The 132,892-nt window shown below is 45.5% G+C and overlaps 4 protein-coding genes across 12 annotated transcripts; 2 read left to right on the top strand and 2 right to left on the bottom strand.

Moving 5' to 3' along the window:
• Positions 1-11,703: 11,703 nt before the first annotated feature.
• On the top strand, positions 11,704-42,937 carry SLC26A2 (solute carrier family 26 member 2). 6 transcript variants are annotated; one of them, XM_015542583.2, is made up of 5 exons: positions 11,704-11,951; positions 15,313-15,407; positions 21,808-21,985; positions 23,304-24,033; positions 25,512-31,776. In XM_015542583.2, the coding sequence occupies exons 4-5, from the start codon at positions 23,329-23,331 to the stop codon at positions 27,030-27,032; spliced, it is 2,226 nt and encodes a 741-aa protein (XP_015398069.1). In that variant the 5' UTR covers positions 11,704-11,951; positions 15,313-15,407; positions 21,808-21,985; positions 23,304-23,328; the 3' UTR covers positions 27,033-31,776. The 6 variants fall into 6 exon arrangements, 3 of the variants coding, with proteins under 3 accessions (XP_015398069.1, XP_007093439.1, XP_042850350.1); XM_007093377.3 differs by lacking the exon at positions 15,313-15,407; XR_006220711.1 differs by lacking the exons at positions 15,313-15,407; positions 23,304-24,033; positions 25,512-31,776 and adding an exon at positions 23,148-23,290.
• TIGD6 (tigger transposable element derived 6) lies at positions 38,529-43,946 on the bottom strand. Its single transcript, XM_007093381.3, has 2 exons — positions 43,744-43,946; positions 38,529-40,879 (listed from the first exon to the last, which is right to left on the bottom strand). Exon 2 carries the CDS (start codon positions 40,794-40,796, stop codon positions 39,222-39,224), a length of 1,575 nt encoding a protein of 524 aa, XP_007093443.1. The 5' UTR covers positions 40,797-40,879; positions 43,744-43,946; the 3' UTR covers positions 38,529-39,221.
• A 6-nt stretch (positions 43,947-43,952) lies between these two features.
• Positions 43,953-91,332, top strand: HMGXB3 (HMG-box containing 3). Of its 4 annotated transcripts, none has more exons than XM_042994385.1 (21): positions 43,953-44,467; positions 46,523-46,650; positions 47,105-47,243; positions 48,119-48,293; positions 51,835-52,332; positions 53,378-53,476; positions 59,434-59,565; positions 63,948-64,366; positions 65,997-66,172; positions 66,313-66,410; positions 68,612-68,710; positions 71,124-71,273; positions 75,069-75,370; positions 75,865-75,992; positions 80,369-80,500; positions 81,408-81,592; positions 84,873-85,092; positions 85,935-86,068; positions 86,892-87,008; positions 88,618-88,827; positions 89,841-91,332. In XM_042994385.1, exons 3-21 carry the CDS (start codon positions 47,107-47,109, stop codon positions 90,306-90,308), a joined length of 3,879 nt encoding a protein of 1,292 aa, XP_042850319.1. In that variant the 5' UTR covers positions 43,953-44,467; positions 46,523-46,650; positions 47,105-47,106; the 3' UTR covers positions 90,309-91,332. The 4 variants fall into 4 exon arrangements, with proteins under 4 accessions (XP_042850319.1, XP_007093447.1, XP_007093446.1 ...); XM_007093384.2 differs by lacking the exon at positions 46,523-46,650 and having other exon boundaries at positions 43,954-44,467; positions 63,948-64,094; positions 64,191-64,366; XM_042994391.1 differs by lacking the exon at positions 43,953-44,467 and adding an exon at positions 44,490-44,788.
• Positions 91,333-91,415: 83 nt separating this feature from the next.
• Positions 91,416-120,745, bottom strand: CSF1R (colony stimulating factor 1 receptor). Its single transcript, XM_007093382.3, has 21 exons — positions 120,556-120,745; positions 116,439-116,696; positions 115,715-115,999; positions 113,930-114,066; positions 113,121-113,280; positions 109,154-109,340; positions 106,716-106,831; positions 106,442-106,562; positions 106,161-106,348; positions 104,312-104,427; positions 99,271-99,397; positions 99,047-99,151; positions 98,448-98,558; positions 97,690-97,852; positions 95,519-95,610; positions 95,323-95,420; positions 94,280-94,402; positions 94,088-94,199; positions 93,465-93,564; positions 92,503-92,611; positions 91,416-92,404 (listed from the first exon to the last, which is right to left on the bottom strand). Exons 1-21 carry the CDS (start codon positions 120,701-120,703, stop codon positions 92,210-92,212), a joined length of 3,051 nt encoding a protein of 1,016 aa, XP_007093444.2. The 5' UTR covers positions 120,704-120,745; the 3' UTR covers positions 91,416-92,209.
• Positions 120,746-132,892: the final 12,147 nt, after the last annotated feature.

Here is a 132,892-nt window from a genome sequence, read left to right as displayed (position 1 = left end):
GTGTACATCATGAGTCTGGCACTTACGGGTCTCCCGATTTAAGAAGCTGCACCTTTCCCAGGCTTAGACTTCAACGATTCTTTAATTTTATTTATTTTTATTTATTTTTAATTTTTCTACTGCTTACTTAGTTTTGAGAGAGAGAAAGAGAGACAGAGAGAGAGAGTGGGGGAGGGACAGAGAGAGAGGGAGACACAGAATCCGAAGCAGGCTCCAGGCTGAGCTGTCAGCGCAGAGCCCGATGAGGGGCTCAAACCCACGAACTGTGAGATCATGACCTGAGCTGAGGGCCAACGCTCAGCCAATTGAGCCACCCAGGTGCCCCTCTCTTGGCACTTTAATGTGGTTTTTCTGGCTACAATCCGTACCTTTTTGGACTGTCAGTCAGAAATGTACACAACAGTCTAGATGCTATCAGCTCTTTTTGAATCTTGAAACACCTGACTCTTCACTGAAGTATCCTCCATCCAGGACACCTGGGGAGAAAGAGAACATTCTCCTTCTGAGATGAAAATGTGCTTTCATTTCCATGAACGTGGGTGCGAGAACCTGGTGTCTCTGTGTTGTAAACACTGTGGAATGCAGGCTAATAGACTGTTGCTGGCACTTTGAACTTTGCAAATGAACTTTAATGGAAAGCAGATTACTTCCTTTATTGTAGCGTGTGATAAATTCTCGGGGTATTGCGTCCATTCCGCACTGTATACACAGGTGGCCCCTTGGTCTGGCGGGCCATGCAGCGACCGGAATTTCTCCAAACGTCCTCACCATAAATAACGTGAGTCCTCTATCTGGAATGCTCTTTCCCAGCTCTCTGCACACCACCTCCTTCTCGACCTCAAGGTGTCAGCTCACGCTAATCATGCCTCGTTGTCTTATCCCAAGTATGTGCCCTCCCCAGGTCCTGCCCGTCACATCATCCTATTTATTTCTTCGATTGCATTTATTACTGTTAGAAATTATCTTGTTTGTTTTTTGTTTCTTTGTCTTTTGTTTGTCTTCACATCTCTACTGTGACTTCCGTGAGGGCGGGACCTGCCAGGGCTGATTCCCTAGGCCTTGTGATGCTGCCCCACATTCTTGATGCTCAGTAAAAAAGTGTTTTAATTGTAAGTCTGTGATGGTTAATTTCATATGCCAACTTGATGGAGCTAAAGGATACCCAGAGAGCTGGTAAAACATTACTTCTGGATGTGTCTATGAGGGTGTTTTTAGAAGAGATTGACATTTGAATTGGTAGACCAGTGCAGCTGGCATCATCGAATCCGCAGAGGGCCTGAAGAGAACAAAAAGGTGGATGAAGGATGAATTTGCCCTCTGTCTGAACTAAGACATCCACCTCCTCCTGCCCTTCGATATGGGCATCCTTGGTCCTCAGATTCAGACCAGGACTTACACTGTTGGTCCCCTGGTTCTCAGCCTTTGGACTCAGATTGAATTATACCAATGGCTTTCCTGGTTCTCCAGTTTGCAAACAGCAGACTGTGGGACCATAACCATATGAGTCAATTCTCTAGAGAACCCTAATACAAAATCAAAACTCTTATATATTCTTGAGTACAACTTAGAAAATACAAGAAGACACAAAGGAAAAAGTTGAAATCAAACGTAATCCCAGATACTATCATTGCCAATATTTTTTGGATATTTTTAAATATGTGGAATACACACACACACACACACACACACACATACACTCTAGGAAAATATTAAGATATATATTATTTATAAGATTTCACATATATTTTAAAGATTTATATATAAATCTATAAGTCTATGTATATATAAATACATACATATTGTCAACCTTGGCACTATCAACATATGGGCCAGTAATTCTTTGTTGTGGAGGCTGTCTTATATATTGTAGGATGTTTATTTAGCGGCACCCCTGGGCTCCACCTACTAGGCACCAGTAGAATTCTCCTTCAAGTTGTAACAACCAAAACTGAATCCAGACATTTCTAAATGTCCCCTGGGATCAAAATCATCTCTGTTGAGAGCCATGGCTCTACAGTTAGATATTTAGGTTGTTTGTATAATTTTCTAGTATTGTAAATAATGCTGTAGTGAACATCTTTATATTTTTAAGTAAAAATACCTAGCAGTGAGATCCCAGGCCCAAAGAGCTTATAGCTCTGTAAGGGTTTGGATAAATAATGCTAATTTTGCTCTCCAAGGCTCTACCAGGGTATATCAGACCGTTCTTACACCACCTCCTCCCCTCAGTAAGTCAGCAACTTTTCTTAATCCCGGCATTAACAGATCTCCAGAAGGTGGCCCCAATACTGTTTCTGCTTTGCTTTTCACAATTTCTCTACAAGGACTCTAAGCTCAACCCTAGTGTTTGTCTTTTTTTTCTGGGTTTTGCACCTCTGTTCTTTATGTGCCCTCTGCCTGTCCCTTCTACCCAGTCCCAATGCCATTCCCTCCATGGATACTTTGATGTCCCAGCTAGACTCTTTTCCTATTTGGAATCCCCAAACTATTGGTTTCCTTCCATCCTGATGGGAGTTTCTTTATTCTAGGCTGTATTACTTCTGCACATCTGCACTCTCCTCAAACTCAAGCTCTTTGAGAATAGGAGTAAAACTTCATCTATTTTCAAAATCACAAAAGCTCAGCCCATGTGCTTTCCCATAATATACCCACCAGGCTTAGTTCTGGTGGGAATATAAGCCACTGTTCCACAAGAAATCTACTTTTACCTCATTTTTCAATATGCCCGAATGAAGAAACCAAGCCTTTTGAAAGACTTCAGTTCTAATTATTGGGTAGGAACAGATAAGCAGATATTTGCAGCAGGTGACCTCCTAGCATGCTTGCTAAATGGGCCTGATTTCAGAATATCAGCAGAAGGAAATCTGAAGCTTCTTTTACTAGGAGGAGGGGCTACCTGTAGGGTCAGGAAAGATTTTTCTGTGTAATCTAGTCTAAAAAAGAACATGTACTACTAGAAAGAAGAAAACAGGACTGTAGACCCAGCAATGCCACTGATTCATTCTGTGATCTTGAGAAAGTCTGTCCTCAACAAGGCTTTGTTGATTTCCTTATCCACAAAGCAATATTTCCCTATCCACAAAACATCTAATACTGTATCTACAACACGCCTGGACCCATGATTCCAGATGGGCTCAGAGTGGAGGAGGGCTGACCAGGAACGGCTGACCTGTCTGTTCCTGATCATAAGCCTTCCTAAAGGATTCTCCAGAAAGACTAGTTGGAACTGTTTATTTAGAATAATCTTTATTCCGAGGTCCACATTTCACAGGTGAAGAAACTGAAAAGTTTTGAAAAGTCAGGTGACGCTAGTCATAAGTGACTTGAATTATTTTGAATTGAGATATATAATTCATATAACATAAAGTTCACCCTTGTAAAGGGTATAAAGTGTAGAGTTCAGTGGTTTTTAGTATGTTTGTTATGGTACACTCCCACTAATCTACTTTCTCATCCCCTGGTGACCACTAATCTATTTGCTCTCTCTAATGATTGACCTCTTCTGGACATTTTATATAGATGGAACTATACAATATGTGGCCCAGACTATTTTCACTTAGCATGATGTTTTCAAGGTTCACCCACGTTGTAGCGTGTATCAAAACTCAATTCCTCTTTATGGGCATATGTTTTCAACTGTAGTGGGTATATACCCAGCAGTGTAATTGCTGGGGCCATAGGTGATTTTAAGGCTCCGAGTTTGGAGGTAAAAAGAGGGAATAAAGGAAAGAAATAGGACAAAGCAAGGCACCAACTGGGTCAAGGAGAGGCATTTGTGGAAAGGTGTTTGGTGAGGCGGTTTTTTGGAAGGAATAGGAATGGTCAGCATATTAGTGCCATAAATTCCAACGTTGGGTGAAAGTTCTCCATAGGCTCCCCATCGTGCATCCTTCCTGTTAATAGCAATAGTAAAGGAACCAGGGACATTCGATTGGGAGGAAGCTCTGAAAGACTGTTGGGGGTGGAGATCATGCCAGTTTGTTCAAGGGGGACCCAGAGAGTAGCACAGAGGTAGAGGTTATTATAAGAAGGCAGTACCCAGAGCACTTAAGAGGTAGAGTTCAGGACTCAGACCTGGGCCTGTCATTTACTATCTGTGTAAATTATTTAATTTCCCCTGGCCCTCATTTTGCTTTTTTTTTTAATGAAATTTATGGTGAAATTAATTTCCATACAACACCCAGTGCTCATCCCAACAGGTGCCCTCCTCAATACCCGTCACCCACCCTACCCTCCCTCCCACTCCCCATCAACCCTCAGTTTGTTCTCAGTATTTATGAGTCTCTTATGGTTTGCCAGGACTGTTGGGGAGATTAAGTGAGATAGTATATAGTAGAGTGCAAAGCTATGAACTCAGGGTATATTAAGTTGAACCCTATGAAATTACCCCTATTTGACTATTTTTGTCCTACACAAATGGCAATCTCATACAGCTCAATTTAATAGTAGTTATCAAATCATCATTAGCTAACTAAGTGGGCATAACTTTCAAAGATTAACTGGATTACCTTAAAGATAGTGTGCTCCCTGTCACTGAAGGTATGCAAGCTGAGGATGTGGCAAAGAGGTTTCAAACACCAGCATTAGGAAGATGAATCTGGGGCTAGTAAGTCAGTAAGGAGGTGGTTGCAATCTTCCCAGAGCAAAGGAACGGGTCTAGGATGGGGGTAGAGAGAGTGGAGAGAAGGGAGTGGGCATAGAAGCAAGGAGAGTGTGGAAGACTTTCCTTTCTGGCTGACTGGGAAAGAGAGACATGAGAAAGAGTGGTGTAGGCCTGGGTAATTCACGTGTTATCGGGCCCCCCTAGGAAACTTGGCACTGAGTATTCCCCTTCTGCACATTTCACTGGTGTCAAATGTTGACTGGGCCTCCATTTCCTGGTTGAAGGCCTTTTCTCTCCTGGCTTGTCAAACTCCATGTCTTAGGTGAAGCCACAGAAGGGAAGGCAGTTCCCGGGCTCCATCCTTATAACTGCTGGAACAGCCTGGTTGGTCTCCACCCTCATTTATACTTACCTTGGCTCATTCCCATGTTTCACTTGTTCTTACCCTTGACCTACAGTTGTTATCAGTTCCAAATTGTTCGGCCATGTGTTGGCTTAGTAACTTGATTCAACTACTTGGCTTACCTGTTGGTCTGTCCCTGAAGCTTGGCTAGTCTGTGATGTTCTCCTTGTTTGAACTCTGAGGGTCTAAGATGGGTTAATGGATGAGCCTGGTAAAAGTTTGTCCTATGTGCATTTTAACTGTCTGTGCATTTTCCTAAAGCTCAGATTCTGAAAGGTATCTGTAACTCAAAAATGGTTAGGAACTCTGGGGACTCCTGAAAAGACCGATAACGTTAGGTCGTGAATACCTGCCTTGTGACCACAGCAGTAGACAGGGCAACACGCAGGAGAGTGCACCTGGGCTTTGGATCCAACGTGGGTTGAGTTTGAATCCTCTTTCTATCATTCACAAACTTTGACATTTGGCAAAATACTTAACATTTGGTCCCAGTTTTCTCGTTTGGAAATTGTGGATAACAATAATACTTATTTTATAGAGCTGTTGTGAGGATTGGAGGTAGTGTATCTATTGAACTTCATTGACGGCCAGTTCTCAGTAAACGTAACGTTTAATAATGATAATATAAGCTAAGTATGAGGCAGTGGTATTTGTAGAAAGCAGAAGTAATGCAAATATGTCTATTTTCCTATTTTTTTTAAACAAAAACTTTTATTATTTTTCTCTTTATAATGTTATACATCTTGGTGTTGTAGAAAATTGAGAAAATACAGGCAAATAAAAAGAACATAAGAATTACCACCCAGAGAAAACATTTCGATGTACATCTTTCTTTTATACTTATATAAATATAATTTTTATGACAAAGCTGACTATGTAATATGTATTTTTTTTGTGTAATAAAATTTGTAAATAGCTTTCTGTGCCATTGAATACTCTTCTTTAATGGCTCATAGACTTCCATTGTGCGGCTGTACCATAATTTGTTTAACATATTTCCAACCGTTGGTTATTTAGGCTATTTCTAATTTTTTGGTACTCCCAGTGAATATTTGCATAGTGAAATCTTTGCATACTTTCTTGGTTATTTTCTTACCTTGTTAAGAAAAAACTTTCCCAGAAAGACAAAACAACCTCACTGTTAATCCTTGAAGATATTGTCTTGGCTATCCAAAAATTCAAGAGTTTAAGTAAAGATATAATGGAAAAGTCAATATTTTAATGCAAAGATCATGTTGTATTTTGAATGATCCTCTCCCATAGCACCTAGCACATATCCCCAGAAGAACAAATCTGGGATTCTGGGGCTTGTGATCACTGTAAAAAGTCAAATAACAGATCATTTTCTGTACCTAAATATTTGTACTAAGAGTGACTTGTGCTCCTTCATCTTGGTTAAGAATCACATTTCTTTTCTTTCTCCAAATCAAATGTTATATGTTCCAAGTCCCCATCCCACAGTGCTGGCAAGATATTAAATCCTGGTAACTATTGTGACTGCCGTCCCACCCCGGGTTCATGTGAAGGTATGTTGTTCTAACTCAATACAGACAGAAAACAACCCTCTGGCCTTTTGTTCACACTGCTACCATAAATGTACCCTTTGTTCAAGTTGGTATGGCCCCTGAAAGGTCAACCATTCTGCTCTTCACAAGGGTTCAGGAGTCCTTGCTATGACTTTAGCCTCCCAGGGCAACCCATATGGGAGGCTTTCCTACCTGCCCAGGGCAGAGAGAGGCCCAGATTCTTGCCACTCAAGCATCCTGCAAAGCCTAGCCCATGTCTCAGCTGTGGGGAGGCTTTCAAATCTCCCTTCCCCCGACCACTTGGTTCTCCATTCTTTCCTCATCTGGGACAGTTTAGCATAATTTTCCTCAGAGGCCCAAAGTGGGAAGGGATCTCTTCCTGAGCCTGAGAATGGTTACTTCGTGTTGTACCACACAGTGGCCCTGAGGGGCAAGTGATCAAAAGACCAAGCCCCTTCTAGGGAGTGGGGATAGAGGGCACAGGGAAAGCATTATAATAGGTCAAAGCACCATTTGTACAATTAGAAGAATGGAAACAACAACAATGTCCCTCAATGCTTAAATTAACGACAGTGAATGAAACATTGAAATACTGTTCAACTGCTGTGACCAAACACAGCCACGATGATATTTCCCATCCCGCATGTCCTTCTTACAATGTGACTTTGACACTTCTCCCATGGAGACTTGGGGTCTATTGCCCACCCCCCCGCCTTGAAATTGGCCAGGCTTTTATGACTTTCAACCAACCAAGTGCAATAGAAGTGAAGCTATGTGGCTTTCGAGGCTAGATTGTAAAAGGCTGTACAGCATTCTCTTTATTCGCTGTAACACTGGCTCTTGAAGCCTTTAGCTGTCATTTAAGCACAGACTGCCCTGAGACCGCTGTGGTGTGAAGAAACCCAGGCTAGCCCACACAGAGAGCCCACAAGGAGAGGTCCTGAGACTCCATGAAGACGTCCAGACGTCCTTCATTTGCTTCATCCCCATGCACTTTCTCCAATCTGGCCACCATCTGACTATAGGTCCATAAGAGACCATCCAGTTCAGCTCTTATCAAATTCCTGATCCACAGCAACTGTATGATTTAACAAAACGATTATTATTTTAAGGCACAATAAGTGGCTTATTATTTTAAGCCACTAAGTTTTGACCGATTTGTTACTCAGCAATAGACAGCCAGAAAGCATCTCTTGACATAAGGGAAAGGAAGCAAAAATAATATAAAAACAGGGAGGGGAACAAAACATAAGAGACTCTTAAATATGGAGAACAAACAGAGGGTTACTATTGGAGGGACTTTGGGGGGGTGGGCTAAATGGGTAAGGGGCATTAAGGAATCTACTCCTGAAATCATTGTTGCACTATATGCTAACTAACTTGGATGTAAATTAAAAAAATAGAAAAGAAAAAAAAAAAGAAAGGATCTCTTGATGCACTGATACGGAATAGTCTTCAATGTATCGTATTAATTTCTAAAAAGTGCAAAATGTGTATATTATAGGCCCCTTTTGTTTAAAGAGATTTGGTCTTGAAAACGCATAGATCACTGGTTTGCCAACCCTCTGTGTGCATTAGAATCTCCTGGGATCCAAACATTGTTATCTTTTATTATTTTTTTATTTTTATTTTTTTTAATATAATTTATTGTCCAATTGGCTAACATACAGTGTATAAAGTGTGCTCTTGGTTTTTGGGATAGATTCCCATGGTTCATCCCTTACATAGAACACCCAGTGCTCATCCCAACAAGTGCCCTCCTCAATGCCCATCACCCATTTTCCCTTCTCCCCACCTCCATCCACCCTCAGTTTGTTCTCTGTATTTAAGAGTCTCTTATGGTTTGCCTCCCTCCCTCTCTGTAATTATTTTTCCCCTTTGCTTCCCCCATGGTCGTCTGTTAAGTTTCTTAAGATCCACAAATGAGTGAAAATATATGATATCTGTCTTTCTCTGATTGACTTATTTCACTTAGCATAATACCTTCCAGTTCCATCCACATTGCTGCAAATGGCATGATTTCATTCTTTCTCACTGCCAAGTAGTATGGAATACTACTTGTTATCTTTTAAAGGTTCTCCAGGAGATTCTGATGTGCAGCCAGATTTGGAAACTGCTGCTATAGAATAACCAGAAGGTAACACAGGAAACTGGTGCCGTGTCTGCCCCCAGAAGGAACAGCGGGGTAAAGAATGGCTAGTGTGGGAGAATTACTTTTCATTGAAAACTCTTTGATTTTTTGAATTTATTTATGTGTACATGTTACCTGTTTCCAAGGACAATCAAATTAAAAAAAAAAAAAAGGTACAACACCCATCGCAGTGAAAATAAATCAGAATAGCAAATCGGGAATAGCCTCTCCAATGATGGGAGTCAGTTTGGGGCCCACTAGAGCAAGGCCTCAGAGCAAGTGACCTGTCCCACCTGGGAAGTGTGGCTGGTCAGAAAGCACTGAGGAGGCAAATCCTGAAGTGGCTGCTCACCAGAAATGACTTATTTGCTGGCCCACAACAACCCCCACTTTAGTTACTCTTTGGAAAGCAATTTGGGATAGAATAATGGCTATTATACGTGACCTTCCAGCTGCTAGCACCTCTGTGAACCCTGAGACCAACAGGAGGGGAAATGCCCAGACTCGCATGGGAGGGGTAAAGAGACCTGGGTTCTGGCTGCCTGGGCGGCTGAACTGCTGTTACTGAGGAAAAGCAGATTAGTAGGGATTTGGTGATCTGTTTCACTTCTGAGACTCCTGCTGCAGAGTAGTAGAGCACTGATGAACTATGGTAGGAGTAGCAGACCAAAGTCCAGTTCCATGGAGCCCCTGGGGATGTGTATGTGGGGAGGCAGAGAGGGCCACAACATTAAATAGCAGTCTGAGATGCTGAACTGGAAGGGAGAGAGGCACCAATGACTGTCCTAAAGCTTCCTCTCTAGCATCTTCTCCTTGCACTGGGTCATAGCCATATGTTCTTGGGTTTTGGCATCAGGCAGCTCTCAGTTCGGAAATCCCCCACCGTTCCACCTCAAAATCCACTACTTGTCAGTTGCGTGACCTTGCTGAGTAACCTAATACTGTGATCCTCAGTTTCCTCACCTGTAATGTAAATTAAAATGGATGGAATGTGGGGTGCCTGGGTGGTTTAGTTGGTTGAGTGTCGACTCTTGATTTCAGCTCAGGTCACGATTTCACGTAACATGAGATTAAGCCCTGCACTGGGCTCTGTGCCAGCTCGGATCTTGCTTGGATTCTCTCTCTCTCTCCTTCTGTGCCCCTCCTCCCCCCCCAAAACAAATAAACTTAAAAAAGAAACGTATACTGTTTTAGGGGCACCTGGGTGGCTCAGTCGGTTGAGCATCTGACTTCAGCTCAGATCAGGATCTCACGGTTCATGAGTTTGAGCCCTGCATCCGGCTCTCAGCTGTCAGCCCAGAGTCCGATTCAGATCCTCTGTCCCCTCTCTCTCTGCCCCTCCCCGGCTTGCATGCTCTGTCTCTCTCAAAAATAAATAAACATTTAAAAAAAAAAAAGAAAAAATGCATACTATTTAAAAACTAAAATGTATGGAATAAGAGAAAGAAAATGATAGCTGTTGTTATATTAAACCAGGTTTTACTGGTGTCTGTTACATGCAAGGATGCAAGGTGTACTCTTACGTTTGACAATACGGTGGATGTAGGGGTTAAGAGTGGGCTTTGCAGTCAGGTGTAACTGGGACAAAATCATATTACTGTCACTTATTAACTGGGACCTTGGGCTAGTCACCTAACATCTCTGAGTCTAGTTTCCTTACCTATAAAGGGAGAATCATAATATAGCATCTCCTTGAAAGCTGCTCTAAGGATTAAATAATGAATGTGAAGAGTTTTGTGCATCCAGAAATATACATCCAGAAATCAGCATCTGTTGCCATCGTATGTTCTGCAGCCTATAGGGAGTGACAAAGTTCCTTACACCCACTGTCTTACTTGACCCTGGCCACGACTGGGAAGGAAGGACACATCAGGTGCGTCTGGCAGGAAGGGGGCAGGCATTGACTACCTTTGATGTCCATTGACTTATCTCCAGTCACAAGGGACAGCATCAGGAGTAAACCCAGGTGTTCTGATTCCCCATATGACTTGTGACTTCTGGAAGCTCTGAATCTGATGGTTGACAGAAACTTGAGGATCATCTCTAGGCAAGAAAGGGAGTTCCTTAAAATTAGTGTGAAGAGGTTCATTGGAAAGGGAAGGAAAGGAAGTTAACCGTTTTTGCTTCTTTCACAGGTGCTCTTGACCTTCCACTCCTGTCCAGCGAACCCCCGCAGGCTATAAACAAGAGAGAATGAATAAACATATATTTGACGTCAGATAGCGCCCAGTTACGGGGCAGATAATTAAATCAGGATGACACGTTCAGATGTGACTGGAAGGGTAGGGGAGAGAGAGTGGGAATTTAAACTGAGACCTGAGACAAGAAAGAAACCAGGCAGCAGGAACCAGTGGTCGGTCCCGAAAGAGAACAAGCTTGGCTGGCAAAGGAGGCCAGGAAGGGTGGAGAGCAGAGAGAGAGGGACGGATGCCAGGTAAGAAAGGCGCCGGTCCAGAACATTCAGGTCCTCGAAAGCATAGGGAGGAATTTAATTTTATCTATAACGTCAAGAAAAGCCACTGAGGATTTTAAGCGAAGTTGGAATTACGTCTCATATTTATTTTTACATTTTTATTCACATCTTAAAAGGCGTCTCTGGCTAATTGGGACCTTCAGTGGAGAGTAGGTTACACTAATGGTAAAGCCCCTAACTTTCCAGCTGACCTTTCCCCATTTAGGATCTTCATTCCACATCTACAAAGGGAGAGTGGGAGGGGACAGGGTCCCAAGGGATCAGTGATAAAGACCTTCCAGCTCGAAAAGGCAGAACACTTAACCGCTCTAGACCGAAAGCTTCCGGGTCTCTCCGGACACCTTTTCCTTGCTACGCTTTCAGGGTTCAGGTGCAAAACCGCTGATAATTCCTCACAGCCCCCAGCGGAGAAGGAACCTCCCGAAGAACCAGGGACTCGCGGCCCTGCCGGGCAGCCAATCGTGAGGAGGAAAACAGCCAGGGGGCGGCACCCCCGCGGTCCGGGCCGCGTCATTGGCTGGCGGCCGCGTCGCTCGCCCGCGGGGCCACGTGACTGCTACCGTCCGGGCCGTCGTACTGGCCGGGTCTTCCGCACCTCTCCGCCGGTGCTTCCAGGCCGCTCTCCGCGGTCCCGCCCGGTGGGGCCCCGCCTTCCTCGGGGGCCGGGCGATGGGCGGGGAAGGGGACGGGCCGGTTAAAGGGAGGCCGGCCCGGGACCGGGCTACCTCTGCCGGCGCTGCTGTGTCCCCTCAGCCTCGCCACGGCGCAGGACGTGCCGCGGGGCCTCGTCGCACGGGGAGGCCAGGGACCTAGAGGTGAGAAGAGGGGAGGGGACGCAAGAAGGGGGAACCGGGCGGTGCCGGCCTCCACGCGGTCAGCGGGCCCCTCTTAGGGTCGTTCTGGCCTGTGCCGGAGACGTGGTGGCAGGAAGCCCGGACCAACGGTCGACGTGGGCGTCGTGGCCAGGCCGTTGTAGGTGGGTGTGCGTCAGGGTTGTACCCTCGGTCCGCAGACCCGGAGCAGGGTGAAAGCCCCCGTCTCTCGCTGCGGCGATTCCGACCCCACTCCTCGGCCTCAGGGCTACCCACCTTCCACTCCACATCACGCGGATGCCCCGCACCTCGTAGATAGCCGTGCTGCTTTTGTGTTGGAGCCCTCGTCTAGGCGTCTCAAACTCGGAAAACTGGGAGAAAGACCTAGGAGATAGGAGCCGCCGCCACCACCCAGCGTCCCACCCTCGGACAGATGGGGAACCAGGCTTGGACACGGGAGAGGACCTCATTATCTTGGTTTAAAAAAATTTTTTTTTTAACATTTATTTATTTTTGAGACAGAGAGAGACAGAGCACGAACGGGGGGGGGTCAGAGAGAGAGGGAGACACAGAATCTGAAACGGGCTCCAGGCTCTGAGCAGTCAGCACAGAGCCCGACGCGGGGCTCGAACTCACGGACCGCGAGATCGTGACCTGAGCCACCCAGGCGCCCCTATCTTGGTTTTTAAAACCACACATCTGGTTAAGTACAAATCAGGGACTGTACTTCGAGACTCATAGACTAAGTTGTAATCTTTCACTGGATAGTTGGGAACACTGAAAGGACACAGAGAGGGAGGGCCAGGTCCTCTCCTGAATTTATACAGCATGTCATTCGCAGAGCTGGGACTTGTACCCACCTCTCCAAACTCATAGAATATAAGGCTGAGTCCTTTTTTTTTTTTTTTTTTTTTTTTTTTTTGCACGGATTGGGGACCACCTGAGTTGGGAGCATTCAGGACTTAAACTTTCTGGCACCCATTCTAGTACCTTTTTTTCCGCCCCCCTCCTTTTCTCTAGGGCTCTTTATGTCAAATCTGGAACCAGTGTGATATCCAGTATTGGGTTAAGCAGAAGTTCTTTGTTTTTGAAAATCAAGAGAGAAAAGGAAAGCCAAACCTACTGGAAGACAGGAGCCCATTTTTTTCCCCCGTCAAGAATCTCGAAGGACAGACTAGTAACTGTCGTTTATTGAACAAATGCTATGTGCCAGGCACTGTGCTGGGTACTTGTGCTACCTTTACAACAGCCCTGCAAGTTAGATAATGTTATCCCCATTTTACAGGTGAGAAAATGATGCTGAGTAAAAGGAAGTTTTTCACCCGTGCCATACAGTTGTTGAATAGTGTGGCTGGGATCTGAATAGAGATCTGTTCAACTCCAGGACATATCCAGTGATTCTCCTAGTAGGGCCCTTACCTCACTGGCTCCGAGTCTCCAGGGATTCAGTCTTGGATCTCATCCCTGGATTTGCCTGAGAAACCGCACTTGAATATCACTGAACTATAATATGCTGCCTCCCAGGGGTAGATCTAGAGATAACACATTCAGGGCTGGGGAGAGGTCCAGATTGGATTCACGAGGGGTGAGGATTTTGATCATTGACTTCGCTTTTAGTGAGCATAGACCCCCCCCCAAGCAGATGCTTGCCACACTGAAATTTCATGACATAAACTTCGTTATGGCGCATGGAGGCGGAGAGAGAGAGAGAGGCCACTCCTTTTTCTTTACTACATAGCTGTTCAACTGTCATTTCTCCATTCACTCAACAAATATTTGTTAAGCACTTATTAGGTGCTAGCATGGTTCAAGACCCTGGAGATAACAGCTGTGAACCAAAGAGCAAATTACTGCACTGATGAGAAAGACAATTAACCAAAAGTTAAATAAATAAATAAATAAATAAATAAATAAATAAAAGTATGAGATGGTAAGAAGGGCCATGGAGAAAAATAAAGCAAAGTAAGGGGGGCAGGAGTACAGGGCAGGGATGAGGGAGGGAGGCGTGGTGGCGGCAGTGATGCTGTATTATGTGTTGTGTCTGGGAAGGAACTGCCTAGGGTAGTATTTGAGCGGAAACCTAAAAGAAGCAAGAGGGAAAGCTATGAACACAGCCCCGAGCACCATTCTAGTTAGAGGGCCAGCAAAAGGAGACGGAGGTAGGAACAACCTGCTTGGCCTGTTTGACTCTCCGCTGGGATCTGAATTATTATTCTGGCCAAAGTACAGTTACAGAGATAAATTTTACATTGTTGCTCCTGACAGAAAAAAAGAAAATGAAAACGTTACCAGTGCACGTGTGTAATGTGAAAGATAAAATTGATTTCATTCTTAATCCTCTGCCAAACCTGCTTCAATAATGTTGTGCCAACAGCTTCAAGAGTTTTGCCACCTTCACTGATTAAAATTAATAAGACTCAGAACTATGAGTTGAGCACTTGGCCGCAAAATGGCAATTTGAACTAGCCCCGAAGACTTCTTAGCAAGGAAACAAATCTGGGGGGTCAGGTGGTATTTTGGAAAGAGAGGGAACCTTGGAAATTGGAAAACGAGGGTTGAGACTTTGGTCCTACTAGTTGAGGCAGTGACTACAACTTTGGTTTTTCTCATATTGGAGGAGAGGACTCATAATCTGTTCTCGGATCTGTTGAGGAGGCAAGTGGGAGGTGTATATGAAATCTTTTTGAAAGCTGTGACTTACTCTTCAAGGAACTATTATTTGATCGTGGTTTTACATGACGTTATTTTCCTCTTTGGTATTTTAGTTTTTTGTCTTACATTGATTGGGCTTTATACCAGAAACAATACGTCATAGTGGCGTTTGAGGTGGGCCTTAAAGGATTAGGAAAAGGACCAAGATAGATGGAGATAGAAAGGAAAGGCATTCCAGACTGAGTGAACAACATGAGGAAAGGCCCAGAGGAACCAGGGATGCTTAATATTTTCCTAGATTGGTGACTAGAACACCAGAGCATGGAAGGAAGCAAAAGAAAGGCAGGTTCAGCTCGTTCAGAGAGAGAAGCCTGTGCTAAACTTTGTAGACCGTATGCAGGAGGAGGTGGGGTGCCATTGCAGATTTTCGAAGAGTGATCCAAATGGTTCGATCTCTTGTTAATGAATGCTTCTTTTGAAAAAGAGGCAACACAGCATGGTGGTTAAAAAAAAAAACGACGGGTTCAGTTAGGTGTTTAAGGCTGAAGTACGTCTGGGGACAAAACTCCAAAGCAACCAACCGGTGTGGATGGAGAGGTGCAAAAGTGCAGACGTAGCAAAACGTTGACAATTGGTGAATTGTGAAATTGTTTAATAGGTGAACTGTGAATATACCAGTGCTGCACGTATCATTCTTTCAACTTTTCTGAAGGTTTGAGAAGTTTCAAAAGAAGCAGTCGAGAGACAGAGTGCGTGTGAATCACACAGGCTTTGCTTCCCGTCACAGTTCCACTACTTGCCAGCAGTGTGAGTACAGGAAAATGATTCCCAACCGCACAGTCCACACCTGTTACAGCCTAGTTGTAACTGAGATTTTTCCGTGTAAGTGAAGAGAGAGAGTCTTTTGGTAGGTGACTTGTTCACATTAATATGAGGTGAACGTTAAGACTTCAAGTTTCCCACAAACTTTAGATCTCGGTTATTTTATGGAGTCGCGATTTATTTTCCCTTCTCTGTTTTCTTTTGGATTGTTTCGTATTATTTTCTGTGATTCCATTTTATCTCCTCTGTTGGTTTATTAGCCATAGCTCTGTGATTAATGGAGTTGTATTAGGGTTTATAGTATGCATCCTTAATTTATCACACTCTACCTTCGCCATTATTATACCATTTTGTGTATAAGAGCCTTTTAATACTCTGCTTCCTCTCCTCCTGGTTTTATGTTCAAATATATATTAAACATGTAAAATAGATCACTTTAACCGTTTTCAGTTTGCAGTTCAGTGCATTAGGTACGATTCACTGTGTTGTGCAACTGTCACGACTTTTATTTTTAAAACTTAAGGGGCGCCTGGGTGGCTCAGTCAGTTGAGTGTCCAACTCTTGATTTCGGCTCAAGTCATTTATCTCCCGATTTGTGAGTTCGAGCCCCTTGCCAGGCTCTGCGCTGATGGTGCGGAGCCTGCTCAGGATTCTCTCTCTCTCCCTCTCTCTCTCTCTCTCTGCCTGTGCACTTTTTCTCTCTCTTAAAATAAACTTTAAAAAAAAAAACAAAAAAACTCGGGACACCTGGGCGGCTCAGTAGGTGTTCTTCAGCTCAGGTCGTGATCTCAAGGTTCCTGAGTTTGAGCCCCGCATTCGACTGCACACCGACAGTGCGGAGCCTGCTTGGGATTCTCTCTCCCTCTCTCTCTGCCCCTCCCCCGTGTGTGCTCTCTTTTTTAAAATAAATGAATAAACTTAAAAAAAAAAAAAACAACAAAACTTGAAACAGAAACTGTAACCATTAAGCGATAACTCCTTCCCTGCAGTCCCTGGTAATTTCTAATCTATTTTCTGTCTCTCTAAATTTGCCTGTTATAGATACTTTATGTAAGTGGGATTATATAGTATTTGTCCTTTTGTGACTGGCTTCATAGTGGTTTCAGAGTTCATCCATGATGTATGTGACGAGTATCAGAACTTCATTTATTTTAAAGGCTAGATAATATTCCATCTTATGGCTGATATCACACTTTGTTTATCCATTCGTCTGTTGATGCACACTTAGGTTGTTTCCACTTTTTGGCTGTTGTGAGTCAATGCTGTTATGAACAGTAGCATACAAGTATTTGAGTCCCTGGTTTTAATTTTTGGGGTGTATATATCTAGGAATGGAATTGCTGGGTCACATAAGGATTCTCTAACAGAGGAAACTACCAAACTGTTTTCCTCAAAAGATACACCATTTTACATTTCCACCAGCAGGGTACCAATTACCTTTCAGAGAAACAAAAATTAGGTTTTAAAAGTAAATTTAGTTCTTTTTGAAATCTTTTTGTTAAAATAACTTTTTAAAATAAAAACCAACTGGGGAGCCTGGGTGGCTTGGTCAGTTAAGCATCCCACTTCAGCTCAGGTCATGATCTCACGGTTTGTAGGTTTGAGCCCCACATCGGGCTCTGTACTGACAGCTCAGAGCCTGGAGCCTGCTTCAGATTCTGTGTCTCCCTCTCTCTCTGCCCCTCCCCCCCCCCTTGTGCACATGCTCTTGCTCGCTCTCTCAAAAATAAATAAACATTAAAATAATAATAATAAAAACCAATCCACCCATTAACAAACAACTTATTAGGTGCCTTCTGTGTGCCAGATTTTATGCTAGGTATTGTGAGAATACACAAAAAGTAGAAAACATCTCTTTGAACAATTCTTAATCTAGTTGGGAAGATAAAGCATCTCCCCAACAAATGTTCATTGAACATCTAAACAATGGGAGTTCAGAGAAAAAATGAGGTACCATTTATGTGCTAGTATGTTCCTTTATGTGCAATATGTTCCTCCTCTCCCCATTTATTTTTCCAGTTTTGGCTTCTCTCTTGGGCCTGATACCCCCATTTCCAGTTGCTCACTGGACATCCTCATGTGGACATCTAATAGAAATTTCAAACCTGTGAAACCTAAAGTCAAACTTTTTGTTGTCTCCTATCTTTTCGTTTCCTCCTCTGTGTTCCTATACATCATTCTTCCTTGTGCGTGTCACACCTCACGATCTGTCTTGGATTTGTCCATCTCCTTTAGTGTCTCCGGTCTTGTTCTACCACTGAAATGTCAAGCCTCTCCCATCCCTGCCCTGCCTTGGAGTTTATGCCTTTGTCAGCCATAGCTTACAGGATGAAATCTAGGCTTCTTGGGATCAAATACGAAACCAGTCTTTCACTCTAGTCTTGACCTCCTGCAGCTTCACCCTAGGAATTGGCATTCTAGGTGACTTTTTCCTGGGTCTTGGATTAAACTGTGACCTTTTACTTGCCTGAGTTTCCTTTCCTTTCTTGCTTACAACTTGTTCACATTGGCCCACAGCTCATCCTCCACTCTCAGAATACGCCAAACCTCTGTTAATGGCATGTAGAGTGTTATAGCTTATCTGTTTATAATTGTCTTAGTCCTTTGATTGTTGGTAGAAACTGGGTTTCTTATTCATTTTAGCAAGAACTTACTGATCTATTATGTGCTAAGTATTGTTCTTGTACTGTGGATATGAGAAAGACTATAAATAATAGTATTTTTAATGTATAAATACATTATATAATTTCAAAAGTCCCTGTGAAAGTGCTATGAAGAAATAAAGCCAGGTAAGGATTTAGAGAATCATGGAGTGGAGTATTATTTTATTTGGAATGGCCAAGGAATGTCTCTCTAAGGGGATGATACACTGACTGAGCCCTGAAGGATGAGAAAAAGCCTGCAAAGATCTGGGAGTGATTATTACAGGCAAAGAGAACTTGAGCAAGTGCAAAGACCTTAGAAAGGGAATCAACTTGGCATGTTCCAGAACAGCAAGAAGGCCCGTAGGAAATGAGGGTAGAGAGGTAGGCAGGGTTCAGGTATTGTAGGCCATTAGAGTAGCCCAGATAAGATGTGATGGTGGAGGGGAGTGAAAAGTGATTAGGTTCAGGTACTTGGGACAGTAGGGAGCAGGTGGATATCATATTTGAGGTAGCACAGACAGGACTTACTGACGGATGATATATACGATTAGTAGGTTAGAGGAAAGAAAGATTGACCCCTTGGTTTTGGGTCTAGATTCTGAGGCAGTGTGTCTAGCACAGTGGTTAGCTTATGATGCTTAGAAGGGGCACCTGGGTGGCTCAGTCGGTGAAGTGTCCGACTTCGGCTCAGGTCATGATTTCACGGTTTGTGGGTTCGAGCCCTGTGTCGGGCTCTGTGCTGACAGCTTGGAGCCTGGAGCCTGCTTCGGATTCTGTGTCTCCTTCTCTCTCTGCTTCTCTCTCTCTCTCTCTCTCTCTCTCTCTCTCTCTCTCTCTCTCAAAAATAAGCATTAAAAACAGTAAAAATTAAAAAGAAAAAGATTGTCCTCTGAAAAGGCACTTCAGTTTCACAAATTACAGAACTGTTATACATGCATTGTTAGTTAAAAGTATGTGCTGTAATTACCAACAGCAGACATTGGTTTGCTTCTATCCAAATCTTCAAAAAGAAGTTGGCTGACTGCTATCAGGCTCATACAGAAAGGATGTAACCTCTCTTCTAGTCCAGTGCTCTAGCCTCTCAGTAATTCACACGGGAATTGTGTCAATGCTGCCTGTCTGCCACCTGGATCACACCGCTTTCTAGGTGTCACAGCTGCATGTGTGCAGCTAAAGAATAAAGTGAAGAAATGTCGTTCCTTTTTGTGTTACTCAAACTACCATTGTACTTTAATGTATGCATAGGTAAATGCACTGTTCAGCGTTTTGTTTTTTTCTTCCCCTGTGATTCCTGCAAGGTAATGTGGAAGGTTCAAGTATTTTCCTCTTGAACCTTTCCTTTTCTCACTCTAGATTATCAATGTTAAAGGGAGAAACTGGCCCAGATGATACGGTACACTTGTGTTTTATTGAACTTCATGGAAAGTATAGTTTGTATTCCAGCCTCCTTAAAATGGAAGTCTGGCTGTAGGCTCTATTCCAAGGATAAACACTGTCATGTCTTAATTTCCATGAAGCAATTGATGAATACTATAATTGAAAGCAGTAACTGGCTTAAGGAAGTGAGAGGATTTTTGTGCGAAAAGGGGTATTTGAAAAATATGTACCAAAGGAGATATTTCCACTTGAAAACAAATATTGCTTTGCATTCTACTTTTCCTGTACTTGAGTTATTTGCTTAGCAAATATTTTAGCTCCTATTTTGGAAAGCATATACCTGGACATGTTGGGGGATACAAAGATGAATTAGACTGGAGCTTGCTCTCAAGGAGCTTACTGTGTGTGAAGGTCACACCTACCATTTAGTGTAAGATAATTTTTAATGTAGTTTTATGTTGCTTTGTGTTTTAAAATCTGTGTGAAAAAGGAAAAAAAAATAGTGTTGAGAGTTTTAGGAGGTGAGTAGAATAGATAAAGGAGACTATGCGTGGCTTTTGGATTCAGACTGATGGCTGTGTCAGTTCTACTTCTAGGACTGTTTGTGAATGAATACCTAAGTTTTTGAGAGTTCGAGGTGGAAAAGGGCCACGGCCAAGAGTATAGTAAAAGGAGAGTTGGGTACACATTTGTAGGTATCAGTCCAGGTCATTTGGGGTAGCAGGTAGGTGAAACTGGGATGTGTCGAGCAGCTGAATTCTAAAGTGTTTGGAACTATCTGAGGTTAGAGAAAGCTAATTAGATAGGTGATAGGAATAGTGCCTTGCTCAAAAAGAGCTATACTTAGAGTCCTAAAATCTGGATTTTATTAGCTGACTCAGTCACTTACAAGCTAAATAAATTACTGCATTGGACAAGTCCTTTCACTTTTATAATCTATCTATATTTAAAGTGGGTTTCTTATAGATAGCATATAGTTGGGTCTTAATTTTTAATCTAATCTGACACTGGCTACCTTTTCATTGGCACGTTTAGAACATTCACATTTGACGTGATTATTTTTATGTTTGTTTTAAACTCTACATCCTGCCAGCTATTTTCAGTGTGTTCCATCTACTTTTGGTCTCCTTTCCCCCCCCTCTTTTTTTGTTTTCTTTTGGGTTGAGAATTTTTTACGATCTCATTTTATCTCCACAGTTAACTCACCGTTTATGCCTTTCAAAAAATTTAGTGGTTCCTCTTGGGTTTACAAATACATCGTTAATCAGAGCCTACCCTCAAATAATAATGAATCACTTCACATCTAGTTTAAGACTTTACAATTCCCAATTACCCATTTTTTTGTGCTATTTTTATAAATATTATTTTGCGTATGCTATAAACAAAATACATTCCTACCGTTGCTTAGATGTTTACCTTTTAGAGCAGTTTAAGATATTTTAAATTAAAACATGGATTTGACTTGATTTTCATTTGTTCCATTCCTTGACTTTATTTCTTTGTTGTGTTTTGTGTAGCCCTAGTTTCTGTCTGGTATATATGTATACATGGTAGTGCTGGTCTGCTGGATATTCTTAGTGTTTGAGAAAGTCTTTGTTTCTCCTTCATCTTCTAAAAGATATTTTCTCTAGGTATAGAATTCTGGGTTGACAGCTATTTTTCTGTGATAAAGGTATTACGCAGTCACCTTCTGATGTTTCTAATAAGTCCACTGTAATTTTTGTCTTTATTCCTCTGTATGTAATGTGTGTTTTTAATTTGGCCATTTTTAGGCTGTTATCTTTGTTTTCAGCAGCTTGAATATGATATGTGTAGGTGTGGGATTTTGTTTGGTTTTTCTTTCTATATTTGTCGTTTTTGGTATTCTCTGAGATTCTTGGATCTATACTTTGGTGTCTGTCTTTAATTTGGGAAAATTCTTGGCCATTATGTCTTCAAATATTTCTTCTGTCCATTCTTTGTCCTCTCCTTTTGGGATTCCAAGTACACATGAGTTAGATTGTTTACTATCTTCCATAGCTCTTGGATGTTCTCTTACATTGTTGTTACTGATTAAAAAAAAAAAAAAATCTGTTTTTCTCTTTTTTTTTAAATTTGGGTAATTTCTATTGACCTATCCTCAATTTCATGGATTCTTTCTTTGGCTCTGTCGAGTCTGTTGATGATCCTGTCAGAGGCATTCTTCATCTCTATTACTGTGTTTTTTCACTTTTAGTATTTCAATTCAATTATTTCTTATAGTTTCCATCACTCTTGTACTTTCTAGTATTAATTTTTATCTTTTTCCTTCCCGGATAGCAGCCGTGTAGGGCAAGATTTGGATTTTCTTAGTTTTTTTCTTATGCCTCTTTTGCATATCTTAGGTTTGGAAAAGCCCTTTGACCCAGGAATCACCAAGAGCTGTTCCAAAATAAAAGGACCTAAGAAATGTACTCAAACTAGGTTGACCTGAGTAGGAAGTAAGAAGAGAGTTACAGACCAGTTGCATTGAGGAATGAAGGCCTGCTGTGTGTATCCACCAATCTGATTGACTTGCTCAGGGTAAGTTGTGATCTAAATATGTTCTTTTCTTCTTTTTCTACTTAATGAGAGCATCAAGTAACTATTATTTTACTCTTGTTCATTGGGAGGATCAGCTATAGCCCCTTCATCCAAACAAAATTAATGTGGATTACTTTGCAAGGGTGTATTTTTCTGTCAATTCCAAAACAGGAAACTTTCTGACTTCTGTCTAGTATATTTTGTCTCTGTTTGGCCACAGTCATAAAGTGTGTATTCATTTGTTCTTTGATCCATTCAAACATTTTGTAAGCCTACTATCTCGGAATTACTATACACCTATTGGTGATTACAATGATGAACAAGATATCCTTTCCTCCAAGAGCTGGAGAGACTCTTAGTTAACTAACACAAGAGTATTACTAGTACTATAATGAAAGTGAAAAATACTATGGGATATAGAAGTATAGTGATTCACTTGGGCTAGGGGATTGGTCGGTGCTTTGTAGAAAGGGTAGTGTTGGGGCGCCTGGGTGGCGCAGTCGGTTAAGCGTCCGACTTCAGCCAGGTCACGATCTCGCGGTCCGTGAGTTCGAGCCCCGCGTCAGGCTCTGGGCTGATGGCTCGGAGCCTGGAGCCTGTTTCCGATTCTGTGTCTCCCTCTCTCTCTGCCCCTCCCCCGTTCATGCTCTGTCTCTCTCTGTCCCAAAAATAAATAAAAAAACGTTGAAAAAAAAATTTAAAAAAAAAAAGAAAGGGTAGTGTTGTTTAACTGGGTATAAAAATGATTAGAATCTTGATGGGCAGAGAGGTTGATGGCCATTCTAAGCTAAGCAAACAGCTAACACAAAGACACTGACTTGTGAAGTATCTAGTAAACAGTTTATGGTGTATTCAAAAAGAAAAAAAAAAGACCATCTTCTTTGCTTCAGGGACTTGCAGGTAGCAGCAAAGTTTTGAGACTAGATCCTGTTTTGCAGTATACCTGGGAGTGAAAAACCTGGAAAGAAGATAGTGATAGTAGGAGACAGGCCACCCTGATACCTTTTCTGGAGGAAAAAACTGCAGGGGGAGCCAGGCAGAGATGGGGAAGAATCCTTGATGGTTTTTACTTTGCGGAAGCCCTATACCCAATCAATTATTTGCTCTGACTTGGCTATTTTTGGTCTGTATTTTGTGTTTGTTTTTGTTTTCCCTGATCAAGACATATGAGGCTCAACTAACTAAAGAAAGTGAATATAAGATACCTACCCCCGAACTGAACTCGTCTTCACTCTCATGGATGACAAGTAGGACTGTTAAAATGTGTGAGCACTGAGAATTACTTAACCAGTTAATCCCGGTTTTTTCTTTGGGGTAGGAGGCTGAAGCATCTATCTCCAGAAATGTCTTTGGAAAGTAAAGAGCAACATGATCTGTCACTCACTGACTTATCTGAAGGAAATGACCAACACGGCCCTCTGTGTAACATCCCTCCGGAGCCTGCCAATGAATCAAGTACCGACTTCAAGCAGTTTGAAGCCAATGATCAATGCACACCTTATCGTAGGATCCATATGGAGCCTCAAGAGAAATCAAATACTAACTTCAAGAAATTTGTCATTAAAAAATTGCGGAGGACTTGCCAGTGCAGTCCAACCAAAGCCAAAAATGTGATTTTTGGTTTCCTTCCTGTTTTGCGATGGCTCCCAAAGTATGATCTGAAGAAAAACATTTTAGGGGATGTGATGTCTGGCTTGATTGTGGGCATCTTATTAGTACCCCAATCCATCGCTTATTCCCTCTTGGCTGGCCAAGAACCTATCTATGGTCTGTACACCTCTTTTTTTGCCAGCATCATTTATTTCCTATTGGGTACCTCCCGTCACATCTCTGTGGGCATTTTTGGAATATTGTGCCTTATGATTGGTGAGGTAGTTGACCGAGAACTACACAAAGCCGGCTATGACACTGCCCATACTGCTCCTTCTTTAGGGATGGTTTCAAATGGGAGCACATTATTAAACCAGACATCAGACTGGATATGTGACAGAAGTTGCTATGCAATTGCAGTTGGCAGCACTGTGACCTTTATGGCTGGAGTTTATCAGGTAAGAAACAATGGAACGGGTGGTTGCTTCTGCCAAAAGAATTCACCATACATGAAATCTCAGATCTGTAAGGGATCTCAGAGATCATAGTAGTTAAAGCTGTCATTTACTGAATGCTTAGGATATGTGAGGGATAGAGCCAAAATTCAGACCATAGTTTGACTCCACATGGAAGATAAGGCTGCTTCTCTTTCCTCAACCTTAGGCTGCCTCTGAACCAGTGAATTTCAGTCAGCCAGATTGTAATTATTTGGTTGCAAAATGTAGACCAGAAAGGGACCTCAGATCACCTAGTACAACTCCTTAATTTTACATGTTGAGAAACACTGGGTTTTCTTGAGATTGTGTGTGGTTCCTTATTGGCAGAGTCAGCACTAACAAGCAGGAGGAGGGTAACAGGATGAGGGTTGGCAGAGGGAGGAGTGCAGGAGATTTCAAACTATAGATGCCCCCCCCCCCGCCACCAACCCCACTTTAGAATCGTTGCTCTAGTAAGTGACTCTCACTAAAGACAGCACTTTCCGTGGACTGCTAGGGAACAAGTTGAGAACCACTATTTCATATGATTAGCCAGAAGAAAGGATTACAAATTAAATTCTCCTTGGGTCTCCCATAGAATCCGCAAACCTACCATTGTCATCACACCCCTGTCTTTTAGCATCTGGGAGTCGATGCCAGCATTAAACCTCTTCTCCATAGGTATCTGGTTCCAATATGGGAAAGGGAAGAGTAGCTCACTTAGTTTGGTGCCTGGGAAAGAGGAAGAGAAGGGGCTGCTGTGCAGAGTGGTGCTCTTCAGGGTCCAGTTTTGCTTTTTTGTTATTATGTCTCACCAAGAATGAGGAAGGGCTCAGGGAAATTCTGAGGAATTATTGGGAAGAGGAAAAAAATAAAGAAGTAAAAATGTATCTTTGACGATGCAGAATTAATATGGGAAGCAGTTTGGCATAAGCACACACACACTGAATGAGAATAGTTTCTCAGCGTGAGGTTAAAGACTGTTCTATAATTTAAATGTGATTCTATTTTGATGTGAATCAAAATTTTTTTATTAATTAAAACTTTACTTTTATGGTAACGATTTATAATTTAATGGAAATACATGCCCTTGTCATTAGAAGAATTTTTCCAATTTGAGTTTTTGTAATTTGTAATTTTTTGTGGAAATTGTTTTCTTGAGGTCTGAACTTTATTCACATTTCAGAAACATTGTACAAGAAGGTAGGAATCCTAAGTTCTTGTCTTATCCAGGCTGAGGAACAGTGGGACTTTGGACCAGTTGCTTAACCCTCTGAGTGTCAGTAAAATGAACCCTCTCTTTGTAAAATGAGAGGGTTGATGTATGATTGTGTTTTTTTCTACCTCTGACATTTTGTGATGCTCTGATGTATGTCTCCATGCAAGGCAGTGCCAGGATATTAGAGGATTTAGAAGCTCTTTTCCATTTATATTTAACACTTGTATATCCTTCCTTCCAGGTAGCGATGGGCTTCTTTCAAGTGGGCTTTGTTTCTGTCTACCTCTCAGATGCCTTGCTGAGTGGATTTGTCACTGGTGCCTCCTTCACTATTCTTACATCTCAGGCCAAGTACCTCCTTGGGCTCAGCCTTCCTCGGAGTAATGGTGTGGGCTCGCTCATCACTACTTGGATACATATCTTCAGAAACATCCATAGGACCAATATCTGTGATCTCATCACCAGCCTTTTGTGCCTTTTGGTTCTTTTGCCAACCAAAGAACTCAATGAGCACTTCAAGTCCAAGCTTAAGGCACCAATTCCTACCGAACTCATTGTCGTCGTGGCAGCCACATTAGCTTCTCATTTTGGGAAACTCCACGAGAAATACAATAGCAGTATTGCTGGACATATTCCCACGGGGTTTATGCCACCCAAAGCACCGGACTGGAACTTAATTCCCAGTTTGGCTGTAGACGCAATAGCTATTTCTATCATTGGTTTTGCTATCACTGTATCACTTTCTGAGATGTTTGCCAAGAAACATGGCTACACAGTCAGAGCTAATCAGGAAATGTATGCCATTGGCTTTTGCAATATCATCCCTTCCTTCTTCCACTGCTTTACTACTAGCGCGGCTCTTGCGAAGACTTTGGTTAAAGAATCAACAGGCTGCCAAACTCAGCTTTCTGCTGTGGTGACAGCTTTGGTTCTTTTGTTGGTCCTCCTGGTAATTGCTCCTTTATTCTATTCTCTTCAGAAAAGTGTCCTTGGTGTGATCACTATTGTAAATCTCCGGGGAGCCCTACGTAAATTTAAGGATCTACCCAAAATGTGGAAGGTTAGCAGAATGGATACAGTTATCTGGTTTGTCACTATGCTGTCCTCTGCACTGATAAGTACTGAAATAGGCCTGCTTATTGGGGTTTGTTTTTCTATGTTTTGTGTCATTCTCCGCACACAGAAGCCAAAGATTTCATTGCTTGGCTGGGTGGAAGAGTCCGAAATCTTTGAATCCATGTCTGCTTATAAGAATCTTCAGACAAAGCCAGGCGTCAAGATATTCCGTTTTGTAGCCCCTCTCTACTACATAAACAAAGAATGTTTTAAATCTGCTTTATACAAAAAAACTCTCAACCCAGTCTTAGTAAAGGCAGCTCAGAAGAAGGCTGCCAAGACAAAGATCACAAAGGAGACAGTGATTTTCAGTGGAATCCAGGATGAAGTTTCACTGCAACTTTCTCATGATCCTTTGGATCTCCATACCATAGTAATTGACTGCAGTGCAATACAGTTTTTAGATACAGCAGGGATCCACACCCTGAAAGAAGTTCGTAGAGATTATGAAGCCATTGGCATCCAGGTTCTGCTGGCTCAGTGCAATCCCTCTGTGAGGGATTCCCTGGCCTGCGGAGAGTATTGCAAAAAGGAAGAAGAAAACCTTCTCTTTTATAGTGTCTATGAAGCGATGGCTTTTGCAGAAGAATATCAGAATCAGAAAGGAGTATGTATTCCCAATGGTCTAAGTCCTTCCAGTGATTGAGAAAGTAGATGGAAAGAATACTTATGTCTAGCCAGTAGGTTGGTTTGAAGTGTGTAACACTTTCCAGTTCCACAGCAGAAAATGTTGCACACTTGAAATTTTAACCTGATGATTAGGTATTATTCCTTTGAAGCTGATGGCCTTTGTAGATATCTACACATATGCAGCAGAGTAGAGCTTATAGTCAACCAGAATCAAAAAGAAGAAAATACCATGGTTTCAAGCTTTCTTGCAGATATGAGGTATTCTTGGAATTAAATGTCTATTGAATTGAACTGTAAAGTGACCCCCAAACTTAATTACCATCGTGTGTTTTAGAAGATTCGCATTTGGATTCTTCCTTCTCCAGGAAGTAAAGCTGTCATTGACATTCTGAGAAGTGCTGGAGCCTGCTTGATATGGCTCTTTGGAGAGGGAGTAGAAAGGAGGCAGGGAAACAGTGTTGTGCCTGCTCTTATACCAGCAGGTCGGGAGACTTCTGGAGCACCAGGTTCGTTCTTACTTGTGTTTCTCCGTTCCCAGTCTTTACTCCCTAGACAGCAGTAAGATCTCTGGCTTTTAATACGAGAGCGCCATTCCTTGCCTTAAGGCAAGGAACCACGGGCACTATCTTATTAGGAGCTGGATGGCTGGGCAGGCTTGTGAAATCCTACCAGCCAGCCTCATATTACTTACAGCATTCTCTGTAATACACTTGATGTTTTTATTCATGCCTTTTTGTTTAGGGTAAGTGGATAAGCAAAGGGCTCTTGCTCATAATCAGCCAAAATAATAGGAATCTGCCCTGTCTCTTCTGTGACCTCAATCAATCCCTGTTTCTGAGTATTTCTCTACCATTAAGCTCTGGTGTAGCTTTCATTCATCCATTGTTTCCCATGGAATCTGTCTTACACTGTTGTGGATTACCAGCAACTAGCTTGCCAGGTAGAAGGCAGAATGCCGACTCCACAAGTCTAGAAGGCGTTTTTAATGAGCTTGAGGCAAACTGTTGGATGGATTGCAAAAAGGAATGATTGACAGTTTCCCTTAGGAATTTGTATACTTAGCAGTGAATTTTTTTCCCCTTCCCTTGGCATTTTAGTGAGGGTCCACTGCGGATTGACAGTCTTTCTCAAGTAGGAGGTACTGTTCATCTTTACTCTGCAAGAATATTTTATTGTAACCAATGGAAAAGAATGCATGGAAGTGATAGCGTGCTTCCAGAAGAACATCAATAATTAATTGGTGGATGTTTTAGTGAAAACAAAGCTAATGCTCACTGTCAGGCACCCTATTGATGTCCAGTAAATATGGATGACAGTGACAGCTTTTAACTCTTTGGGCCACCTAAAGCTGTTATGCAAGAGGATTTAGAAACATCCCAGATTCTGTGGGTGTATTATTTATGACAGCTGGCCACAGGTTGTGGCTCTAGGAAGAGTTCCTTTTGAAAAGCAAGAATGTCTGGCATTGAAAGCTTATTGTCCTATATGTGGACCTTGATAGACAAGAAAAAATACGGGTTTTCCAAAGTTAGGATGAGGAGACTAATTTAGAGGACGTTAAAACATTTAGCTACAGTATTTAAAGCAAGAAAAATAATTGCAAAAACGCAAATCATTTTTTAACCTGCACTACATTCTAAACAATTTAAATGTGAGACCCAAACCCTATGGGTAGGGCATCTATTAGAGTGGGACACTTTAAAACATATTTAGCTTTCTTTTGGGCTCCATAAATTTCAAGTATTGCTTTTCTATTGGTGGAGCTCTGTCCATCTATTTGCATGGAAAATGCCTTTCAGTTGTTAAAACAAAGCAGTTTCTCAGTAAAAAGTTGGATTTCTGTCTTTGAGGTGATTGATTTCATGATTAAATATAATAGTACTAAATTTTGACATCCTTTTAGAACTTTAGTCTAGAATTTCAGAAATGTTAACTACCGTTTGTATTCGTGGGGTTTTTTGGTTTGCTTTCAGCCAATATTTGCCCTTTCTACCCAGTTTTAGGGATAGAAATAGTAAAATTCCAGTGTCTTGGTTGGTTATTTGTTTTTAATCCCTGTTCTCCCTCCCTCAAGGCAGGTTTGAATCCCGACCATTATAGATGTCTAATGTCATGTGAGAGAGTAAATAAGTACATGTTCAAGACGACCCTGTCTGTAATTTAGCAAACACTAGCACAGCAAAGAAAAGTGTCCACGGAATTTGGAGAATCCCTTAGGAGTAACAGGGTCTGATTTTTACCTGGCATTTCTGTCCACATGTGGATATAAACAATTAATGGAGCTGTATGCAATTAGCAAATTCTCGAATTGTATTCTGGTTTGTTCCTCTCCTACCCAAACAAACAAACAAAGAGATTCTGCTTTTGGTAGCTACTTACAAAAACACTTAAGATTTCACTAGAATTTATAGCTCCATCCTCTGCTTTGGTTGAGGTCCACCTATACTTACACATTATTGATTGCTAGTGTTTAAAAAAAATCAAATCCGAAACCAAAATCTAGTTCACCAACAAAACTATTGTTTTCATTTTCTTTCTTGCTCAAGGGCTTAGACCTTGAGTTCAATAACTGATACTTTACATACTTTATTGATACAAAAATATCTTGCATACCTTAAACTTTAGAGTCTAAATGAAGTGTTTTCTCATTGCTTATTGACAAATGTATGAAATTCTAAATATCTTAAAATGGTCATGTAATTGAAACGGAATGTGTACATTCTTGATAGTAAAAACTGGAAGGGGGGAGTATGCTAAAAACAGAAAGAGTAAGGATAACTGTCAAGAGGAGTGAAGGGAATACACCATCGAAAAAAGACGATCTCTGACCAAATGGGGGAGAAAGGAGAGGGACTCAGTTGAATGGAGTCCAATCCCTGGTTGGTCCTGACCTTGGGAGATCAGGATTAGGAGCCACACCTTAGTTTTGACAGCAAGGTCGGAACTGGGTTCTGTTACAAGAAAGGGAGGGTAGATTCACCAAAGCAGAAAGAGCTGAGGAGCATGTGGTACCCTAGGGCTGGGGCAAAGGCCCAGTGGACCTGCTCTGGAGCACTAGACTGAGTGACTATAGCCTCTGATGGTGGTAGAAGTGACAGATGTCTAGTTGACAAGTTTTGTTTAATAGGACCAAAGGAAAACAAATTTTGATAGTCTGACTTAGCTGTTAAACAGTAGTAGTCATTGAAGCCAAAATTTGTTGGTAAATTTACAGTATGGTACATGGTAATCTTTAAACATGTATCAAGAAGTTAGATGAGTTCATTAGACTAGTCTAATGCTAATGAAAATGTTTTAACCAGAACAATAATTCTCTGTAAGGGGATTTTTCTTAGCAGTTGGTCACTGAAGAATGCATTGTGTGGCTTTTAGCCCTGATCTTAATATGAAACTGAGAAAAACACCATGAATTTCTTGGGAACTTAAATTAGTCTAGAAGTTACAATGATAAATTTGAGCTTTGTGATGCTTGTTATTGTTCTTAAGGATTGTTTTCCTTTGTATATTGCTACAGATGAGCTATAGGGTTTTGTTTTGTTTTTTCAGCAATGTAGATAATATCTCAGTACTTACTGAGGATCCGTGCTGGAGTCTAGGGTCCTGCACCAAGTACTAGAACTATGGTACTAAATCTCGCAGATGGGCTATAATGGTCACCCTCCTAGGATAACACCCAGGACACTTGGAGGGGTTTATGGAGGGGCTAAGCTGAGCCTGGACTGAGGTCTGAGCAGAAGACCGGCAACTGAGGCAAACAAGGAGGCATGAACACTCCTGGTCTATTCAGGGAATGATTCCAGTGACATGGTAAAAATCCCATGAATAGGATTTAGACTTCGTTTAGTTTTTCTGTTCTTTGATGTTTTTCATTTTTTGCATCTGTTTTCTTTCTCTATTTTAGTGATGCCTTAATTTGAAGCTGGGTTTAAAAAACTGCAAAGAAGAGGAAACCAGATCTAGAAAGCTTTTAGCCTTTGAACTAATTTGGCTTTTTTTCCTTTTGTACTAAGATTTTATTAGATAATCATGATTGGAATCATCAGGTGCTAATAACAAGAATGAAAATTATAATGGAACAGGCCCAAATAATAAGCCTACTGGTTTGTTATCACAGCCTATGATTAAAGTAAAACACTGTTGAAATATTGTAAGTTAAAGGTACATTTTAGTTTTTAAAAAACAAACATTAGTAACTTTAGGGATGGAGAATTTAGATGTGGGAGTAGGAGAAGATTTATTTTTATAAGGTAATTTTTATCCTGACAAGGACTATTTTTGAAAAGTGTTTTGCACCTAAAATTTTTAAGTGAACATATTCAATACAGTTGGGAAAGTTAAATAAGCAATATACTAAATAGTGAATTTTTTTGATATGAATTTTATTTTTCTCTTAATGACACAAGATAAGGAGATCCTGAATTATGAAAACTAGAATAATGAAGGACACCAAATGCGTTCATTGGAGTACAATGTTTGCAAGTCTGCACTGGAGCATTGTACCTTTTTTGGACTTGAATTATAGCTCTTAAAAAGGCCAAATACTTACAATGTAATTAATATAATCTAATCCAATATAAACAAAATACCAATGGCAAAATTTCTAACTGAAGGTTTTTTAGTTGGCAAATAGACAAGCAGACTTAGCCAGAAAGGATTTTTAACTGCAGCTTTAATGGACTTATTTTACGGGGCATGTGGGTAGCTCAGTCAGTTAAGCTCTGACTTTTGATTTCGGCTCAGGTCATGATCTCATGGTTTGTGGGATCGAGCCCTGCATTGGGCTCTGCACTGACAGCACAGAGCCTGCTTGGGATTCTCTCTCTCTCTTCCTCTCTCTCTGCCCCTGCCCCCACTCACAATCTTTCTGTCTCTCAAATAAACTTAGAAAAAATTTTTTTACATTAACTTATTTTAGGGAAGTTCACACCCCCTTTTCACCATCTCCCATCCCCCCGTCCCTCACCCCTAAAATAATAAGATGCTAGGAATCGAAAAGCTCTTGCCTTTTCCATTCAAATCAGTTGGGGAATTAGTATTTGAATTCTGATGCTACCATGATTTCTCAAAAATTAGTGGGAACAAATCAATCTATATACAACGCTACCTTTTTTTGTCTCCTTTGCAATGTTATATACAAATCAAGACAATATCAGGGTGACAGGTGAATGAACGTAAATTCTCAGTTTTGTCTATTCCCTAAAAAAGTATACTGCCCTTTTTTTCCCCAATTGTTCAAGGCTAATGACTTTTGGGAACATGTTTTATACCACATATATCTGTTTTTAATTAAAGCAAGTGCCTTGATGCCATTCTATATAAATCATGCTTAACCCTCTATGGGATGAGAATGAGTTGATGGATTGCAGTCTATTGCAGGAGAGGGGGGCGGGTAGTTGGTTAATAGCAGATGTTTTTCTTCTGGAAGGATATGTTCATGTTGTTTATTATGTAAGATCCTGTACGTGTTGAGATCTAGAGGTGTCATTTCATTCTGCTAATAAATTGTTAATGCTAATAAAATATTACTCTGTGTCTAAATTATTTAACTGCTTCACTAAGAAATACATTTAGGTCACCAGTGATCTTTAAAATACCATCTCTTTACATTTGGAGAGGGATCCATCCGGTCATTAATTTTTCCCAACTATGACAAGAGGATCTGTCCTTACAGAAAGCCATAATGCATAAAGAAACCCAGTTCTTTTGTCTTTGCTTTGTGATCCTGAGTGAGTACATTAACCCTTTGGGGACTCAATTTTTTCATCAGTGAAGAGGGGAGGAGCACTAGATTGCTTGAGGAACCTTCTTCCAGTTCTCATGTTGCCTGACGACTACTACTCTGTACCATGTTGGAATCCAAAAATCCCAAACTGGCTAATGTCTCGCTAGTCCTAACTCTGAATTTCAGTAAGTGAATTTTGCGCCACATTTTCCCCGTCAGTAAGTGGAAGCTAACACCTTATACACAGAATGAAGGAGTTGGACTGAATGGTCGTCTAAGGGCCCTTCCAGTCTTGCTGTCCTGTGTACTCACCCTGTCTGCACGCAGCACCTGGCATGCAGAGCCTTGTGAAGTGCCTCACACACTCTGTAGCATCTCTGCAGGTGCCTTGGAGGGCTCTGCTTCCCCATCTGTCCTTTCAGTGCTCATGTTCTTGGTCTCTTCTCTCCTCATTTAGCATCATTGCTCGTTTTTAATTTTCAGATCTGATTGAGACCGATGAAAGTATGACTCTTGGAGAAATACCACATGTGCATGTAAAAATATCCACATTATTAAAAAGGTTGGTTCACAGACCCCACGTCATGACCATTTTGCATTATAAACTCCAGATGACTACATCCACGTCTATGGCTTCCGTTGCTTTATTATCTGCATGCTGGTGGCAGCCAAACACGATTTCCAGCCTTTCTAGATAGAACACCAGTCAGCCTGTCTATATATAAATCTCCAGAGCTGTTATTGGACAACTGTGCCTGGGTGCCCAGAGGCACGTCACATGCAACACATCCTCAAACTCCTCTTTTCCCGTTGACCTAGCTTGATCATGGCATGACCCAGCAACTCAAGCCAGAAACCTGGGAAATCCTAGACTATTCCTCTTCAATTCAATCACCAAATCCATCTCTTTCAACATCTCTTTCTTGCCCTGAATGTTCATTTATCTTCAGGACTATGCCACAGCCTGACTAGCTAATCTGTTTCTCCACCACTCAGCCTCCACACTAGTTATCAATTATTTTCTTAAAAAAAAAAAAAAAAAAAGGAAGAAAGGACCTTTGCTATTTCTAAGTGGTTCTCTAGTGTGTTCAGAATAAGTTCAGAACTAATGCTGTAGCCAACAAGGCCTTAAAAACTTTGCCCTTGGGGCACCTGGGTGGTTTAGTCCATTAAGCATCTATCGCTCAGGTCATGATCTCATGGCTCATGGGTTCAAGCTCCACATCGTGCTCCGTGCTGACAGCTCAGAGCCTAGGGCCTGCTTCAGATTCTGTGTCTCCCTCTCTCTCTGGCCCTTCCCCACTCATGCTCTGTCTCTCTCTCTCAAAAATAAACATTAAAAAAAAAAAAAACAAAAAAACTTTGCCCTTGCTTACATCTTCAACCTCTTGTCCTGCCATACATCCCTTTGCTTGACATAACCTCTGACCTTAGGTGATCCCAAATGGGCCGTTTAAAAATACTGTTATATACGCTCTTGTTATGCTGTTCCTTCCACAAGGAGTTGCCTCCCAGCCCCATATGCCTAGCTTTTTACTAGTCTTTCCAAATACTTCTTACTAAATGTCCCTTGCTCTTGGCAAAATTTCCCATTGAATTCCTCTTCTCTCATGCAGGGTCTCCCTTTGGGCTTCATCTCTGTATATTCTCTAAAATGGCATTTACCATTCTGTTGTTTTTTCCTCTCTCCTCTCCTAACTGGCTCCTTGAAGATAGGGCCATGTATTTCATCCTTAGAGACTTCATGGCCAGCAGTGGGTATAAGGTCCAATGTATGACTATTACAAGCATGGATATGTTTGATGGATAGTCAATTCTCTAACATTGCCTCATTTGCAGAGCATGTCTATCTGTCCAGGGTCAATTACATGGCCTGTGGTTATCAATGGTTGGAAAAAGTCCCTGGTGAAGGGGTAGATGTGCAATGGATTGGATCACAAGGTGGTCCAAGTCACAGTTATTTCTTAGTTGCCCGAACAAGTCTCACATCCTGTGTCTTTTCTCTCCTTGTCGTCCTTTTCAATCTCTGCCATGTCAGGGAAATTACACATGGCCGCTTCTAAGGATGCTTCGATTGGCCAAATGTTTCCATTATGTAGTCTTCCTCTGCCCTCTGGTGGCCAGAATATGCCACAACATTCCACTTCAAAGAACTATGGCCTCTGGTAGTAGGAACAATTGTTTAAGAGGTATGCAACTTTGGAATACATTATCTGAGCCTATTTGTCCTTTTGAATTGCAATTTTCTGGAAAGATGAAATGATAAGGAGTAAAACGGTTCTTGGCATATAATAGGCAATAATTCTTAGCTTCTTTCCTTTTTAATGAAAGAACCCATCTTAAGAACAGGACAAAGAAAACTTGAATTTTATCTAATGATTAGGCTGGGTGGTTCCAGAACACTAAACCCCAAGATCTGTTAGTGAAAAAAAGGTCTGGCAAGGGAGGTCCCTGCCTCTAGAAAGTACCTGTAAAGTTCCGAATAGGGATGGAAACTAATGACCATAGATAGCATTTATAAAATACATAGTCTGGGCCAGGTATACTTTATCCTCTTAACAGCTCGGCTGAGGTAGGTGCCTAGTTACAGAATATTGGCCTACAGAGTGGATTGGTCAACTGGGGTAAAATAAATCCTCAAGTTGGGGACGAGGGACAGGAGGGTCAGGGAGAAATCATGGCCTGATGAAGACAGCAGACTCAAAAGGGATAATATTAGATTCTTTTAGTTCAAAAAGCAAAGCATCAAACAAAAACCCTAATGTCCAACAGGATCAAAGGTTTATCCAGTGTAAACCAGACCGCAAAAGTTCTGCTTTAGATATGATTTCTATCTAATAGCATCTAATTCATGTGATACATTAGAGTCAAGAATGTGAGATTTAAAAAAAAAAATGTTTATTTTTGAGAGAGAGTGGGGGAGAGGCAGAGAGAGAGGGAGACAGAGGATCCAAAGCAGGCTCTACACTGACAGCAGAAAGCCCGATGTGGTGTTTGAACCCACAAACCATGAGATCATGACTGATCTGAAGTCAGACACTTAACCAGTTGAGCCACCCAGGTGCCCCCTCTCTCTCTTCTTATTTTTTAAAACAAGTTTAAGCACATATTTACTCAATACTACTATATGCAAGGCACTTAAATAAAGCCTTTCAGGGGCGCCTGGGTGGCTCAGTCGGTTAAGCGTCCGACTTCGCTCAGGTCATGATCTCACGGTCCGTGGGTTCGAGCCCCGCGTCGGGCTCTGTGCTGACAGCTCAGAGCCTGGAGCCTGCTTCAGATTCTGTGTCTCCCTCTCTGTCTGACCCTCCCCCGTTCATGCTCTGTCTCTCTCTGTCTCAAAAATAAATAAACATTAAAAAAAAATTAAAAAAAAAAAAGCCTTTCATACCAAAGTCTTGTGTGTGTAAATTCTGCAATACCTTTATATGGAAGGAAACAGTTGAAATTCTTCATTATCAAAGAACAGATGATAACCTGGAATAATATATTTGAGGCAAAGATACTCATGGAAAACCTTTGCAAATTCTTTTAAATACAGGACAGCCCTGCCCTATCTTCAAGTCATTTTCTGGTAGAATCAATGCTTCAAACAGCTTTTTTAAAAGGTGGCATTGACACATTACACGTGTATATCAATTTATACACAAATGTTTATTGAAGTGCCTATGAATGCCCAGCGCAGTGCTAGGCACCATTAAGGTTACAAGGGTCCCTGCTCCCATGGAGCTTACAGTCTAGTCAAAGAGCCACAGAACATTGATAAACATTTAAGTGTTTGAGTGCTAGAGACAAAAAGTGCCAAGGACTTGAGAGACAGAAGGGTGCTTAATTCCTCAAGAAAGGCTGGGAGAAAGAGGACTCCAGTTAGTTCTTGAAGGGCCTTATGTTCAGGGCCTACCTAGGTAGGGAGCAAGGCAAGGCATTCAGGTAAAGGCACACAAGCAGACATAGGGTTGGAGTGGAAGAAAACGGCCTATCCAGGAGCAGCACATACACTGAATTGTAGGGAACAAGCAAGCTAGAAACGTAGGTTGTAGCTAACTCTAGAGGGTGCTAAAACTCAACTGAATGATCTATTTTTTTTTTTTTTTTTTTTTTAAGGCATTTAGGAGACACCAAAGACACGTGGGCAGGGGCCATCGCATGATGTCAATAGATCTGACATGTGCAAAGTGGACTTCAGGAGAAGAAAGGTGAGGGAAGAAACTCAAAATCATGTCAGTAACCCTGACACAAAATGGTGACCACAGGTAAGGTGCTGACAGTGAGATGGAACCCCAGGACTCAGCCAGAGGGCACTGTTTTCCTCTCCTAAGTATTAAGGATTTAAAAATATGTATAGTGCTTTTGGGGCGCCTGGATGGTTCAGTTGGTTAAGCGTCCAACTCCTGGTCTTGGCTCAGGTCATGATCTCATGGTTCATGTGACTGAGCCCCATGTCAGGCTCTGTTCTGACAGCATGGACCTGCATGGGATTCTCTCTCCCTCTGTCTCTAAAAATAAATAAATTTAAAAAAATTTTAAATAACGGGGCACCTGGGTGGTTCAGTTGGTTAAGCGTCCAACTTCGGCTCAGGTCATGATCTCGCAGTTTGTGAGTTCAAGCCCCGCAACAGGCTCTGTGCTGACAGCTCAGAGCCTAGAGCCTGCTCCAGATTCTGTCTCCCTTTCTTTCTGCCGCTTCCCCATTCACACTCTGTCTCCGTCTTTCTCAAAAATAAATAAACATTAAAAAAAATTTTAAATATGTATAGTACTTTTAATTATACTAGTTTGTTGAAAAGAAAAATATCCAAAACAAGGTTTTAAAAATCCATTTAAGCATTTTTTTTTTGTGATTGTTGTTGTTTTGTTCAACATGGAAGCAATACTTTCTATAATTAATCTGCTTTATATGTGTTTCAATTAAAATGACTACAGAAATAAAAATTACTGAATTGCCATGGGTTTTTGAAATAACCACAAAATTAAGCTGTGTGTGTAGTCCGGGGGAGGGGGTGGGCACAGGGGGAATCTACCCGACAACACTGACAGGTATTGTACATACCTTCTAAAAATGAAACAGATGTCTCACATATTAGGAATAGATACCAGGGTTATACAGGTTATCAAGGATATTAATAATATCCTTCTTTATGGGAAAGCAACTTTAATATTATAAATGTGGTCATAAGTTTATACAGTCCTAAATAACTTAAAATCAACTCAGCTCTAGCAGATATCTCCGAAGAACAAACATAAAGGAATGAAAGTGAAGTAATTTCAGTAAAGGTAAACATAGTGTGCCTTCATCTTAATCATAAAGTCCAGGCTGGATTATCCACAGGTGTGGAGAACAGTGCAAATAATCCAAATAGAGGATGAGCCAAACCCTGTCACACATGTCCTCGCTCCCACAAACTTCCTTCTCACTTTGTCTGGAAAGTGAGAGGTACACTGGGCCGTATGTTCTCTCCTGTGATCCTGATTAGCAGGATTTTCTGATATTATACCATGCCTCCTGCTTTGTATTGTATCTCCTCTTTAATGCACCTCGTATTCCCCTGTGCCCCAGCTCCCTATAAGCAATAAGCCTCAAGTATTACAAGGTGTGTCAATATGCTAGGTGACTCCTGTTAATTCTTTGGGCAGAGACAGATGTACCTCTACTGAATACCTGGCTAACTGGTGGGGCATATAGGAGAAAAGCTAGGAAGGTTGTAGATTACCAAATCAGCAGAAAGGAGTCAACAGATCTGGAATAAGAACAGCTAAGGCTTTTCTTTTTTCTTTTCTTTTTTGCTAGTTAGTGAGTGGGAGTTTTCAGATGGCCAAACGAAGAGAGAAGTACTAGAATCCAGCTAAACCAGTGGTTCTCAAAGTATGGATCCTAGACCACAGCAATATCAGCATAACCTAGGAACTTGTTAGGATTGCAAATTTGGGGGTCCCACCTAAGACCCACTGAATCAGAAAATAAGGAGGTGGAACCCAGCAATCTGGGTTTTAGCAAGCCTTCCAAGTGATTCTAAAGGGAGCTAACATTTGGAAAACACTGAGCTAGACTTACTGGGAAAAAGTTGGCTCTAGCCCCACAGCGTGTTTGATTTTCCTGTGGCCAATCCAATAATCTTTTCTGCACATCGGAATTACCTGGGGAGCTCCACAAACTAATGCCTGTGACCCATCACCAGTGATGGTGATTTAATTGGTTAGGGATAAGGCCTGGGCTTTGCAAATTTTTTTGAAGATCTTCAAGAGACCCTAAGGTGCAGACAACTTGGGGAACCATCTGATGAATCAAAAGATAACACACATAGTAGTCAAATTTCATTTCCAAATACCGTTCAAGGAAGTTTCCTGATTATTTCAGAGGACTGGAACGTTGTCATCAAAATCTTAAAATTTAAGTTCCGTATCCTATCTTTAAAAAAAAACCAAAACTCACTTTATTCTTGTAAACTACATGTTCTAACTTAAAAGGGACAGTTAATTCCTACATTATTTTGTTTGGAGAAAATCTGTAATTTTAGAGTCAACAAGAGTTTGTGTCACTTTTCTCATTAAATATTCATCTATGCCATTTAGTTGTCCAAAAACGGCATCAGGAACACCTGCACAAGTGGAAAGGAACTGTCTGAGTTTCTGTACACTTGAGATGGCCTCTGTGATGGTGATTTTTGGCTGCTGTGGTGAAGATGCCTCTCCCTCATCCTCACTTCCAGCTTCATCTGTATTTTCACCAGCCTCCGTGCCCTGGATGACCTCTGTGTCCATCAGATCTTGAGAGATGATAAGGTCATCGTCTGCAGTGACAAAGTCCTGGAAATTTATTTCATTTGGGACACAGGTGGCAATAGCCACGGAGTGCCACAACTCTTCAGTGGCTATCTCTGGTTCACTGGCTGCTGCTTCTGGGCCGGAATCTGTCAGTTCCATAGGGATGATGCCCGCCTTCTGCCAGCATCTCACCACCGTGGATTGCTTGACTGACCACCATGCTGCAGCGATCATGTCAATGGCCTGCCTCATGTCCACTTTTTCTTGATCCTCACTGCTGTGGCGCTTGAGGAGGATCTGTTTCAGGAGGTGGCTTCTATATAGCACTTTCATGGTGTGAATTATGCCAAGATTCAGGGGCTGCAGAACGGCAGTACAGTTGGAGGGCAGGTACCCCACCTGAATCCTTTCCAAGCGTGGCAGCATGTTGTGAGCCGAGCAGTTGTCAATCAGCAGGAGGATGCGGCGTTCTGCCCGCTTCATCCTGGCATCCACTTGCATCAGCCACTCGTTAAACAGGTCCTGCGTCATCCATGCCCACCGGTTGGCTCGGTAATCACAAGGGAGGGAATGGACATTCTTGAGACAGCGTGGGTTGGCTGACCTACCAACAATCAATGGTCTCATTTTTTCAGTCCCCGAAGCATTGCAACAAAAGAGTGCTGTCAACCGCTGCTTTGCTTTCTTGCCCCCTCTACAATGGTCCCCTTTAGCAGCAAGCGTGTGCTGGGGAAGCAACTGGAAAAACACTCCTGTCTCGTCAGCATTAAAGATATCATCTGGGCTGTAGTCAGCAATCAGTTTTATAATTTCCCCTGCATGCCACTCGTTAACCTTATCTATTCCTAGACCATTCATTAATCTGTCACTATCCTCTCTACAGACTGCTTTCAAAGCAATTCCGTGGCGATCCCTAAATCTGTTCAGCCAGCCCACACTTGCTTGAAAGTTGTCATAGCCAAGCATGTTGGCCAAGTTTAGTGCTTTTTTCCGAATGACAGAACCAGTCACAAGAATGTTTTTGGCATGGATTTCTCGAAACCAAGCAAAAACAGCCTTATCGATGTCGTCATAGAGAGCGTTTCTCATCCTTTTCCGCTGGGGTCCTACGGATGCCTCCCGGACCTTCTCTTCAAACTTGGCGCGGTCCTTTAAGAATGTAGACAAGGTGGAAGGAGTGATACCGAATTCTTTTGCCACATCGCCTTTCCTCTTTCCCGAGTCTACAGCTTCCACGACTTTCATTTTCTCCTCCAGGGAGAACTGCCGACGTTTCTTGTTCCCCTTGTTTGCCATGTCCGCAGAATGAGGGCCGGGCCACGATTACCAGGGCTGTGTGTGTCCCTCCTCCTGGCTTGTTTTGTCACAAGTGTAGAGAGCTGAGGAGACAAAATGGAGGACCTGTCGGGAACCAAAGATCACAGAATCCCCCTAAACGATGGGTCAGATTTTTCAAAATCCTACTAGGAAATGATAACATAAGGCCCAAATCAAGAGAAAACGGGATTCATACTACTGCTTTTGGTAGGGATTACTTATTTAGACTCGTAGCGTGTTTGAAATAGAAGAGATCTTACAGAGGATCTAGTTCATTTACACTTTACGAGCCTCTGTAGAAATAATAATAATGTCTGCTCTGATATGAGAGTGGATTGAAACAATAGACGGTGAAGAGGTTTGTAAATAGCAGTGTGCTGTATAAATTCAAGGGATTATTTTCTGACTCATTTTAAAAACAGAAACTAAGGCCAAGAGAAGGGCCTACCCAAGTTCATACAGCTCAGATTTCTTGATTCCGAATTCGTGGCATTTCTTCTACTCCACAGTCCTGCTTGAAATGCCAACAAAATGAGATCTTCAAAGCTCTACCCCTATTTGGCTTGGAAGGATTTTCACTGTGAGGATGTTTGTGGTAGCCACACATTCATTTAGTGAATATTTATCGGTGCCAAGTGGCAAGGATATCGTGATGAACAACACAGTCAAGGTCCCCGCCCTTATGGAATATACAGTATGGTGGAGGAAGATCAACAGTAACTGAACAGATAAGTAAGAGAATGATAGAGTGTGATATGGCTATGAAAAAAATAAACATGATCAGGCAGTAGCAGTTTTGCTAATTGCCTGTGCAGACAGTTTATCATGAGAGTCCTCACAAGACAGGGGGCTGTGACCTTCTACTGTGACTGCAACTTTCCAAGCGCTGACTTCTATCACCACCTCCACACTTATCTATTCATTCTTGGCATCCTCTACGTGCTAAGCACTGTGCTCGATGCCAGCCATACAGAGATGGATGGAACACAGTGCTCACCATTGAGGAGCACACCAGGGACTCAGAGAAGACAAGTACTACAGTGTATGGAAAACTATAAAAGAGGTTACAGAGTACTATGAGCTAGAACACAGAAGTGGAGATGATCAACTGGGTGGGGCATGGGCAGTGCACTTCAAAGAGGAAACCACTGATGTTGGGTCTTAAAGTATAAACAACTAGGAATTCATGAAATAGAAGGAAATGGGTGTAAAGGCAATAAAGTACTATATAAAACAAGAAGGCATGGTCAGGAAAAAAAGTCTCTGGAGAAGAAAGCAAGAGCCAAATCATAGAAATTCTAGCTTGATCCTGGACAATAAGAGGCCAGAGAGGTCTGTTTATTTGAATGACATGATCATATTTGCATTTTTTAAATGTTTATTTATTTTGAGAGAGAGAGCCAGTGTGAGCGGGGGATGGCAGAGAGAGAGAGAGAGAGAGAGAGAGAGAGAGAGAAAGAGAATCCCAAGCAGGCTCCATGCTGTCAGCACAGAGCCCTACGCAGGGCTTGATCCCACAAACTGAGATCATGACCTGAGCCAAAATCAAGAGTCAGACGCTTAACCGGCTGAGCCACCCAGGTGCCCCAGATTTGCGCTTTAGAGAGTCCTTTGGTTGCAAAGTGGAGAACCTGATGGTTAAAATCATTTCCCCAAGAGGTGGCCCTAACTCTGAAGATGAAAGCAAGCTAGCCTAATAGGCCACAGACGGTTGGGATATGTTAATTTGAATGTAAAGGGAAGCTACTGAAGGATTTTAAGTGAGGAGAAAGATGACTGTTAGGTAAAGAATGGAACTGAAGGGGGTCAGAGAAAAAGCAGGGGAGACTAGTTAGGAGGCTGCTGTGTGAGTCCCAAAGTGAGAGAATGGTGACTGGGATTACAAGAATAGTGGATATGGTGAGAAATAGTCAGTTTGGGTCTATGTTTTTGTAGATCTTGCTGATGGACTGCATGTGAGGCGCAGGGGGAGTCAAAAGGTAACTCCCAGATTTCTGGCTGGAGCACTGAGCAATCCCATGGATGGTGGTACCATTTACTGAGATGAGAACTGATTACCGAGGAGATGGAAACCAATTACTGACGATCTACTTCATAAACGTAACTTGTTACTTTGCATGCTTTACACAGCTTACACACGACAGGACTGGGATTCAACTCCTGGGAGACTCAGCGCGAAGTCAGTGTTCTGAACACTTGTAGAGTGCTACATACCCTGTTCTGGGAACTACCAGTATTGAGAGGAGACACGCAAAGAGAATGAAGCAAGAGCCAAGCCAAAGTCTCGTAGGTCAAGCTAAGTTTGAATTTTATTCTAAGTGAATGAAAAGACACTAAGTGATCTTAAGCAGAAAGTGACCGAATCAGACTTAACAGTGCAAAAAGATCATTCCGCCTGTTGTGTGGAGAGCAGATGGCAGAGCTACAGGAGAGGAGGTGGGAAGAGACTGCATCAGTCCAGGAGGAAACAATGGTGACCAGGATGTTGGTGACAGTGGTACATGGAGAAAAGTATGCAGATTGGAAATACATCTGCAAGACAGTGAGGGTCGTGCAGGGACTTGTACAAATGTGGAACATTCTGTGACACTGGCGGGAAAATAGTATACCATTCTTGTCTGATTCCAGACCGTCTCCACTTGGGTCATTCAGCTAGGTTTCACTTCAGGAATTCACTATCATAACTGTGTGTGGGGCGGAAGGACGGATTGGGGGAGATCACCCGGGTGAGAAGGCCAGCTTGATGCGGCACTAACAGGTAAGAATCCTATCCTGAAAAAGCAGGGACAGACTGGGCAAGGCTGGGGTCAGGCCTTGAACACCGTGCTGAAAGGGAGGTGCTGGGGCTCCGGAGGGCCCGACGTGGCTTTGAGAGGTGAGGCGTGGCCTCGACCTCTCACGCTCGGCACAGCCCCGCCCCAGTTACCTGAGCGCCCTACGGCAACGCCCGAGGGCTAAGCGGCCCCGGCGTCCCACCGCGGGCGGCCGCAGCTTCCTCCTCCTCCCGGAACTTCTAGCCGGAAGCAGTCCGTCCGCCTTACCAAGCCCCCTCTAAGCCTCTAAGGAGTTCCTATGGGCCCGCCTCTCGACTAGGGCTGGACTGTTGCGCTTGCGCAAAGGGCCGCACGCAGTCACGCGCAGGTGGCCGCTTCCGGCGCGCCGCGAGGGCCGCCGGGAAGGGTCTCCCTGGCGATCCGAAGTGTGCTGCTGCCGCTGCTGCCGCCGCCGCCGCCGCCGCCGCCGCGGAACCGGTGCTGCGGCGACGCCCGCGTCCCTGCTGTCTTCCTCGGGTTCCCCGGGGCTTGACCCCCGGGGCCCTCGGCAGGCGTCGGTGAAGAGCCTGCGGAGCGAACCTGTGCTCCCGTACCCGCCTTCCACGAACTCATATCGCGACTCCGAGGAGGGGGAGCGAGAGGACCTGTCGCGACTCCGCGCCGTGTGTCGCCGGGCGGGGCCGCGGGGCCGGGGCTCCTCCAGCCCCCGGGATGCGCGCGCGAGCCCTCGCCTCCACTTCCTTGTTGCCGCTGTCACGACTGGAGCCGCTTCTCGCCGACAGCGGGGAGCGCGAGTGCGCCGGCCAGCCCCCTCGTCGAGCCCTCGGGCCGGACGCCTCCGGGAATGTGAGCCGCGCGGCGTGCACGCTCCTCCGGGTAAGTCCCGCCCTCGAGCACCTCGCTGCACTGTGCCACCGACCCGCTGGGCCACCTCGAGTCGGGTCCTGCGGCTCTCTGAGCCCTGTTGCCACTTCACAGAATAGGAGCAGTAAGCCTTAGTGTTCTTCCGCATTCGGAAGGGACGTCTGAGACCCCGAGAGGGGAAAGAACTAGCTCAAAGGCAAGCCATGGCCCCTAGTCGAACCGTCAAAGGCCATCTCGTGAGGTTATGAGGAGCATCTGAAAGAACAAAGTGTCTCAGATTTCACGTATTGCCCTTAATCCTGTTTTACAGATGAGAACAGCGAGGCTGAGAGAGTAAGTAGGTTTCTCAAGGTCATAGAGCTCTGTGTGGATGCCGTTAAAATGGGTAACTTAGAATCCTGATCTTTTGCCTTCTAGAGCCCTTGGTTTTAACCTTTATATTATCCTGTCTTTTTTTGCACTGGTGTATTGAGGCCTAGGGTCTGAAAATCATCTTGGACCCAGGTTAAAATGGGGTAGTCAAACAAGCAAAAACCCAGGGCAATCTATTCCTGCCCCCACCCCAAGGTGGTTGTAATGACTCTTTCCTAAATCGTTTTTGCTCTGGGTGCTAAAACCTTATATGGCATTCTTTACAGATGCTTTCCTGCAGTTACTGCTTTTCTTTGCAAGACTCTCAAGGGCTGAAAAGTCGATTGATTAAGGGCAAAAAAAGGACAGTACCTACATAGCCTTGATTTGAATTCTAGCTACCCTTATCCTGTGAAGGCACTGGCCTGTTAACTTACCCAACCAAGTTGTGGGTTATATTCTCTTCCTGGGTTGCACTGTGACAGAATGCAGGGTTTATTTGTTTTAATGGGAAGGGAAATCATTAAAGTGACACAGAATGAGAAAGAACCTTGGGAATAATGTGTTTTTGACTGGGGGTGTCTTTAAAGTTATAGGTGACACATTGTCTGCATTTTCTAGGGGAGGGTTTTTAGCTTTCATAGCATTCTCAAAGGTATTCTTGCCTTCCTCAAATTTAGCAGCTTACCTGTTTCAGCTTTTTCATCTCACATAAGGAACAACTGAAATTCGGGGTGGAGTATCGACTTGTCTGAGATCACATGGTTAGAGTTGAGCCTTGAAGCCAGGTCTTCGTGCGCTGCTCAACATGCAGTGCTCTTTTTCTCGTTATACCTTAACCAGGTAGCCTCGTCATTTGTGGAGTGAGGTTTAAATGAGATGTGAGTGGGCTTTGTAATACACAGATGTCTCCTGTGTTTTCTGCTCCGACTCCCTCCTCCCAGAAACCTAAGTTCTCTTCTGACAGATTTTCAGGAGCAACAACAGTGTATCATTTCTGTCTCATAAAATTGAAGTGGTTTCTGGAAACCTTTCTCCCTCTAAGGATGGAGTCTTTTGGGTAAAACTCCTACTAAGAACGTGGCCACAGATATACTAGCTCTTGTGGCCACAAATATACTAGCTCTTCTTGAACTCGTCATTCAGGTTTTTTTGTGCCTTTCTTTTTCTAGCAAAATCTGTTCATAGATTTTCTGTTTCTTAGGCGGGACGGTAATGTTGGTCTGTCAGATTGCCGTTTAAACCTAAGCTGTCCAATACTCTAGCCATATATGTGGCTAATTTAAATTCATTACAGTTAAACAAAACCAAATTAATTTGGTTCCTCAATCATACTAGTCATATTTCAGGTGCTTAGTAGCCGTATTGGAGAGCACAGATACAGAACATTCCCATCATTTGCAGAAAGTGTATTGAACAGTGCTGGTTTAGAGGATTGCCAGTGGAGATGGGGAGCAGTGTAGTATAATGAAAGAAGGCTCAGAGAGTTGGCTTTTTCAATTAAAAAAAAAAAAAATCTGTTAAGTCCCTATTTGGGTGTGGTGGCCTTAGGCATGTCATGAAACCACAGATTATTAATCTTTACTAATGAACCCTTTATTTTGTGTAGCACTTGACTATTCTCAAATAGACTTATTTCTATGGTATCCTTTGAGCCTTATCACTGTAAATCTGTAGCAAAGGTGGATGAGACATCTTTCTTTTTATATGTGAAAGACTCGAACCTGAACTAGCTGAAGGACCTACCTGCTCAAAGTCACACAAGCTGGCAGAGTGTAAAGAAATCTATTACATACAGCCACTTACTGCGTGTCTGAATGAATCATTGAAGCAGTTTGCTTAAGGTAATGAAACATGAGAGAGGGTCCAGAACTTCTGACTCCTGGCTAAGTATTCTTTTTACCTGTTACCATATGGAATTCTTATAATGTGGGGGCTATTCTTTGAGTTGAAGAATTATTACGTCCCATGAATGATTATAAGCAAATGGGCTGTCTAAGCTAGTGATCCTAAATTTGCCTAGTCAAAGGAATCACCTGGGACACTTGTTAAGCATGCAGATTTCCATACCCTCTGGAGATTTTGGATTCTGAAAAGCTGAGGTGGAACCCTGGAATCTGTATGCTTGTTAAGTGCTCCGCCCCCCCCTCCTCCTCCCAGTGCTTCCTAGGATCTGCTGAGTTTGGGAAATGACTGAACCTTAAGGGCCTGGCAGAGATAGGGGATCATTGGATCAAGTGCCTGCTGTCCTTTTTAGGATAGATTCTTGAAACTTGTTTGTGTTTGCCTTTGCTCTAGCCATGGATGCATCATATGATGGTACTGAGGTAACTGTCGTGATGGAGGAAATTGAGGAAGCCTACTGTTATACCTCTCCTGGGCCACCCAAGAAGAAGAAAAAGTATAAAATACATGGAGAAAAGGCCAAGAAACCCAGGTTAGCCAACACCTTTAGGTAGCTGACATTTATAAACACAAGCTGCTTGGAAAACTGTGTTGAGGAAGACCTTGGGCTGTGTCCAGATTCTTTGAGAGTGCCATGTCTGTTTTTGAACGGGTGTGGTGTTGTGGGGAGAAGGGGATGGGAAGTAGGAAGTGATACCAGCAATTGCCATTCCTGGCCAGATTATGATCATGTTTTCCTGTCACTGGAAATTGTACCATACAAATGGTGGAAGCTATGTACAAATGAACTGTGTTATTTATTATTGTCATTGTCGATACTGAAGCATTTAAAATCGGGCATTAATAAAAATACAGAATCATAAACAGTATCAGCGATGTCTATAAAGACTATCCATACTGTAGCTCTAATCTCCCTCTTAACTAAACACTCCAAACTTCTTGCTGAAGGTACCAGTTTCAGGTTACTTTGGTAGTTAATTTACTTCCCTTTCTCAACTCTGGGGAGGTGCTGTTCACCAGTGAGATGGCCAGAGGCTGTGTAGAGGAGTAAAGCATGTGAGTGATAACCAGATTGCGATCAGCCCCCTAAGTAACCTTTCCCTGAGAGAGGAGTGACAGGGCACTTGTATATCTTTGCTCATACTGGCCTTTAAAGCCAGTCATTCCTGTAGAAAGTGCGGTCCAGTGAAAAGTGAATCAGACAAGCTTCTGCTTCCAGCTTTCTGGAGGGAGAAACCTGTACACCATCTGGGGCTGTTACTTAAATGTTTGTCTGCTTCAGTCCCTGTTTGGTTAAATCCTTTGAAATAAAAAGCTGGGTTTTTGCCTCTTTACTGTCAAACCCTAACACTGCAGTATTTACTGGTTGAATGAGGGAAAATCTGAAGAAGTCACTGCTTCCTTTAGGTCGGCTTATCTTCTCTACTATTACGACATCTACTTGAAAGTGCAGCAGGAGCTCCCCCACCTCCCTCAATCCGAGATCAATAAGAAGATTAGTGAAAGTTGGAGGCTCCTGAGTGTGGCTGAGAGGAGTTATTATCTGGAGAAAGCCAAACTAGAGAAAGAAGGTTTGGATCCTGTAAGTAATTTTGTTTTCCAACTAATTTCTCCACTGGGTTAATGGTGAAGGCCTTGGGAAGACCAGCCTCCTATTCTCCTGTTTCCTTTTCTTGGGAAAACTTTGAGTCCGTTTTATCTTTTTTTAGTTTTTCTTTTTTAAGGTCTATTCATTTATTTTGAGAGAGAGAGCATGCACGTGCAAGGGAGGGGCTGGGGGGGGTGGGGAATGAATCCCAAGCAGACTTTGTGCTATCAGCGCAGAGCTCAGCACAGGGCTCAGTCCCACGAACAGTGAGATCAAGACCTGAGCTGAAACCAAGAGTTGGATGCTTAACCGACTGAGCCACCCAGGTGCCCCAAGTTTTGTCTTCATGTAGTAGCTTATTTAGGCATTTCTCCTGCACAGTGTTCATGTTACTCATTGAACATAATGAATATGTGTCGTGCTGGTTGCTATCAGTTATAACATAATCAGCAGTTGGGCTTGCAGAGTTTAGAAGTAGATACAGCTGCTTTGTATAATGTCACATTCTTCTGTTACCCGCTGGTGGTTGTGCACTGTGCCAGAAGCAGAAATGCAAGGTTAAAGCTGAAGATGATGGAGGAGACTGAGGCTTGAATTAAAGAATATTCTAGAGTGCCTTCCAGTTTGTGCCTATCAGCCATTGTGTATTTCTAGTTCACGGTAACAAAACACACTGGCAACTATTAATAGGGCTGGCTTATTTTTGTTTGTTTTTACTCTTTTTTAAGAGAAAGAGCTAGAGAGCACAAGTAGGTGAGAGGGGCAAAGGGAGAAAGAAAGAAAGAAAGGAAAGAGAAAATCTTAAGCAGGCTCAAAAGAAAAGAAAAGAGAAAATCTTAAGTAAGCTCCATGCTCAGTGTGGAGCCCAGTGTGGGGCTTGATCCCATGACCTATGCCAAAATTAAAGAGTCTGGATGTTCAACCATCTGAGCCACCCGGGTGCCCCAGGGCTGTTTTTTGTTCTGTTTTGTTTGTTTTTAACAAATTCCTGCAGGAAAAATATCCTTGTTACTGCAGGGTTAACCTTAACTCTTTTTTTCAGTTGAAACATTGTCTCTACTTTCTTTTTCGATAATATAGAGCAAAGGTTCTTCAGGAATGCAACAACTGTGTTACAGCAGAAGAGGTTGTGTTTGCCCTTAGTGGAGCCGTCTGCCAATGCCATTTAGATTATGTTGTCCTTATTGGCTTGGCATTCCTCTTCTGGAAGAGTTTTGTGCTATCTATGGTCTTGGAGATACCACTTTGTATCCCCTCCTTTAGATGATTTGTTTATAAATAATCTGGGAGACAATTCCTGTTGGAGGTAGAAAGTGGAATTTAGGAATTAAGTGCATATACCCCTGTGGTTTCCCCATTATAAATTCAGCAACCTTTTGCCCTGATACGAGAAAATTTTCCCTATTCCCAGAGTGATAATAGCATTTAAAGGTAGACAGTAATATAGGTCCTTATGAAGACTTTAAAAAAAAAATTTGTTTTTAAATGCTTGTTTATTTATTTTGAGAGAGAGAAAGATGGAGAGCGAGCAGGGCAGAGCCACAGAGAGAAGGAAACAGAATCCGAAGCAGGTTCTGCACTGTCAGGGCAGAGCCTAACGTGGGGCTCAAACTCACGAACTGTGAGATCATGACCTGAGCTGAAATCAAGAGTTGGACTGAGCCATCCAGGCACCCCTTGTCCTTATTAAGACTTTAAATTTTTTTTTTTTTAAGTAAATCATCTGCAGTATCCACATGGGATTTTATATATTTACCGTCATCTCTGCCACTACTGCCAAGAACATGAATAGATTATCTCTGATATTAACTAGCTGTGACCTTGGAAGAATCACTTAATCTTTGAATGTTAGTTTCCTCATTTATAAAATGGGGAGTAATAGTAACTGCTTACAGTGTTTAAAATATATAACATAAAGCATCTAGCTGAGTCCTTGGCACACACTGCCTTGGTCAATAAATATCACTCTTTACTAGGTTAAGTGTCCAGTGGCCACATAATAAGAAAAGGTGGTATTTCATGAGCATCTGAACGTGCCAAGACTGGGGAAGGCTTTAGGTGCTGTGTTTGAACTCTCCCATGTTGCCTGGTGTGAAGGTGAGACCCTCCTGCCTGCATACTTTGAAAGCCTGTCAGAGACTTTGTGGCAGCTCAGCGTCTCGGCAGCCCTTCCAGTGTCTTGCCAAGTGGCAAGACCCGTGGTTCCAGCGTCATTCAGGCCGGCCTGGTTTCTCTGTGCTCGGATTTGTTGATTAAGTCCAGATCATTCTTTGCATTTGCTACCACTTAATCTTGTTCTCCTGACCTGTCTGCTTCAAAGGGTGACTTGAGAATGTCATTTCTCCATTATCTCTCCAGTAAAGGCTCCATAAAGGATTTGGCCTGTCTGCTTTTATGTTTCATCTGAGTGCTTCTTTTAACTTTCATCTCTGAGTGCTTCCTTTGTACCTTAAGTAGTCTCATCGACTTCTTGCTTTTGATTTATTTAAGGATCCTTTTGTAATGGACTTAGTGTTCCTTTTAAAAGATGCATCTGAAATTATTTCCATTTAATTTCAGTTCTCACTTAACTGTTGACTTTGAACTTTTCTGTTTTACTTATTGGGTAACTTTCAGTTTAATTTGAAAAAAGAAAACAAAAGCACCTTTTTCTTGGGTACCAATTAGCTATGAAGGGTTGTGCTTTTAATACCTGGTTTCCTTGCTCCTTAGAAGAGCTGGCTTAGAGTCCTAGCTTTGTTACTTTCTAATTTTGTATTTTAAGAAAATTTACCTCCCTAAGTTTTGGTAGGAATAATAATAGTACCCAACTTAATAGTGTTGTTTTTAAGGTCGGGAAAGTGTTTTCTAAACTTTAAGATCCTAGTCAGTGTTCATATTTCTATCTGCCCCACTCCCCCACCCCCACCAGTATAGTCAGGTCCTTGTCAGATATCCCCATCACTTTGTCTCATGATGTGATCGGTTCATCTTTGTAAGTCTGGGAGAAACCAGTGTTATCAGAATCCTTGCTTGCTGCCTTGAGTTCCAGTTTGACCTGTTGACTTGTATTTTAGGCTTTTTGGGATTTTACTGAACATCGTACATTCTCATGTTTCAATCTTCTGCCACTTTGGAATCCTAAAGTACCAGAGCTGGGAAGAACTCATAAATAGCTAAATTCAGCTTCTTCATTTTATAGATGGGGCAGCAAGACCTAAAAAGTGGAAAGTATTTGCTCAAAACTATGCAGATCTGGGATTCCAGCTCACAGTTTCAAATGCCAAGATCAGTGCCCTTTCAGAGTCTGATCTATTTTATCTATCTGTCTCCTGTGTGACTGAGCAAGTAAGCTACATTGGTGAAACTGTGATTCAGATGAGGGTGACACTGCTGTTGACGGAGGCTGACCCTAACTAAGTCTTGGGGTCAAGAGAGGAGTCTTTCTGGTACCCTTTTACAGGGGGGGGGGGGAAATCATCATACATGTATGTCCATGCGGTCTCATGCCATTTATCTCTGCTTGTCTTCCCCTTCCTGGCTTACTCATCCTCAGAACTCTAAGCTCTCTGCACTGACTGCTGTGGTTCCGGACATCCCAGGTTTCCGCAAGATCCTCCCCCGCTCAGATTACATCATCATCCCCAAGAGCAGCCTACAGGAGGATCGGAACTGCCCTCAGCTAGAGCTTTGTGTGGCCCAGAACCAGATATCCCCTAAAGGGCCATCTCTTGTGTCCAGTGCTGCCCCGGAGGCAGTGCCCAGCCATGCAGGCATGGCAGAGCAGTGCCTGGCTGTGGAGGCCCTAGCTGAGGAGGTGGGAGCCCTTGCCCAGCCAGGTGCTGTACAAGAGATCGCTACCTCAGAGATCCTCAGCCAGGATGTGCTCCTGGAGGAGGCTTCCCTGGAGGTAGGAGAGAGCCACCAACCGTACCAGACAAGCCTGGTGATTGAAGAGACCTTAGTGAACGGCTCACCAGACCTCCCCACCGGAAGCCTGGCTGTGCCCCACCCCCAGGTTGGGGAGAGCATGTCAGTGGTAACTGTCATGAGGGTAAGTGACTTTGGTACTGATGTCTCTTTTGCTTTATCTGAAATTCCTACAAAGGCAGCAAGTGCCATGCAGTGGTAGTGAAGAGTACTGGTGTGGACTTCTAGTAGGACTACAGTCCTCTTGAACCTTTTTGCCCCTGGGCTTACTCTAAAGTTCTCTTCAGTTTCTTAGGCACTCTTACCAACTCCTCTTGCCCATGATAGCTAGGGTTTTCTTCACATGAGATAGTCCAGAGGTACATTAACAGCATTTAAATGATATGGGCTATCCATGAATCGAAGCCAGGATCTGTCAAGCTGTTAGGATTTTATGTTCCCTGAAGATTGTTTTGGCAAACACAATAGTACCTTGAACTGTTGAGGAGAGTTTTCAGATGGTCTTCCTGGGCATAGAGTGTGTAGGAAAAAGGAAGCTCTACTTAAGGCCAGATCAATGGGACTTACAGTTCAGAGGAGTCTCTCCAGTGGCATAAGTGTCATGCCCAGCTGAGGGGAAAGAGCAGCTTCCGTGATCCCACTGCGTGGCTCCCCCCTATTACCCTGGGTAGTGTGGCATCCTTAGAGAGTAGGAGTTCTGCTTAGGCTGAGAGGAATGTAGGATGGCCTACATGTATGAGAGGAGAGCAGGTACCCCCTTGCGGAGGAATCTATGGTAGGCCTAAGTCCATTTTGTTTGTTGCCTCAGTGCTATTTATGATAATGAAGCATGCCACCTGCCTGCTTAAGGCAGATTGATAGGGTGTTAAGAACATGTGACAGGGTCAGAAGAGTTGGATTCTTTCACTAAGTGCTTATGTGATTTTAGGAATCCTAAGTCTGTTAGAACCTCAGTTTTCTCATCTGTGAAATGAGGATAGCACATTCTCTGCAGTAACAGTTTTCTCTTTATTCTAAATTAAAGTTTTGAGATGATCATAGATTCGTTTTTTTGGGCAAGCACATTGTTGTTATTGGACTTGATCAGTCTTTCAGTGTTGTGGGTGGCCCTGGGTGTTTGTTCTTTATTCCATCTCAGTAAAACCGTCCTTCTCTCCGTGTGCCCACAGGATCCCAGTGAGAGTAGCTCCTCTGCGCCAGCCACGCAGTTCATCATGTTGCCTCTTCCTGCCTACTCAGTTGTGGAGAACCCCACCTCCATCAAACTGGTCAGTGTGTGGGGAGCTGATGGAGATTAGCGCTCCATAAGAATTCTCTTCCAGGTAGTTCTGTAAAAGTCCTAGTAACGTTAAGACAGTAGTATCACTGGCAAACTCAAATTATCTGGTCCAGGTATTTACTGGGCAGAGGGGTATGGGGAGGGTCTGTGAATGGGGTGCTGCAGGACCCTTAAACTCCTCAAGTTACATACGAACTTTTCTTCTTAAGAGCATTTACCTAGGATAGGTTCAGTACCTCTTTCCAAATTCTCAGAAGCATACATGATATAGAAAAATTGAGGGGCCACTGATCTGATTCAATCTTATTACTGTGCCGATTAGAAAAAAGGGCCAGAGAAGAGAAAGGACTTGTTCTCCTAAGTATTCAAAACCACTGGGCTGCAAAACAAGCCAGAACCAGGACCCTAGTCTTTTGATTCTCAGTTAATGTTATTTTCCATCACATACTGCAGCATATGGGCTGAGATTTATCCCTAAATATTTCATGTTTTTTTATGCTATTGTAATGTTATTCCAAAGCTTTTTTTCTTTCTTTTTTTTTTTAAAGTTTACCTATTTATTTTGAGAGAGACAGCGAGAGTGAGGGAGGAGCAGAGAGAAGGAGAGAGAGAATCCCAAGCAGGCTCTGTGCTGTCAGCACAGAGCCCAACGTGGGGTTCAAGCTCACAAAACTGCAAGATCATGACCTGAGCCGAAATCAAGAGTCAGACACTTAACTGACTGAGCCACCCAGGCACTCCAAAACTGTTTTCAGTATCTGATTGTTCACTACTAATATATGATAATATAATTGATTTTTTTGTATATTAAATTTGTATTTTGCAACTTTGTTAAACTCATGTTTCCTGGTAGCCTTTTTGTAGTCTCTGTTGCATTTTCTACATAGATGATCATGTTGTCTGTGAATAAGGACAGTTTTATTTCCTCCTTTCTGATCTGGATTCCTTATTTCTTATCACCCTGTCTAGGACCTCCAGTACAATTGAATAGAAATGGTGAGAGCAGATATCTTTGTCTTGTTCCTTGTCTTAGGAGGAAAGCATTCAGTCTTTCACCACTAGGTGTAATATTAGTTACAGGTTTTTCAAAGATACCCTAATCAAATTTAAGAAGTTCTCTTATATTCCTAATTTGCTGGGAGCTTTTATCAGGAATGGATGTTGGATTGTGTCAAATGTTTTTCCTATGTTTGTTGAGATGGTTGTAGGAATTTTCTTTTTTAGTTTGTTAACGTGGTTAATTTCATTGTTTTTCAAATGTTAAACCAACCCTACATTCCTGGAATAAACCCCACTTGGCATTGAGGTGTTATTCTTCCAGCATATTGTTGGATTTGTTTTGCTGAAGTTTTGCGCAGAAATTTTGTGTCTATATTCACGAAGGATGTTGGTCTCTAATTTTCTTGTATATTGCTTATCTGGCTTTAGTATCAGGGTAATGCTTACCTAATAGAGCTAGGAAGTACTTTTTCCTCTTCATTTTTCTAGAAGAGTTTGTATAGTATTGGCATTATTTCTTCTTTAAACATTTGGTAATTGCTGGTGAAGTCATTCTGGACCTGGAGACTTCTTTGTGGGAAGATTTTTAACTGCAAGTCCAATTTTTAAAATATGTATAGGACTATTTCGATTATTTTTTTAAATGTTTGTTTATTTTGATAACGCGTCCATGAGTGGGAAAGAGGGACAGAGAGAGAGAGAGAGAGGAAGAGAGAGAATCCCAAACAGGCCCCATGCTCAGTGCAGAGTCTGATTTGGGCTCTGAGATCGTGACCTGAGCGGAAATCAAGAGTCAGATGCTCACCCGACTGAGCCACCCAGGCACCCCTAAATTATCTGTTTTTGAGTGAGCTTTGGTAGTTTGTCTTTCAGGGAATTTGTTCATCTCATATAAGTTGTGAAATTTATTGATGTAAAATTGTTCGAAACATTCCTTTATTTTTTTTTTTAAACTGTGGTAAAGTAGGCATAACGTAAAATTTATCATTTTATCCATTTTTAAGGGTATAATTCGGTGTCATTAAGTATATTGACATTGTTGTGGAGTCATTACCAGTATCTATTTCCAGAAGTTTCATCATCCCAAACAGAAACCTTGTACCTATTAAACTATAACTCTCCTTTCTTCCCTCCCACGGCCCCTGGTAACCTCCGTTTTACTTTCTGTCTCTGAATTTGCATGGTTTAGGTACCTCATATAATTGGAGCCATGCAAATATTGTCCTCATGGTCTCTCCTTTTTTCACTTAGCATAATGTTGTCAAGGTTCACCTATCTTATACCGTGTATCAGAATTTCATTCTTTTTTATGGCTGAATGATATTCCATTGTGTGTATACGCTATATTTTCTTTATCCATTCTTAAACATTGATGGACATCTGGTGTGTTTTCACCTTTCGGCTGTTGTGAATATTGCTCCTATGAACTTTAGTGGATAAGTGTCTGCTTGAGTCCTTGATTTCAGTTGTTTTAGGTATATACCTAAGAGTGGAATTGCTGGATCATGTGGTAATTCTGTGTTCAAAATGCCGAAGAATGCTTATCCTTCTAATATCTATAGATTCTATTGCTTTTACTTCTCTCATCGCTGGTAGCATAAATTTGGGTCTCTCTCTCTCTCTCTCCGCCCCGCCCCCCCCCCCAAGCCTGACTAGAGGTTATCAATTTTATTGACCTTCAAAGAACCAGCTTTTAGTTTCATTGATTTTCTCTATTGTTTTTTCTATGTTCTGTTTCACTGATTTTTGCCCAGGTCTTTATTATCTTTCTTCTTACTTTGGGCTTCATTTATTCTTTTTTAGTTTCTTAAGATAGAAGCTGAGGTCATTGATTTGAGACCTTTTTTTCCTAATATAGGTGCTTAGTGCTATAAGTTTCCCTCTAAGCACTACTTTAGTGGCATCCCACAAATTTTGATATACTTTCATTTTCATTTTGTTCAAAATACTTCTAACTTATTCTTTGACCCAGAAGTTACTTAAAAGTTTTTTTAATGTTTATTTATTTTTGAGACAGAGACAGAGCATGAGCGGGGGAGGGGCAGAGAAAGGGCGACACAGAATCTGAAGCAGGCTCCAGGCTCCGAGCTGTCAACACAGAGCCCGACGCGGGGCTCGAACTCGCCAACTGCGAGATCATGACCTGAGCCGAAGTCAGACGCTCAACCGACTGAGCGACCCAGGTGCCCTGACCCAGAAGTTATTTAAAAGTATATTATTTGCTTTCCAAATATTTGGGAGTTTTCAGATATCTTGTCTTTTATTGATTTCTGATTTCATTCCATTATAGTCAGAACTTTGCAGTTTGTAAGACCTGAATCCTTTTAAATTTATTGAGATTTATTTTATGGCCCAGGTTATGGTTTGTCTTGATAAATGTTCTGTGTGCACTTGAAAAGAATGCGTATTTTGCTTTTGAGTGGAATATTATACACATATTAGATTAGGTCACGTTGATTGATAGTATTCAACTCTTACATCCTTAATGATTTTCTGTTGCCTTGTTTTATCAGTTATTAAGAACAGACATCCACCTATCACTATAAATAGTATTTATTTATTTTTCCATCTTTATTAATTTTTGTGTCATATGTTGACTCTTTTTTTTATTAAGTACTTAAACCTTTAGGATTGTTATGTCTTCTTGGTAAATTGACACTTCATCATTATGAAATGACCTTCTTTATCTCTGGCAATATTGTCTGCTATGAAATTTACTTTTTTTTAATGTTTATTTATTTTGAGAGAGAGAGAGAGTGTGTGTGTGTGCACACATGAGCAGTGGTGGGTAGGGAGGAAGAGGGGGAGAGAGAGAATCCCAAGCAGGCCCCACACTGTCAGCGTGAAGCCTGACAGAGGGCTCGATCTCAGGAACCATGAGGTCATGACCTGAGCTGAAATCAAGAGTCAGATGCTTAACTGAGCCACTCAGATGCCTTGTCAGTCTGAAATTTGAATATTGAGCTTTCTTTGCATTGTTGTTATTAGCAAGTTTTATCTTTTTCCAGCATTTTACTTTTAACCTATTTATCTTGTATTTAAAGTACTTTTTTTTTTTTTACAGCAGTATATAGTTTGGCTCTAAGAGCAAGACTTTATGACAACCTTCTATTTTTTAATTGTGGTATTTGGGCCATATACATTTAATGTGATTAATTATATGTTTAAGTTTAAATTTGTCATTTTACTGTTTTTTTATTCTGTTGTATTTTGCTTTATTTTGAATTGGATGTTTTTGATGAATCCATTTTATCTCCTTTATTGGCTTACTAGCCGTTAACTTTGTATTAGTTATTATGGTGGCTTTTTAGGATTAATATTGTACATTTTAACTTATCACGGTCTATCTTCTAAAACCTTGGATAAACAATATATTTTTAGATGAGAAAGTTGTATCTTAAACAGGAACAACCCCTGCAACCCAATTCAAAGGCCTGAGCCTTTGCTCTCCTGGAAATTGTTATTCTCTCATAATTTAATAAGTGTCAGCCAGACTCTTCCAGAAAAGCCTTTATAGATAATACTTAAGAATGAAACACCAGCCTTGAAAACTAGCATTTTTCCCCTAAAGTTCTTTCTATAAGCTGCTGTTTAGGAGTCTTTCCAAGTTCATGGGAATTTATTTATAGAACTGACCTAACTTAAATTTTTACTCTGCTTTCTGGTGGTATTCAGAATGAATATTCTGTATGGAGCCACAGTCGGAGTGAAGATCAGAGAAGTTTTATATCCCAGTAATAATAATTTCTCACAAACCTATAGAATCTTCTACGGTTTACTGAGTGACATGTTTCCTTATTTCTTACCTCATTTGTTTTTCAAGAGATATCCATGAAATAGGAAGAATAGGAAGGGCGGGTGATTTTACAGAAGAGGGGATAAGGTGACTTACCCCCATGTCATCCCGTGTGTCAGTAGTGGAGTTGGAACTTGAAACCCGGTCTCTTTCCCTCTTACCACACTACTTCACCCTCAACCTTGACTTGCTACTATTAGAATCACCTTTTCCCTAGGCATTCTGGCACAGGTAGCCTAGTGGCAGCTTGGTGTTTCTCCAAGGGAGGTTTTTGCTTTTTGGCCAGGCTAGGAAAAATGGGACTAATATCTGAGTAAACATCTGTAAGACACAACAAATCTGACAGGAAAATGTCTCCTTTGCGGCATTAATCAAGAAATGGAGCTTGGCTAATTTCTATTTGTAGCCGAAAATAAAAACCCATTGTAATCATTCTGTTCAAAGGGAAATCATTGGAGATGGTGAGAGCCAGTAGCTGAATATATTCATATGCCGATAATTAAATTCAGTTGCATATCAAAGGACTTGATTTCTGTTGAAATTCCCTTTTTTTTTTTTTAAGTGGCCATACTCTATTTTTATATCTCTGAACCCTAAGTCCTAGGTTCTCTGATTTTTAACTAACAGGAATGAAGAGGAAGCAAATTCTTCGAAGTATTTAGGGCTGTAGTGTGCAGCCAAGTGCGTGGAAGGAATCTAGGACCAAGAATCAAAGACCTCTGGGTTCTAAGTCTAGGTGTGCCCTAGATTCACTATACAACTTGAGGTAAAGCATTTAACTGCTCTGAACCTCAGTAGTTAAAAATACCTATTTCATAGAATTGCGGAAAGCGTTAAATGAGATATTGGTAAAGCGTTCAGCGCTGTGTGGTGCTTCATTAATTAGTAGCAGTTATTGCTGTGTCTGTTCTTCTGATACCTGTGTAATCCTAGGCAGCTGTCTTTCCTCATTTGAACCCAGTTTCTTCATTTCTCAAAAGTGAACTAATTGTATCTTAGAACCTTTCCAATTCTGACCTTTTAAGATACCACGAATTGGCTATTCTTCTACAAACTGGTATCCTCCTGGCAGTTTTGTGCTTATAATGGTCTTCAGGATCTGAGAGGGCTTGCACTGTGGTGTTGATTCTGACCCACTCTTTTCCTTACAGACCACTACATACACCCGCCGGGGCCATGGGACATGCACCAGCCCAGGTTGCTCCTTTACCTACGTCACCAGGCACAAACCACCTAAGTGCCCTATCTGTGGTAACTTCCTAGGAGGGAAGTGGATCCCAAAGGTAAGGTCCATTGGCCATTGCTGCTTTGGAAACCCCATAAAGTAGGCTCCCTGTTCCCCTTTAGAGCAAAGGACTTAAAAAATAAATATTTGTTTTTACTTTCTGACTATACAAGTAAGTCATTTTCATAAAATGTCATCCATAATCTTACCCCATCCAAAGAAAAGTCATTATTAACATTTTGTTGTATCTTCTTCTAGTCTTTTTTCTGTGAATACACAAGTTCTATAGCTTGACCTTTTTTTTTTTTTTACTTCACATATCATGCCATTAAATATTCAAGACCATTATCTTTAATTCCTTTATAACTTCCTATGAATGACTACACTATGTCAGTTTATTCATTTCCTGTTAAATTTTTAACAATCCACCCTCCACACTGACTGCTTAGTTATTCAGATGCGTAGCTCACATCTGCTCACTTTTTAGCTCAAAGTCCTTTCAGTATCCTATAGCTGCTATTAAAAGTAAAGGTCCTTAACCAGATATCTAGGTCTTTCATAGTTAACTCTCCAAATGTATACTTCTGTCTCTGTTTCTAAGTAATTGATGCTTGATAAATAAATGAGCATCAGAGCTATGCCCCTGTGAAGTTCAGTTCAACACATTGCTTTGTTACTTGTTTTATACTTCACATTGACTATATAAATCATACATAACTTGTCACACTTTTGTATGAGACTGTAAATTGTTTAGGGTCAAAAGAACTAGAATCGTCCGGGATGGGATATAGAGGAGATGGTCTTGAAGGATCAGTGGAATTTGGGTAGGTAGAAAAGGAAAGAGAGAGCATTGTTTTTGTGACAATAACTTAGGCTAGGTTTGTGTTTGTTAGGTGTCTAGCTCAGCAGGGTCCACATTTATCTGTAGAGAGAAAACTTCTATAGTGCCATACCTTTTAAGTTCCTTGGGGGCAGTTTCCATAGAACATCTCTGAAAAATACTGGGATGGTGACTTTTGCCCTCTGGCTGAATGTTGGGAGTTCAGGGCATCACTAATTCCAGGAGACAGAATAAGTTAATACTTAAAAATACACTTCTGGGGGTGCCTGGCTGGCTCATTTGGGAGAGCATGAGACTCTTGATCTCGGGGTCGTGAGTTTGAGCCCTACATTGGGGGTGGAGACCATATATGTATGTACATACATACATAAATACATAAGTAAACGCATAAATACATAAACTTTTAAAGGGAAAGAAAGAAAGAGGCATTTGATCTCTGTACCGGATTTCTGGCACTGAGTTCCTAAAACCCTAGAAATTTCCAGTGTTAGGAGAGAGAAGAGTGTCTTTGGGAGGATAAGAAAAAAAAGTACACTTCTGGAGTCTGCTTTTCTCCGTTTGAACTTCTGTCTCTCAAGGATTTTGGCTATATAATCTTGGGCAAGTCATTTTATGTCTATTCTTGATTTGGTTTTTCTTTCATTTGTAAATGGAGATTAACAATAGTGCCTACCTCATTAGGGTTTTTGGATGGATCAAATGAGATTATCCCTGTAAAGTGGATGGTGCATTCCTAGTATAGATTAAATCCTCAGCAAGAGGTCACTGCTATCATTATTGGCAGTAATAGAATTACAGTCTCTATTACTGCTTTTTACACTATCAGTTCTCAGGGCAGGAAGGGCCCAGTGCTTGTGTGTTTCAGATTTTGTTGAGTTTCTTGTGCTCACCATCTGTCTTGTGCTGCTGTGCAGCCATTCAGTTTCCTCCCATCCTAATTATCCTCCCCAAAATGTACTTCCTCATCTGCAGTAGGGAGATTGAATAGGGTAGTTGGACTCCTCCTTGACCCTTCTTCACAGATGCACAGCAGGTTTGTCACATGACCTTATTTCTGATGCTTTTTTATGGAAGAGTCTAACTCATCCTGTAGCCTTGTCTCCTTCAGGTTCTGTTTTTAGTTTGGCTTTCTTTTTTTCTTTTTCATTTATGTTTTTTTCCCTCCTTTGATTGAAATAACTTGAGCCATGGTTCTCTTTCTGAGAGCAAATTCACATTGTGAAATCAAATTTTTTTTATTAGCTACTTGTCCCCCATCTTTTAAAAAAAATTTTTTTTTAATGGTTATTTTTGAGAGAGAGAGACAGAGACAGAGTGCGAGCAGGGGAGGAGCAGAGAGAAAGGGAGACTCAGAATCTGAAGCAGGTTTCAGGCTCTGAACCATCAGTACAGAGCCTGATGCAGGGCTCAAACCCACGAACTGTGAAATCACAACCTGAGTCGAAGTTGGACACTTAACCGATTGAGCCACCCAGGCGCCCATAGGTACTTGTCCCCCATGTTGATTTGTTAAGTCAGATTCTTTTCTCCAGAGGTTTTTATAGAATTGCCATGTAAAGAGTAAATACTATGATTTCAGAATTTCATAGGATCAGAGTTGAGTGAGTGTAAGAAGAAAAAGGGTAACATTTTAGCATCAGTGCACTTGGAATTTTAGGGAAAAAAGTGACTTTGGTCATCAGGCAGTTCAATTCCAAGTCTCTAGTTGAGGAAAGATAGATTCAAGAGAAGTGACTTGTTAAGTTCATGTAGCTAATTATGTCAGTGCTTTTCCACTAAATCACACTTCTCAGGCATTGCTATGCTGTTTAGCTGCAGAATTTTAAGATTTCTGGAGTTCTGATTTTTGAAGCTGCAAGTATAAATAGTTTCTAAAAGCTCCAAATGTGTTCATGCCTGTCAGGAAATGACTCACCTTTTCTTGTATTGTTCCAGAGTTTCATACTGGCTAAAATTAGCCCAAGAAACGTTTGGCACAGTTCCCAATGAGTTGGATGGAACAAAAGATAGTATATAAAGCTCTGTAGCCCAAGGCCTCACTCCTTTGGCTCTCTGATGGTGGTAATTGAGGTCTCTGAGCAGGCAACTGGTGGTATTTACCTTCTATCTGGAAAGAAAGTGAAATCTCAAAAGGGTAGGCTGAGTTAAGGAAATGTGAGCTCATTAGCTAGTTATTTTGCTCTGATTCCTTAAATTATTCATTCTCCCTGAAGAGAATTTTTATCTGCAACAGCCTACTTAGTGGGCAGTGTTTTGCTCAGAGATTTCATTGCAGAGATTTAGCTTGTCTCCTGTTTTTCTACCAACTTTTCCCTCTCCAGCAGTCAGTAAGCTCAGTGCAGTTTACTAGGAATTTTTCTCTGTATTTAACTTGTCTTCACGGACTTATTAAAGTCTAATAAGTCTAATAAAGTCACACTTACTGTGTGTTAGAATCGGAGAATGCTTTACAGGAGATTTCTTAGGTCATCTATGTTGGTTCTTAACCAGAGGCAGTGTGCTGCCCAGGCCCCTTTGGAAGTGGAAGGGGTTTTGGTAGTCTGTGACTGGGAGAGAATACTAAACGGTAATAACATCAGCCACAGATGCTAGACTTCTGCAGCATGCAGGGGAATCCTGCACCATGAATTGAGCCCCCCGAAAGACTGTTGTACTGCTGTTGACGAATGGTGAGAGGCCGACCCTCTTGTTTCATGGTAGCAAAGTGAGAGAGTTCAGGTGAAGGTTGTCTGAGGTGACATAAGTCATTAGATGTGGAGCACAACCTAGATAGAACCCAGCTTCTATGTTTATATCTCTTCATTTATAGCACTTTTCACTATTCACATGGAGTTAAAAGAACCTTCCTGAGACAACCGCGGTTTTAAAAAAATTGCTTGTGTATGTAGGTAAATGTATGTGTATGTACGTATGTGTGTGTATAAATAATAGTATATTTCCACAGCATAAAAGCTAAGGCACCAAGGAATTTTTCAAGTAGGCTGACCTGAAATAGTGGCTGGGATTTATAGTGAGTTTGAATATTTTCTAGTAAGTAATTAATATACGTATGAGTTAATTTGACTGAGAAGTTTGTGGCGTGTGTGTAAGCCAGCCTTAAGACTCACCTGAAAGAATCTGGGACAAAAGATAGAGTTTTCCCTAACAGAATTGGAATTTTTGAGGCTCATCATGTGAGATGTGACTGCATTGGGATAAAGGGAACACCAAGATAAAGAGCTTGGGACTTCTGGGCCCAAATATGGCAACGTATCAGCTTCTTTCTAGACCTAGAGAAGCAGGCTTTGAACAAAGGTCAGGTTCAAAATGCCAACTTCATTTGCTGAAACCTAAAGAGGCTATCAATAAGAAATTTGTTAGAACAGCTGTATGCTAACCTGGGTGTTGAATATTGTAGTGAAGGGGACCTAAAGTCTGAAGACTTGGATTCTGGCCAGCTTTGTCTTGACACCTGACATTAGCCTGTTCCTGCCTCTGGGTCTCAGTTTCCTAGTCTGTTGCCCATACGTTGTTGTTGTGAGGAGCGAACGAGAAAAGATTTGTGATGTGTTGTCCACTGTAAAATGCCAAATGCCTACAGGCATTCTTATTTTTTTTAGGAAAAGCCAGCCAAAGTCAAAGTGGAATTGGCTCCTGGTGTCTCCTCCAAAGGTTCGGTGGTTAAAAGAAATCAGCAGCCTGTCACCACTGAGCAAAACTCCTCTAAGGAAAATGCCTCCAAACTGACTCTGGAGAACTCAGAAGCTGTAAGCCAGCTCCTAAGTGTAGCTCCTCCGAGAGAAGTGGGTGAGGAGAATGAGTGGGAGGAAGTGATCATCTCAGATGCCCATGTTTTGGTCAAGGAAGCTCCTGGGAATCGTGGTATGGCAGCCACGAAGACGCCGGTGGTCAAGAATGGTGTGCCGCCTGAGGTCTCTCTGGGGACAACTGAGAATGACAGTCCAGGAGCAGACATACCACCACCAGCTGAGAGGACCAGCACCTCCAGTCCTCTCCCTGCTCCCAAAAAGCCTGCAGGGTAAATGTGTTTATATGTTATAGGATTGTTTTTAGAATAGCAGGTTGGGAAATGTTCCTTGTTTTGTTTTATGTCGTTATTAGCATTACTGAGAGAGGCAGCAGAGCCCAATTAATGTTTCCTATTTTAGAGATATGGAAACTAAGGCCCAGAGCCACAGAATGATTTTTACACTTTCCTCTTACACTCTGCTGTCTGTGCGTTGCTGGCACGTTCCTGTGCATCCCTTCTTGTCATTTTCCCAGAAGCACTTGCTAGGATCCTGTTGGTACAGCCTGAGGCCAGTGTTAGAAGCTAGTATCCAATCCTGGATAGTAGATTTGGAAAGAGAAGCCTTATTAAGGTATAGAAAGATTCTTGTCCTGGTGATCAGAGAATTCAGTTCTGGTTGTAATCTGTCTCTGACTTCTGTTTGACCTCCACCAGTTCTGGTGACCATAGTCACCTCATGCCCGTTCTTTCCTCTGAAAAATCTTGAGTTGGATATTAGAAAAATCTAATCCTTAATGGCTGACCTCATAGACTTTAGATTGTGTGTGAAGCATGCATAGCCCAGTGCATTGCAGATAGGAGGTGGTCCATAAATATGGGCTATTTTTCCTCCCCATGCCCTCCCTAAAGGCTTGACTGCATTTTTCATGTGGCCCCTTCCCAGAGGCAGTTGTGGTCTTGTAACTAAAGGCCCTTATTTGTTTATATTAGTGGTTCTCAATGGGGAGCAGTTTGTCCCCAGGGGACATTGTGGCAATGTTTAGAGACATTTTTGGTTGTTAACAACTGTGGGGGAGAAGGGTGCTGCAGGCATCTAGTTGGTAGAGGCCAGAGATACTGCTAAACATTCACAGGACAGGCTCCTACAAAGAATTACCCAGCCCAAAATGTCAATAGTGCCAAGGCTTAGAAATTCTGGTTTCTATTATTTGATTTAAAATTGTTTATTGTTGACTAGGAGATATATGCACATGATTCAAACTCAAAGGGTATAAGGAATATACACTGAAAAAAATCTCTTCTAGTCTATCCTTAAGTCATCCATTTCCGTTTTCCAGACAATCAGTTTTCTCAAATTTCTGTTTTCAGAGATAATTTTAGACATATACTACAAATATGTGTATGTGTATATATATTTTTTCCTACCTTTTTTTATACAAATGGTAGCATAACTTATGTATCTCTACATCTTGCCTGTTTTTATTTATAGTATACTTTGGGATGGTTGTGTATCTTTAGAGCATGAAGCTGTGTAGTTTCGACTGTTCGTTTTAGGCAAGCGTGTCACTCGACAAGAGCCTTCTGTGATGTAGACTCTGTGCTCAGCATTGGAGCTACAAGAAAATGTGGATTTTGTTCTGCGGGTGTTTTAGCCTCCCTCATCTGGGAGACTGATATACTTTAAATACTAATTAGAGACAGATCAGATATTATAACTACACTAGCTGTTTGTATTCCTCACAGTGGGCACTATTTTGTATTTATCTTCGTAATGACCCCTGAAATATCTACCCTGAGTTTACTACACTATCCTTCTGCTAAAATGCTATTTGGAGATTGTGCTTTGGTTTCTTCCACTTGGTCCAGAATTTTTAGGTTTCCCTTCTTTTTTTTTTTTTTTTTTTTTTTTTTTTTCCAGAGTTGACCCGCTCACCCCTGGGCTCAGAGCCCCTGAGCTTAAGGGCAAAGCTCGGGGCAAGCCCTCATTACTGGCTGCGGCAAGACCCATGAGAGCAATTCTCCCAGCCCCATCTAATGTGGGCCGAGGCAACAGCATGGGACTGTCCAGGGCCAGGCAGGCCTTTCCCCTGAGTGGTAAGGGCTGGGACAAACCCGGGAGCGGGGAGCTGTCAGATAGGAAGGGGACAGCAGTGGGGTTGTTGAGAATGGAGATGAGAGAATGAGGGGGACTCTGAATGCATTTAAGTCACCAGTTTGACTTCTGATTGTCTCAGATAAAACCCCCTCTGTGAGGACTTGTGGCCTGAAGCCAAGCACGCTGAAGCAGCTGGGCCAGCCGATCCAACAGTCATCACACAGCAGCGAAGTGAAGGTAAGACCCGTTCTCCAGAGGTAGGGTATCCTGGGGGCAGGCCTGCTGCTCCGAGAACAGGGCTTCTATTTAGTGTCTCAGAGCCATAGGCAGAAGCCTATTACATTGGAAAGTGACCTCTGGAATGAAGTTGAGCATGAATGAGTTACTTATTTTTACTTACTTTTTTTCTTATTATAAAACGAATGCACGTTTAAACTTTTGACTTGGAAATAATTTTTTTAAGTTTATTTATTTTGTGAGAGAGTGTGCAGAAGGGATAGAAAGAGAAGGACAGAGAGAGAGGGGGAGAGAGAGAATCCCAAGCAGGCGCTCTGCACCCTCAGCAAGGAGTCCGATGTAAGGCTCTAACTCATGAACTGTGAGATCATGACCTGAGTTGAAGTTGGATACTTAACCCACTGAGCCACCCAGGCGTCCCTTAATTTAGAAACAATTTAAAATTTAGGAAAATAATTGCAAGAGTGAAGACAGTACAAAGAAAGTACCCATGTACTTTTCACTCATAGTTGCTTATTGGTAAGGTATCACCCATTTTGTTTCATCATTTGTGCTCATGTATGTTTCTAAAGTACATGTAATTTAAGGGAAAGTTACATGGCCTTTTGCTTCTTAATATTTCAGTGTGCGTTTTCTAAGAATAAGGATATTCTGTTACTGAAACATTGATACAATACTTCAGTCTGTCATTTGTATTCCAGTTTCGACAATTTTACCCAGTTATGTTCTTTATAGCGTTTTTGCACTCCAGTACAGGGTTCATTGTAGGATTAGATACTGCATTTAGTTGTCTTGTTTCTTTAGCCTCTTGAAAAAATGAACGCACGGTTGTTGTAGAAAATACAGAGAATTCAGTAAGGCAGAAAGAAAGTCAGTCTCTTGTAATCCTGCCACCCAGAACTAACTGCTATTGGCATTCTGTGCCCATTCAGCCTCTGAGGCTTTTCCTAGGTTTGTGGGCATTTTTTTAATATAATTTTTTAAAACCAAAAATCATGGCTCTTCACGTTCTAGTTTGTAGCCAGTACAGTCCATTCATATTAATGATAGAGGTTTTTTTTGGTTTTTTATCCATATGTGACCAGAATAGTTACTATCAAAATTCCCTAAATGAGCATTTTTTTACTAGACCTCTTTTTTTGGGCCATGACCCTCAATAACACATTTTTACATCACAGCCCAGTAAGCATCCATACCTGTATACATAAAAAGAATAAGGAAGCTATGCCCTTACTATATGTGGTTATTTTGGTATTTTCCATTTTGCAAATGGAAATGGTTTCAACTCATTAAATTAATTTCATGACCTGTCAGTGGATTTTGTGGCCTGTAGTTCAAAAACCCTATTAGACCAAAATGGAATAGGAAACTCGGGCTGCCTTCTCCCTTGCAGGGTGCTCTGCCAGGCAACTCCCTTTGTTCCAAATTTGCCCCAAATAGAGTATCAACTGGCTTTTACTTTGAAGGCTGATCTGTCACCCAGATGTGGTGTCAGCACTGGATGCAAGTGTGATTTAGATCTAGAAGGATCTAGTCTGCTTTTCTGCTTTGTAGATTTCCAGCCTTTAGAGTCCCTTTACTTGGGTAAACTCCCGGTCTTCTCTGTAAATAGTTTCCTTTTGACTGGTAACATTGGGTATTTGTTAAAAGTTGCAAGTCCTTTTGCTAGTCTTAGGCCAGTTAAGTTACATGAAATTATATGTTCTGAATATCAACTTAAATTCAGTATTACAGAATAATTACTAATGCTGTTTTCATCTTTTTTTTCTTTAATAGTATAGAACATTTGAAAAGTTCATAGTGGTGAAAGGGGAAAAAGTCACGATCTTCCTCTCAACCTGTGACATTTTAGTGAACAATCTTTTCGAGTTCTTTCTATGCCAACATTACTCAACCACATATTTGTGTGGTATATGACTATTATAAGTTTTTCCCACTTGGTAGCAGTTGTAAATCTGATTCACAGTGTTTCTGGTATGCAGTGTTAGAAGCTGCACAGAAGAATGTGGCAACCCTGGGCTTGAAAATGACATTTAAACTTTTGGCGGGCTGGTGACTGCTGACTAGCATCCTAGAGCTCACATGGAGTGTGGCTCTACAAATTCCCTGGGAAACTATTTCCTCAAGCTCTTTCAGGACTCAGGCCCTCAGGAGTGTGAGGTTTTATAGAAAAGCACTAAATCACTGGTTCTGATCCACAGCTAACAAATGGCCCGGGCAGTCGGACGTCACAAGTAAAAGTTGTAGAAGTCAAGCCTGATCTGTTTCCTCCATACAAGTACAGCTGCACTGTAACGCTGGTAAGTGTGGCCAGGTGATGGGTTGACAAGGACATGGGTTTTGGTTTTAGGTGGAGGGTGAGTAGAAGTCTGAGGGAGGTGGGGAGTGGTAGTTAGGAGTGAGAGTAGGGTCAGGGATAGATCATTGGTTCTGAAGATCCCTTCACTGATCCAGATGGTAGCTGCTGGGTGAATTAGCTAGGTGTTTTGCAGGCGAGATCTATAGCGTGTAGGCCAGCTGAGACCTGGATGTTTCTTGGAGTAATTGGACATGAGAATCCAGTCCAGCTGTAGCATTCAACAGTCTTTGGACCTTTTAGCCTCAAAAGTCTGTTATCCACTGGTAAGTGTGAGAAAGGTCTATTTTTCCCCCTTAAAATAGAGTCACAGTCAGTACTGGCCTCTTAAAGGATTTGAGAAGTGCTGTGGTAAAGCATCTTTGTTTAGCCTCGCGTTTGCCACAAACCTTTTCCCTCCCCACCCACCTTTTATTTTTATCCTTATTTACTTATTTTATATATCTTTTTAAAAAAAAAATTTTTTTTTAACGTTTATTTATTTTTGAGACAGAGAGACAAAGCATAACGGGGGAGGGTCAGAGAGAGGGAGACACAGAATCCGAAACAGGCTCCAGGCTCTGAGCTGTCAGCACAGAGCCCAACGCAGGGCTCGAATTCACGGACCACGAGACCTTGACCCAAGCCGAAGTCGGCCGCTTAACCGACTGAGCCACCCAGGCGCCCCTCATATATCTTTTAATGTTTGTTTGTTTTTGAGAGAGACAAAGCAGGAGTGGGGGAGGGGCAGAGAGAGGGAGGGATAGAGAATCCCAAGCAGGCTCCAGGCTCTGAGCTGTCAGCACAGCACTGCAGGGGCTCGAACTCACGGACTGCGAGATCATGACCTGAGCCGGAGTTGGACACCTAACTGTCTGAGCGACCCAGGCACCTCATCACCTTTTATTTTTAACACAGCATATATTAACATCCCAATAAACATCCCAGTAAACAAACAGAGTGGGACTCTGGGGTCATCCTTTTACAGGGGAAGCCACATGGAGCAGTGGAATAAGCACTCAAAGGACTTAGTCCCAAAGTGGTTCTGGCTGTGCTGCCAGCATGCACATGACTTGGGGCAAGCAGGCATCTTTGCTTCTCTGGTCCTCAGTTTCCACCGTCTGTAAAATGCTGCATCAGTTTAGATACCACGTTGGGGCTCTTTTTGCTTCTAGCATTCTCTAATTTTATTGATCCTTAGATACCGATTAGCCAGGTAACTTTTGGCAGGTTCTCTGCCTGAATTGAGTAAGATACACAGATTTTGAGAGAGCAGCTGGATTTTTAAAAACTCTTACCTGATAAAGGCAGGCAGGTACAGAACCATTCATTCCTTCATTTAGAAAATATTTACTGAGAGCCTGCTCTGGCCAGACCCTCTGCTAGGGATTCTGTAGTAACAAGACAGGACAGTATGGTGGACTAGTGCATAGACTGGCCTGATCCTTAAGGAGAATATCTCCTTTATCCTGAATATCTGCTCAGGTTTCTTTTCTCAGAGACTAATTACTACCTTCTCCATGCCATCTATACCGTCACCTCCCTATCCCTTTGACTACAGAAGGCCACTAGGGTTACTATCTGGGGGAGCTTCCCAGGACCTTCTCTTTTTTGATTAGATAGCAGCATGTCACAGGAGCCTAGATGCCAGAGATTTGAGCTTAGGTAGTCCAGAGGTCCTGATTGTCTTCAGGAAGGGTGTGGATGCTTGTTCACCACAGTCTTCAGCCTTCTCCTAGAATAGGCCTGCTTCTCTCTGCCAGTAGCCTGGACCCTGAGGGCATTTGAATTTATAACATTTTTTACAAATATTTATTTTTTTGAGAGAGTGAGTGAACATATAGGAGCATGTGTGAAATTGTGTGTGGGGGGGGTGGGGGGAGAGAGAGAGAAAGAGAGAGAGAAAGAGAGAGAGAAAGAGAAAGAGAAAGAGAAAGAGAAAGAGAAAGAGAAAGAGAAAGGGAGGGAGAGAAAGAGAAATCAGCCCCAAGCAGGCTCGGCACTGACAGCACAGAGCTGGTTCCGGGGCTTGAACTCACAAACCATGAGATCATGACCTGAACTGAAACCGGGAGTCAGACGCTTAGCTGACTGAGCCACGCAGGTGTTCCATGGCATTTGAATTTCTGACACTAAAGAGTCAGCTCACTTGTTTCACAGATGGGGAGGGACTTGCCAAAATTATACAGGCTGTATTAAGATTGAAAGGAGGTAACCGCAGAGTAAGGATCTTGCATCAAGGCTCTTTGGAAGTTAGTCTGAATCTGGTTTTGCCATTGTCACTTTCTTCTCTGATTTACTGATAGCTGGTCATCCTGGTTTTTGACTCTGCCCAGGTGTAACTTTTGTGGAATTGAATACTGGTTTTACTTTTTTAGGATTTGGGCCTCGCTACTTCAAGAGGTCGGGGAAAGTGCAAGAATCCCTCTTGTAACTACGTCTACACCAACCGACATAAACCACGGATTTGTCCCAGCTGTGGTTTTAACCTTGCTAAAGACCGGACTGAGAAAACCACCAAGGCTCTTGTGAGTTCCTCCCCTAAACACATCCCCTAGCCTTGTGTTGGGCTTTGTTAGTGGACCTGTTTTAGTAGAAATAAAATGATTTCTTGGTACATGATCATAATTAGAACACCAGAACTGGAACCAGTTTTAAATTCTGGACGTTCTCTTTGGGCTTCCTTGTCCTCATTATTAAGTTGAGAGAATTGGAAAACGTTCTAGCCCAGTGGATCAAGAGTTCATTCACCAAAGAGAATGGGAATACAGGCTTTACAGAGGATTCTTAAGGGGTGCCTCGTGGCTCAGTTGGTTAAGCATCCCCTCTTGATTTCAGGTCAGGTCATGATCTCACAGTTTATGAGTTCGACCCCTGCTGGTTGCACGGAGCCTGCTTGGGATTCTTCCGCGCCTCTCTTTCTGCCTCTCTCCCTCTCTCCCTCTCCTGTCTCTAAAAACTAAATAAACTTAAAAAAGTTTTTTATTTAAATAGGATTTTGAAGAGAGGGACGGAAGGGTTACATTCTTTTAGTTCTGAGACCTGGTGGAGCACTGGTAAATAGTATTTTGGTAAACAGAGAATGCCAGTCCTAAGACTTTGTAGATTAGATCACTGCCTCTCAGGTTCCTTATAGAGCTTTTGGCTCAATACAAAGCTTCACTTCTAGCAATTTTGGCAAATCTCTGAAGTTGGACCAAACTGTTTGGAGTATAAAACACATTCCATTTGCCCCATTAGGGCTCATTTTTTATTTATTAGAACCAGGAAAAAAATGGGTATTTTTAGAGGTCCTCAGACTTTACACGTGAATTTTTTTTTTTTTTTTTTTTTAATGTTTGAGAGTGTGTACATGCATGTTCTAGTCGGGGAAAGGGAGAGAGAATCCCAAGCAGGGTCCACACTGTCAGTGCAGAGCCCAGCATGACACTCGATCCCACAAACTGTGAGATTATGACCTGAGTTGAAATCAAGAGTCGGGCGCTTAACCAACTGAGCCATCCAGGCGCCCCTCCACGTGTGAATTTCTTTAAGTGTACAGAACGTTACAGTACCTCAGGCAGCAGATGGAATGACTGGGTTGAAGGTAAGAAGATAGATCTCCCTGATCTGCCTTGGGAGGAAAGAGGATGGCATACAGAACAGGTCAGGATCCAAGGTGGAGTCTGGCCACTCCAGATCTAAGCTGGACTTTGCAGGGTGGAAATGATTTGGATGGAAGAGGAAGGCATGCCATACTCCAGGATAAGCATGGGTACAAGCGAAGCGCTAGGGAGTCTGGTGCTCTAATCACCGAGAAAAGAAAGGTGTGTATATATATATATAGGGAGGAGTATGCAAAATAAGCTGCTTGAAAGGCATATTGTGGCCATATTGTGGAAGATGTTTAACATTAGACCAGACAATTTGTTTTTTAGGCGATGAGGTCACATTGAATGTCCTTCATTCATTGTGAGGGCTAGAAGGTTGTGTCAGGAAGGAGGCATATGGGGGTTTGGGAATGGACAGGACTACCCAGGTGGTGAGAACCATTTCAAGCTAAGTTTTCTATGGATATGGCGGGCAGGGCAGGGGAGCTCCTGGCAGATAAATCTCACCCCCTGGTCCCAGGTTTGTTTCCATACTTGAGGTGGTGTTCTGAGGTTATCCTTGTGAGAAAGGGAAATAGAACTAAAGTATGTGGGCACTGATGGCTTAGTGGAAAACACATGGGGACTGGGAATAGAGAGACAGCTGGGAGGACCCTCAGCTGGATGCCATCCCTCTTCGGAGTTTTAGTTTCTCTAGTGACAAAAGCGGGCCAGGTAGATTGTATCTGGACATTTTATTTTCAGGGCCGTGAACCCCAGAGAAGACTCAGAATTGAGCTTCAAATAATCTGTAAATCCCTGAAATAGCATGTAAAATGGGTCCGTAGCTTCCATCACATTCTGTTCCGTTGGCTGCTCTCTGCTGGCAATGAGCTTCCTGGATCTTCTATGCCTTTAATGGGAAGAAAGAGGAGGTCTTCACTTAGTGTTGACCATATTCTGCCTTGACTCTGTCTTAGCTCCCTGTGACACCGTAATCTCTTTTAGGACAGGTGTATCTGTTCCCCCATGCCTTCTGACCTTAGAGTGTGCATACTCAATGTATTGATCATGATCATGGAATGGAATTGAGTCCTGTATAAGTAGATGCTCTGAACATTCCCTTCTCCTATTTGATTGTAGCAATTGGTGTGGTTTGCAGTGTGGAAATGGATGTTGGTTCCCTGGATCGAGGATGATGAGGTGACCTAACTTTCAAGGTCAGACAGGAATTGTTCAGGGACTTCTAGCCAATTGATTTCAAATCCTACTCTTGGAATTTTATATTCTTTTGTCTTTGGTTGATAGCTGCTTACCTCCAGTATCCTTCTGACATTCTGTCACCTTTCAACTTCCTAAGTTTTAGAGAAATAAAATGTAATTACTGTTTTTCTGTAAACTAAAACACTAGTCTGAGACCCAAGGACCTTAGTGTGTAATGCTCTCTGGAGCCCCCTGGTGGCCGTATGCTTCCTGCGCAGTTTGTCATTGGTGGCTGTAATTAAGACTGCAGCAACTCTGGGCTGGAATGGTCTTCATTCCTGTCTTTCACTGTGGCTCAGAGTAGAAGGATAGTATCCCTGCCAGCTACTCTTCCAGCCCATAGTTCAACATAGACAGGGCTGGGAACACACTGTCTCCCAGGGCAACTCATTCTAGTGTCAGTCAGCTCTCTGCAGTTGTTCTTTTTCTTCCAGCAAGCATGCATTGAATGCCTACTGTAGGTCAGGCCTTTGGAGATACAAAGATAAATAGAACATGGTCCCTTCCCTTGAGGAACACACAGTCTCGTGGGGGAGAAAGGTAAGTAGCCAAACTACAGATAAATGAGATGAGAGCTATAGGTGTGCAGAGTTCATAGAAAGTTTCTTCGTGTTATTAGGCAATTAACTTCTGCAAAGCAACATATTATATGTCCAGCAAATAGGAATTAGAATCTTTAGTGTGCTCTCATGCTGGTTTTGGGAATCAGCAAATAAACGGGAACCTTATACTCACCGAAAATAGGGGAACAGTCTCACCAGCTGTGAGACATGAATTCTGCAGTAAAAGGATGGACTCTGGAAACATGAGGGAGGGAGTGATTCCTGTTGCATTTATACAAGGGATCTCGGAGGAACCTCCATTTTTTAATGAGCATTTCAGGACCTTAGTCCTGAAAGCCTTTGATTGATATATGAAATAGTTCCCTTGTACCCAGAAGATAAAAGTGTTAAAGACAAATACCTTAAGTAGTACAGATATTTGGTGACATATCAAAACTACCATTTGTAGAGCTTTCATTGTCTACCAGGTACTGTGCTAAGTGCTTTACTTGCAATATTTTGTTTACTCTGCATGATAACTCTAGGAGATTACTGGTACTTCATCCTTCATAGATAAGAAAATTGAGGCTCAGAAAGATTCAGTAGATTGCTTTGGGTCAATAATGTATGGCTATTAAGTGGCATATCCAGGATTGAGACCCGGGTGTGTTATTCTCCAAACCTGGTGAATGGGAGCTTACCTCTGAAACCATTTCTGAGTGATGTGTATAATCCTCTCCTTTTACTGGTAGAGAACTTTGTGCCAGAGAGAGAACACCTGCCTCGAGTCACGCAGCAAGTTACTAACTGAGGTGGTTTGGAAACTAGGTTTCCTACCCTCAGCCACGGATGGGCCCATCCCTCTGCCGCTTGCAGCCTCTCAGCATTTTAGACCAAGGCTGGCGGTGCCCTGGCTGTTTGCTGATCATTCAATCTGCTCCTCTCCCAGGAGGTCAGCTCACCGCTCCCAGATGTGCTGAGTGCCACAGAGCCCCTGAGCCTGGCCCAGAGGGAGGTCCAGCGCCAGTCCACTCTGCAGCTGCTGCGCAAAGTCCTGCAGATTCCTGAGAACGAGTCTGAGCTGGCTGAGGTCTTCGCCTTGATTCACGAACTCAACAGCTCTCGACTCATTCTGTCCAACGTGAGTGAAGAGACGGTCACCATCGAGCAGACCTCTTGGTCGAATTATTATGAGTCTCCGTCCACGCAGTGCCTACTCTGTAGCAGCCCATTATTCAAAGGGGGACAAAAGTAAGCACCCCTTTCAGATTTACCCTGTCCCTAGCTGCCATATCTTACTTGGCCCATCTTGCCCCTTTTTCCAAACTTCTGTAAAGCTATATCTGCTTCTTTTAGGTTTCCTTTGCTTTTTCAATTGCCTAAAGTAAAAGCATAGTGATTAGTAATTATCCATTATTTCTATTGAAAATGCCTGAAAGTTGTCGTCACCAAGTTAGGATTTCATTTACATCTGGACTGCCCGGCACAGTGCTTGGATTTGGGAGTTCAGGGGCATTGGTTAAAGTAGGTAATGAATCCAGAGTAGTATTAACTTAAGGGGTGATTCCACAGACCACATGCCACCAGAGCAGACACCCACCTAGAAAACCTTGGAACACGAGCTCCAGCATCTTCATTTGCCTACTTCATTAAAATCTTGAGAACTTTGCCGTTGATCACTGAGCCCTGGAACTGCATAAGTTGATTTCCTTTATGTTTTTCTGTCGGTGATGTTTTGGTACTAGCTCCCTGGCCGGGCCCCAGGAGTGCTGGCTGCTGACAGCCAGCCGGCTACAGGTGGTGACTGCCCAGGTGAAGATGTGTCTGAACCCTCATTGTCTGGCCCTGCACAGCTTCACGGACATCTATGCAGGTGGGTGTCATTGTCTGGCCCTGCACAGCTTCACGGACATCTATGCAGGTGGTATCAGCCTTTCTTCCTTCAAAGGGCCCCAAAACAGGCTTGGGAACAGCCTCTGTTGGTCAGACCTCTGGCTCTTTGAGCACTGCACCTTCCCTCAGATGTGGCTTCTGAGAAAGAGGGGATTTTTTCTCGTGGATGTCTTGGTGCCAGAAGATTACTTCTGGGCTCTTATATTAGGGCTCTTGTATCTTGGATCTTTAGACAAAGTTAATTTTTAAATAACAGATCTTCATTGTGGAAAAAAATAGAAAATGCTGACAGGTACAAAGAAGGAAATAAAAGGGAATATGGGATTTATGGGTTTATGGTTTTTCTTTCAGCAAAAGTGAGGTCGTGCTGGATATTGTTTTGGGATATTCTTTTTATTTTTTTTATGTTTACTTATTTTGAGAGCGAGAAAGCGTGAGCTTGAGTGGGGGAGAGGAACAGAGGGGGTGAAAGAATCCCAAGCAAGCTTCACACGGGGCTTGATCTCATGACCATGAGATTGTGACGTGAACCAAAATCAAGAGTTAGATGCTTGGGGCGCCTGCGTGGCTCAGTCGGTTGAGCGTCTGACTTCGGTTCAGGTCATGATCTCATGGCTCGTGACTTCGAGCCCCGCGTCGGGCTCTGTGCTGACAGCTTAGAGCCTGGAGCCTGCTTCCGATTCTGTGTCTCCCTCTCTCTGCCCCTAACCCACTCGCATTCTGTCTCTGTCTCTCTCAAAAATAAATAATTAAAAACATTAAAAAACAAATTTTTTAAAAAAGAGTTAGATGCTTAACCAACTGAGCCACCCACATGCCCCAGAATATTCTTTTTAAGTTTGGCAGTGTACCATGGGCATCTTCCTGTGCCAGCAAGTGGGGAAATACATGACCATTTTTAGAGAGTGTATGGGACTCCATTTTAGGATTCTCTTTATAATTAACTCTTTGTGTATAGCCTTAATTATTTCCTTTGGACAAGTGCTCAAAACGGAATTGCTGCGTGTTCACCCATTCTCCCTGTATGTTCATCAGCATCAGACATTTGTGGAAACATTCACCATGTACCACCGTTGTAAGAATTTGGAATTTGAATTTCATACATACACTTGAGTGCCAAAGATTAGAGTATTTGTGATTTATTCTCCTCCTCTTCAGAGCCTTACACTGCCTTGTTTTGTATTCACGCTCTCAATGTCTTGAATTGCCCAGCTGAGTTTGTATTATTTTATGCTTTTGCGAGTAGATAATGAGAGTGCCATTTCCCTGCAGTCTATCTGGGTCAGTAGTACCTAGGATTATATATATTTTTGATTTTAGCTTTAATTTTAAATTTACATCAACAATAACATTTACTTCATTGTCGTACAGTCACATGAGTTCTGACAGGTGCACCGAGTTGTGTACCTGCCACCACAATCCGTATATAGGACAGTTCCATGGCCTAAAACATTCCTCCTGTGTGTAATCACCCCTGACCTCTAGCAGCCATCTGATCTCTTCTTCATTCCTATAGCTCCATCTTTCTAGAATGTCATTTAATCCAATCATAGTATGTAGTATTTTTTAAAAATATGTTTCAAAGATTAAAATTCTTTTCAGTGTAGTTGATACACAATGTATGCAGTATTTTAAGTGAGTCTGGCTTCTTTCGTTAAACATCATGCCTTTGAAAGTCATCCACATTGTTGCATGTATCGGCAGTTTGTTCCTCCTTCTTGTTGAGTAGTTTTGCATTGTGTGAAGTACCACAGTTAGTTTATCTGTTCACTTTTTGAAGGACATTTGTGTTGTTACCAGTTTTGGGCACTTTTGAATAGAGCTGCTATGAACACTCATGTACGGGCTTTTGTGTAAACAAATTTTCATCTTTTGGATGAATACCAAGGAGTCAGACTGCTGGGCCATATGCTAAGTGTATCTTTATTTTTGTAAAGGAATTGCCAAACTGTTTACTTAAATGTTTGTACCATTTTGCATTATGTCCAACAGGGAATGAGAGGGTTTTTTTGTTCGTGTTTTTCTAGCCGTTCTGATGGCTGTGTGTAGTGGTATTTCTTCGTGGTTTTAATTTGTGTCTCCTCAATGACTAGTGATGTTGAGCATCTTTTCATGGGTTTATTTGCCATCCACATGTCGTCTTTGGTGAAGTATCTGTTCCATCTTTGGTCTGTTGGAGTAGATTGTTTGTTTTCTTACTGTTAAATTCTTTATAATTCTGGACCCATAAGTCCTTTGTCAGATAAGTGATTTACAAGTGTTTTCTCATGGTTTTTGGCTTGATTTTTCATTCTTTTAAAGAAATCATCCACAGAGCAGAAATTCTTAATTATGACAAAGACTACTTCATCAGTTGTTTCTTTTAGGGATTACGCTTTTCGCAGTCTACGGTCTCTCTACGTCGGTGAAGACCATATATATTTTTCTGTGTTTTCTTCTAATTTTTATAAGTTTATGGATTACATTTAAGTTTGTAATTCATTTTGAGTTAATTTTTATATAAAGTGTGAGTATAACGTGTGAGGCCCAGATTGAGTTCTTCCTTTTTTTTTTTTTTTTTTTTTTTTTTGCCTGTGGACATCCAGTTGTACCACCATTTGTTGAAAGGTAGTCTTTTCTCCATTGAATTGCCTTTGCTTCTTTGTTGAAAAACAGTTGATCATATGTGTGGGTTTATTTCTGTTCTCTTTCGTTGTTTTATGTTGTCTGTCCCTTTGCCATTACCACACTGGTCTTGATTACTACAGCTGGATAGTAGGTCTTAAAATCAGTTAGTGTGAGTCCTCCAACCTTGTTCTTTCTAGTTGTTTTGGCTATTTTAGTTCCTTTGCATTTCCTTTTTTTTCTTTTTTTTTTTTAATTCTTTTTTTAATTTTTATTTTGAGAGAGAGCGCGTGCCAGTTGGGGAGGGGCAGAGGGAGGGAGAATTCGAAGCAGGCTCCGCACTGTCAGCACAGAGCTCTGGGCTCAAACCCACTTACCATGAGATCATGACCTGAGCCGAAATGAAGAGTTGGACACTCAACAGACTGAGCCACCCAGGTGCCCCTCCTTTGCATTTCCATGTAAATTTTAGAATCAGCTTCTCAGTATCTGCAGAGTCCTACTGGAATTTTAATTGGCATTACATTGAATCTATAGATCAATTTGAAAGTTTAACACGCTTAAAAATATTGAGTCTTCCAATCCGTAAGCATGTCAATCTGTCTTATTAGGGTTTCTTTAATTTCTTTCATCAGTGTTTCGTAGTTTTCAGCATGTAGATCCTGCACATATTTTGTTAAGTATTTCATTTTGTTCAATTCTGAATGACATGGTTTCAATTTCTGACTGTTCAGTGTTAGTGTAGAAATACCGTTGGGTTTTGTCTATTGAGTTTTTACCCAGTGACCTTGCTAAATTTCCTTATCAGCTTTAGGAACTTTTTGCAGATTGGTATTATAATTTTTTAAAGTTTTGCCAATTTGATAGGTAAAAACTGGTGTATCATTTCCTAATTTGTTGCATTTCTTTGATTCTTAAGAGGATTGTATGTTGTTTTTTCTTAAATCTCTTTTGTGAATTTCTTTTGTTTCCATCCTTCATTTGAATGTTTTGTTGTTGACAGAGTTATTCCCCAGTTTATCAGTTGTCTTTTAATTGTGGTTAAATTTGTGGTTTTTTGGGTTTTGTTTTGTTTTGGGACACAAAGGTGTTTTTTGGTTTTTTGGTTTTTTTTCTTTTTGTTTTAATTTTTATGTAACCAGATTTGGTATTCTCCTTTATGGTTTCAGCCTTTGGTATCATGCTCGGAAAAGCCTTCCCCACTCCTTTATACCCTTCTGTAATGAGAACACATATTCTAGAACTTGCTTTTGTGCAAATTTATGCTTTATGTTTTGTGCAAATATAAAATCACCCTCTTTTATTTGTCTTCAATTGATTGCATTTAAATTTTTCTGAGTCTTTCATCTTCGGATTTTGTTAGGGGTGATTTTATAGTTTTTGTTACATCCCTGGGCTAGAGGGTACTCCTGGCCTTCCCCCACAGTGTGGCTGTTGAGAAGTAGAGGAAGGGCAGCCCCGCTGGTAATGAAGACTGAGCTGGGCCACAGGGAGGGGTTTCTGTTTTTATGAAAACAGTCTCTACACATTTAATTGCGTGCTGTTTTCATTTAACTGTGTATTATGGATGGCTCCCATGTCAGAGCATTTAGGTTTACCTTATTCCTTCTAATGCATAATTTTCTATTTGAGAAATGTACCATAATTAATTTAGCTCTTATGCTATTGCTGGACATTTAGTTTGTTTCTAATTTTTTGCCGTTGTAGATGTTTTAACATGAGTTTCTGTGTTGCTTCTTTTTAACTCTGCAGGTCTCTTTAATGTGGGGAACAAGCTACTAGTGAGCCTGGACTTGCTGTTTGCAATCCGAAACCAGATCAAGTTGGGGGAGGACCCCAGAGTGTCCGTCAGCACTGTTCTGAAGTCAGTGCAGGAGCAGACAGGTACAGGTTGTCGTTCTCCCTTTTCCATGCTAGTTCTGAGTTCCCTGGGAATTTTCAGCACTGGGCTTCGGTTGAAAGAATCATCTTGCAGAAGAATCTGATAGTTCGGAAAGGAGACATTCTTGACTTCCCTGGAACTCTCCTCCTTTTGAATTTTGCGAATGCCAAATTAACTTTGGGAAGAATGAGTCTTTCCATCCAGCCAGGGACCCCCAGCACGAGGTTAAGCTGACTCTTTAGAAGTTCATCCTCTGATCATATGGGTAGACAAGGCCTCACTGCATGTTGATCAGACTCACTCTGAGTACATAGCTTCTGGAGGTCTGCTACCATTCCCAGGGCTCATGTTGAGACCTGAGGGTGGTGACCACCCTCCTTATTATTAGCAATTATTTTCCCCCTTGCTTTCCTTCTCTCTGTTGTTGCTTTTCCCTTCCTATCCCTGCAGGTTTCCGTTCCCTTGCACTTTGCTTGCTAGGAGGTCAGATAGAGTACTGCAGAGGTTCTGGGGTCAAACAGGCTTGTGTTTGAGTCTTGGCACTGCTACTTAGTGGCAGTGTATTTTTGAGCAAGTTATTCTCTGTGCCTCAGTTTCTCCAGTTGTAAAATGAGGATGAGAATAGCTTTTATTTCATAAAGATGTGAGAGTTAAATGAGTAATGTATTTGAAGTTGTTTGCACTGTGTTTAGTGCCTAGTAGGTACTTAGTGCGAGGTGGTTACAACTCTGATTGGAATTGCCCTTTGGGGTTGCCACCCGAGCCCTTAGGGCCAGGGTGCTTGACCCCGGGGTGTTCTTAGGGGAGAAGCAGTCTTGCAGAGTTGCTGTTCTCGCTGGCCATTGGCTCATGCCCAGTGGCCTCACGGTCTTTTGCTGTGACTTCTCAGAACTCTTGCTCTCCTTGCAGAAAAGACCCTGACCTTGGAGGAGCTGAGCCAGCTGCAGGAGCTGCTGTGCAATGGCTATTGGGCTTTCGAGTGCCTCACTGTCCGAGACTACAATGACATGATCTGTGGCATCTGTGGTGTGGCTCCCAAAGTGGAAATGGCCCAGAGGAATGAAGAAAATGTGTTGGCACTAAAGAGTGTGGAAGTAAGTATCTCCTGCCGCCTTTAAAACTGTCCTCACACTTCGGCAGCCACCTTCCTTCATGCTGTCCCAGGAACAGATGGCTCCAGTCCTGCCTGAGAGAGGGGAGTGGCTTTTTTATCTAAGGAAGGCTGGATGGAAATTATGGCATTTGTTACTTGCCAACAAACTTATTAAACATGAACCAGGTACACTTTTTAGACACTTGGGACATGGCAGTAAAAAAACCTATAAAGTTCCTGTGCTCATGGGGCTTGAATCCTGCTTTGGGAATGTGGGAAATCCCCAAATTTGAGAATTTAACAGGAAACAAACATTGTTAATAATTGTATGTTATATCAATGTCTATATTATATGTAGTAAGTAGTAATTAAAAGTAGCATAGTGACAGTAAAGCAGGTGAGGAGAAGAGAGCAGTTTGGTGGAGAGCGGGATTCCTGTTTTCTAGAGGGTAGTAGGGGGAGGCGTCTCTGATATGGTGGCATTTGCGGAGAGATCTGAAGCCCACGTAGCTCTCAGGGGAGGAATATTCCAGGCAGAGAGAGCAGCAAAACATGGTCTGAGGTGGGCTTCCTCTGCCTGGTTGAGGAATGGCAAGGAGGCTGGTGGAGAGCGGTGGAGAGAGTGGTGGGATGTGTGAGTTCAAGAGGCTGCGGGAGGCCAGACTCCACGGGGGCACATGGGCCCCTGTGAGGACTTACACCAAGTGAGATGGAGAGCCATGGAAAGAAAGTGTGGAAAAGAATGACCTGATCGGGGACTTAGGTCCTTAAATAAAAAGCATTCGCAGAGGTAATACCAAACTCAGATGGGTTTTATACCTTAATTCTAACATCTCCAAGAAATCTATGATTCTGATCAGAGAATGGTAAAAGCAGATGTATTTCTCCACCTCATTGTATAAGACCAAATAACCTTGAAAATAAAACCAGCCATTTACTATAAGAACAAATCGGAGCTGATTGTATTCATGAATATAGATGACACAGTGCTCTCTATAGGATAATAACAGTGAGTAGAGTAACACATCATGACTAAGCTTATCCCGGGAAACCAAGATTGTTTCAATGTTAGAAAATATACTAATGTAATTTGCTGCCGTACAGGTAAAAGGTAGAAACCCATATGATTATTTCATTAGATGTAAAAAAGGCTTTCATTATTATTTAACACCAGTTTCTTTTTTTTTTTATATTTTTATATTTTTTAATGTTTATTTATTTTTGAGAGAGAGACAGAGCATGAGTGGGGGAGGGGCAGAGAGAGAGGGTGATACAGAATCTGAAGCAGGCTCCAGGCTCTGAGCTGTCAGCACAGAGCCCGATGCGGGGCTCGAACCCACACACCACGAGATCATGACCTGAACCAAAGTCAGCCACTTAACTGACTGAGCCGCCTAGGCGCCCCAACCCCAATTTCTGATAAAACTCTTAGTAAACTGAGAAGAATAGGAATTTTTCTTAACCTGGTTACGTGGTGTTTCAAAAAATCCCATAGGTTCCTGAACTCTCTCCCACGATCATGCTGAGAGGTCTGGTCTGCATGCCTGTGAGTAGGCTAGCAGTAGCGTAGTGGTGGGGTGTGAGCTCCCCATCCCTGAACTTGCAACGTGAAGTGTCTGTTGAGGCACTGGACCTTCAGCTCATCTGTTCTCTACCAGGGGTGGGTGCGGGCCCTCTCGAGAAAAGCTTGGGTGCATTTTGGCATGGCCAGCTGAGCCTATTAGGGATTTAATGCACATGCCTCTGTTTCTTCCCAATTTAAAAAAAAAAAAAAAAGCATATATTTTGATTACGTACTCCTTTGAAGGATGGTGGTACATAACAAGACATATGAACGTAAGCATAGTGCTTCCTGGAGTCCTGTAAGTGTTGTTTGTAGATAAAGTAAACTATAAAAAAATTTTTGCTGTTGTGTGTTATGTCATCAAGAGGCTATTGCCAAACTTCCTCAGATCTGTTCATCTCATGGTATTATAGTGTAGTGTTAATAGTAATGCAGCTAGGGTTTATTGAGCATGTTACTGCGTTTGCCAAGTTCTTTGGCTCTGCTCAGTGCTTTATTATAGGACTTACTTCTCCAAGCCTGTGAGATTTTTATAGATGAAGGGACCGAAGCCCAGGGGTTTTGTCCAAGCTCACCCTGCCAGGAGGGGTAGAACTGGACGTTGGTGTTGGCTGTCTGACTCCGGAGTCTGAGTTTGTAAGCACTGCTGTGCTCACTCCTGGGACCCTGAGCTCTAATTTTTGTTGTTGTTGTTCTCGTTCTTGTTCTTGTTTTTTGTTTTTAAACACATCTGGCTTCGGAGACCATTTGGTTTCCAGAAGTAAACAGATGCCCACCTCCCTGCAGAGCTTAAGTATCGTAGACCTGCCTGGTACCTGCTTTGTCAGATCAAGGCTTTTTCTCAGAGAATGGCGTAGAATTCCCTTCACTCTCAGTGTAGGCATCTCTTCTCTTCTGTGGTACTGGGTATTTCTTTCTAGAGACCAGGACTTCCTTTATTCTCTCCCTTTTGTGTGTGCAGGGTGGTGTGACAGATGTGTGGGGGAAGCAGGTGGAGGCTCTTCTGATGTCAGGGAAGTGGAACAAGAAGTTACTGAACAGAACTTAAATTTGCATTTGTCCCTGAGGAGACTGTCTGGTGGCCTCTCCCCTCAGGGACTGTATAGAGGAAGACCGTCTGGACTGATGACAGTCACCACATCAGTTTGCACACACAGCAGCACAGTCAGCTGGCATTTCTCATCCCCTTGTTTTGTGGAGAGGGTGGGCTCAGTAGCTGTAAAGTGTGGTGGGACATCTGTGCTCTTTGCTCGCAGCGTGCACTAGCGCCCTGGGTGGCAGGAACACAAGGCTTAGGCTTTGGAACTGGACCTTTGTTCGCATTCTTACTCTGCCCCTTACTGCACTAGTGTCACCTCAGACAGACTCCCAGACTTACAGAGCAGTAATCAGTGTCCAGCACATAGCGGGTAGTCAGTGGTAGTCCCCCTTTCCTTGCGAGTCAGGGAGAGGACTGGACTATAGATGGATGCAGAAGGGACATAGGATTGTTCGGGTGTTGGGGAGTGCTGTAGTATGGGAGAGAGGAATGCAGCCAAAAGGCAGTTGGGTACTAAGATGTCAGATCTGGGGGTCCCCTGGCCGTGCATGGCCGTCAGATGCGCCCCCCACCCCGCCCCCCACTTTTGTTGTCCGGAGTGTATCAAGAAGGGGGGCTGTTCTGTTGCTAATACTCTGTGGCTCCTACAGTTTGATCATTTTTATCCTTATCTTTTAGTTCACCTGGCCCGAGTTCTTGGGCCCTAGTGAGGTAAACGTGGAGGACTTTTGGGCCACAATGGAGACAGAGGTGATTGAGCAGGTGGCCTTCCCTGCCAGCATCCCTATCACCAAGTTTGATGCGTCTGTTATTGCCCCCTTCTTTCCACCGCTCATGAGAGGAGCTGTGGTCGTCAACACTGAGAAAGACAAAAACCTGGATGTGCAGCCAGTACCTGGTGAGATCACCTGACTCAGGTCAGGGGAGGGCCCAGTCCAGAGTCTGGAACATTTTCATGGCCAGACAGCATAAGTGGGGGGCGGGGGCGGTGCGATGGGCAGGCTCGCCTAGAGGGCTCTTTGGAGAAAGATAGTGACAATCTGTGACAAAATTCCCTAGAGATTAAAGTCATGGTGCAGAATTTTGGAGAGCTGCCAGCCAACTTTCACAAAACAGTACTTTTCCTTACCAAGTGGAATACATTTCCTATTTTATTTCATTTTTTAAATTCTGGACGTGACCTCAGATGATGTTAAAAGTATTTTAATACATTGTGATCGGCTGGTTCTCAAACAGTGCTTCCTAACGTTAGTTGCTGAGGTCTCACCTCATGTTTACTGTTTCAAGACCCAGAAACTGGTTTTCTTTTCTAAGACCTCCACATAGTTCTCTGTTGGCCAGGCAGGTTCAGGAACACAATGTACAGAGAGTGTTCTTGAAATGAGCGCTACTGCTCATCTGCTGCTGCCCTTGTGGTAAGCATCTGAGATCTTGGTTCTTAAATACCCATTTTGGGGTTCTTTGAGGGCACTCTACTGAATCTCTTCCCTACATGTTCAAGGGTAGAAAGCCGGTTCTGAGAGACTTCAAATATCTGCAGAAGTTATAAGACCTTCTTTGAGTCCACCTCCTCCAGCACCCGGGGCAGTGCTCAGGGCAGAGCCTGCTTCCACCGCCTGCTGTACTTAGGCCTCGTCTCCCCCGCCCCGCTTCTCATCCTCACACATGAGGGGCTACCCGTGACCTCTGTTGGCTGGCAGCAGCCCCCCCACCCCCCTTCAACAGGGCTGTCTCTTGCAGGCCATGGCAGTGCCTTGGTGAGGCTACTCCACGAGGGTACCTGCAAGCTTGAGGAGATTGGCTCCTACAGTGAGGAGGAGCTACGGCACCTGCTGAGGCAGTGTGGCATCCCCTTTGGGACAGAAGACTCCAAGGTGAGTGTCGGGGGTGGCAGTGCAGATAGGGACTTTGTGAGCAGGCTGGCTGCCCTTTCTGGGCAAGGAGATGAGCACCCGTGACAAGTGCCTTCACCGGACAGAAGGTGCGGGCAGTCAGGGAGGCCTGGGATGTGGTCCACAGCCAGAGCATAACAGGAATGGGAGGCCTTTGCCTCCAGTCAGTTCCTCTGTGGGCCCAGACTCTGGGGTCAGGAATCCTGGCTCTCCCACTTACTGGGCGTGATCTTGGATAAGCTTCCCTACGTTTCTCAGCCTCATTTTCCTGGTTTACAAAGTGGAAATAACCAAACTACCAACCCATGAAATTGTTGTAAGGGAGGCACTTTGCAGTATGTGGTTATCACCTCTCCTGGCTCTTAGAAAATGAATGCTGTTACATGCATGAAGAGAGACAGTGTGTGTATGCATGTGTGCGTGCATGCACACGTATATGTGAATGTGTGTGTTTTATGCATATATTATTTCCTTTTTTTTATACTAATATGCTGTTGAAAATGTTACGCTTTCTTCAAGTTCAGACTCAAATATTAGCTTTTTTTTGAAGCATTCCCTGCCCTGTAAAAAGTAGGAAGACCCCAGGCTTCAAGAGTCTGGCACTTTGGTCATTCTGGCTGGCTCTGTCTGTGACCTGGTCCTTTCACGGCCCTCAGAGGACTTTCGGCTAGTGAGGCTCCAAGGCCCACTCTGGCCTTGACAGTTTATTCTTTTGCTTTGGATATTGAAGTGAGCATTTGGTGCTGCACACCAGGCCTGGTCCCTTAGCATTTACTGCTCTGTTTTTAATCTTGTCTTGCTCCAGGAACAGCTCTGCTTCTCCTTGTTGGCCCTCTATGAATCTGTACAGAATGGAACCAGAGTTAGACAGCCCCCACCTCATCTCACAGGGGGTAAAATCTACAAGGTGTGCCCCCATCAGGTAAGAGGATAAGAAAGATACTGTGAATTTGTCCACACCAGATTGTCCACACAGGGAATCTGGTTGATCCAGCTCATCCTGTGGGAGCTGGCGCTTAGGTCACTGGGCAGCCTGCGGAGTAGCTCCTTAGGGGTCAGTGCCAGCATTTGCACTAGGAAGGGAGCCTGCATCGTCACCAATGAGGATTAATCCCCTTTCCACATGCTGGCCCTGCATAGCTGTTGAGGATTCAGAGGTGAGCGCCGAAGATGTCATTCCTCCACTAGATGACCTCATTCTAAAAGGGAAATAAAGCCACCATGGCATATGGCGCTAGCTCTGAAGGAACTAGACGAGACCTGAGATAGAAGATAACAGAGAGGGACCTGCTGTCTGGAGCAGCCAGTGATAAGCTGTGGAAGTAATGTTCCAGCAGAGGGAGGGGTTGACCGCTAAGTCCTGAGTGGGGAAGCCTAGTGAGCCCAGAGGAGGAAGGTTGGAAGGGTCACCAGAGGCCAGATCATGTAGAGCTTTGTAGGCCACAGCAGCAGTCTGGGTTTCCTTCTGAGAGTGATGAAGGGCCCACTGGACAGTTCTGAGTGGGAACTGGGGAGGCCGTAGTTCAGATTTTGGTTTAAGAAGAGCACGCCTTATGTCTGTAGAGCCTGAACAGGGTAGACACTGGGATGACTCTGGGAAGGTTGCGCGCCATATGACAAAGCAGGCCAAGGAAGACGCTGGGGTTGAAAACCCCTTGAACAAGTACTTAAACAGGGCAGAGATTGCCATTACAGCCTTCAGTTAATTCAGGTGTGTGAGCGGACATGGCGACTGGCTAGCCAAAGAGAATCCGATTATCAGCTTCTTTGACAAAAGCTGCGTCTGAAGGGCAGACTTGATGCCTCTCCCTGGCAGAACAGAGCCTGCTCAGAGGACTGTGCTCATGTGACTGGGGACTGTCTCGTGGGAAGCATTTGACCACACAGGGCTGTGAGAGCTGCAGAGCTCAGGGCTGTGATAGGCGAGCAGGGTTACTAGGAGGTGATAGCCAGGACTGGTAGGGGTGAAGGTAGGGAGGTGGAGGCAGATGCAGGATTCCCCACTGTACACAGAGCTCTTCAGCAATGAAATGGCATCTGGGGGCGGGGGGCCCTGTTGGTGGAGATATTTCCTGGTTAACATTGGGCAGCATATCCGGGTCTGCTGGAGAGCTGCTCAAAATACAGATGCTCAGGCCCCACCCCCAGAGGTTAATTCCTTAGGTTTGGAGTGGGGCCCTGGAACCTCCATCTTGAACCAGCTGTTAGCTGCTGGTGCTGTGTGGCTGGGAATCGGAGCCACTGGACTTGACAGTGCTTGTTAGTGTGGAGGGTGGGGTTTAGAGCAGATACCCTTGGGGCCTCTCAGCCTCAGTTGAAGACCAAATGGTCCCAGCTATTCTCTCGGGAAGTCGGGACGAACTAACAACTTCAATTAGGGACAGAAGTAGGAAGCAGGATGTGACGGGCTCTGGCAGGACGGCCATGGCTTTAGTCACAAAACCTGATTATTCCTGGGAAGAAGGCAGTGAAGACTCAACTCAGTCTGTCTGCTGATTGGCTGTGCTGTGTCCTCCCATCTCCCTGCCCAGGTGATCTGTGGCTCCAAGTATCTCGTGCGGGGTGAAAGTGCCCGCGACCATGTGGATCTGCTGGTCTCTTCCCGCCATTGGCCACCTGTCTACGTGGTAGACATGGCCACACCAGTGGCCCTGTGTGCTGACCTCTGCTACCCAGAGCTGACCAACCAGATGTGGGGAAGGAACCAGGGCTGCTTCTCTAGTCCTGCGGAGCCACCTGTGGTGAGTTCCCTTCTGAGGAACTGGAATAAATCCCGCAGACTCACCATGTTTCACCTCCTCGTTCTTTGGGAAGGCCTTACGGGAACCGTCTCCGGCATCCTTTGTCTCCACTACTATTTTGTCTTGATGCTCTGAACCAGCATGTACTCCACAAATTTTTACTGACCAACCCCTGTACATGTGAGGCCACAGCATGTCACTGAGGAGTGCCCAGGATGTCCCAAACACAGATATTTTGGAGTCAAAGGAGTTGCCCTCCAGATAAGCCTAGAAAATTGCCGCTTTTTGGAGACATCATGCGTGTTGGTGTACTAAAGACCCAGACCAGCCAGGTGTTGGATTTGACCACGAATATACTGCATGGCATACCTGTTATGATCTAGAGGTACAGAGGCTTAGAAAACACCGGTCGTATCCAATCTACTCTTCTTACTAAAAGGGTAGAGTAAGGTCCAGAGAGGGGAGGTGGACTTATCCAGTGTCACAAAAGCAGATTAGAGGCAGAGCCCTTGTCTCTGCTTCTTGGTGCTTTGAACCAGGCAGTGATTCTTACCAGACACATGTGCCCTTTGCTGGAAGACATGTTAGGACCGGCAACAGGAAAAAGGGGGACATCATTGTCATCATTCATCTTTTCCTTATTCCCTGGGACTCACTGGCTCTGCGAGCTTGTGCTGGGCACTGCCGAAAGGCGACTGAGCCTCAGCAAGGGCCCCCTTCTCCCCACTCCCCGCAGCCCCAGCCTGAATTGACTAGGCACAGTAGTAAGTGATAACAGCTCAGGTAATCCAACATCTGTTCTGGGAGGTGGCCTCTGTTGCTGTCCCTGTCCTCACGAGGAGACAGAGGCACTGAGGAAGAAGAGAGAGGACTTGCCCCAGGAGATGTAGGCATATGTGGAGACGTGAGGGTTTACTGGGCTGACTGACCCCACAGCCTTCATTCTCCCCCACCACACAGCTTCTGCCTCAGTCATTCCCTCATGTCAGAGTGGTTTCTTCTCTCTCCTCTAGAGCGTATCCTGCCCAGAGCTCTTGGACCAACATTATACTGTGGACGTGATGGAGGCTGAGCACTCTGTCCAGCACCCAGCCACCAAGACTGCCGCACGGCACATCGTCCATATAGACACACAGTCCAGTCTTGGTGACCCCAGTACCGGGCACCACTCTTCAGCCCTATGCCCTGAGTTAGCACCCTACGCAGCCATCCTGGCCTCCATTGCCGACAGCAAACCAAACAGTGTCCGCCAGCGGCCCATTGCCTTTGACAATGCCACCCACTATTACCTCTATAACCGCCTCATGGACTTCCTCACCAGCCGTGAAATCGTCAACCGGCAGATCCATGACATTGTGCAGAGCTGCCAGCCTGGCGAGGTGGTCATCCGCGACACCCTCTATCGCCTTGGGGTTGCTCAGATCAAGACAGAGGCTGAGGAAGAGGGTGAGGAAGAGGAGGTGGCTGCAGTGACAGTATAAGCCAGGCTCTTGCACCGGGACTGGGACTGCACCATCTCAAGCCATAGTGAGGCCCTTGCCCGAGGCAGATCCATCCAGGGAACCGGCGGGAATGTTCACCTTTGGGGAGGCCTCTGATGCTGGGACTGACCAAAGAGCTTCCCTTTCCTGAGCATGGTGGGGCACGGGAGCCATGGTTCTCAATCTTCTGGGGGTCAGGAGAAGCACCAGGACACTCCTTACTAGCCCCAGAGAGCACTTAGGGGACTAGGATGTTCAACAGAGGGGAACGGAGGCTGAGGGAATGCTGGTAGCGGATGGCTTCCCTGGGGCCTGCTGCGGGTCTGGGTCGAGGTCCTGGGGTGGGCTGAAGCGGAGTCCGGCCTTCCGGGGGGGAAGGCCACTGAGGTAGCTCTTCCCACCCCAGGGAACGCTCTTTCCAGCCCCTGTGGCCACACAACTTCCTTTTAGCCTGTTGCCTTTGACTTGGGGGCCTTTGGGGCCTCATTAGCTCTAGGGGTCCCTTTGGGCTCTTGATTTTCCCAGAGGAGGGATGCATTTCCTTCCTACTCTTCCTGCACCCAGATTTGGGGGAAGCTGAGGAAGGAGAAACAGCCACCGCTCTCTTCCAGGACTGTCTTCTCTGCCCTGAGCTTTAAGGAAGAGGACCCCCTTCCTCCTTTCCCTGGCCACTGCTGCTGCACCCCACATCCTTTCTGGGCCCTGGATCCTCACCACAGAAGGGATGTGGCCCACTGGCATGACATAACCTGGCGGCAGTAGGAAAAACTCCCTTCTGTGAAGGGGAAGCAGACTGGGCCATAAGGAAACAGCGGGACTGGCTCAAGTGCCTAAGGTTTGCTTAGGGCACGGGAATTGGCCGTGTGTTATTTAATTTATTGAGAGGAGTGGAGTAGGTGGCTTTTTTCCCCTCCTTCCCCTGCCAAGAATAAAATTTATTAAATTATCTGTTTTGGTGAAGCAAGAATCAATTCCACGCTCCTTGTGTGGGGCACAGTGTGGTTGAACGACCAAGGTGCTGAGCTGGTCACTGGACATGAAGAAGGATGGAAGGAGGTCCCAGGGAATCCGCAGGCCCTCGTGTGGCACAAAGAACCAGAGGCCAGCTGTGTTAATGCTGTTAGTTTAATGACAGAGATGTCCCGCAGCGTGACTGTTAGTTAAGAGGAGTCAGCTTGTCGGAGTGTGTGCTGCTTGCTTGGTGTGGCCAGCCACACGGGTCCCCTGCCTTCCAGCTCAGAATGACAGGGTGGGGGGGGGGGCAGAACCCCGAACTTTTAGCTGCCACCTGGCTCGTTCTAGGGACCAGATCCAGGGAGGGTGGGGCTGTAGAGAGAAGGCCAAAGGGCAGGGACTAGGAGGTACAGTTCATTCTTACAAAAGAGGCCCCCCCCCCCCTCCTGCTCTGAGGCACTGGGCCAGGCACAGTCTCTGAGCACCTGTCTGCTCTTGCCGTTTCACTTGGCTACAGGGGGGGTCCTCTGCCAAGGCCTAAGGAGCCTTGTCTTCTCAATGTTAGGGCACTTCATGGCCATAAAATCAGTCCATTTCCAGTGAGACAAGGGAGTTAGGGAAAGGGGTTCCTGGAAGTCAGAACAAGGTTAAGAGAGTGAGCTGGGGGTTCTCCCAGTCGGCATAGCAAACATGAGGCCATAGCATTGAGAACAGTGGGCGGGGTGGGGGGCTCAGCCCTAGCCCCTGATTGGCAGTGATGGCCCGGGCCCTGGAAGCGGGGTCCTCCCGAGACCCCCGTGGATCTCACGTTCCTGAGTTTCAGAGCTGGGCTGAGCTGTTGAGTGAAATGACCAAGGGCAGAGTCTGTAGGTTCTCCCCGTGGTGCCCCATCCACGGAGGAGTTGAAGCTTGGAGGAAGGGGAAAGCGGCGCTTCCCTGTTGTCCCCTCAGCAGAACTGGTAGTTGTTGGGCTGCAGCAGGGGCTGGGCGATATCCCCCTGCTCACAGCAGGCCAGGTGCTCGCTAGAGCTCTCCTCCTCGGGCTCACTACTGCTGCCACCGCCACTGCCAGTGCGGCAGCTGCTGCTGCTGCTGCTGCTGCTGCTGCTGCTGCTGCTGCTGCTTGGCAAGTTGGTGTAGTTCTGAGGGTGGGAGAGTCAGGGGTGGTCAGTCCTGACCTCTCAGGCCCAGCCCGGCCCTGCTGGAGACAGCCACCCATCCTGAGGCCGGCCCCACTCACCGGCACTCTCCTGTCCTCTTGGGCCTGCTTCTGGAGGAGGGAGCAGATCTGCTGGAACGTGGGTCTGCGGGTGGGCTCCAGGGCCCAGCAGGCCTGCATGATGCTATATCTAAGGTAGGACAGAAGCTGCCCGTGGGTCTGGGGATCCAATATGCACACATGCACACGTGGGCACATGCACACACACCCTTACAGTCTTGCCCAGCAGAGGTCCTGAAACCTAGTGAAAAGTGTGCCTGACACAAGGCCTGTGCTAAGTCCTTGATATGCATTATCTCATTTAATCTCCCCAGTAACCCTTGGAAGCTATTTTCATCACGCCCATTTGACAGCTGAGGGGAGAAAAAACTCAGAGATGCTATCTTGCCCAGGCTCCTAGAACTGAGAAGGGGCACTCCTGCTGCCTGCAGGTAGGTCTGAGAGGTGGGCTGAGATGACTGTAACAAAAGACGAACATGGCAGTGAGCCGGCCACAAGTGCCTGGCCAGACGTGTCGAGAGTGGCTGGGGAAAGGCGTGCTGGGCGAGTTCACGGCCTGCCGGCCCACGGAAAGGCCGTGGCGAGGGTAGGGAGGTGGCAATTCTTGGTGGGCCAGCTGTAGCGAGGTGGTTAGGAGGCTGCATTGCAGACTGGCTGGTTACACAGTGAAGGAGTGGCTGACACCACAGAGAGCCAAGATAAGAAATGAGAAGAGTCTGCCTCGACATAATAATAGAATCTGACTTCAAAGTCTATCATTTGAGTTAGCACCAGTCCCATTTAAGAGACCTCTGAGAACAGCTACTTGGAAACCAGCGGAAATCCCGCACTCCCTAAAATGGGCTTGTTTTGGCCCACTGTGGGGGAGATGAAGCCTGGCCCTGGAACACTGTGGACAGGGAGAGACTAGGACCACACACCTTTCCATCCCCTTCAGCCAAAGCCTGGGGAGTCCTCTCTTCTCCCTGGGGTCCCTCACTTACATGTTCTTTGGGGCGAATGCAGGCTGGGCCATTTGGTATCCATCCTTCACCAGTTTGTAGAACTTGCTGTTCACCAGGATGCCAGGGTAGGGGTTCAGCCCTGCAAAGGCCAAGAGCACGTAGGAGCCCATGCTCGGGGCTCACGTTCACCTGCCCCCACACCCACACCTACATAAGAGTTACAGTAGGCATAGGCTTCAGTGAAATTCACCCTGGCCTCATCACACCACACAAAGAATTCCAGCACAGGCTTGGAATAAAAGGTTACAGGAGCTCGCTGAAGGGCTTAGCCCAAGTCTCTGTGCCTAGCACTCCAGAAGTGAGATGTGCACACTTAAGACAAGGAGGGAAAACTTCATCTGAGGAAGCAGCAACTGCACCAGCAGGCAGATGAAGGAACAGCCCAGAAGGAATGCCTGGCAGCATGGAGCATCTGCCCGGCCCACACGGGAGCTGCACTGCTTGGTTTTCAGACGCTTTGCCCGTCACTTCACTCCCACCAGCCTTTCCTCTGCCCTGGGCAGCAAACACTCTTGGCTGGCATCCTTCGTGAGGTATAGGACACCATGGTAACCAAACACGGGTCAGCCCCAGGCTGAGCCTGCACTGGCCCAGTGGCTTACCGAGTGAGAAGATTTCCCAGAGCAAGATGCCATAGGACCAGACGTCGCTCTGAACCGTGTAGACACAGTCAAAGATGCTCTCCGGAGCCATCCACTTCACAGGCAGGCGGGCCTGGCACGGAAGACCCCGGTCACCTCGGACCCCGGCTCACTGCCCCCTCCCCAGCCCGGCCCACCCTCCCCAGCACTCACATTGCCCTTGACGATGTAGTTGGAGTCATTCATGATGTCCCTAGCCAGCCCGAAGTCCCCAATCTTGGCCACACGCCCACTGGTCAGCAGGACGTTTCGGGCCGCCACGTCCCGGTGGATGCACTGACAGAAAGTACTTGCAGAGTTAGTCTCGGCCCATCCCCCACTTGAGCCTGAGGTGCAGGGGGAACAGCCAGGGTCCCCCCAGAATGCCTTGGGCTCCTCGTCGAGGGAGTGAGCATCAGTTTTGGTCCTGTACCCTGGCTCCCATCCCTACCTGCTACCAAGATCCAGGTCTGAGGAAGTTTCATATGGCTGGAAAGTTGGGTGTTTAGAAACCACCATCACTGTGTCCCACTGGGCCTGAGCAGTGGGAGCTGACTCAGAGCCAGGCGACCCGCTTGTGCTCAGCAGCTATGAGCCCTGGTGCTGGAAACAGCCTCTGACCCCACTGGCTGCTGATAATAGCAGCTGCCCCTTCAGGGCCCGACCGTGCCAGGCTCTTCCCTAAGCATCTGCACACACCGTAACCCTGTTTTGCCCTCCCAAATCTGCTGTGAGGGGGGCGGTCACAGCCCCCACCTGCTGGGAACCTCCTGAGTTGGGCATATTGTACACATCATCTCCTACCCTCACGACAACTCAGGGAGCTTCCTTTATCGGCCCCATGAGACCGTGTGCTTCACAAGAGGACATAGTCGTCTTGTTCACGCTGTTGACCAAAACTGAAGGAATAAGGCCTGTTCTTGGAAACGGGGTCCTCCGTGGCCTGCTGCACCCCAGGGAAACAGGTCTGCTCAGGCTGGGGCCCTCACCGTCCTGAGTTTGAGGAACTCTTCAGGCATGGGTTTCTCCCACTCATCCCTAGAGGCTGTGTGGCCGCTGCCCACTTGCTCTCTGGCACCCTGGCTCCTCCTTGTCTTCACCACGTGCTCCCCTTTCCTCCCCTTCATCCTTAATCACCCAGCCTCACGGGAGATGTGGGGGTTCAGCCACCTCCCACCTCCCTGGATGACCACATTTGGACCCAGTTTCCAACTCACGTTCTTAGAGGCAAGGAAGGCCATCCCCTGGGCCACCTGGCTCGAGAAGTGGAGCAGGTCCCGTAGCTCCAGTGGCCTCCCGTCCTCCTTGCCCAGGTCTGGTGTGGGGAGAGGTGTCAGGGCAGCCCCACCACACCCCAGCCCCCAGCGGCCCCTGTCCTCCGCCCTCCGCACCTGCCACCCAGCGCCTCCTCACCTTCTTCAGAGAAGGAGTCGTTTGAAGAAGAAGTGGAGACAGGCCTCATCTCCACATAGGTGTCTACACCCTGACTGGAGAAACCGCTGTCTCTATATAGGAAAAAGGATGTGGGGGTGGGTAGGTCCCCATTGCTATACTAACCAGCACGGGCCTTGGCCTCCAGCTCCCCGTGTCCTCTCCAATCAGCAGGGAAGGGCAGGGACCTCAAGGTCAACTCGAACATCCCTTTCTGACAAGGAACCCCCCCAACCCCAACTGCCACCACATTCTGTGTAAGCGATCATTGATCCCTGCTTGGCCATCCCAGGGAGGAAGCTTACAATTTGTTCTGTCTTTGGGCAGCTCTCTGCCTATTACAAAGTTCTGCACTTTTCCTAATGCCAGTCTGCCCCTGGGATTTTCCTCCTGCTGGTCCTTGCTCTGCCCTCAAGGGCCACACAGAAGTAGGCTCCCTTTTCCCATAACAGCCCTGCAGGGATTTGAGGATATTCTAGGGCCCCTTCTTTGAGCCTTCCCCGCCTGGACAGTGGCTCTCACCACTGGCCAGCTTCACATTCAACCACCTGGGGAGTTGTCAACTCTCCCCATGCCCAGAACACCTCAGAAATTAGGGGTGAAACCCAGTCATTCACACTTTGAAACCTCTCCAGGCAGTTCCTGTGTGCAGCCTGAGCGGAGGCCTCTGGTCTAGAGGAGGGCTTCCTAAACTGTAATTCATGAGTGTAGGAGTCACCTGGGCAGTCTCATCTAAATGCTGATTCTGATTCAGCAGGTCTGGCGGGCCCGAGCTGTGTCTCTAACAGCTCTTAGGTGATGGCTGTGAGCATAGGCTTTCAGTCGTAGGTAGGTTGGAGAAGCACTTCTCTAGATTGAATAGCCACTACTGTTTCTAGTATTCTAACAGGTGTGATTTCTGGCCGTCTCCCTTTCCTGTCCCCTCTGCGATGGAGATGCGCACCTTGACCATGCCCATACTCTAGTGTTCCCAGAAAGAGAAGGGAGTGTCTTATCTATGCTCTGACCGTGGCAAAACCATCCCCTCCCCTGGTCTAGAAACTATACTTCTAGCCTGGGAACCCGTTGGCAGGATTGGTTCCCATGCCATTTGCCCTTGAAGTGACCCCGCTGTATGAATCCTTTCCCCATCTGCACATTTGAAGATAAGAAGTTAATACTTCACTTTAGTTCTCATTTTTATTTGACCTGGCCTGAGGTTCCAGCCTGCAGAGGCCCAGTGTGAGCCGCCCTTTCAGAGGGGTGTCAGAGAATCAGAAGAGGAAGCAGATCCTGCCAGCCCTCCTATTCGAGGATACTGGATGGAGTTAAATGGCCTCCTTCCCCTTTTGCCTCCCCAGGCTTGGCAGCTGAAAGTGGCTAAAATAGGGGTTCATTGTACACCCTTCTTGTTCTGATCCTGTCTCAGCAGCCTGGCCCTGAGGCCCCACAACCCCCAAGACTGAGACTTCCAGGACACCACTGTGGCTCAGGTGAGCACTGGACCAGGAGTCAAGGGAGCAGAATCCGAGCCCAGGCTCCGCCTCTGCCCCTGACTCATGTGTGACATGAAACTGGCCACTTCCTCTCTCTGGTTCCCCATGTGGCTTTGTCCATTTGTCTCTGAGTGGCTTCCAGGAATCACAGCAGTACAGAATAACGGAGACGGAAAGTCTCTGAGAGGCTCAATCCCCCAATGGCTTGCCTGGAGAAACCGAGGCCCAAGTACATCAGGGACCTGGCCACAGACTGTTTTGCCCCTTCTCAGCCAACAACGAACAGACTCTGTCCAGGTGCTCTGCAGCCCCTGACGGCATGGGAAAAACAGGGCCATTACCCCCAAGATCTGCCCATCTCTTGCTAGAGCCCTGAACGGATCTTGGCTGACCTTTTACGTACATTCAAGTGACGATACCATTAACGCCTGTCTCCACCAGACTATGAGTCACCCATCTTTGCCCAACATGCTCCTAGAACATAGTAGGTCCTCAATTATTTGTTGGATGACAGAAATAAGTAGTAGAAAAACTGAGTTAGCCCACAGAAGCTGGGGTGACTACTCCCCGTGGAACGTGAGGGCCACACAGCCACTGAAGCCTGAGTTCACTTTAGGGACAGACCCTAGGGCTTCCTCCCAGTCCCAGCCTCTTTCCTCTCCTTTGCCAGGGTACTACCTGCGAACATATTTCTTCTCCAGGTGGATGTTCTTGTAGCCAGCGCCTGCCTCGGGGTCCTGGCCCACACTCAGGCTGGGGCCCAGCATGGCCTCAGCCTGCCTTCGCAGGAAGTTGAGCAGGTCGCCATAGCAACAGTACTCAGTGATGACCAGAACAGGGCCTAGAGCAGCCAAGAGAGTGGGGTAAGTGCACTCCTTATCCTCCCCACCCCCGTGTGAACAGACATGGGGTAGGGCAACAGGACACCCTGGAATGGGGATTCAAGAGCCCTGAGTTCTAATCCTGACTGACTGTGAGCAGCTTTTTCTGCTTCCTTTGCCTCAGTAACCCCATCTGTCTAAAGCAGAGGAATCTCAAAAAACCGTAGTAGAATTCCTTCTTCAAAGGATATCTGTGACAGTTCCGTAGAGGTCAAGGCCCTGGGGCACCTCTGTGGACCCTGTGGTGAATGTCCAAGTGTCTTTGGGTGGGATCTTCCCTCCGGACCCCCGGAATCAGACTCCCTGCAGCAGGGCCTGGGGACCTGCACTCTTATTCCCCTCTCTGGCTGACTCTGATACCCACCAAAGTCTGAGAGCCACTGATCAGAGCTCCCAGAACTATCTATCATTCATAAACAGCTTCTGACCCATCCAGGCACCTGGTGTGGGGATTTGAGGAATGCTGAGATAGATAGGGATCCTTCCAGAACTTGGGGGAGATGGGAAGATGGGGTGGGGTGGCCATGGGCCCCGATGCCTGCCAGGACCCCTCACCTCCGTGGGTACAGGCTCCCAGAAGGTTGACTATGTTCTCGTGTTGGCCCAGGTGACTCATGATCTTCAGTTCTGACATGAGGGCCTCCTTCTCATCTGCATGAGCAGTGGCTGGGAGATGGAGCCACAGGTCCCATAGATGGGGAAGGGCAGGACATACAGAGCCACACGGACAGATGGGAGACACCCAGGAGAGCAAGCAGGGCATACCCAGGGCCCCAGAGTGACCAGTGACCGAAAGAGGGAAGAGGAGAAATGCGGGCACACAGATAGGAGTTAAGGAGGGAGAGAGGAGAGATGGCCTGTCACTGAGCTGCTCTCGAGTGGCAGGCAGCCAAGCTGTGGCCAGGCCGTGGCCCAGGGTGGCCTCTGTGCACCCTAGCCTCTTTGGGGCTCCAAAGAGCCCCTCCACACCCAGGAGCTAAGGGGAGGCTGGGGCTCACTCAAGAAGCCAAGAGTCCTTGCCCCCAATCCCAGGCCCTGTCCCCCAGGCTGTCATAGGCCAAAAATGTGTCTCTCATGGCAGGGCAGCCCCTCCCCAAGGTACATGGGCTCCTACCCGCTCCCCCAGATTCCCGAAGCCCCTGCCCCTTACTCACACTTCAGCATCTTCACAGCCACCTTCAGGACGGCATCTTCCTTGCCCAGACCAAAGGCTGTGGCCTCTACCACCTTCCCGAAGGCACCGGCTCCAAGAGTCTTACCTGCCACACACACACACATGTACACACACACACACACAGAGTCTCCTTAGGTCCCCACCGACAAAGGGCTCATAGGCTCCTGCAATGTATGCGTGATGGGTGCCAAGACCTCATCTCACCAAACTGCAGGTTGTTTCGGGGGAACTCCCACTTCTCATTGTAGGGCAGCTGGGTGGGGTCGATGAAGGTGTAGCTGTTGCCCTCGTAGCTCTCGATGATCTTCCAGCGCACCTGGTACTTGGGCTTCTGCAGAGGAAGAGGGGGGAAAGTCAACCAGGCCTGCAGGCAGATGTGGGATCTCATCCCCAACCCCCAAGAGCAGGGGGTGTGGACAGTCCCAAGGCATGGTGGGAGGAGGCAGGGGTGGCCTGAGATGTGGTGAGAGGGCCCGGGTCATCCCATGTCCAAGGCACTGAGAGCCCCGTCCTTGACTGGTTTGGCCTCACCATGTGACCTGCCTTTCTCTAAGCCTTGGTTTTCCCCACCTGTGCACTGAAAGATGTGAGCAGGGTCACCTCTGAGAGCCTTGACAGCTTTGATAACTTGGTAATTCTCGAGCCAGGAGGGTGGGAGGACCTTGAAGTATGTCCGTCCGTCCATGCATCCATCCCCCCATCCTCCCATCCAAATAGTGTCTGGGTTTATTTTTAATTGTGGCAAGATGCATACAACAGAAAATTTATCATCTCAAATTTCTCATTCTCATTATTTGAGTGTACATTTCAGTAATGTTCATTCCCATTGTTATGCAACCAGTCTCCAGAATTCTTTTCACCTTGCACAACTAAAACTCCTTACTCATTAAGCAGCTCCCCTTTCCTACCTCCCCTGAGCCCCGGGCCACGTATCCCTTGAATCTGCCTACTCTAAGTACCTCATTTAGTTGGAATCACACAGTATGTGTCCTTTTGTGACTGGCTTATTTCACTTAGTATAATGTCTTCAAGGCTCCCCCGTGTGTCAGAATTTCCTGCCTTTCTAAGGCTGAATAACATTTCCAGACAAATATTTCACCAAACTCCTATTTGTGCCAGACGCCACGGATTCAGAATTAAAGAAGAGAAAGCCCTGCCCCTGTGGCGTTTGCATTCAGGGGGCTAAGACAGGCATTCAACTCAAATTAAATAGATAAATAGATAAATAGACAAATAAATAAATAAATAAAGAGAGGACATTTTCAACTAGTGCCGTGAAGAAAATAAAGCAAAATGATGGAACAGAGAGAGCCAGGTGCAACTGAAGGTGTAGGGCAGGGAAGGCCTGAGGAGGAACCAGCCAGGTGACTGGCAGACGAAGCACTTTGCAGGTAAAGTCAATAGCAGATGCATTGGCCTGCAGGTGGGCAAAGTCCTGGCAAGTCCGAGGGACTGGCCGGTGCCCGTGTGGCCGGAGGGAGGTGAGGGCTGTTCCAGAGACAGGAAGGTCTTGAGCTCTGGGATGAGTGGATTCCCTCCTAGCTGCAATGAGAAGCCCTCGAGGGCTTGACGCCGGTCTTTACACAGACTTTGCACTGTGTTTGTTTTAAGCTAGAGGGAGAGGGAGAGGGCAGAGCCAGATCTAGGAGGAGGAGTGACTGCCTCTCTCTTTCCTGCCCAGGGTGGCAGCTGCTTGGGGGCATCATGCCAGGGGGTGGTGCCCAGGAGAAGTGCTGATGGAAGATGGGCTTTAGGTGGAAAGTGGAAGCTGGGCTTGGGCGGTGGAGGACACTGAGGCCTTGGGTCAGCAGTCCACCTCTTTCCGGTCAGCCCTAGGGGACAAGGACCAGCTGGGCTGTGCTTAGCCGCTGGACTCCTTCTCGGGTCACCCAGCCCAGGGGAGCTAAAGGGTATGTGAGTGGGTGTTGGGGAGGAAGGCAACCTGTGGCTGCAAGTTGCATCAGGTTAAGAGAAAAGACTCCAGATAGCTGTAAGGGAGAGCTTCCAGATGGTAGTTTGGGAGACGAGACTGCAGTTAGACATAAGGAAGAACTTCCAGGTTCTGATTCAGGAGAGAGACTATAGCTAAACTTAACATCCATGCTGTGACTTGGGAGGAGAGTCTGAAACGGGACAAAAGGAGGAACCTCCTGAGGCACAGAGGATTCAGGCCCTGCATGTGGGTGCCTCCCCAAACCAAAACATGGAGAGAAAGCCGGGAAGGGATTCTTTGACCTCCCCTGGCCACTTCCGTCCCCAGGGGGCTTCTGTGGCCAAAGCTGTTTTTCCTCCTCACCACTTCTCCTTCTTCTGGCCTATGCAGCTGGGCCTGAGTCAGCCCCCTCCCCAGAGCTGCTTTCCCTTCCCCACCCCCAGCCAGGCAGGGGATATTGGGGAAAGGGAGGGGGATCACAGGAGGAAGAGGTTGTCTGGCTGGATCTCACAGATCTCTGAATCCCAGACTCTACCAGGAGGAAGACACAGCTCTCTCCCCGCCACACCTCAGGCATCCCTATCCCTTCCTCTGCTTCTGTGCCACCTTGGCTCCCCAGGGCTTCTATGTAGAGGGTCTCCTCGGAGGGAGAGCTAACGGGAGTAGTTCCAAAGAGAGTAGGGAGTGCTCCTTGAGCACCCCTGTGAACTGCGTTCAGCCAAGCTGAACACTCAGTGTGCTCCATGTTTCTTATTCCTCGCGGCGGGCCCAGGCCCAGGCTCACCCCCACTGCCCCTTGGCGACTGAGATGGGCAGGGAGACATCAAAGTCCTGTGGCCCTCCCTGTCTAGGCCTGCTGTTTCTGGGCTGTTGGATGGTCTCTGTCTTAGGAAGGTAGTGACCTCAACATGTCCCACTGGAAACCTTGGAGACCCTCCTGTCCGGCCCCAATAGGCCTCCAGTCCCCAGAGGTCGGTTCTGACTCCAGAATCCCAGCTTGCACTCCTCCCTACCTCATCCTTTCCTCTTTGAGTGCCTCCTACCAGCCTGCTGACTCCTGACCTTTCCTCCTCCCCCTTTGGCCCCTCTGTGGTCTGGCTGGGGCCAGAAAGGCGATGACTCAGCCCTGAGGCAGAAACAGCCCTTCCCCCCACCCCCAGCTAGAGCCACCCCTTAGTCCAGGCTGAATTCTCAGTGCAGAGGCAAATCTCAGAACCCCATGGGGCAAAGCAGAGGGGAATTGGGTGGAAGGCCCTGAGGCAAGGCCAAGGCCATCTTGACCCCTCAAGGTCTTGTCTCATGGGATGCCCTCCTTTTCTTGGCCTTGGATGGGCTCAGGGGGCAGCTGAGTTTCCTGGATGGGAAATGAGGTGTTTCCACATTCCAAAAATGGTTCCATGGAGAGAAGATAAGGTGCCCTCAAACCAACACTGGCCAAGGGTGCTGGACAGCTCAAGGTAGAAAGGGCTGGAGAGGGAACTGGACCCTTCTCTGGAATCTCAGCAGGGGTGTCATGGGCTGAGGAGGCAGCTCTGTGGGGCACTGGGAGCAGTTTTCAGCTCCATATAAGGAAGAAGTTGACAATAATCAGAGCTGCTCAGAGAAGGAACAGGCGGCCACAAGAGTGAGTTAAGTCCTGTCCATAGAGGTGGGCGAGCAGGGCCCGCTGTGTGTGTGTAGTCAAGGAGATGCCCAACCTCAGACACCCCTCCAGTCCCAAGATGCGTGAGCTAACTCAGGTTCCCCAGTCAGCTTCCTCCTGGGACGAGGGCGGGCAGCCTCCGTCCTGAGCTCTGTCTGTGCCCAGCACCCTGCTAAGTCCCCTACCTACATTCCGTTGTTGAATCCTCACCACAGCCTGGTAGGGTGGCCACCATTATTAACCCCATTTCACATTGGAGAAACAGAGACAGAGACACTCCCAACTTCCCCAGAGTTGTAATAGCTGGAGACTGGCAGAGACAGGACCCACATCTATCCAACTCCCAACCCCAGACTCTCAGGAGGCTCTTGGAATGTCAAAGGAAGAAGACATTACCATGGTACAGGTGGGGAAACTGAGGACCAGAGTGGGCAGTGAGTCAGCCAAGGTCTCATGGCAAAACAGTTTTGGAGCTGGACGCAGATCCCTGAAGTCTTAACCTGAGGCCTTCATTTGCTGGGTGCTGGCATGAGCATGAGAGCTGACCCCATGGCCCCCAGGGTGCCCCAATATCCTGTCCACACTGCCTACTCCAAGCCCTCTTCTCATACTAAAACCCCCGAGGTGGGGAAGAGAAGGCAGCAGAGGAGGCCCACCAGATGGTTATTCACCCCTAAATCACATTGCTCCCTTGTTCAAACCCACGGATGGCTCTGAGCCTACAGGATGGGGTCCAACTTCTTGGACCCCTCAACCTGCCCCACCTGCCTCCTCCCTCTTCCAGGGACCAGTATTTTCAGAACTCGCCTTTGTCTTTCCCCCCTCCCTCCCCTTTGCACACATTACCCTTCCCTGGAGATACCCTTTCCCTGAGCCTTGTCTCCCCCTGCTGCACACCCCCCACCCCCATTCTCCAAGGTCTGTCCCACCCATGCCAACCACCTCCTTCAAGCAGGCTCCCTTCCTCACCAACAGAAGAGATCCTTCTACCTCTGACCTCCCACAGGCCTCAGTATCTATTGCAGTGGCCACCATCTTTTGTGTAGGAAGGCAGCTAGGCAACGTGGCAGAGGCCTCCGGCTGGCATGTGGGAGGCACCTGGGACCCTCGGGCAGATTCTTCAACCTTGCCAACCCCCAGTTTCCTTACTGTAAAATGCTGGCTGCTACACTCCCTGCTTCCAGGTTGTTGTGAGGGAAAGATAAGATGATTCAGTGTTTCACATGATGGTTAAAAAACATGTTTTTTTTTAAAACCCAGCCTCTGCCACTGACTGGCTGTAGACTAGAGCACTGTCTAAACCTCTCAGAACCTCAGCTTCCAACTCTGTAAGATTGGGTTAGTGATGCTATCTACATGCTGCCATTGTTGAGGGCATTAAGCTCTGTAATCCATACCCTGTCTTTTCCGGTTATTTGACTTGCAGCATCTCCTGCTCTAGACGGTCAACCCTATGAGGCAAGAGCCTCAGAGGCTCTGAGTTTGGGCTCACTTGGCACCAAGCCATGCACGTTCGCATACAGTTGGCGCCCGCTGAAGAGCGGCTAGCTGAATGGGTGACAGAACGACTGGGTGTGCGGGGGCTAAAGGCTAGATCCTTGCAACCCGGTGACACTCCCCCAGGCCACCAGGCGCCTGGCTCCCCACCCCGCCACCCTGCCCAGGCTCACCTGCTTATACTTGTACAAAAGCAGCAAGAGCAGCAGCAGCAACAAGGCCATGATGGACATGCAAGTGAGCAGCACGGGCGTGAAGAGCAGCTCGTCGGGGAGCTGCGTGTGGGCTCCTGGAAGGGGAGAGCAGAGGAGGGAGCCGGCAGAGGGGACCTTCAGGACCCTCCGCCACCACTGAGAGCAGGCCACTGCACTGCCTGGAGCACAGTAGGTGCTCAGTAAATGCCTGTTGACTGAACAGTCTTCTCCCCCAGAAGCCCCAGACCCTCGCAAAGCCTTCCTGTAGACCCTCCCCCAGCCAGGGGCGGGGAGGACGGCCTCTCCAGTTCTGCTCATGCCTCGCCCCAAACCCTGCCCGAAGTCACAGCGTCTGTGGCTGGGGAACCCCTCAGGTCATGCAGTACCCACTCCTGCCAGTGCAAGGAGCCTCTGCAGCAGGCTGGCTTAGTACTGGCTGTGGCTTCCACACGCGCACGCGCGTGCACACACACACACACACACACACACACACACACACTAGTGATGGGTGTTCAGCTCCTACGCCTTTGGGCAGCTCAGACAGACAGACCTGGAGGTTAGACTGAACTCTGCCTTCCCAGCATTTCCCTGCTGCTTCCTCGAGGGCCCTTTGGAACCACACAGCCCTTCTAAGGGTCTGAAAGCCTGGCTCGTGGCCACTGGCTCTCTTCTTCCCAGACCAATAACCTTAGTTCTTTCAATGCGTTTGAAGAACGTAACTTCCATTTTCCACATCAACACCAGCGTGGTTCTGAGGCCAGATCTCACCTCTGCCACTTAGGAGGTGTGTGACATTGAACGTGTGTGACTTCTCCCTAAGCCTCAGGTTCATCATCTCCTAAGTGGGAAGGAAAATAGTGCCAACCTCCTGGGGTCATGTGAGCTCGCTGAGATAATGACTGTAAGGTGCTTAGCACAATGCCTGGCACAGGGTAAGCATTCAGTGAAATGTCAGTATGGTCTTTTTAATATATGACCACCAGCAGTGAGACAGAGCAGCCACGGGCAGCTGCACGCGGAATCTGGCCCTGGTCGCAGCTGCCCCAAGGCACCTGAGGGGCCACCTCTGAGCCAGTCCGAGGCTCCCACTCTGTCCGTCTGCCCAGAGGGTCTCGCCGGGGCTTGCCACACAGTGGTGCTGAAACCTGGCTGTAGGAAGTCGGAAGATGCTGTGGGTCTCTACGGCTCTGGGCCTCTCAGACCCAGACACCTGGAGCCTTTGTGCGACACAGAGAAAGGCACCCCTTCCTCTAAATGGACACAGCCTGCATCTGTGCCCAGTGCTGGCCATCAGCCCCACCCTCCGACAGTGGCCCTGAATGGACGGGGCTGTGTCTCTGGAGGGAGAAGAGTCCAAGAGGGATGGAGAAGGCTGTCAAGGCTGGCCCTGGGGTGGGGATGGACTGTGTTCACTTGTTGCCTGTCTCTGTCACCAGGCTCTAAGCCCCATGGAGGCACTGCTCACCCGAGTGAGTGCTGGGCACATAGCAGATGCCAAATATCCATACTTGTGAATTAGTGAGTGAGTTGGAAGATGAGCGGAGGGGCCAGACGAGGCCACGCTCCAGGCTGCTTTCTTTCTGGGCCTCACAGCTTGCTGCCCTTTGCCCTTCTCCTCCCTGTGTCTAGTCCCATGCGGTCCAGACTCCTCCACCTGGCCTCTTCAGGAGACCTTTGGTCAGGAGGCGCCTGGAATCAGACCCCAAGAGGTGGAACACGATGGGTCTGGGATCTGCTCCACTCTGGCACTCTGGCCCTGGCCTCCAGGGGGCTGGGGCAGTTTCCCGAGCCCGCCTCCCACCATGGGCTGGGAGGGGCAAAGGCTCACCTATAGAGATGGGCCAGAAGGTCTGGGAGCTGTTCCCCACACTGTTGAAGGCTCTACACTCATATGTCCTGTTGTGTTCCAAGGTCCCGATGGCCAGCAGGCTATGGACGATCACCTCGTGGAAGGGTACTTGGCTCAGGACCTCAGAGTGTGAGTCCTCTAGGACCAGCCCTGCAGACTCATCACACCTGGCAAGAGCAGAGTGTGGCTTAGAGCTTTGGAATGCCCAGCCCCCCTTGGCTCTGCAGCCCGGGGTGAAGAAGGTAAGCAGAGCCACTTACCTATCGGTGTGGCTCCTGCACTGCAGCCACGTCACACTGGGCTGGGGGTACCCGGAGGCTTCACAGAGCAGTGTGTCCGAGCCATTGATGAGGGTCATCGTGACCCTTACCTCCGGGGGGTCTGAGGAGAAAGAGAGGAGCGGTAGAGGGAGGGATCAGCCCCAGAGGCCCCAACTCCCCTGTGTGACCACCCTGCACTGAGCTGCTATCCCTCCATCACCCCCACCTGCAAGCCCCAGGGACCTTAGTGCCCAGCCCCTGCTCCATCACTCACATCGCAGGGTGAGCTCAAAGGTCAGGGCATTCTGGCCTCCAGCGTTTCGGGCCAAGAAGGAGTAGCGACCGGCCTCCGAGCGCTTCAGGCGAGGCAGGGAGAGGGTCGAGGTGTACCTGCACGAAAGGGGCAGGCTGTCTGGCGTGAACCCCAGTCCTGGTATGGCCCCTGCAGGACAGTGGGCTCAGACAACCTCCCTAAAGGGCTTTGTTTTATTTTTCGTAAAGCGTCCAGGGCACAAAGGCCTTGGGTGAGCCAGGTCCCCAGGCTGAGTGCCGTTGAGACATGGGAAAACCAACCCAATTCCCTTAATTTCTTCTCTCGTTTATGAAGTGGTTTTGTTCTGAGGTTTAGTAGAAATGATGTCTGTGAGGTGCCGACCCTGGAAGGCACATTAGCTGCTATCTCTAAAGCACCAGCCCTGCCAGGAGGGACCGTGAGAGGGACGAGAGGCAGGATGTAGCCATGGGGCTACAGCAACCAGGGCTCAAGTCCTGGGGCTGTTATTTCTTAGCTGTGTGATCTTAGAGAAGTACTCGCCCTCTCTGACCCTCCGTTTCCTTTTCTGTGAGGGCAACACTGATGGTAATTAATGCACAGATTTGGCCTGAGGATTAAAGGGACATGTATTCAGGGTGCTTGACACAGAGCCCGAGTCATTGTAGGTACGCAGTTTAATGGTGCCCTTTGCTGCAGAAAAAGACCTGGAAGCAAATGAGAAGAATGTCAGTTATCCTCAGCTGATTCCAGGTAATTTTTTGTTTTATTCTTTTCTTAAGCCCTATTTTGGCATTTGTCCATAATGGACGTGCATAATTTAGGTAATAAATAAGTTGTTTAAAAAATACATTATAGCATCTAATTATAAATCATACTAGACTAAAACCCATGGTATGCAAAGGGCAATCTCTTCCAGCCAGAACTTTGGTGTCCAGAACCCCTGTACTCATCTGCTTGGTAAGCTGAAAGAATTTAACTTCTTTTTGCCGGACTCAAAGTCACCGTTATGAACATATCCATCACATGAGCTAAGTTTGGTGGCTGATTGGTGCCCCGGGTTATCTGCCCTGTGCTGGATGGCCCCATGCTACTGCGTTTTGGGGGAGCTCCATGGTTTCTTTCCACAATGTCCCTGTTGCTTATGGACCAATGTTTCACTTGTCCCTGGACTGTCCCCCTCCCAGGGGTCTATAGGCTCCAGATTCAGAACTTCTGCTTTAGACAAGGGGAGGCTCGAAATCCTGACCAGAATGGATGAGAAGGAAACTGAGAAGAGAAAAATGAGGACAAGGAAACATTTTTGTTCTGTTGAACATTTCGTTCTGTGCTGATTCTGACAACTGGAAAGCAGGAGTCCAGGATTTAATGAGGTCTGGGCTTCAGCAGCTAGAAAGAGAACCCCAGAGAGTTCTGGAGTTGGAAGACGGCTGAAGGATTATCTACCCCAGGGGATGGTAAAAACATTTCCTTGCCTGAGTCAGTTATAATAAAAATACTGTTTGGGACTGTGTCAAGAAAGACTCCGAGGCTGCATTTGGACCCTGAGGGAAAGAGTTCAAAAATGGATTAGAATTAGAGATATCTATCAAGAGTGTGGGAGGGGAAGCAGTTGCACGCACAGCGCACGCTTGCTGTCCTTGAACGCTGGACTCTCGTTCAAATAGAAGCGGGTGAAGCAGCTATCGTCTTAACACGTGCCATGGTGTTTCTCCCGTGGAGGAGACTCTCTTGTGTAGAAGTCTACGCTGGTGACGCCACTTTGGATGGGAAAGTAACACCCTGAGGACGTAAGGAGACAGGAAAAAGGGACTTCTAACATGTTGTGTTTGCGGGAGAAGCAAGAGTCTGGAAATGGAGAGATGGGAGAAAAGAGGAGATACAGTGAGATGGCACTTTGTGAGAAGAGTTTTGAGCCTGTGGACAAGAATAGCTAGTGAGAAATTCTCAGAAGCGGGCCACCACAGGCCTTTCAAGAACTTTTGATGTATACGTGATCATGTGATGTGAATTCTCTCTACCCCCCAAACCCATGTATGTGGCAGAGTCCCTGTGCAGTCCTTATTACGAGTGTGTTTAGTAGAAATCATGGAGCAGTGGTCTTCTGTATTTGGATCGGCCGCAAAAGAAGAGAATGAGATTAAGAGTTCTTGAGTGAGCAGGAGAGTGCACACCCCCAAGAAATGGTAGAGCTCTTGAGGAGGGCATTGGATCTCCCAAGGATGTGGGACAGAGGGGCAAGCCAATTTGATTTCAATCTCAAACACAGATGATCGATATTGAGGTTCTAAGATCAGGGAAAGTGAGACAGAGAAAGGGGAAGGGGTTTACTCAAGGTCACCAGCAAGGTTGAGACGTGACCCAGTCAGTGTCCTGCCTCCTGGCGGAAGCATTCCCCTTCTGGATGTGGGGCTCTCCAGATGGGAGCTGATAGGTGGTACCTGTATGTGTCCTTGATGGTGACAAAATCGAGCTTGTCCTGGTAGTCAGAGAAGGGTCCCAGATAGGTCCAGTTAAAACTTTCTAGGCCTGGGTAGGCCTCCACCTTGACTTGGAGATCAACCTTCTCACCCACAGTCACCTCCTGGAGGAGACTCTGCTCAGAGGTCAAGTTCAAGTAGGCACTCTCTGGAAAGCGTAACACATAAAGATCTGGCATTAGTGGGAAGATGTCTCAGTTGGTTTGTTCACTGGTGATCTACCCATTCATTCAGCCATTCAGCTGGACCCTTCCTGAGTGCCTACTATGTGCCAGGCACATAGCCCCCACCTCTAACCAAAACTTTCCCTCTGACATCTTCCTTCTTACCACTGCCCCATAGAAGCCCAAACTCTTCTCTTCACTGAGTCCCTGGGAGAACCTGGGCAAATGTCTATTCTCCTTGCTACCTCTGCCTCCTTATTTGTATAACAAAGAGATTGAGTATATTTGTGTTGTTGTAACTTTTTGAAACTTTTTCAGTAGCAAAAACATAAAAATCTGCTGTTTTTTTCAGATGCCCTCACCTATTTCCCCTTCTCCTGGTAATAGTTCAGGCAGCGAGGCTTCCACATCCAGCTCTAAGCGGGCATGTGACTCAGGCCAGCCAGTCAAGGTGATGCCCCCTTTACACCAGTGAGTGGTTTGGGGTAGGCACTTGTGCCCATGGGTCCATGACACTTATTTCCATGAGTTTTGTTGGAGCTCTGAGAAAGGAGAAGCCCTAATTCCACTCGGGTTGTCAAGCCTGATGCTGCTAGGGGTCCCACAAGAAAAATGTACAGCTGAGAGTTGAGAGACAACTAGAAGCAACTAGATCCAATTTACCCGAAGCTCATATCCATGGGCTTTTTAGCTATAAGGCTGATGAAAATCCCCGTGATTAGGCCAGCTTAAGTTGGTTTCTGTTACCTGTGCCTGAAAGAGTCCTGACTAGTTTCTTCTAATTAAATCTTGCGTGAATTAAAATCAAGTTGCCGTAGTTGAATCTCAGGCAGAGGAGCTATGGCAAGAATCCCCATGTACTCAGCTTCTCCATGCCTCTAATGGAAGCCCCTGAAATGCTTTCTTAAATCCCCCAAGACTTTGCAAAATGCTCTGGACTAGATGATATACAGGGGCTCCTCTCCTTACTCAGCTCCGTGAAATCTAATATTCACTCTTCTACCCTGTGATGTACCTGCTCCAAAGCCCCTATGGGTCCCCATCACCTCCACTATACAGATATGCGTTTAAGGCTCTCTTCAATCAATTCTCCTCCTCAGGCCCATCTAGCTGTCTCCCCTCTTCCTACACACACACACACACACACACACACACACACACACACACAATGCTCCACCCCACCCATCTGGGTCTCCTAACATCCCATGAACACACCACACCGCAGTCATTCCAGCCAAGCTTGGAGGTTTTGTTCAAGCCACTTTCTCCGTCAGGAACACTGTCCTCTTCCTTTTTTTTTACTTAGATCCTTCTCATCCTTCAAGGCTCCTCCCCATCAGGGGGTCTCCACCCACCACTCCAGGCCACAGGGAGCTCTCCCTCCTCTGGACTCCTGCCACCCTTCTAGACGACACATTCATGATGTACCACATCAACACTACTTTGCGCATCTGCTTCTCCCTTCGGCTGGTCATCTTTTCTATCCAACTAATCTGTGAGCTTCCTGGGTGAGGCTTTCGTCTTCTCTCTCCTACAGAGAACGTCTATCTATCCATCCTGCATCCATCCTCTCACCTCCTTCAGCACCACCCTTATCAAGCCACCGTAACCCCTAGCTTCGGTGACTGCAGTAGCCTCCTAACTGCCCACCCCCCCTCCATTTCCACCCTCAACAAAGTGGGTGAGAGTAAGTGTCACATTCCTTTACTCAAACCCACCAATGGGCACCCCATCTTTCTCAAGGGGAAAAGCCCAAGTCCTTACATTGGCTTACCGAGCTGAGCCCTGTGGAATCTGCCACCTTGCCCCCTCCCTCTTTGACTTCACCTTGTGCCACTCTTCCTCCCGAACTCTGCGCCAGCCACACCGGCTGACCTGTGCCTTGCACGTGGTGAGCACAGTCCTGCCTTAAGGACAGTGCTTGCCGTCTGCCTGGAGCTCTGTTCTGCAGGATATCTGCATGGCTTACCCCTTCCCCAACTTCAAGTCATTGCTCAAGTGTCAGTTTCCCAGTGAGACCTTCCTTGATGACTACCCAATTTAAAATTCTTTTTTAACGTTTATTCATTTTTGAGAGACAGAGATAGAGCATGAGTCAGGGAGAGGAAGAGACAGAGGGAGACACAGAATCCGAAGCAGCCTCCAGGCTCCGAGCTGTCAGCACAGAGCCCGACATGGGGCTCAAACCCACAAACTGTGAGATCATGACCTGAGCCAAAGCCGGACACTTAACCGACTGAGCCGCCCGGGTGCCCCTTTTTTTATTATTATTTTTTACGTTTATTCATTTTTGAGAGAGCACAAGTGGGGGAGGGGCAGAGAGAGAGGGGGTGACCACCCGATTTTAAATAGCAACCCTATAGAATTGATTTGGTTTTCAGGATTTATTTTGCTCATTGCTGTCTTTTCCCAACTAAAGCACAAACTTCATGTGGGCAAGGGTCTCTGTGTCTTTGCAACTGTATCCTCAGCATCCAGAACACTGTCTGACCAGAAGTGTTCATGGACACAACGTTTATTGAGTGACTACTATAGACGTGCACTAGAAAACACATAGGATTAGAACTCTTAACTGGGGAACAATTCTTTGTGCTCCTCTCCTCCTTTACCCCCCACAGCTCCCAGCACAGAGTGGGGCCCACAGCAGAGGTCGCGTCTACTGTGCATCTAGCCTAGTGCAGGTGCCATCATGGTGGTGACTGTCATGCTTCTCTCCCCTCCATCCCTCGTTTAATACACGAGTCATGGCCAGACCCAAATGACTCAGCCTGTCTTGACCTTTGCTTCTCCAGCCTCTGATCTCCCATCCAGTGCACAAGGCGTCAGACTGGCCTTGTCAGATAACATCTCCTGTGCACACTTAGGCAGCATTTACTCTGTACCAGGGTATATATACAGATTCACTTAATTCTCACAACAAACCTCTGAGGCAGTTCCTGCTCATACCGTTAGTATCCCATTTTGCAGTGGAGCAAGCTGCTGGTTGTTAGCAGGGTCAGCTTGGAGTGCTGCCTGGGATTGTGGACTCCCGGCCGCCACGAAGCACCCCACCACGCAGCCTGATCCCGCCATTCTCCTCTAAAGCTCTCAATGACTTCCAACCGGATATGATGCAAACTACGCACCCATTTTACTGGCTGGATACTGCCTCCATCTCTGCGCCTCCTTGGCCACTTGTCACACGCCTCCACATCCCTGCCATTGTCAACTTCTTTTGATGCCTGAAATGCCCTCCGCTCCCTTTACCTTTGGGCCTGACATAGGCGGTGTGGTTCCTCTTCCTTTCCCACCCTTCTACCTAGCTAACCTACCTCCATTCTTTTGGGCCTAGCTTAGGCCACACTGTCCAAGCCAGGATTGGGGGACCCCCTTGGTGTTCCCAGGACACCCCGTACTTCCTGCCTGATCACACTGGGTGAGCATTGTCTGCTCCTGTGTCCATCTGACGTGAGTGTTGCAGGCATGAAGGAATGAATGAGGGAGTGAGCCGCAAAGTAGGTCCCTCCTGGACACCGATCACAAAACAAAATGCAGTAATGCACTGTAGGAGCTCCAGGGAGGAAGCAAGGGATTCTGGGGGAGGATCTGGGAAGGACTCCAGAGGTGTGGCTTCCTAGCCAGGCCCAAGATAAGGGAAATCTAGCGCAGGTGTTCTTAACAGCGTCTCCTCATTCTCCACCATCAGCCCCCTCCTTCCCAATCCCCTTATACACCCCCTCACCTCAGGATCCCCGTCAACCCTCCCCCATCACCCTAATGCTCACCTACCACCCGGAAGACCATGGAGGCGGAGTGGTTGCCCCAGGCATTGGTGGCCGTGCAGGAGTAGTTGCCAGCATCTTGGAAGCTCACGTGATCGAGGTTGAGAGTCAGGACTTTTTGGTAACGGTTATCATGGAAGTCGGATTGTTGAGAGATTGTGAGCTGTAGCCAGAAGGAATAGAAATGCTATACCAGGGTTGTTGAGGGATTAGAAAACTCTAGGTTCAAATCCTCAGCCTTTAAAGATTACTATCTGCCTTTTCTTGGGCAAGGGACTGAACTCTGAGCCTCAGTTTCTTCATCTGTAAAATGGCACTAACACTGGCCCCTGCTCCTAGGGTTGTAGTGAAGAACAATGAACTATTACACGTAAATGGGGGTAGAGTTGTGCTTGGCACAATATAGGCACAGTGGGACAGGAAGGGGCTCTTAGATGCAGCCCCAAACCATTCCCTTTTACTCCCTCTGCTTCCCTCTCACCTTTATATTCCTGGGCTTCAAGGTGGCCTAGGAACCCCTTGCTAAGTCAGAAATGAACTGACCTCTGGCTCTTGTCAACAGGCTGGGGCAAAGGTCATGGGTCAAGGGGGTAGAGTACCACCTCCCTTCCCCTACAAGATTCAATGACATGAGCCTGAATCCTGGTCCTGAATCAGCTGTTGATGAGCAACGGGTGCACTCCCCTCTCTGGGCCTGGCCCATGCCCTCAGTCTAGAGAGCCAGCTCCCAATGAGGCTGGGCTCGGTCCTGCCAGGCCTGGTGTGCTGGCAGGGTGGGCACACTTCACCCTGCTGTCTCCCCAGGGACTGACCTTGGTGTCTCCATGACGGAGGGAGACGTCAAAGTTAACATCAATGTTGCTGGCTGAGCACACGATCTGGGCAGCCTCTCCTTGAATCCGCACCAGCTCTGCAGGCTCCAATGTCAAGGTCGCAGGTCCGGAGATGTCTGAGGCCAAGGGAAGCAACCCATGAACACCCAGGCCTGAGCCGTTGCTCTGCTCAGGGCCAGGCTACTGGCTGGGGCCCCCACCATGCTCCCATCCCAAATCCTGGGGGTGGAGGATCAGCCTTGAGGCCCCAGACAGCAAATCCTGTCTTTTGTACAGACTCTCTGAAGTCCACTTCCCTTCATCACCTCACCTCTCCCCAGTGTCACCCCGTTTTCTGTTTTAGATTCCTGCAACAGCCACTTGGAAGGCCCCCACTCCCCCTCTGACCCCTGTACAACCCAGATGCCTCACAGCAGCCCAAGTGAGCTCTTAAGAATGTAGATTGCGTCACATCTGTGTCCTGGGCCAGTATCGGGCGGCTTCCCACTACTCTCGGGATACAAGCCCGGGCCCATTACTGACCGCTGAGCGCCTGCCGCCTGGTGCTCACCACCCTGCAGCCGCACCGGCCTTCCCACCTCACACACTGTACACTCGCCCGCCCTCCCGGAGCTTTCCCTTCAACGCTGTGAGTGGGTGGCCGCTCTCTTCCTTCAGATCTTTCGCTCAGAGAAGCCGTCTGTGACCAGTCAGCTGAATTCACCTCACCCCACCCCACACACATCCAGCTTTCTCCGGCTTGGTTTCTTGTTCATCCCAGTTGAAACGTTATTTGCTCTCTAGTCTGTTTCTCCTGGAAAGATGTCAAATCCCCAAAGGCGACATCCCCAGCGGCCAGGACAGTGCCTGATATAGAGCAGGTGTTGAATTAAAGTTCATGGCTATTGCTGTCATTGGAAGAAGATCGAATCCAGTTTCGCAAGGTCCAGAGACACTAAGGGACTCATCCAAGGTCACCAGGCTCCAGGGCCCTGCCAGATGGAGTGCAGGGAAAGAGACCTAAGGACTTCCTCTGTCCACATAGTGGGGTCCTGTGACTTCCTGAACAGGTTTCATGGCCTTAAAACCCCAGGGCTTTGGGCCAACCATGCCACTATTACCCTGGCCCTCATTGCAGGGACCTGATTCCTGTCTCAAGCCCAGGTGTCGAGCCTGTTACTCACACCAGTCGTTCCAGAAACCAGAATCCAGTCCATCAGCCTAGCCAGGGCAAGGGGGAAAGGAGTGAAATTTCACCACACCAGTGTCACCCCCACAGTGAGAGCCTTCCTGTGTGCCCACGCCCACCTCCCCAGCACTCAGCTCCCCACCCTTCCTGCGTGTGCCCAGCACCTGGCACCAGGCCGGCACCGAGTGGGAAATCCATGTCTGAGGGTGTGGGGCCGCTTTGGGCCCTCTTTCTGTTCCCGGAACATTCAGGGCCTGTTCCCACCTCATGGCTTTGTACCTGCTGTTTCCTCTGCCGAGGCACAGCTTCGCACAGCCACCTGCTCCCCATCATTCATAGTTCAGCTCGAATAAAATGGCACCCTCTCAGAGAGCCTCCCGTCCCACACACACCCTCTCCTCCATCACCTTGTGAGACCATCTGCATAGCGTGTCTCATGAGCTGAGGTCACTTCCCAGCAGGTGCCCCATGGGCGACCATGGTACAATTGGAAGGAAGAAGCCCAAGAAGGGGGCACCCCGTTACTCTCCATCAGGCCCGGGCCCTGTCGCAGCTCGTACGTCTGCCGGCTCTCTGGCCCTCCCGGCCCCACGCACCTTTCTGCACTTTAAGCCAGATGCCCATCGATGTTACCGTCCTGCCGTCTACTTGCGCGCTGCATTGGTAGACGTGATTCTCAATGAACTTGGCCTTGTGGATGGTGAAGCCATGCCAGGGCGAGAAGGAATAGTTGGTTTGGCGCAAGACGGGCCGGCCACGCACCCGCACCAGTGAGACGCCTGCCTCCAACGCTGGGTCAGTAAGCAGGCAGGGCAGCAACGCATCCTGACCTTCCAACACTGTCACTTCCTGGGCCAGCACCTTCCAAGGCCGAGCAGGGTCTGGGGCAGAGGGGATACAGGGTTACAACTGTCCTCCCTCCACCAGGCCGAGTGGTCCCTGAACCCTGGGGACAGGGAGGCTCAGAGAAGCTGATCGTTTGCCTGAGGTCACACAATACCAGAGAAGCTCAGCCGGTGCTTTAGAGTGGGGACACTGGAGCCAGGTTCAGCCCTATTACTTGATGCTGTGCGACTGTGGGCAAATGACTCAACCCCACCAGCCTCTGGAAAATGGCTGTAATCATGGAGCCTACCTCACAGGGTTATTATGAGGACTACATCGAACTGGAAGGACTGCACAGGTTTTTGTTAATGGCAGGCACTCAGTACACGTGGAACTGGCTTCTTATGGCTGTGAATATTAGGGCCCAGCCCTCCCACCCATTCCCAGTGGGACCTGTTGGGCCAGGCCTCTTGGGGGTGGGTTCAGAGTCCTCACCTTTGACATAGAGGTGGATGGTGGCATTGCCCCCCTGGGGGTTTCCAGGCTCAGTGCAGTGATAGGTCCCCGTGTTTTGGAAGGTGGCATTATTCGTGGTCAGGATGCTGCTGGGGGGATCGAGGTCCAGGTTCCAGTGCGGGGAGATGGGGCCGTCCCATTCCACGCTGCCGTTGCCCACACATCGCAGGGTCACTGTTGTGCCTGGCTCCACGACCAGCTCAGGGCCGCTGGGCTGTATCACTGGGACCCCTTGAGCTGGGGTTGGGGGGTGGCAAATAGACAGAAGTGAGGCCTGAGGAGACGCTTCCTGGTCTGATGATCCTGGCCTCTGAGATGGGGAGTGCCCTGGCAGGGGTGGTGCGAGTGCTAGCATTCAGCTGTGATTTGGAATCACCTTACACAAGTCCCTGTCCCCTCTGTCATGTGCTCAGCCCCCCCCCCACCCCCACCTCAAACCTGCTTGGGGATGGCTTGATGTCCAGCAGCCCCCTCCTCTGAGAAACGGAGACTGGGAGCTTTCTCAGCTTCTAGTCACCTGCTGTCCCACGGGGTCTCCCCCAGACTCCTGCCTCAGTCTTCCCAGCCTCCCCAGGGGTTGACCCCTTCGGCCCCATGGACAAAGCGGGCCGTATCCCTTGTGCCAAGCCCAGGACCTGGCTCCAAGCAGGGGACTCAAACAAGCAAAGGAAAAGACAAACGGATGGAATGTTCATGGCAAAGTCCTCCGACTTAATCTATATGGGAAAGAAGAAAAGGGTCATAGGATCTCAGCCCAGCAGTGTTAGAAGGGTTCTGAGAGTCTTCTGTCATGCCCGCTCCCACCATTGGACATCTGGTCTGCAGCACAGGGGGATGGTTCAGAGGCTCTGTGCCTCAGTTGCCCCGCCTATAAAATGGAGGCAATACTTTGTACCCATTTATTGGGATGCCGGGAAGTTTAAATGCATGGAAAGCCTTTTGGACCTCACCTGTCACCAAATAAATAGTAAGGATTGGTCAGCAGTCCAGCCCAGCACCCCAGCACTGCTCTGTTTACTAGGAAGCCAATCTCTTTTAAGGAAAATTTGCTTGAAGGAGAAAAGAGAACTTGCAGCCCATATCAGGCCCTCCGGGAAGAAGGCCCGCTGCCTCTGCAGTGTCAGCATTTTTCCAGGGCTGAAAATAGGGACAAAGGAGGGAAGTGAGAGCTGATTCAAGGCCTTGGGGGGGCTGCCAGGCGCCCCTGAGCCTGTGTGGGCGGAAGCACATTGCTGGCGTCCAGCCCGGCCCCCGGTTTCCGCTCAGCCTGCAGCCCTTCCCCCCACGGACGCTCTCACTTCTGTTTCCTGGCCCTCCTGGCTACTGTCCCCTCTCCAGGGGCGAGACCCCCAGGAGAGGGAGTGCCGCCTGCCGCACACTGGAACATTCTGGGTTGCAGGGCCTGGCTCTCCCACTGACCAACTGGGTGCTCCCCATGAATCTGACCCCTCTACTCTAGTGACAGGGACAGGGACAGGGACACTCCTCCCCCCAGGGAATTGGCTGAATTCAGGGTGTCTCACTGTCCTGCACGAAAGTCCCTCACATGGTTATTTCCACCCCATCCCCACCACAGACTTCAGAATTGGAAAGATCTTCTCTGTCAAATTATTTCAGGATGACTCAAGTTCTGTTTTGATTTTATACCCATCAGAGGCGCGGGTTGCCTCTCTGCCTGAGCCTCTGATCAGCATGAAGAATTGAGCGAACTGGTGAATTCTGCCAAGCCCGACACCCGGGGGTATTTTATCCCTCCTGGGCCATGTGACCACCAGGGAGAGGGGCAGGTGCCATTTCTGGCAGGGTATCCCCAAATCCCAACAGAGCTGGTGCTGCCCCATTACAGCCACAGCAGTGCGGCGACCCCCACCCCGGGGTTTTACTGCAGGTGAGAGCTTGGACTATGGGGTCACACCCCCTTGGTCTGAAACTTGGTTCTCCCTGATACTGGGTAGGTCACTTATCCTCTCTGACCCTCAGCTACTGTTCCATCCAATGGGATTAGTCTGTTTCCACCTCTGAGGTCTTGGGAGGATTCGATGAGGTAATACCAGTCCTTGTCTCAGTCAACTGCTGGTGGCCTGGACTACTGCTTCAGTGGAGACATTTCTAACCCCCCTTCTGGTCCTGACACTCTATATCTAACGTTTTGAACCTTTAAAGATCACAGTCTGTGACCGTACCATCGGCGATCTCAGATTCTGTGATTCTTGCTGTGGTCCCCTTCTGCACCCGCCTGGTCTCATAGGCACCTTCTCCCTTCCCCTCCCCTGCCCTGTCTCTCTAGTGGCTGTCTCGGCTTCCTGGAAATGTGGTCAGAGAAATGTGTCCTGTTTTGTCTTGTCCTGTTGTCCTGGATATTCATGCAGAGCAAGGCTGACACCCTCAACTTCTGTCCCTAACTTCCCCCTGCTGGCTTGGCCAGTGGGGAGAGCCTGCTCAGGCCAGTCCTCCTTGGGCTGGGGGCTGGGGCTTGGCAGACACTGACCAAGGTCCCCTTCTGTGCCTGTCTCTCATCTCAGCTCCCAGGGTGTCCCCCAACTTCCACTCCTCTCCCTCAACCCACACACACATGGCACTCCAAGGCCTGGGACGTAGCCCCCTCATCAGACCAGGATCTTAAGGAGCCTCGAACCATCTCTAGGGTGTTCAGAGCCTGGCCCTTGACTCCCTCACGGCAGCCCTCACCCGCCACTCACTCATGACTGGTCTGTTGGGCTAAAAGCTGAGGCTTCCAGCTTGCTGCCTCCCACCTTTTCCTTCTTCTGGGTCTGGAGGCTGGACAACCTCCCCACCCCCAACAGGGTTCCACGGACAAATTCTGGGCACGAAGACAGGACAAGGCAGTGAAATAAAACCCATGGAAATTTCTAGAGAGAGGGGAATAGTTTTATCTTAATTGGGATGGTGGGTACACAAACGTATATGTTTGTCAAACCTCATCAGGCTGTATATTTAAGAATCTGTACATTCTACTGCAAGTAATTTACATCTCAATTAAAAAAAAAACAAAAACAACCAGACACACTCAAGCCCAGAGACGTTGGGCCAGAAAAAGACCTTCAGTGGGGTGAGCCATCTCCTCATCGGGGACTAGACGTACCTCCTCCCCAGGATCCTACAGCCCCAGAACTGTGAGGAGGCCAGAGCTGATGCTGCCTTCCCACCCTACTCCAGCCCTATCCTGGCCCAAGATACCTCCAAATAAGCATGTGATCAAATAGAACTGTAGCTACAAGCCAGGCCGCCAGTCCCTCGCCTCCAGTTAGGCACCCTCCTGGGAAGGAGATTCTTACCAGTGTGGCTCTACCAGTGAGTTGGAGGCAAGGTAGCAGCCTATGTCTGGGAGGGTTCTGGCCAGGGAGTCCCTCACTGCCCTCCCCCACCCAGGCCCTCCCTCATCTCCTCCCAAATTCACCTCACCTGAGCCCTGGGCCAGAGAGGGTAACCTCTTATCTCTCCTTCCAGCCCCTTCCCCAAGCCTCTGGAGGAATGACCCTCCCCCCTCTGGCCTTTCCAAGTTGGGTCCTGCCTACTCTCATGGCTCATGGGCTGGCAGAATTGGCAGAGCCATCAGGAGCTCTCTAGGGCCTCCCTACTAGGCATAGGTCTGGACCAGCAGCTTTGGCCTCTCCTAGGAGCTTGTTAGAAGTGCAGAATCTCACATTGTACGTGGGACCCACTGAGTCAGGATGTGCATTGTGACAAGATCCCCAGGTAATCTGTATGCATAGCAAAGTTTGAAAAGCATCGTTTTAGTCTAGTTCACCACTGCCCCCAACACCTGCCTTTGGATAGATGAGGACACAGCAGCCCTGAGAGCATCAGGGGCTTGTTCAGGACACATGGTGAGCCAACATCTTAGCTGGAATGGATCCACAGCCCTGGCTGGGCTGGTTCCACCCCACCCATACCCTCTTTTCCTCCGCTGCCTTTCCAAAGCAGATACCTGCAAACCTGTAGTCCAGGCTGGCAGAGATGCAGGCACAGAGTGGGGACACCCGTGAGGAGCAGGGGTTTACAGAGTCCTTGCACAGGGGCCGCCTGTGTCACTCATTTCTGCCCCCCCCCCAACCCCCAGAGTCCCTGGTCTTACCATGCCAAGCTGTGGCCACCAGCAGGACCAGCAGAGCCCTTGGGCCCATGGCCTCAGTGGGGAGGCAGCAGGATGATGCAAGGCAGAGGGGTGGGCAAGGCCCTGGAGTCTCAGCGCTAGCTCCGTAGTGACCAGGACCACTGGGCATACGTTCCTCTCTGCTGTACTGGCTGTTTCTCTTGTTTTCCTCTTCCTCCTCCTCCTCCTTGGGCTGATCCCCTTCTTCCCCTTTTAGCTAGGCAAGGCAACCACAGAGTTTGGAAATCTTGGGTCTTTAGAAGAAAACAAAGCCATGACCCCCAGGGGGAGGGGTTGGAGTCTAGGACAGGGCCAGTCTGAGCCTGGGGGAGCTGGTTAAGTTTAGGGCCCTTCTGAAACCACCTTCCAAGTATCCTGGCAGAAGAGACATGCCCGAGGTCAAGCAGACAGTCAGTAGCACAAAGGGAGGGGTCTCCAGAGTGGCCAGGCAGCTCTGGCTTAGCCAGAAGGAAAGTTAGGTTGGTCTGGGAGAGCTTCATGATAGAAGCAGGAAACTTCTATTTACAGGACACTCCCCAGCTGAGCCCTTTACATTCACTGATTCCTCTGGTTCCTGTAGAACCTTTATGTGATGGGTACTATTGCCATTCCCATTTTGCAAATGGAAAGACAGGCTCAGAGAGATCAAGCATCTTAAACTTCTCCATAGTTACATGGCTACCGAATGGCAGAGGTGGGATTTTGATCTAGGCAGCCTGGTTGTAGAACTCCCTTTATGTTGCTTAATTATTTGTTTGTTTATTTGTTTATTTTTACAAAGAGTCGAATTGTGTTGCTATATTTCTTCAGAAAAATAGCATTCCTCTGCCCCTTTGTTTCCTGGAGTCAATTGCTTTTACTCCTTTTAATTGATTCCTGTAGTATTTTCCTTCTTATTTCTAAGTAACATGGTTCTAGAGTTAATTCTTGAAAGTAAAAAAATTCCAATACAACATTGATCCAGGAAAGTGATCATTCTTTCCATGTACTCGGGTATATGTAATATATTTCATATATACTTTTTTTTTTTCCAGGAAAGTGTTCTGAACCTCAAGTAGTCATGAATACTAAACAAAACTGACTCAAGAAGAAATAGAAAATCTGAATAGACTTATAACTAGCAAAGAGACTAAATCTGTAAACAAAAACCCCCCAACAAAGGAAAACCCTCGATTAGATGGATTCACTGGTGAATTCTACAAAATATTTAAAGAATTAACCCCAATTCTTCTCAAATTCATTCACAAAATAGAAGAGGAAGGAACACTTCTCAACTCATTCATTGAGGACCTTTATACTAAAGCCAGACAAAGACATCACAAGAAAAAAAACTACAGACCCATATCTCTGATGAATACAGATGCAAACATCTTCAGCAAAATACTAGGAAACCAAATATAATAGCACGTTAAAGTGGGATCCCAGAAATACAAAGATAGTTCAACACGTGAAAATCAATCTAATACACCACCTTGATAGAGTAAACAAAACCCACATTATCATCCCAATTGATGCGGAAGAAAACCTTTGACAAAATTTATGTTAAAAAAAAACACACACAAAAAACTAGGAACATAAGGCAACATCTTTAACATGATTAATTAAAACCATGGGTGAAAAACTCGCAGCTAACTCAATGGTGAAAGATTGAAAACTTCTCCCTTTAAATCAGGAACAAGACAAGGATACCACTTTCACTGCTTCCATTTAACACTGTACTGGACGTTCTAGGCAGAGCAATCACAAGGAAAAATAAATATCCAAATTCAAAAGGAAGAAGTATTTGACATAATCCTATGTATTGAAAAAGCCTAATGAGTCTATAAGAAAAACCCTATGTATAGAAAATACATAATCCTATGCATAGAAAAATCCTAAAGGATCTACGAGGAAAAAAAAAAACCCTCTTAGCGCTAATACATTCAGCAAAGTTGCAGGGTACAAGATCAACACCCAAAACTCAGTCGTATTTCTATACACTAACCGTGAACAATCTAAAAAAGAAGTTTAAAAAACAATTGTATTGGGAATAACACCAAAATGAATAAAAATACTTGAGAATAACGTTAACCAAAAAGATGCAAGACATATACCCTGAAAACCACAAAACACTGCTGAAAGAAATAAACAAGACTAAACAAATGGAAAGACATCCTGTGTTCATGAATTGGAATATTTAATATTCCAGTGGCAGCACTCCCCTGAGTGATCTGTAAATTCAGTGCAGTCCCTATTGAAAGCCCAGTGGCTATTTTTTCAGAAACGGAAAAGCTGATTCTCAAATTCATGTGGAATTTCAAGGGACTCCAAGTAGATAAAATAATATTAAAAAAGAACAAAGCTGGAGGAGTCACACTTCCCAGTTTCAAAACTTACTACAAAGCTACAGATATCAAAACAGTGTAGTATCGACATAAGGAGAGGCATATAGGTCAACAGAATAACGTTGAAAGTCCAGAAATAAACCTTTACATCTATGGTTAATTGATTTTCAACAAGGGTGCCCAGGCCATTAATGTGGAAAAGACAATCTTTTCAACAGATTGTGTCAAGAGAACTGGATATCCACATACAAAGGAATGGAGTTAGACCCTTCGCACCATATAGAAAAATTATAAAGGATCAAAGATTTAAATACAAAAGCTAAAGCTATGAAACTCTTAGAAGAAAACCTAGGGGTAAATATGCATGACCTGAGCATGGAAATGGTTTCTTAGATATGTCAGATGTGCAAGCAACCAAAGAAAAATTCAGTAAGTTGGGCTTCAGCGAAATGAAACATTTTGGTCATCAAAGGACATTATCAAGAGAACAAATGAGGCGCCTGGGCGGCTCAGTCCATTGAGCGTCCGACTTCGGCTCAGGTCATGATCTCACGGCTCGTGAGTTCAGGCTCCACATTGGGCTCTGGGCTGACAGCTCAGAGCCTGGAGCCTGGTTTGGATTCTGTGTCTCCCTCTCTCTCTGCCCCTCCCTCACTCACACTCTGTCTCTCTCTGCCTCTCAAAAAATAAAGAAAACTAATAAAAAAAATTTAAGAGAATAAAAAGACAACACACAGATTGGGAGAAAATATTTACAAATTATATATATGATAAGAATTAGGTTTCCAGAATATATATATATGTATGTCTTCTAACTCATCAACAAAAAGGCAAACAACTCAATTAAAAGTGAGCAAAAAAGTTGAGTAGATATTTCTTCAAAAAAGACCTACAAAGGACCAACAAGCACATGAAAAGATGCTCAACATCATTAGTCATGAGGGAAATGCAAATCAAAACTGCAGTGAGATAGTACCACACAACCAGGTTGTCCATAATTTAAAAATCAGAAAATAACAAATGGACGATGGGGAAAAACGTGAGCCCTTGCACGTTGCCGGTGAGAATGCAAAATGGTGCAGCTGCTTGTGGCAATGGTTTGATAATTCCTCAAGAAGTTCCACGGAATTACCTACCATATGAGCCAGCAACCCCAGTCCTAGATGGATCCAGAAGAATGAAAAACAGGTACTGGAAATAATACTTGCACACGAATGTTTAATGCAGCACTATTCGTAATAACTAAAAGGTGGAAACAGATAATTCATAGGTAGACAAAAATGAGGCACAGCCATACAACGGAGGGTTATTCAGCCATAAAAAGAGAATGAAGCACTGATACGTGTCACAACACGAATGCATCTCCAAACGCTATGCTCAGCGAAGAAAGCCAGACGCAAAATCGCATATTGCATGACTATATTTAGATGGAACATCCAGAATACCTAAGTCCACAGAGGCAGAACGCTGACTGGTGGTTGCCAGGAACTGGAGGCAGGGGGAACAGGGAGTGACTGCTCGATGGGCACAGCATTTCCTTTCAGGGTGATGAGAATGTCTTAGAACTAGATAAAGGAGATGGCTGCCCAACATTGTGAGGGTATGAGACGTCACTGGATTGTACCCTGAAATAGTCGATGTTTAAGTTATGTGAATTTTACCTCAATTTAAAACAAAAGAGGAAGAAGAAGAAAGAATGCAGACTTTCTTAGAAAAGCAAAAACGGAATTCATTGCCGGGAGACCGCGCTGCAAAAGAAGAAAATGTTGAGGGAAGCTCTTCAGGCCACAAGAATACGATACCAAACAGAGCTTAGCTATGCACACGAAAATAAAGAGTGCTGGAGATGAAAAAATAAAGGTAAACATAAAGAATACTTTAATCTTACTTTTAATTGCTTGAAAGATAACAGACTGTCTAAAGCAGACATGGGCAAAAATTTTTGTAAAGAACCAGATGGCCTATGTTTTAGGTTCTGTGGGCCATAAAGGTTGTGTGATAACTGCTTAAGGCTGCCATTGTCACGCAGAAGCAGCCACAGCCATCACCTACTACGCTGTTGAGTGTAGCTGTGTTCCAATGATACCTTATTTACAAAAACAAGTGGCAGGCTAGGTTTGGGCTGTAGTTTGCCAACCCCTGACTTAAAGCAAAAATAGCAGCCATGTATTATATGTTCATAGCATATGTAAAAGTGCAATGTATGACAACAATATTACAAAAAGATGGGTGGGAAGGATATGCTGTGTACTCTTGTAAGATGCTTATACTATATTTGGAGCAGTATAATATTATTTTAGAGTAGATTGTGATTAATTAAAGATATATATATTTTTCAGTTTATTTATTTTATTTTTGAGAGGGAAAGAGAAAGCATGAGCAGGGGAGGGGCAGAGAGAGGGAGAGAGAATCCCAAGCAGGCTCTGCGCTGTCAGCACAGAACCTGATGCGGGGCTCAGACTCACAAACCGTGAGATCATGATCTGAGCCGACATCAAGAGTCAGCGGCTAGACCAACTAAGCCACCCACGCGCCCCTAAAAGTATATATTTTAAAACCTAGGATAACCACTAAAATTTTTTAAAAGGTGTGAGTTATAAGCCAATATGGAGATAAAATAGCGTCATAATAGAGTCATAAAATATACTCAGTTAATCCAAAGAAAGAAAAAGAGTACAAAGGAGAGACCAGGTGAAACAAATAGAAACATCTAACAAGATAGTAGATTTGTCTTATTATCTTACGTGCAAGCTATTATCATATATGTAAGCAGCCTAAATATACAAACTAAAGACTTAGGTTGTCTGATTGGATAAAAATGCAAACTCCAGCTATTTGCTTTCTATAAGAAACCCACTTTAAATATAAAGACACAGGTAGGATAAAAGTAAATGGAAAAAGATATGCATACAAACAATAATCAAAAGTGCTGGGGTGCTGTATTGATATCAGATGAAGTAGACTTCCGAACAAGGAATACTTCTAAGGATAATGAAGGACATTACATAATGACAAAGGAGTCAATTATCCAAAATGACATAACAATTCTAAATGTATATGCACCGTAGAACAGAGCTTCAAAATAGAGGAAACAAAACCAATAGAACTGAGAGAACAGATACACAAATCTCTGGTAAACACTTCTCTCTCAATAATAAATAATACAAGTAGAGAAAAAAATAGTAAGAATATAGACCCGAACAAAACTATAAACCAATTTGACCTAATTGATATTTATAGCACAATCCACTGAACCGGTGCAGAATCCACATTCTTATTCAAGGCACATGAAACATTCACCAAGATTACTATATTCTGGGCCAAGAAAATAATAAAAAAGCACAAATACTTAAACTTTACAAATTATTTCTTGCATTATAACAGAATTAAACTTGAATTCTTTGGGACGTATGGGTGGCTCAGCCAGTTGAGCGTCCAACTCTTGATTTCATTTCAGGTCGTGATCCCAGGGTCCTGGGATCAAGCCCCACATCTTGAATTCTCTCTCTCTCTCCAACTCGCACATGTGCTCTCTTTTGCTCTCTCTAAAATAAAATAATTAATTAACTTGAATTTATTAACAGAAAGATATCAGGGAAATCCCAAATATTGGAAATTGAGTAACACACTTATTAACAACCCTTGAATCAAAGAGGAAATCACCAGGATAACTAGAAAATATTTTGAATTGAATGAAAAAATAATCAGTGATCTGAACTTCTACCTTAAGAAACTAGAGAGAGAAGAACAAATTAAATCCAAAGCAACTGTGAGGAAGAAACTAAAGATACCATCAGAAATCAGTGATATCCAGAACAAAACTGTTGGAGAAAAAGCAGTAAAACCATTGAAAAAAATCAATAAAATATACAAGGGAAAAAAAAAACAAAACAAGAAAGACACAAATTACTAACATCAAGAATGAAAACGGGACGTTACTACCAACCCTATGGACAGGGTTACAAGAAAATCGCATAAACAACCCTAGGCCCATAGGTTCATCAGGTTAGATAAAATAGATAAATATGTAAAATAGACTAATCCCTTGAAAGACACAAAGTGCCAAATCTCACATGAATGGCCCCGTATTGATTTAAATCTTTCCAATGAAAAAAAACAAACCCCTAGAAAACAAAAACCAAATTCTAGGACCAGCTGTTTTTGCTGGCAAATTCTACAAAACAAGGAAGAGATAATACCAATTCTATACAAACTTTTCCACAATGTAGCAAAGGAGAGAACACTTTCCAACACATTGTATTATGCCAGCACTACCCTAATATCATAACTATACAAAGACATTACAAGAAAATAAAACTACAGACCAATGTCTTTAATGAACACAGATGCAAAAAATCCTCAACAAAATATTAGCAAACCAAATCCGACAATACATTAAAAAAATTATTCACCACGATCAAGTGGAATTTATTCCCAGGATACAAGTGGTTCAGTATTTGCAAATCAATAAACGTGCTATGTCTGTCACACTAACAAGAGAAAAGACAAAAACCATATGATCCTCTCAATAGATACAGAAAAAGCATTTGACAATGCACAATGTCCGTTCATGATAAAAAAAACACAGTAGGTTTAGTGGGAACATACCTCAACATAATAAAGGCCATATATGAAAAACCCATAGCTAGCATCATATTCAATGGTGAGAGCTTTTCCTCTAAGATCAGGAACAAGACAAGGATGTCACTCTCATTACTTTTATTCAACATAGTAGTGCAAGTCCTAGCCCCAGTAGTCAGAGTAGAAAGAGAAATAAGACACATCCAAATTGGTAAGGAAGAAGTAAACTTTCACTATTTGCAAATGACATGATATTATATATAGAACACCCTAAAGACTCTACCAAAAAATTATTAGAACTGATAAATGAGTCCATGAAGTCACAGGATACAAAATTAATGGACAGAAATCTGTAGCATTTCTGTACACTAACAATGAAGTAGCAGAAAGGGAAGTCAAGAAAGCACTCCCACTTATAATTGCACCAAAAATAATAACATACCTAGGAATAAACCTAAGCAAGGAGGTGAAAGACATGAACCCTGAAAACTATAAAGCACTGATGAAAGAAATAGAAAATGACACAAATGGAAAGACATTCCATGCTCATAGACTCGAAGAACAAATATTGTTAAAATGTCCACACTACCCAAAGCATTCTACAGATTTAATGCAACCCTTATCAGAATACCAACAACATTTTTTTAAACAGAACTAAAGCAAACAATATTGGAACTTGTATGGAACCCACAAAGACCCTGAATAGGCAAAGCAGTCGTGAGAAAGAAGAATGAAGCTGGAGGTATCACAATCCCAGAATTCAAGACAGACTAGAAAGCTGTAGTTATCAAAACAGTATGGCACTGGCACTAAACAGACACACAGAACAATGGAACAGAATAGAGAGCCACAAAAAGAAACCCATGCTTATATCATCAATTAATCTATGACAAAGGAGGCAAGAATATCCAATGGGGAAATGACAGTCCTTCAACAAATGGTGTTGGGAAAACTGGACAGCAATATGCAAAAGAATGAAACTGGACCACTTTCTTACATCATACACGAAAATAAACTCGAAATGGATTAAAGACCTCAAATGTGAGATCTGAAACCATAGAAGTCCTAGAAGAAAACACAAGCAGTAACTTCTTTGACATCAGCCATAGAAAGATTTTTCTAGAAACATCTCCTCGGGCAAAGGAAGCAAAAGTAAACTATTGGGACTACACCAAAATAAAAAGCTTTTGCCAGAGAAGGAAACCATCAACAAAACGAAAAGACAACCTACTGAATGGGAGAAGATATTGGCACATGACATATCTGATAAGGGGTGATGGAACTATATCTTTTTTTTTAAGTTTATTTATTTTGGGAGAGACAGAGACAGCATAAGTGGGGGTGGGGGGAGAGGTGGGCACGCAGAGAGAAAGGGAGAGAGAGAGAGAATCCCAAGTAGGCTCCACAACTGCCAGCTAAGGAACCCGACTCGGGGCTCGAATTCACCACCCTGGGATCATGACCTAAGCGGAAACCAAGAGTCAATCACTTAACCATCTGAGCCACCCAGACACCCCTGATGGAACTATATCTTAATTGTGGTAGTGGTAACATGACTATATACATTGTCAAATGGAACACTACAGGGCTGCCTCGCTGGCCCAGTTCAAAGAGCAATGCAACTCTTGATCTCCAGGAATCGAGTTTGAGCCCTAGGATGGGTGTAGAGATAACACAAACAAAACAAAATAAAATGGACTACTATAAGGAACTGTAGATTTGAAAGGATGGATTCTACTCTGTGTTACTTAAACCTTAACAAAACAAATGGGGAATAAAAGTATAGGACTGAGAATAGCCAAGACAATCTCGAAGAAGATGAAAAAGGAAAATGGAAAGTCTTGTTCTACTATGTATCAACACATGCTATGAAGACACTATGTTGAGGTTGATATTGACTCACAGACGGACAAATGGTACAAAGTAAAGATCCTAGAAATAGATCTCTATCTACAGGCACTTGATAAATGATAGAGGTGACCCTGCAAGATTGGGGGGGGAGGGGAAACACACAGTCTTTCCAAGACACGGATGAGGTAATTGGCTACGTTCACGTTTTTTGAAGTGTATTTCTTCTACAGAGATCCTTTGTCCATGTTTCTATTTGCTCTTGTCTTTTATTGACTTGTTGGGACTGTTTTTATTCTGTATGATGTCTACTAACCCTGTTCTCGTGCATGTTGAAAGTATTTCCCACTAGTCTACCACTTCTGTTTTAACTTTCTTTTTTGGTGTCTCTATACACAGAAGTGTTTACTTGATATGTAGTAAAATCTGTTGGTCTTTTCATTTCTGGCTTCTGGGTTTCATGTCTTGCTTGGGCAGGGTGGGCCATTTATTGTTTACAGGGCACTTTCATTTCCATTTTCTCATACAGGCTTGGGCCACGGGGATGCAGCAAAGTACATACGTTCTCCACTGTAGAGATGAGAAGCGGGAAGGTCAGAGACGGTAAGTGACTTATCTCTGATCACAGAGTTACTTTTGGGAAGACTCAGAGACAGATTTGGGATTCTCAGGGTCTGAAGCCAAGGTCACCGCTTTCTGCTACTGGGGCCACTGGCTCAATAGCATTCCCCTCACTACCACTGGTAGGTCACCTGCACGCCTCCTGTTGTTGGAAAGTATAGCCCGTGCTTCCCTATCAGGGAACAGACTGCCTCCTGGGGGCATCTCCTGTCACTTTTGGTGCTGCTTTCTGGACCCCCAGACAACTTTGTTCCTTGTCTCTCGATCGGCCTCCCATGATGTGGAGGCAGCCCCGTGCTCCCTGGAGGCACCACTCCTCCAGGCTGAGCACTCCGGTCCTTTCGCACTCCTCCTTGGACCTTGTCTCCAAACACATCCAGTCGTCCTCACTCTCGTCAGATCTTCAACATATGTGGGGTCATCAATATGACATTAACTTTCTCAAGTCCAACACGTTTGGAGGGAGTCCCTTCATGTAGTGACAGGGGTACAAAGGGCTACATATATCGTGGGGGGAATGGGCCTTGGAGGAGTCCTCCAGACAGAAAGAGAATCCACGAGAAGGACTGGTGTGGGGGCGGAGAGGATGAAAACTCAGGGTGAGCCAGAGGGATGGAACAGAGGTGGAAGTAGGAAAGGGTGAGGTCCAGGTGAAAAGAGCCCCTGACAACCCAGCCCAGACTTCATCCTGTAGGCCATGGGCTCTTCATGGGAGCCTCTAGATGGGCACCACCAAGTATGTATAGTCTGGGGACTCCAGCCTCAGAATCGTAGAGGTGCCTGTTGAAATGCAGAATCTGAGGCCATCCCAGGCCTGCTGAATTAGGGACGAGAGGTACAAACCTGCCCAGGAAATATGCTCCCTGAGGGATTCCAATGCTCGCTCATGGCGGAGGCCACTGCCCTCAGAAGTCCACGGATGGCCTCAAGAAAACCTGAGAACCCCTAACATGTCGGTAAAGTTTGTGTCTAATCTCAGGGTAGGGTGCCCAGCTTCCATACCATTCTCCCAAAGTCCTTGACCAAGTCTGCCAGAGACCCCTCTCTGGTGAAGGGTGTTGAGGTAGAGAAGGGATGTGGCCCCGCAAGGGATCTGCCCCAGGGGAGGAAACTAAGGCTCAGAGAGGTTAGGTCACTTGTCCAAGGTCCCAGAGCCAGCAGACGGCACAGCTGGGGTTGGGACCAGGCAGCTGGGCCACAGAGCCTGTGCTAATGACCACCACACTGCACAGAGTGATCCCGGGCCTCCCCAGCTGCAAACGTGCTGTCAGTGGACATGGGGTGAAACTGGCCTGGGATTCAGTGAGGCAATGCCCAGGAAGCCGCAGTGATGCGGCCGGGAGGATGAAGGGCAGGAATCTTGGATTGACATCACTCCTTCCTGTAGCAGAGGAACTTTGAAAAGGGTTTGCATGTCAGCCCAAGGATTAGAAGGGTGGCCCCGAGGGGTGACCTAGTCCACTTCAGCAGAACCTACCTCTTTTCCAGATCCCAAGAAACTGCTTGCTCTGCTGTTTCTGTCCATGCAGCAAACTCCCATGGCTCCTCCTACTCCCTAGCTCCAGGAGGCCTCCCTATCCCTGACAGACAGGCAAGTGTCCTTCCTGTGCCTCCCAGGCCTTTCTAGTACTTTCCTCATTTGGCAGAGCAGGTTTAGCAAAGGTGCTTACTATGTGTCAGCAGCATGTCAAGCGCTCTTTGAAGTTTTCTCATTGAATCCTCAACCCTAGAGGTAGGTGTTGTTAGTGTCCCGAAGTTCAGAGAAGTTAAGTTTCTTTCCCAAGATCACACAGCCGGGGGGGGGGGGGGTGCAGTATTACTGCTTCTTGAGCCTATCGTGTACATGACCATTATGATCCATTGACTTTAGGTGTTTGAAGAATGAATGAATCAGTGAATACACGCTGTGTTCCAAAACTTTGCAAGCAGGAAAGTACTCTCCCCTCCTGGGAATATGGCATTTAGACCCCTAACATTTTCTGAGTGTTGTTTATGTGCCAGGCACCATGTCAGGCTCTTTGCATATTTATCTCATTTAATCCTCTCAACCATGAGGCTGGTTCTATTAATTATTCCCATTTTGCAGGGGAGGAAACTAAGGCACAGAGAGGTTAGGTCACTTGCCCAAGGTTCCAGAGCCAGCAGACGGCACAGCTGGGGTTGGGACCAGGCAGCTGGGCCACAGAGCCTGTGCTAATGACCACCACACTGCACAGAGTGATCCCGGGCCTCCCCAGCTGCAAACGTGCTGTCAGTGGACATGGGGTGAAACTGGCCTGGGATTCAGTGAGGCAATGCCCAGGAAGCCGCAGTGATGCGGCCGGGAAGATGAAGGGCAGGAATCTTGGATTGACATCACTCCTTCCTGTAGCAGAGGAACTTTGAAAAGGGTTTGCATGTCAGCCCAAGGATTAGGAAATCCCAAAGTCACTGTGTGGGCTGTGTCACACTTTTGCACATACTAAGGGCCAAAAGCTCATCTCCCCACCTGGCTCCTGGCTCCTGGCACCTCCAGACCTCATGGCAGGTACAACTTGTCCCCTACCCTCCTGACCACTCAACCCCAACCCATGCCCCGGGATTTAGGAAGTTCCCCTATCTCACGGTGGAGAAGCCCACGCCAGGAGCCAGGGACCCAGGACAGTTGGCTACTGGTCGTGCTACAACCCCAGGCCAGAGAGGTTCGACCACCCCAACCCCTACACCAGAGGATTCAACGGTCTCCGGCATCCGGGGTACGACACTGTGGGGCACTATTCCAGCACGGCAGTGCAGGTCAGGTCCCTATTCTAGCAGGGCTCATGGGACCCCTGGGATCTATCTGCTGCCGTTCTCCCTGCCTCTCTCCACCCACCCTCCCCCTGCACTGCATGCTGGGCTTGCAGCTGCTGAACTCACCTGGCCCCTTCTTACTGCTACACGTGGCTCTGCCTCTGTCTCCGTCT

The sequence above is a fragment of the Panthera tigris genome, chromosome A1 (assembly GCF_018350195.1).
Source record: "Panthera tigris isolate Pti1 chromosome A1, P.tigris_Pti1_mat1.1, whole genome shotgun sequence".
Taxonomy (NCBI): domain Eukaryota; kingdom Metazoa; phylum Chordata; class Mammalia; order Carnivora; family Felidae; genus Panthera; species Panthera tigris.
The sequence above is the reverse complement of the archived record's forward strand: the minus strand, read 5'-3'. Positions and strand labels throughout refer to the sequence as shown.

Bases quoted from the DNA above. Each gene is read 5' to 3' on its own strand.
- SLC26A2 (XM_042994416.1), top strand. From the start codon at position 23,329: ATGTCTTTGGAAAGTAAAGAGCAACATGATCTGTCACTCACTGACTTA. The intron at 24,034-25,511 runs GTAAGAAACAAT...CCTTCCTTCCAG, and splicing joins TTATGGCTGGAGTTTATCAG to GTAGCGATGGGCTTCTTTCA.
- TIGD6 (XM_007093381.3), bottom strand. From the start codon at position 40,796: ATGGCAAACAAGGGGAACAAGAAACGTCGGCAGTTCTCCCTGGAGGAG.
- HMGXB3 (XM_007093385.2), top strand. From the start codon at position 47,107: ATGGATGCATCATATGATGGTACTGAGGTAACTGTCGTGATGGAGGAA. The intron at 81,593-84,872 runs GTAAGTATCTCC...CTTATCTTTTAG, and splicing joins TGGCACTAAAGAGTGTGGAA to TTCACCTGGCCCGAGTTCTT. The intron at 87,009-88,617 runs GTAAGAGGATAA...CTCCCTGCCCAG, and splicing joins ACAAGGTGTGCCCCCATCAG to GTGATCTGTGGCTCCAAGTA.
- CSF1R (XM_007093382.3), bottom strand. From the start codon at position 120,703: ATGCCCAGTGGTCCTGGTCACTACGGAGCTAGCGCTGAGACTCCAGGG. The intron at 98,559-99,046 runs GTGAGTAAGGGG...TCCATCTCCCAG, and splicing joins GGCTGTGAAGATGCTGAAGT to CCACTGCTCATGCAGATGAG. The intron at 93,565-94,087 runs GTAAGCCACTGG...TGGCCTTTGCAG, and splicing joins CTGGGAAATCTTCTCACTCG to GGCTGAACCCCTACCCTGGC.